Source organism: Doryrhamphus excisus, chromosome 19 (assembly GCF_030265055.1).
Source record: "Doryrhamphus excisus isolate RoL2022-K1 chromosome 19, RoL_Dexc_1.0, whole genome shotgun sequence".
Lineage (NCBI taxonomy): Eukaryota > Metazoa > Chordata > Actinopteri > Syngnathiformes > Syngnathidae > Doryrhamphus > Doryrhamphus excisus.
In genome coordinates, this window is record NC_080484.1 from 4125570 (window position 1) to 4269748 (window position 144179).

The following is a 144179-nucleotide window of genomic DNA, read 5'->3' on the forward strand; positions in this document are numbered from 1 at the left end:
GACAACAATCTTGCCATCTGTGGCTCTTGGCTCATTTGTCATTGTATCATTACAGAAACAACTGTATTTTCAACTGTATTAAAGAGCAGCATTTATTTTGCCATGTAGTAAATTGCATTATCTGTGATTACATACAATTTTTCGTTGTTGAGTTTTTATTAACTTTGCCAATCATCTTGTGGCAAGTGGGAGGGATTAAAACACTAATTCTGACTGAAGACCAATACCAACAACGCCACCTGGGGGATTTCGCCCCAGGAAATAGTTTAGCTTAGGCTAACACAGGCTCGAAATTACCACAGGGCAAGAGACAGGGTATAGAAAAATATAACAATTCTTTATTGTGATGACTATATTAAAAACATCAGCTGTGGATCATGTTCTTATTATGACCTGTAGGTGGCACTAAAAGGGAACAGAGCTGGGACTTACCGTGGCGGCCCAAACTCAAAATCATGAAGGGAGGAAGAAACTAAAACACCCGTGACACCACACACACGCAGATCTGTGAGGAAAAACCCACCACCAGGATTGGGTCGCCACCTTGAGCCCGCAGCACCTGTCCACAAAAGAAAAGAATACTTAAAATGGGCCACAATGCTTCGTACAGCTGTCTATAAAAAGAACACCCACACACGCAGGCACATGATCAAATAATAAGGAAATAAACAGAATGAACAATATTAACGGAACACAATTGAAATATATTACACCAAAAATATAATACACAAAAACAGAAAATAAAGAAAGAATCACAACTAATTAAACCTAAAGTTAAAGAAAATAACGGCGATGGGTGGACTCAAACCAGGAAATAAGTAAAACAAAACCCAATTTACAAAAAGAGGCAGAGCCAAAACAGCAGCGCAGTTCAGGAGCTGTAGCGGTGGAGATAATACAACTTGGGCCACCACCAGCGCAGCACCACAGAAGCCAATGGAGAAAGGCTGCAGCAGAAAGCTCCACAGTCAGTCAGGAGCGCAAAATAAAACAAAAGAATAAGGCGGACATCGCCGACTTACCTACGGGAAACACGACCACACTCAGAATGGCCCCCAGCAGGGCAACCTGACTCCACAGAACCAGCAGCCCGCCTCACTGCATCGAGAGGGAGATCGTGTCACCATTATGTCATTTTTGGCACCTTACACGGATAAAGAGCCTCACGGCATGCTACTGTGCGCTGCGGGGGAGGGAATTCGTGCCTCGATGCCAGCCACACACAAAATTCCAGCGGCGAAGCCTGATCCCGCACCACCACAATCCCACGCTGTTGCCAGAACGCACACCTCGCTGGTAAAGCACGCCAAAGGCACTTTCGCCGACCACGCCACCGGCTCATCCACCCCGGCACACGCCACGCCACACCACAGCACAGCCGCCACGAGGAGCCGCGGATCCAGAAGGAGAGAAAGAGGGGAGGCGTCCGAGAGCCAGCCCCACTATATATAGTCGCGTAGTCCCGCCCATCAATCAGACTAACCAGAGTAAAACAGGTGCTGTGCCCACAGTGGGAGGGTGCGCACAGCCCTTCTGCCACATCTACCCCCGCTCTTTGTATCGTCGACCCGACGATAAACAGAAAACCGGCAGCTAACACCAAGGTCTAAAAACTGCTGTTTGGGAGCTAGACACAGGGTCTTGTGGTCTGTCAGTCGCATGGTGTGAAGGACCAGCTGGCCGAGGAAGATGGACATTTCGGTGACGGCCAGCAGTAGCACGAACAGTTCGTCGCAGGGACTGCTGACTAGTACCTGGCTGGTCGTGGTGGGGCAGCAAGGAAGCTGGAGAGGAGGAACCCCCATAAGCCGAAGGAATCACTGCACTGGGTCCGGCCCCTGCAGATGACGTAACTAGGACAGGTGAAGGCTGCAAGATTTCAGAAGTCACAGAATGTGGTGGTGCAGGGGTCTCCGACACCAAAAACCAGAACTCACTGTCAGTGGAATCATCTGCTGAGGCTGCCATGGAAGGCTGATGAGAGGGTGACGCTGGACTAGAAAGAGCTACAGCCTCAGACGGGACTACAGCCTTAAGCATGTCCCGATGCACATTCCTGGCCTTATGCAACTCATCCACTGGGGCCACGGTGTAAACTGCTCCACCACTTGCAGGAGCCCTCACAACCTGGTGGACCACTGAGCTCCAGAAGTCTCGAATCTTGTGTCGCCCTCTGGCGCCATGGTCCCTCAAGTACACAAGCTGACCCACAGGAAGAGGTGCAACTTTGACTCGCTGGTCATGCCTCACCTTCCGTCTGTCAGCTGCAGCCATCAGTCGCTCTCGAGCTCCCTCAAATGCCACTTGAAGTCTAGCCTGATGTTCAGAAACCCAGTCCTGTACCTTGCCAGGCACAGGTTCCCGGACCCGCCCCAGCAGAAAATCCACCGGCAGTCGAGGCTCTTGTCCGAACATCAAATAAAACGGTGACTCACCGGTGCCCTGGTGTGGAGTGGTGTTATAACAAAAGAGCACCTGAGGTAGACAGGAGGCCCAGTCCTGTTTTCGGGAGGTTGGAAGAGTACGCAGGAGGTTATGGAGAGTTCGATTAAACCGCTCGCATTGACCGTTTCCTGCCGGATGGTAAGGGGTGGTATGGGACTTTGCGACACCATACAAGGAACAGATATGGGAAATCAACGAGCCCTCAAAACTCCTACCTTGGTCTGAATGGATGCGACTTGGAACGCCAAACTTATAAAACCATTCAGACACCAAAACCTGGGCCACAGTTGAAGCCCGTTGGTCACGAGTGGGAACAGCCACCGTGAACTTACTGAACACATCAGTTAAAACCAAGACATTTTCAAACCCATTACGGGATGGCTCGAGCAGCGTGAAGTCCATGGCCAGGATCTCATTAGGCTGCGAGGCAAGCAGATGGCCCATATAACTATGTGGCACCTGCCCTGAGTCCTTAGCGATTTGGCAGCGTGCACATTTCTGAACCCAGTTCTTGATGTCTGAAGACATCCCTGGCCAATAACACCGCTGTCGGATCAACTCTGTAGTCCTCTCTATGCCTTGATGGCCATGCTCCTGATGGAGCTGACAAAGAGTCTCTTGCTGGAGCGCCACAGGCAAGAGAAGTTGGAGAAACTGTTCTCCACCATCTGGCCGAAAGATCCGACGAAAAAGGACGCCATCCTCTACCAGGCGGTCCCACTGGCGTAGGAGGGCCATGGCGGGTTTTGAGAGCCGCTGTCTCTCACTGGAGGTGGGGAGGGACCCCCTGCGCCAAAAGACCAACACCTCCTTTAAGAGAGGGTCATCTTCCTGCATCAGAGAGAGGTCGGATGCAGAGTGGGATGGAAGAACACTGACCAGAGACTGACGAGCTTCCACAGGACCATGACGTGGGCTCTGATGAATGCCGCTGGGGACCGATGTGCCAGGCAGGGGCGGGGCAGATAGTTCACAAGCAGGTAGATATTGCCTCGACAGTGCGTCTGCATTCTTGTTGCTGTGGCCTGAACGATACTTGATTTCAAAATCAAAGGCAGAAAGCTCAGCAGCCCACCTATGCTCTGTAGCTCCGAGTTTGGCTGACTTGAGATGGCTCAATGGGTTATTGTCAGTGTACACGATGAACTTGTGTCCTAATAAATACTCCCGGAACTTCTCTGTCACAGCCCATTTGAGTGCAAGAAATTCCAGCTTCATAGAGCTGTAGTTAGACATATTGCGCTCAGTGGGCCGGAGGCCCCTGCTGGCATAAGCTACTGGCCTCACACCATCATCTGTCTGCTGAGAGAGCACGGCACCGAGCCCACTATGGCTCGCGTCGATCTCAAGGATGAAGGGGCGCGAAAAATCAGCATAAGCCAGCACTGGGGCGGAGACCAGCTTGGACTTCAATGCCCTAAATCCCTCCTCACATTGAGATGTCCATGCGGCTTCCAGACCCTGACTGGACCCCTTCCTTGACTTGGTGCCTGTAAGGTCAGCCACTAACTGATGCAAGGGCTTAGCCAGCTTGGCAAAACCCTCAACGAACCGCCGATAATAACTGGCGAATCCCAAAAAGGAGCGAAGCTCGGAGACATGACGAGGCCGCTGCCAGTTAGCCACAGCCTCAACCTTCTTGGGATCGGTAGAAACCCCCTGGTTTGAAATGACATGTCCCAAGTAAGCCACCTGCTGTTGGAAAAAAGCGCACTTGTCCACTTTGGCCTTCAAGCCTTCCTTCTGAAGGCGACCCAGCACCATCTCCAGCCGCTGCAGATGTTGACCAACAGATGATGAGAAAACAATGATGTCATCAAGATACAGCAGCAGGGATTGACCCTGCTGATCGCCAAACATCCTCTGCATCAGCCGCTGGAAGGTGCTGGGAGCATTACAGAGGCCGAAGGGCATGCGATTAAATTCAAAAAGGCCAAAGGGTGTGCAAAAGGCGGTCTTGGGACGATCCTGCTCGGCCACTGGCACCTGATGGTACCCGCTGGCCAGATCGATGGTAGAAAACCAGCGGGCCCCAGAAAGGGCATCCAAACTTTCCTCAATACGAGGCAGCGGGAAAGCATCCTTTCTGGTCTTGCTGTTGAGGAGGCGGTAATCCACGCACAACCGCAAACTCCCATCCTTCTTTCTCACCAACACAATGGGCGATGCATATGGACTACTGCTCTCCCGAATTACCTGTGACTCGAGCAGCTGGTTGATATGTGCTCTCACCGCCTCATACTCTGAGGGAGGGATACGCCGATACCTTTGTCGGACCGGTACATCATCAAGCAGAGGTATATCATGCGAGAGGAGGTTTGTGCACCCCAAATCCCCCTCTTGAGCTGCAAAAACTGAGCTGTACTTATACAACAGGCTCGAAATTACCACAGGGCAAGAGACAGGGTATAGAAAAATATAAAAATTCTTTATTGTGATGACTATATTAAAAACATCAGCTGTGGATCATGTTCTTATTATGACCTGTAGGTGGCACTAAAAGGGAACAGAGCTGGGACTTACCGTGGCGGCCCAAACTCAAAATCATGAAGGGAGGAAGAAACTAAAACACCCGTGACACCACACACACGCAGATCTGTGAGGAAAAACCCACCACCAGGATTGGGTCGCCACCTTGAGCCCGCAGCACCTGTCCACAAAAGAAAAGAATACTTAAAACGGGCCACAATGCTTCGTACAGCTGTCTATAAAAAGAACACCCACACACGCAGGCACATGATCAAATAATAAGGAAATAAACAGAATGAACAGTATTAACGGAACACAATTGAAATATATTACACACAATCTCATTGTGTGTTTAGTGTCAGGACAAAAGCTCTGCGTTTGAGTTTAAGTCCGTCTCTTCATCTGTTGATGGGCTCATTCGGTTTGAAGCTGGAATATTCCTTATGCATATTTTCTCTCTTGATTTCTACTACAGGGTGACTGAAAAGTAACTCCCTATTTTGAAGTACTTGTAATTTATTTTTTTTAATTCTCACAGGAAAGAATATAAAAAAGTGTATAACATAGAGCAGTGATTCCCAAAGTGTGGGCCGTGTTCCCTGGTGGGTGGTACTGCAGGTGGGCCATGAAAGGTAATTAAAAATATTAATTAATTTTCTACCGCTTTTTCCTCACAAGTGCCGCGGGGGTTGCTGGAACCCATCCCAGCTGTCCTCGGATGAGAGGCGGGGCACACCCTGGACTGGTGGCCAGCCAATCACAGGGCACATATAGACAAACAACCATTCACACTCACATTCACACCCACGGACAATTTGGAGTCGCCAATTAACTTAGCATGTTTTTGAAATGTGGGAGAAAACCCACGCATGCACGGGGAGAACATGCAAACTCCACACAGAGATGGCCCAGGGTGGAATAGAACCCTGGTCTCCTAGCTGTGAGGTCTGCGCCCTAACCACTCGACCGCCGTGCCGCCCATGAAAAATATTAATTTTTGCAAATATTATTTTAAATTATTTATTATTTTCATTATTCTTTTATTATATATATATATATATATATATATATTATGAGAATTGAGAATTAATTCTGTCTTGTGTGTACACCAGATTAAAAGTTTGGGCTTCCTTTATCCCCCTGCTTTCATTTCAATCCTGAATCTTAATAATAATAATAATGCTATTATTATAATTGTTATTATATACGTACAATATCATAGATATTATATATAATATTATATAATAATAATATTATTATTAAGTTAAGTGCTGAGAATGCAGCATTTCGTCTATGTACTGTTTATAGGACAAAGGTGGGCCGCAGACATTTTTGAGATTTTCAAGTGGGCCCTGAGTAAAGTTTGGGAACCCCTGACATAGAGTAACAAGGCTTACTGGCTGCACTGTGTGTGTGTATGCTAGCGGCCTCGCCTTCCCCCACAGAGACTGTATGACTGTTAGGTCTGTATGACTGATAAGATGTCTCACTCCATTCAAACGCTGTTTTTTTATGGAATGCCGATGTTCGATGAAGCCAGTAGGCCCTCGAGCGAATGCAGAGCGATCATTCTTCCTGCCTGTTTGGAGGCGAGAAGGGACAAAACCAGAACATGTACACATGGCAATATATGGGAGCCGGGAAAGTTATCAAGTTCATTTTCATCCAAAATGTGGTAATGTATCATATTAAAGGGGACCTGTTGTGCTTTTTCCACGACCTTTTCCGACCTATAAATGTAGTTAGAATGTTGTATTCTCATGTTAAATGATGCCAACGTTTCAGATAATGAGGTTTGCGACTTTGGAAGTGAGCCCTGAAAGAAGTTTGGGATGGTTCAAACGTCTCCAAAAAGCGTGTGAAAACTGCCCCTTTGTGATGTCACAGAGGAGCGGACGTCCTTATATGGATGTGGCTGTAACCCAGATAAGCTCTCTGTCCTCCCCCAAGCTCTGCTACTCTGTTTATGAAACAAGCTCAGGTAGAAGTTATTGTATTTGGTGATTCCCAGCAAGAGAATCATCTGTCAACGGCATTTCACACAGGACTGCTTGTGTGAACATGAATGTGAAATATCTGCCAAACTGTTGCTGGAGCCAGAAGCAGCATGCGCTCGCCGGGAAAGGTGCTTTAACGTCAGACACACTCTTCCTCCATGCAGTGTCCTCACATCCAGCTTCTGAGCTCCACCGCAATGAGGGCTATCCTTCATCCGGCTTCTCCTGAGCTTCACTGCACCATAGGTGGTATGTTACCACTCCGAGTTCAGACACGGTAAGTCACTGGTCTCCAGCGAGTAGATCATGAGCTGCCAGTAACTCCTAAATCCTCAATTAGCTCTGTTGAGCATTGTTGAGCATAATAGGTCACCCTTAAGACATTTTTTTCGGAATAAAACTTTTTCAGATTTCAATCTCGCAATGCTTACTATACACTTCCACACTTCATCTGAAATTGAGAAAACTTAACTTTAATAAAATGCTTTTCTTTCTACATCACTGGATAAAATCTGTAGACATTTGCTAGTAAAGTGGTACCTACCTCCTTTTTCCTAAGCAGCCAAGAGAATTACCAACAATTTAAAATCAATGACCAATTGAACAATTAGAACTTTGAAACCAACGCTCCCCGCTCAATCTGTGAAATGTTTGACATGACAGGTACAGTGTCCAGTGAAGCCGAGTGGACATTCAATTTGATGTCATGTACAACTGATAAGCAACACAAACTGGAGTGTAAAAGAGTTTCTGAGAGGTCAAAGTTGAATTAATTGGGTCATCCCATTTCATCATCCCGCCACGTCAGAAGTCAAAACATCTCATGATGGCATCTTTGTCAAACTTAAAATGAAGGAAAGTGCTGGAGGACAGCAGGTGCTCCGAGTCCTTGTGGTGGGTTGTCTGTGGTCCATTAAGAGAACTGCATGGAGTCCTGTCTGTGGAAAGACAAACTCAGTTATACTTATTATTATACTCATTCTTTGATGCGCTACGTAGTACTACCTCTTGGGAACCAGAATCAGCGAACAATGAATGATGTCTGTCTCAATGTCGGTTAGCACGCAGACCTCACAGCTAGGAGACCTGAGTTCAATTCACAGTGCTCACTCTCTGGAACACGGTAGTCCCGCAAAAAACGTGTAATGGCCACATCTCCGCTACCAATTGTCTGCAGTTGGTAAACGCGGCGTCCTCACATCCGGCTTCTGAGCTCCACGGTACCAACGGTGCCTCTGACAAAGTGTGTCCGACAATGACTCCTAGTCAGGCAGCCGAGGTTGGAGGAGCACCAGCGGTGCCTACTCTTTGGGTTTCATCAATCCATTTTCTATACCCCTTATACTCACGAGGTTCAAGGGTACTCTTTGAGTTCATGCATGCTAAGTCTGGGGTCTCCAGACAGTCAAAACACTTTTCAATTAGCTCTCCAGAGACTCAATACAAAGGGATTACTTTGCAGTCTGTTGCTGAAGAGAAGAAGATGTCCATCCAATAAAATAAAAAGCATACCTTTCTCAAAACTGTCTTGCAGCCTCCTGGGATGAAGCCGTTTATCTTCCTTCTGCATCAAAGTAAACGACAAGCAAGATTGAGCCAGAGTTAAATATTGAGTGTTTGTTAAATCATAGTACTTACTGACAACACTTTAATATGCTGGCTGCTAAATCCATTTTCAACGCCTCCTTTCTTTTGAGAAGATGAATTCTTCCCAGTGCCTTTTAAGTGTTGGCTCTAAGGAACAAACAGACGGAGCAACCATCAAGTGACTTTTTCTCTCTGAATCTAACACACCTGAAAAACAATTTCACTACAAGAGTTCCACCAAAAAAGGCACATTTTGGCTCCATTTGGCTCCATTCTGGTGTTCAGAAAATGTCCATTCACAACAGTGTAGTTTAAATACATAAAAACACATTCACTTCTATTTTGTTCAATTAGAAACCCCAAATTGGTGACCTTGAATGTCGCAAAATTCCCTAAAAATAAATTATGAATATATACAACGTTAATTCAAATAACATAATAGTCCAAAAACCAACAGCATGGGATTACAATGGGCGCGTACCCTGAAAGCAGACTTTTAAAAAGCGTTCTGCAGCACCCCCCCCCCCCCCCCCCCCCACCCCCACACACACACAGGTACGGTTTGCTTAGCATTCTATTGCTATTTGTTCATCATTGGACCAAAGCAGTCTTTCCCCTATCATTATATTAAGGGGGCGCTATTAAGAGGGCGCACCACCCCACCAATAAGGTCAAATTAATTTTATTATATCATATATTTTCTACATAACACCAGATGACAACAGAAGTCATTTAAACACACATTTCATGCAAAACAGGTCTATTATTTTATTGAACACACAAAATAGTTTTAGGTTATTTATACTATTTGTATGTTTGGTTGTCACAAGTCGATGCCAACATGCACAAAATATATCAATCCCTGACTTGGTTTGTTTTTTTTTTTAACCAAATATCAGTATAATACCGACTACTAGGGGAGTCTTGGTACAATTGTCCTTAAACAACACAGTAGCATAAACAACATAATCCAGCGAGCCCAACAAGCAAATCGCTGGCAAGCAAGTTCACCAAGCTCCCTATCTCATTCCATGAATCCATCCATTTTCTATGCCGCTTGTCCTCACTCGGGTCACAGGAGTATGCTGGAGCCGATACATTCTCATTCCACACCAATGAATCCAAGCCGCGGCTGCACGGCGACCGAGGCCTCACAGCTAGGAGACCCCAGTTCAATTCCACCCTCGGCCATCTCTGTGTGGAGTTTGCATGTTCACCCCATGCATGCATGGGTTTTCTCCGGGTACTTCGGCTTCCTCCCACATTCCAAAAACATGCTAGGTTAATTGGCCACTCCAAATTGTCCATAGGTATGAATGTGAGTGTGAATGGTTGTTTGTCTATATGTGCCCTGTGATTGGCTGGCCACTAGTCCAGGGTGTACCCTGCCTCTCGCCCGAAGACAGCTGGGATAGGCTCCAGCATGCCCGCGACCCTCATAAGCATAAGCAGTAGAAAATGAATGAATGAATGAATCAATCAATCCAAGACAAGCGCCCTCTTGTGGTTGTTGACGACAGTAATATTCACTCTGTGCTTCATGTCAGTCAGTATGAATGTTAAAACATGTTAAATTAACATAGATATTTTGATGAATAAATGGCAGGATCAGCCAAATGATGAAAAAGAGTGTGACTTACAGTCCAGAAACTACGGTAAATGATACCAAATTTCTGTCAATGTAGCGGGAATGAAATTCAGGCATAAGAAAGGGTTGGGTTGGTACAGAGAGTTGCCATTGTGTCTTTTCCTACCTGGTTTAGCTCAAAGTGGTTCAGATGACTCTGGGGCTTCTGCTGTTTCTGTTTGGTACAGCTGTCTCCAAGAAACACTTCATTCACGGTGAGGCGCCGGAACTTCGACCTAAGAGAAACAAGGAAGGTAAAAAAAAAGGTTAATTTGTTTGTAAAATGTGTTAATCATACTTTTAATCCTACGAAGTGCTTATGTTTTAACAGTTTATCCCCTTAAAGATATGAACATTAGATAATTTTTTTAATAAAGAACAATCAGAGAGACTAGGGCTGTCCTAGGCAGCCTTGCTCATCTTCTAAGACAACCTGAACAGTTCATGGATCAAAACTGGGCCGAAAAGTCATACTGGGTTTTTCAGCATGTGACCTATAAAAACACCATCTGATGTGAGAATGTGCGCACCTTTATAGCTGGTGTACACACTTTTCAGAGACATGGCAAAACGGCGACGCGCATACAAGTGAAGTCATATGTCAGAAATAAACATACAATGGAAGCCATTACATGACGCCGTTACTGACTTAAAACCATTTGTGGAAAGCATTGCAATTTTACACGACACTGACAGCTATCATTCGCCAGTCAAATATAATATCCTATGGTTTTCTCCAGGGACTGCGGTTTCCTCCCCCATTCCAAAAACATGCTAGGTTAATTGGCGACTCCAAATTGTCCATAGGTATGAATGTGAGTGTGAATGGTTGTTTGTCTATATGTGCCCTGTGATTGGCTGGCCACCAGTCCAGGGTGTACCCCGCCTCTTGCCCAAAAACAGTGGAAAAGGGGGAACCTGAGGGGGTGTTGCATCAAGAAAAAAATTGTTAGTCAGAATTCCACTCACATTTTCATAGATGAGACCCCAGGTGCAATCAATTGAAAGCCCTGAAAAAATGAAAAGCAATGAGGTGATTTACCCAACATTGTCAGATGGCTTGCCTGGAGTGCCATTGGTTGCCAAGTCATCATCGCTGTCTGGAGTCTCACCTTTCAACCTGGCAATCCATTCCTTCAGGGGTCTGTACAGAAGAAGCAGCACATGGGCCGTTAACTGCCAAACATTAAATGTCAGGCAATATTAACTCATTCAATGTAGCCTCAATGGGGTAGCCTGTGCCTTGTTGTGCTAGTCCCAAGCCTGGATAGCCTGGGTTGTGTCAGGAAGGACATCAGACGTAAAATTTTGCCAAAACAATTATGCAAATCAACAACAAGACTTCCATCCCGGATCGGTCGAGGCCCGGTTTGACAACGACCCCCATCGGTGCTGTTCACCTACAGGGTGCCGAGGGAAATTGGGTTACTGTTGGTCAAAGAAGGAGAGGAGGAAGATGTGTCCGTAAGAAGAGAAAAAGAGCCCCAAGAACCTAGACCTAGAATAGGGACTTTGAATGTTGGAACTATGACAGGAAAAGGTATAGCTGGTTGACATGTTGCAGAGGACGAAGGTAGACATACTGTGTGTCCAGGAGACCAGGTGGAAAGGTAGCAAGGATAGAAGTTTAGGAGCAGGGTTCAACTTGTTCCATCATGGTGTAGATGGGAAAAGAAATGGAGTAAGAGGACTTGGTTAAGAATGTCCAGGAGGTAAAAAGAGTGTCAGATAGGGTGACGAGTCTGGAGCTAGAAATTGAAGGTGTGTTGTTCAATGTTGTTAGTGGGTATGCCCCACAATGGATGTGGGTTGGAGGAAAAAGTGAAATTCTGGCTGGACCTTGATGAAGTGATGCAGAGCATCTGTAGAAGAGAAAGAGTTGTCATTGGGGCAGACGTGAATGGACATGTTGGTGCAGGAAATAGAGATGATGAAGAGGTGACGGGCAGGTTTGGTATTCAGGAGAAGAACGCAGAAGGACAGATGGTGGTTGACATTACCAAAAGGATGGAAATGGCTGTAGTGAATACTTTCTTCCAGAAGAGAGAGGAACATAGGGTGACCTATAAGAGTGGAGGTAGGAGTACACAGGTAGACTACATCTTGTGTGGACGCTGTCTACACTAGGAGATCAGTGAAATTGTGATTTGTAGTGAGAGTAGGGAACAGGTGGAGGAGATGCTAGAAGTGAGGAGGTTTGCCCTGGAAAGGAGAGGAATGAAGATTAGCCGCAGTGGGACCCAAGTGGAAGAGCGAGGTTACAGGGAGAAGAGATTCAGAAGGTGGAGAATTTTAAGTACTTGGGGTCAACAGTCCAGAACAACGTAGATTGTGAAAAGGAGGTGAAGAAGCGTGTGCAGGCAGGATGGAACAGGTGGAGGAAAGTGTCAGGCGTGATAGAAGAGTTTCAGCTAATATGAAAGGAAAGTTATACAAAACTGTGGTGAGACCAGCCATGTTATTTGGCCTAGAGACGGTGCCACCGAGGAAAAGACAGGAAGCAGAACTGGAGGTAGCAGAGATGAGGATGCTGAGGTTCTCATTGGGAGTGACCAGGATGGATACGATCAGAGGGTCAGATGATGATTAGATCATCAGAGGGGCATTACATGATAGAGGCCTTGGAGATAAAGTCAGAGAGGCCAGACTGAGATGGTTGGGACATGTCCAGAGGAGAGATAGTGAATATATTGGTAGAAGGATGCTGCGTTTAGAGCTGCCAGGTGGGAGGCATAGAGGAAGACCAAAGAGGAGGTTTATGAATGTAGTGAAGGAGGACATAAGGGTAGTTGGTGTGAGAGAGACAAATGCAAAAGACAGGGTTGGATGGAGGAGATTGATTTGCTGTGGCAAACCCTGAAGGGAAAAGAGAAGAGAGAAGAGAAAAGATTTTTGACACAGATTATTGTGTTCTACGGCTATATAAACATGGAACCTACTAAAAGAAAGAGACTCCTGTCTTTCGTCAGAAAAATAAGTTTGTTTCTATCATATCATATCATTGTAATCAGCAGTAGAACATACGTAGGTAAGTTTAAAGAAAATATGAGTTCCCCACTAGAAAAGGGAGCAAATCTGAATTTTCACTTGGGCACAAATATTTTAACTATACCACAACATAAGCAACACGAAGAAGTTTTCTAAAATAAGAATTGATTTACAAATATAACACATTTGGAACTGAACTATGAGTTGGAACTGAACTTTCCCTACAAAGTGTCATTTTTCTGTCATGTGGTTTAAGCTCCCTCGTCCTGTCATGTATGTTTCTCCTTCCTCTCATGATGCACTACTGCCACCTAGTGGCCGTTTTTATGGAATTAAAACTGCTCTCAAGCATAATCCATTGACGAGGAGTTGCATCATCAGTTCATTTAGCCCCTCTCATGCAAAGAAATATAAAAGATATATAAATACGTTGTTATGATCCGGCGTTATAAAAACGTATAACTAAGTTTTTGGTGTGAATGAGTTTAGTTGAATTTTAAGCTCAAATAAAGGGCATGTGATGAGATGTGGTTGAAAACCGGTTGGAGACTTTGGGGAGGAAGGGTACCGAAACCTTTAAGACTTGCTTGTATTACAATGCAGTCCCAAATCCATGCTTTTGAAACATTGCTGAAGCTTAAACGGAGCTCCAACCAATACTTTTTAAAAGGAAAATACGTGCTTGGAACTTTGTGACATGCAAATTGAACTGAATAGTATTTTAAATACTTCAATAAGATCAAATAAAATGAAATCGAGATAATAAATTCACCGATATGAAATTAAATCCACAACAAATTGCCCAAATTACCACAGCAAAACAACACAGGATGTGTTTGCATGTTCTCCCCGTGCATGCGTGGGTTTTCTCCAGGTACTTTGGTTTCCTCCCACATTCCAAAAACATGCTAGGTTAATTGGTGACTTCAAATTGTCCACATGTATGAATGTGAGTGTGAATGGTTGTTTGTCTATATGCGTCCTGTGATTGGCTGGCCACCAGTCCAGGGTGTACCCCGCCTCTCGCCCGAAGACAGTTACTGTGATAGGCCCCAGCACCCCCCGCGACCCTCATGAGGGTAAGCGGTTGAAAATGAATGAATGAACATTATTAGATCCCCTCCAGACATGAAATAACACTCCTATAGTCACCTTTACCCATTTTGTCATCAATGTTACTGCCTACGTTCACAATGACGTTTGCAATAACTGCGCACGGCCATGTAAACACCAATAACCCTTTTGAGAAATCATAATATGCTCATGTTCCGGTTTTAACATTTTCTACCCCTTTTCTAACCTAAATATTGTGTCATGTATACGCCTACTGGGATAACCCCATCAAAAGGAATATTCATTCGGGTACTGCGTATGTTCTATTGAAAATGAATCTGAATCACTCACCTTATAAATGGAATTGCCATAAAAAATCTATTAGGGGCCAGTCCAAGCTTGGACTTTGGGGTCATGTCGTTCCGGTGACACGGCAGCTTCTCAAGGGGGAACCATTCAATGTTCTACAAGAGAGGCAGAAGAAAATAAGCAAACAAGCCATTTTACTGAGGGAAAAGATCTCATACCCGTATTTCCTTTCTAGTTTTGGGGTTAAACTTTGTATCCTTGGATACTCCTGGTATGATGTAGAGCCGCACCAGCTGGTCAGTAATTTTCTGCTCAATGTACATATCTTTACAAATACGATTCTTGATGTCAAAGCCCGTCTCCTCCAGCACCTAGACAAGACACGGTACAATGTATAAGCTATTGCCAAGGGCTTTCAGTTGCTCAGAGGTGATGCCACTCACTTCACGAACAGCACAATCATGTGGTGCTTCGTCCTCATTTACTTTTCCTTTGGGAAAGCCCCAGCCGGACTTTGCGAGGTATCCCTGAACAAGGAGTGCCTGAAAGATAAAAAATGTCACATGAAAACACAAGGATCGATTTTTTTTCATGTGCATAGAGAACCCTATCAACAGAAAATTCCTTCATCGTCACCCATTCTCTTTGTGTCTCTGGCTAACTGGTTTATTTCTGCTGATCACCGCTTACATCAGGCAGCCAGTCTTAGCGGCTTCAAGATAAGCAGGATCTGCTCTCTGATTGATTTGATAAGTCGTATTGGACTATGAGTGGCATTTTGGGGGGAAAATCTATTCTATAAAATGAAAGACCAAGAACAAACAATTGATCTTGAAAGGAAAGTCATAGTATCCATCCATCTTCTGTGCCGCTTATACTCACAAGCGTCACGGATATGCTGGAGCCTATCCCAGGTGTCTTTGATCGAGACAAAAGCATGCACGCACTGGAAGAACATGTACACTAAGGGTGTGGAAAATAATCGATATATCGATGCGAATGCATCGGCTCATTCACTGGGTATGGATGCAATTCAATGACGGGTGAAATCTAGATTCATCGCAACACGTTTGTGGGTATAAGTAAAATCCGATGCAAGCGCTGTTTTATTAATGTTCCCCAGGCGCAATGAATGCAGCATCATTATTTTCCCCTTTTGTATAGAATACGGAGGGAAGCCATGAGGCACATACAACTACTAGTAAAACAGCATGGACGTTCGCACGCAAGCAGCAGCGAGGAAGTTTCTATATTTAACCCCCCTGCAACATTTAAATGGTATGTTTGGAAATGCTACGGATTCTCAAAGAACAGTGGAAAGCTGGACAAAACTACTGTCATTTGCAAAGAATGCCGTGTTAAGAAGTCGCACAATGGCAGCACGACAAACATGCAGACCCCCTTAAGAAGGGGACACCACAACACGGACAAGTCTACCCCCACCTCCCCGTCTAGTTCCTCGTCGGACAACGGGGAAGAACCAAGCAAATCAGGTCAGTGGATCTTCCACTGCTTTCCAAATTGTTCAGGAGCTATTTGTCCGTCCCTGCAACAAGTGTCCCCCACCCTCGAACGAGTGGGTGCTTTTTGTAGGACCATACTGAATTCCATTTTTTCCCTTTGCTTATTTGCATCATGTTGAATTGCACCATATCATATCAGATTGCATTGATGCATCGCATGTCGAAGAGGGTGAATCGTACGTATTGCATCGTATCGCCAGAAAATTCCATGTATTGTTAAAGTATGGTATAGCTGGAAGTGCATCAAGATGTGTATCGAATCGTCCTCAGTGCTGAGATTCACACCCCTAATGCACAGAGATGCCCGAGCGGTGTCTGTGTGGCCTACATGCTAACCACTCGGTCACCATGTCGCCCTGCAAATCATAGTAGTAACAGTAATATGTAGAACAGGCTAACTCAGGTAACATGAATAGGTGGTATGTTCGCAACCAAACACGTACCGCTCGCTCCCAAAGACATATTTGGGACATATTTCACGTTTTTGTTGCACTAGAGGGACAGCTCTACAATAAAAGAGAGCACGTTTGGTGCCGTTTTAAGGCGGAAAAACAGCCAAAAGGTGGCAGAAGTGCCTTTTATAACAATGCAGCCAACAACTTTCCCATAGTAGTACATTGCACAGCAACCAGGAAGTGAAACAGCACAGAGTCTTCAGATTACGCATTGTGGAAAAAAATGTAATTCATTCACACACACAGACACACACACACACAGTTCAAATTCCATCCATCCATTTTCCTCCGCTTATCCGGGTTGCGGGGGCAGCAGTCTCAGTAGGGAAGCCCAAACTTCCCGGTCCCCAGCCACCTCCTCCAGCTCCACCGGGAGGACACCAAGGCGTTCCCAGGCCAGCTGTGAGACATAATCCCTGTAATGTGTCCTAGGTCTGCCCCGGGGCCTTTTCCCGGCTGGGCATGCCTGGAACACCTCACCAGGGAGGCGTCCAGGAGGCATCCGGACTAGATGCCCAAGCCACCTCAACTGACTCCTCTCGATGTAATGGTAATGGTTTTATTTCATTTGAACATGCATCAGATTACAATTGAGTGCATTACATAATCAGTTCACAGTTCCACATGTCCAAAAGGAGTAGGAAGAAGCAAAGCTTATTAAATCCAATACCCTCCATCTGGTACTTATACAATCAGTAAATGTTACATTTGTTCACTTCCTGCTTGTTTTTTTATTTTATTAATTTATTGTTTAATTTATATATTTTTGTCACATACCAAAGTACAAGGTGATATGACCATACAATGACATAATGGGTACCATAGTAACCGTCAATATAGTGATATATATCACTATATAACTGATATACATCATGACTGGTTCAAGACTCTTCATCCTTGTATTTAGCAAACATCAACTGCTTGTATTGTTTCTTGAATTAGCTAATTGTTGTCCATTGTTTGAGGTCCTTACTCAATTCATTCCATAGTTTTATTCCACATACTGAAATGCTATGGCTTTTTAACATAGTCCTAGCATATAAGTGTTTCAAATCTAGTTCTTCCCTGAGATCATAAATTTGAAACATAACTGTGAAGGATAAGCGGCTCTACTCCCGGATGACTGAGCTGCTCACCCACCCACCATCTCTTAGGGTGAGTCCAGCTACTCTACGGAAAAAAACTCATTTCAGCCGCCTGTATCCGCGATCGCATTATTTCGGTCATTACGTAAATAAAAGGTTATTTCTATGCAAACAACAGTTTTTTGTGTTGCTTCCGTTGTGGCTTAGTTGTCTATTATCTTGGCTAAATATATATGACTAAATTTGTATCAAAGTACATGTTATGCCTTAAAGTTTTCACAAAAAGCCTTTTTTTCTCTCTTTTTTGTTGAGAACTGATATTTTACTGAGACTAACGTATGTTCTACTGCACATTACTATAGAAAGGAAAAAGTTAGAAACAAACTTTCAGATGAAAGTCTAACCTTTCTTTTCGCATATACCATGTCTATATCGCCCTAGAACACAATTTTCTGTGTGAAAGATCAGTCAAAATCATCAAAAATGGCTGGTACCCAGAGGGCCGCCTTTTGTTTTTGTATTGTATTGTCGTGTTAAACGATGCCAAAGCATCAGATAGCGTCAGGTTTGAGGTTTTTCTAACACCCAGTTCTCCTGACGTCGATGCAATCTGGACTTCCTTATATGGGCTGCAGATTTCCTGCACTCATTAATGCTGATCTACAGTGAAGAAAATAAGTATTTGAACACCCTGCTATTTTGCTATTTCTCCCACTTAGAAATCATGGAGGGGTCTGAAATTTTCATCGTAGGTGCATGTCCACTGTGAGAGAGATAAACTAAAAAGAAAAATCCAGAAATCACAATGCATGATTTTTTAACAATTTATTTGTGTGATACAGCTGCAAATAAGTATTTGAACACCTGTGTATCATCTAGAATTCTGACCCTGAAAGACCTGTTAGTCTGCCCATTAGAAGTCCACCTGCACTCCATGTATCATCCTGAATCAGATGCACCTGTTTGAGGTCGTTAGCTGCATAAAGACACCTGTCCACCCCATACAATCAGTAAGACTTTAACTTGTAACATGGCGAAGACCAAAGAGCTGTCCAAAGACACCAGAGACAAAATTGTACACCTCCACAAGGCTGGAAAGGGCTACGGAGCAATTACCAAGCAGCTTGGTGAAAAAAGGTCCACTGTTGGAGCTATCATTAGAAAATGGAAGAAGCTAAACATGACGGTCAATCTCAATCGGAGTGGAGCCCCATGCAAGATATCACCTCGTGGGGTCTCAATGATTCTAAGAAAGGTGAGGAATCAGCCCAGAACTACACGACAGGACTTGGTCAATGACCTGAAAAGAGCTGGGACCACCGTTTCCAAGGTTACTGTAGGTAATACACTAAGACGTCATGATGTGAAATCATGCATGGCACGAAAGGTTCCCCTGCTTAAACCAGCACATGTCAAGGCCCGTCTTAAGTTTGCATATGACCATTTGGATGATACAGGGGAGTCATGGGAGAAAGTTTTATGGTCAGATGAGACCAAAATAGAACTTTTTGGTCATAATTCCAATAAGCGTGTTTGGAGGAAGAAGAATGAAGAGTACAATCCGAAGAACACCATCCCTACTGTGAAGCATGGGGGTGGTAGCATCATGCTTTGGGGGTGTTTTTCTGCACATGGGACAGGACGAGTGCACTGCATTAAAGAGAGGATGACTGGGGCCGTGTATTGTGAGATTTTGGGGAACAACCTCCTTCCCTCTGTCAGAGCATTGAAGATGGGTCGTGGCTGGGTCTTCCAACACGACAACGACCCGAAGCACACAGCCAGGAAAACCAAGGAGTGGCTCCGTAAGAAGCATATCAAGGTTCTAGCATGGCCCAGCCAGTCTCCAGACCTGAACCCAATCGAAAATCTTTGGAGGGAGCTCAAACTCCGTGTTTCTCAGCGACAGCCCAGAAACCTGACTGATCTAGAGAAGATCTGTGTGGAGGAGTGGGCCAAGATCCCTCCTGCAGTGTGTGCAAACCTGGTGAAAAACTACAGGAAACGTTTGACCTCTGTAATAGCAAACAAAGGCTACTGTACCAAATATTAACATTCATTTTCTCAGGTGTTCAAATACTTATTAGCAGCTGTATCACACAAATAAATTGTTAAAAAATCATGCATTGTGATTTCTGGATTTTTCTTTTTAGTTTATCTCTCTCACAGTGGACATGCACCTACGATGAAAATTTCAGACCCCTCCATGATTTCTAAGTGGGAGAAATAGCAAAATAGCAGGGTGTTCAAATACTCATTTTCTTCACTGTACATATCCAGAAGTCCTTGTGTGGGGATGGGAAAATTACTTATATCTTTTGTAGAGCTTCAATTCTTGTATCTGAGCCCATCCTGCTGTCCCTTCAAGCATAATGGGCCCAACAGGAGGCCATGTGTAGCCTGGAAGTAACGAATAGTGATAAAAGCTCCCCCTTCCAGGACAAGGGGGCATCAGGAGGTCTCTTCAAACATAGTTGACATCTTATTCAGGAGGTTATCTAGCATGGGTGCGACAAACCATGCCAGAAGAATGCGGGTGTAAGCTAACCCCTGTATACGATGGCGGCATCAGGGGAGTGACAAGAACATCTTTTTCTGACACCTACATACTATACCTACAGACCCTTTGGCCCTTTGTATTGAGCTTTCTAGATCTTCCAGAATCCGCACCTATTACAGCTGTATTTCTTTGGATTTTCCAAAACGCTCTGTTTTTATTGTCTGTTTTATTTCAATTTATTCCACCCACGGCCCTGGACAGGCAGACCTATAGCTTGTATCCGGGAATGCCCATATAAGGAAATGTGGTTCACTGTGACGTCACAGACAGCCGGTCTTACAAAAAAACTCTCTGAAAAGGAGCGTTTTGAGCCATCCCAAACTTCTTTCAGGGCTCACTTCCAAACTTGCATCTTGCAAATTTTCGTCTCTCGATTATGACTTTATTCCTATAATAATTCCCATAATATAATATTCCCACAATATTCTCGTGACACAACTTTTTCCCCAACATAATGTTCCAATAATTACGTTGTTTCTCCTATTACAACCAAAATAATTTGTCTTTAAAATTTCAATTTTAAGCTGCTGAAATAGTTATTTTTTCCTCATGTTAGAATGTTATTACAACTTTTTTCTCTTAATATTTTGACTATATCCTTTCCTGCTAGTTTTTTTCACATTTTTTATCGTTTTCTTGTTCAATTCTATTTTTAGAATGGCAATTCACGGGCCACAAATGGCCCCTGGGCTGCACTTTAAACACTCCCCGGGATAGTAGAGATATAGAGAATGCTATACGATAACAGCCATGTTAGACTTAGAAGTGGTGTGGTCATTTGGATGGCATGGTTTCTACATCTTCACGGCTGTTTAAATAAGCCACTGCATTCTCTTAAAAGGTGAAAATAAGAAAAAATGAAATAAGAATGAAATTGCTCTTTGTCTACCTAATAATAGTGCACATACAAGAAGCTTGAGCATTCCATTCTACAGTCATTGATTGTGATGACATGTTCAAATTCATTTCTAATATTGCTGCATGCAAAACTCACATTTTCTAACGACTCATCAAGAATGATAGCTCCGTAAGTAGGAACACCCATCTTGTACTCCTTCCACTGCTCCAGGACTTTCTGCACATCCTCTCCGTTGGGCAACAGGAATGGACAGTGCTGGAAAAGTTTGTCGCTGTCAAGGGAAAAAAATAAGAAGGCTTTTCCAAACTAACTAACCAGCATAAATGAATATTAACATTGTTCCATGTTGAGAAGCCACACAATGTTGTAAGCACTTTAACGATGGGTTCCACACACAAAGGTCAACATCATGAATAACGGGAAAGGATATCAGCTTTGGCGAAGTCTCTGATGCCACAGTGGGGGGCGCTCGGTGTGTTGGGTATGCAGAAGTCCAGGTAAAACCAGTGGGCCAGCTCAATCTGGAAGCACACCCGGATAGCGTTGTCCCTTTCTTCACTGGGAATGTGCAGGATGAAGCGACTGCGGAGACAAAAGAACAGCCATTATTTGTGGAAAATCATTTTCATCCACTGCTAAAAATACCATTTTTAAAAAATATAAAAACATTAATAAGAATAAAATACAATTTAACAATGTAAAAACATGTAAATAATAATAAGCTATATTTTAAGAAAAATATAGCAACTAACAGAAATAAGAATATCTAATTTGACAATATCATCCATCCATCCATTTTCCTCCGCTTATCCGGGTCCGGGTCGCGGGGGCAGCAGTCTCAGTAGTGAAGCCCAGACTTCCCGGTCCCCGGCCACCTCCTCCAGCTCCACCGGGAGGTCACCAAGGCATTCCCAGGCCAGCTGTGAGACATAATCCCTCCAGCGTGTCCAAGGTCTGCCCCGGGGCCTTTTCCCGGCTGGGCATGCCCGGAACACCTCACCAGGGAGGTGTCCGGGGGGCATCCGGACTAGATGCCCGAGCCACCTCAACTGACTCCTCTCGATGTGAAGGAGAAGCGGCTCTACTCTGAGCCCCTCCCGGATGGCTGAGCTCCTCATCCTATCTCTTAGGGTGAGTCCAGCTACCCTACGAAGGAAACTCATTTCAGCCGCTTGTATCTGTGATCTCATTCTTTCGGTCATGACCCAAAGCTCTTGACCATAGGTGAGGGTGGAAACATAGATCGACTGGTAAATTGACAGCTTTGCCCTCTGGCTCAGCTCTCTTTTCACCACGACAGTCCGGTACAGCGACCGCATTACTGCCGAGGCTGCGCCGATCCGTGTGTCGACCTCACGCTCCCACCTTCCCTCACTCGTGAACAAGACCCTGAGATACTTAAACTCCTCCACCTGGGGCAGGACCTCATTCCCAACCCGGAGGGAGCACTCCACCCTTTTCCAACTGAGAACCATGGCCTCTGATTTGGAGTTATTGAGTCTCATCCCAGACGATTCACACTCAGATGCAAACCGTCCCAATGCTGAAGGTCACAGCCCGAAGAGGCCATAAGAACCACATCATCTGCAAATAGCAGAGATGAGATTCTAAGGCCCCCCCAAACTGGACTCCCTCAACACCTCAAAAATTGTGAACAGAATTGTGACAAAGGGCAGCCTTGGCGGAGGCCAACGTTTACCGGAAACAGGCTCGACTTACTACTGGCAATGCGAACCAGACTCCTGCCCTGTTTGTACAAGGACCGGATAGCACGTAGTAGCGCGCCACCAATCCAGTACTCCCGGAGCACCCCCCAAAGGACGCCACGAGGGACACGGTCGAATGCCTTTTCCAAGTCCACAAAGCACATGTAGACTGGTTGGGCAAACTCCCATGCACCCTCGAGCACCCTCGTGAGGGTGTAGAGCTGGTCCAGTGTTCCACGACCAGGACGAAAACCGCATTGGAATTTGGTTAACCAATGCGGTTAATTTGACAATATATATTTTTAATTATACTCAAATATAATTTAACAAGAATATAAAAACATTAACAAAAATAAGAATAAAATAACATTTCACAATATCAACTTAAAAATAAGAATAAAATATAATTTAACAATGTAAAAACATTGTAAAAAAATATATAATATATTTTAAGAAAAATATAAGGGTTACAGGGATCCATAGGTGGTGAAATAGATGGTGACGCCGTCTCTGAATTTGTTAAACAGTGGCACATTGTTAGCTGATTTTAAGATCAAAACCTGGACATAAGTTATGAGTTTAGCCAAACTTACCATGCTGATACAGCTGCTTTAAAAGAGATCAAGTCCGGCTTTACACTCAACCCAGTTCGCTAACGAGATTCAGAATACCCTCATTGTCAATGCAGACGTCAGCTCATTTGCATATAAACATCACAATACACTCTTTATGTTTACAGTGGTCGAGTGGTTTGCATGTAGACCACACAGTCTGTGTGGAGTTTGCATGTTCTCCTCGCGTGCGCGTAGGTTATACCCGGAGAAATGTGGGAGGTTTCCTCATTCCAAAAACATGCATGTTCATTGTTAAATTGCCCGTGCGGTTGCGCAGCCAACAACTTCATGTTCATTCATTCATTTTCTAACGCTTTTTCCTCACGAGGGTCGCGGGGGGTGCTGGAGCCTATCCCAGCTGTCTTCGGGCGAGAGGCGGGGTACACCCTGGACTGGTCGCCAGCCAATCACAGGGCACATATAGACAAACAACCATTCACACTCGCATTCATACCTATGGACAATTTGGAGTGGCCAATTAACCTAGCATGTTTTTGGAATGTGGGAGGAAACCGGAGTACCCGGAGAAAACCCACGCATGCACGGGGAGAACATGCAAACTCCACACAGAGATGGCCGAGGGCGGGGAACAACTTCATGTTGTTTGTTGTTAAATAAAGTTTGATCGCACATTTCTTATGACACAACACAAGCCAGTTTTACCTGTCCACATACAAAACCACCAAGTTACAGGTTTTGAAAATCTCCACTTGGGCCAACTCAATTATGCAAATTAGACGATGACGTCAGCTTCCCTCGCCACTGGCAACCCAGCGCCACAGAAAGATTGCAGTCCTGATACAACACTTCTAGTGTAGGTTAAAATATGGCGTATATTACATACTAAGCCATCCGAATAAAACATCCATATCTTAGCATTGTGAATTAATTAATCTTCTTACCGATATGATGTTATGTTACCAAAAACGCGCTGCGGGCCGCACTTTGGACACCCTTGAATTAATACCAATATACATCCACTGAAGCAACATTTCCGCTTTTTGTTTGCGTGGACTGATAATTCCTTCAAATTGATTTTCCGTACATTTACACCAACACTCAATGTAACATCGGCAGGCAAAACAACAACAAATGCGTCCGTCTTTTCAAGGTGAAGTCGTTGGAGATATTTGCTTTGGACGCTGTTTAAAAGCAAAAGGTGACAAGAAAGATAGAAGAAGCATCCAGTCACCTGCAGAGATCGTCCAGTAAACCAGACGGGATGTCGACTCTTTTTGTTTCCATGTTGTTTAGTCATCGAGGCGGACTGGAACAAAAGCCACAGCAGCGCGAAGCTTCCTCCGCGTTTTTACTCACATCCTTCTTCCCGCAGCAGCCCCCACTCGCCTCCACAGTAGACTTTTTAAAAAACAAAGTTGTAAATTCGGATACGAACTAATGGGCTAACACCGAGTGGACCAACACCGGAGGTTAAACATCTAATCGGGAAATAACGCGAGGTGATTCCGTGAAATATAATTGGTTAGTTGCTATGTCACTCAACGACCAGACAAGCGATCATGTTTACGTCGTCTGTGCCCCAAATTCAACCTCTTACTAAAATTATAATAACTACTTCTTCGCCATTATCATTCTGTACTCTTTAATATTTCATATAAGTTATTATTTCATGTGTATCGTTTTATTTCACTATTGATTCCGTAGGGTTTGACTGCTGCTTCTTCTCCTCCCTCTTCTTCTATATTGGCTTAGGAACGCATTACCGCCCCCAACTGGATGGAAGAATACATGTAGTAATCCGCTTCTCTTGTTCACTTCATTGCAAAACAAATCACTTTTTGGTGGGTTTATTTTATGTTTTAATAAACAAACTAACTAATTTGCCGTTCCTTTAGCATACGTAGCAGCCAGTTCATTACCCAGCATCCAAATATGTCCCCCAAAAATGTGATTTGATCCCTACGGTTTTTCTAACTTTAGCCCCATACAAAGACAACAGTCAGTTTTTTTATTTTTTATTTTATTTTATAAGTATAAATACATAAATGATACTAAGTATTTGAAAACAGAGTGAATTGATGTCCGCTTGTCTTGTTATGTTCTTAATGAGCAACCTAAAATAAAAATAACAGCTCCAATGGAGTCAGTGACTTACTAGCCATGAGCCATACAGGCTCTTGGGTCTTGTCTGTGGTGGGGGAGAAGTTTGAATGGAAGAAATGGAAGTTTGTGTGACAGCAGTCTTTTAGCCACCTATATTTAGTTATTTTTTAAAGAGAAAGGACTAATTTGTGTTTTTAGGGAATGTTTTTGTCACCAAAATACAAGTTATGAATAATTACATATTATTTTAAAATTCATTTTCTACCATTTTTTCCTCATCGGGCTGTGACCCTCAGTGATTACAGGGACCACATGCTAGATTAATTGGCCACTCCAAATTGTCCATAGGTATGAATGTGAGTGTGAATGGTTGTTTGTCTATATGTGCCCTGTGATTGGCTGGCGACCAGTCCAGGGTGTACCCCGCCTCTCGCTCAAAGACAGCTGGGATAGGCTCCAGCACCCCCGTGACCCTCGTGAGGATAAGCGGTAGAAAATGAATGAATGAATGATGTTTTGGCAGGGTGCATATTGGCACGTGCGGACAAAAGCAGGAGGCGATACAGAAGGACAGAAAAAGAGACATGGGAGACAACAACAACAGGCAGGCTGAGGGCAACCAATTCCCTCAACAGGCGACAGACTTTCTCCACAGGGGATGCCCAACCCTACGTAATATACACTGGGCAAGAAGGATTAGAGGAGGTTTCATTTTTCAGTTTTCAGTGATCCACTTCTCACTAGCTCCTGCCTCCCCCCTCCAAGTTAGGAATTAGGCAATTAGATGGCAAAGGATACACAGGGGTTTTTAAGTCAGTTGGCTTTGCTCCAGCGAAGGAGCACAGCTGGTGATGGTATGCAGACGGTAGCTAACATCATCTATGATGGCCAGCAGTTTGTCCAGAGATATTCTCATTCTAGAGAAGAGATCTAGCGATCTGCAAGCGTCACTAGGGAGTGCAGCTTCAAACAGGCCGTTGTTCCACTGCAAGAACCAGGAACTTTATATCTGAAACCAGGAACATTGTCCAGGAACCAGAAACCTTACCCTGGAACAAGGAACTTTATCCAGGAACTTTATCCTGGAACCAGGACTTTTCCCCTTTAACAAGGAATTTTACACTGGAACAAGGATCTTTACTCAAAGCCGCTTTATTAGTCTGCCCAGCCTAAAGGACTTCCTCTGGTGAATGCTGCCTCCTCAGCAGACCACAGCATAGAAGATCACACTGGCAATGACAAACTGGTAGAACTTCTGCAGACCAAGGTTTTTCAGGTGCTGACCATCTCTACCTTGCTTCCCTCCATCACACTAGTTGCATACTCCAGTATTCCCAAAGTCTATGACCAGTTCCTTTGAGTGTTGGGCTGCAGGTGATTGGAATCTTCACAGGACACTGATGCACCTTGTGATGACATCATCTACAAAGTTCTGAATATGACACAGGTCAGAGCTGTCCGAGATGTACCGGGTGAATAGGTGTGGGTCCAGCACAGCGCCTTGAGGAACTGTTCTGATGACTACTGTGTCAGACGGTCAAACATCCTACTGTTTGTCTGTGAGGTAGATGGACACCAAGAACCACCAGGACACTAGAGTTCACTAGCATCTGTGGCAGTTTGTCCTGGAGCTTCAGGGCCTGTATGGTGTTGAAAGCACTTTAGAAGTCCAGAAACAGGATCTATGGTTGTCCATTATACAAACTGTAGCGAGTCCTGGCCCTGTTCTACTTGGGGCTCCAGTGCCTTCATCAGTTGGAAGTCATTCAGCTTGTTCGGCCAGTTCTTTTTTGGAACTGGAACTGGGCACTCCCCCAGGATGTAGACTCATATTGAACACATGTTGGAGCAGGTCTACCAGTCCAAAAGACACACCTTGTCCTTTACACCTTCATTTCCAACAGTAACAGATAACAGCTGGCTCAGTCTTGCCAAAGTACGTTGGTAAACCTCATTCTCTGATACCTTAAGATTTGTGCTGGACATCAAGTTGCCAGTTGATGTATTTAGCTCAATGGCCAGTGGTCTGGACTCTCAATCTGTAAACCTGGTTTGAGCCCGGGTAAAAAACATGGGGTTGGTTGGACCATACATCTTCATGACTCCAGCATCTGCAGTACTTCTAGCAGGACTCTAATTACAAATCCACATACTTCCTTCATTCATTCGTTTTCTACCTCTTATCCTCACAAAGGTTGCAGGGGGTGCTGGAGTCTATCTGTCAGCTGTCTTCGGGCGAGAGGCAGGGTACACCCTGGACTGGTGGCCAGCCAATCACAGGGCACATATAGACAAACAACCATTCACACTCACATTCATACCTATGGACAATTTGGAGTCACCAATTAACCTAGCATGTTTTTGGAATGTGGGAGGAGAACATGTGGAGAACATGTTCCACACAGAGATGGCCAAGGGTGGAATCCAACTTGGGTCTCTGAGCTGTGTGGCCTGAGTCCTAACCACTCGTTCACCGTGCAGCCCGCCCAAAAATCATTGGACAAAGAAATCTAACATGTGCATAAGCATACTGGAAGCACTGCAGTCACAAGATGCTATAAAATGAAGATAATGTACTGTTGGGAATAAACAAAAACAATTTCACAATTACCAGAATTGAAGTGACAAATGTAGGTTTGCCTTCTGATCTTGTTTAAAAGAAAAGGCCACCAATGTGATAAGATTTACATGTTTATCTGTTTATTTTCACAAATATCTGTCTTTTGTGTTGTTCATACAGCCGCACTTGTATATTCATGTATTTATCGATAAGTCCCTTATATATTTATATGATATTATTACATTGGAACTTGGATTCAGGCAGACCTTGAGTGCAAAAAACCAAAAAATTTGAATTAAAGCCAAGAGTATATGTATATATATATATATATATATATATATATATATATATATATACTCTTGGCTATATATATATATTGGTATATATATATATATATATATATATATATATACACGTATATATATATATATATAAGGGCAAAATGACAACAATTTCAAGTCAGAGGTATTGGTATTGGTGCTTGGTATCGGACATATAACAAAATTTGCAGTATTGCTCACCTCTATAATACAGAATCTCGTGTACTGTAATTGCAATGTCATCAGAGCAAAGATGGTGCAGTTCCACAGGAAGTATTACCCTGAACATAGACTCGCAGGGGGCATTATTCAAACATTGGGGAACCTCTGTGTGCCCTTATTCAACCTTACAATTAAAATCTAGTGTAAAATTAAGCCTCATGGTGATTAAATAAAGTGTGTCTTCTGCAGGCGGAGGAGAGAATAGGTAGCGTGTATGTGGTGTGTAGCAGCGGTTAACCAGCATTACTTCCGCACTGTCAGTGTGAATTCACGTCACACCAAGTGACGGTGTGACTGTGAATGATTGTTTGTTTATATGTATCCTGTGGCAGTCCAAGATAGAGGGTGCAGTTAGCTGTCATCCTGAACCTTGAAAATGGGAGAATGAATGACATAAGACGACAATGAAACACCTGAAAGCATAACTCGGGAAATATTCCATTAATCTCTTCCGCATGCGTTACGTCAAGTTAGCAGGGTTTTAAACAAATGTATGCTTTAGTTGTTTCGGCCAATTTCAAACTAAGCTGACAGGCAGCCTGGTTAAGTAACCAGATTTAAGTATTACAGCTGGTTATTACCTCGATCTATTTGTACAGACAAAATAAGCGACGTTGTTGTATAAACATTTTATTCGACCCCGTTGTCCAATTAGTTCAATAGAAGAATGTTTATTTTATTATGAAGACAATAACCGGAAGTTAATGTGTTCACTCTTGGAGACTTGACGCTGGCGGAGTAACGGAGTGTTGTGTTGCAGGAGTGTCGCAGTTTCTCACGCAGAACTTCCTAATTCATCGGTGTCTACGAGTGGGAAGAGCAAACATGGCACAGGCTATTAAGGAAAGATTTGAAAAGTTCCTTCACGAAAAGAACCTCCTGACGGATGTCCTTGCCAAGATCGAAGCAAAGACGGGAGTCAACAGGGCGTATATAGCTGTGGGTGAGTATTGGCAGACAAAGGGGGCGAATAAAAAGACTATTAGTACATGAAATGGTATGTACGACACGTTCCCAAAATAAAGCCGTTCAGTTTTAACATGATGATGTGTTGGCGTTCGTTCCAGCTGTCGTCGCCATCATCGCGGTGTACTTGGTGGTTGGTTATGGAGCCTCCCTGCTGTGTAACCTCATCGGTTTCCTTTACCCAGCCTACATATCGTAAGTGGACGGGACCATTTCAGACGCACACACACACATAGCTTCTGTTCTAAACGTGACGTCACTGACATGTATATAGTGTCTACAGTGTGTAGCTGTAGTCAAATATATTCAGGTGTGGTCACAAGTTTACATTCGCTCATCATGGCCATGAATGTCAATCATTTTGAGACCTTCATGATGTATTTGAACCATTCCTATTCCAGTGTATATATTTTACCATGTTATCAAATTTTCAGGATTACACAATGTATATCTTCAATTATTTCTAGCCATTGCTGTTTTGCCGCAGAAGTTGAAGCTCGTTATTAGCAGCCAACACGAACAGAGCAAACATTAGACTGCTACTCAAACAAGAGAAAGACCCCACCCTCTCCGCCCATAATCACTTATAAACACGGACGATACATTGGTCCCGGTGGTATTTTTCTCTTGATGTCACTGGTTGTGTGTTCCTTGTCAGTCATTGTGCCATCTCAAGCTTGGGCGGACTTGGGAGTCTAATGGTAACGCCACTTGGTTAAACAACCATGCCTCAGGGGACAGATAGTAATATTACTCTAAGGCTGTCAAAAAGGGAGCATGCCTCCATCATGTTTGCAATTTTCTTGATAAACAATTTGTAGCCACGTTTACATGAGGAGCTTTTCCTCATTCTGAATGGAATCTTTCCGAATGAATATTCCAATCTCTTGTCTACATGCGGCGCTATAATCAAACAGAATAGTCAATGGGGCATGCCCAGTAACGTGTAAACATCAACATCACGTGATACCGACTTCCCAGAGTTTTTCTTTCACTTGTCGGAATAACTCCGTATTGCCAATTTTTTCCGTTCGTCCATTCTTGAAATTTAGTTTGGATCAAAAACAAACTTTCCGCAGCAGTCAAGTGCCGATTGCCCGCCTCCATTTTTAAAAGCGAAGAACGTCTGGACGTCTTACGTCATATCTGAGCATGCACTGAAAGATAAATTTAAACAGGAAAAGATCAAATTCAATCTTGCTAATATTTTATAATTAAACTGGGGACATGTTTTATATAGATATATATTTTCTTTTTATGAATAAAGTATAGAAGGGTTTAGATTCTGTTCCACAGATGGCGGTAATGGACACCGAAAGCTGCTTGCCAACCGCCAATAAACAACAGAAGAAGAAAAACACCACATATATTTAATATATAATAATAATATATATACATATATTAATATATAAACACCACAATATTTGGGTCCATGTATACATGGCTATTGTTTTTAGAACCAAAAGCGATGAAATTGTCAATGGTATATTACTTGTGAATACTTGATATGGCAAGAAAGCATCCAAGACTGAACAACACGGTGCGGCTGCAAATGAGATGTTAAATATACTATAATTACTAGGGATGTCCGATATTGGCTTTTTTGCGAAAACCCCATATGTCGATATTGTCCAACCCTCAATTTCCGATACGTATATCATAGGTACTGATACTCATAGGTACGATACTGATATGTGCAACATGACATATCTCCTGTGGTGGAATGAACACATGTGTTGTATACAGCATTTTTTATATCGGTTTTCATGATCGGGAAAAAATCAGATACCGATATCAACCCATATTGATACAGTAAATTATCGATACTAGCCACGTATACATGGACCCAAACATTCCAATTGCATTCGGTTTCGCCATCTGTGGAACAGAACCTTAACCCTTCTATACTTTATTCATAAAAAGAATATATATATTTATATAAAACATGTCCCAAGTTTAATTATAAAATATTAGCAAGATTGAATTTAATCTTTTCCTACATTTTAAATTCATCCCGGATGCATTCTTTCAGCACTTTCTTTCAGTTCTTTCTTTCTCTTGCAACCCATGCCTGAAATCCAACAGTCTTTCAACAGAAAATAGTTAAGAACCACTGACCTAGACCAGGGGTCGGCAACCTTTACTATGAAAAGAGCCATTTCACCCACTTGCCCACTAAAGAAAAATAGCCTGGAGCCGCAAAACGTTGTATGTTTAAAACAACATTGGAGGGAAAAAAAAGACGAGTTGGAGTACTCTTGCTAGTACTGGAGATAAACTTTTGTTTTTAAATGAGCTCTAATTTATTTTTTAGAATCGTCAAATAACTCATTAATAATAATTAATAACTCAAATAACTCAAAGTATTACTCATTTCCCTTCATGTTAACCTGTCAGAGAGAACTGGATAGCATCCTGTCTGCTCATTCAGTCACCAGTCAGAACTCAGTCAGGATGCATTCATGGTCTCACACAAAGTTGGATTTTTGTAAACTCATAACAAAGACGTGCATTTTCACCACACGGGTGCTAAAAAATATTCAAGCTTTGCAAAGGGAGCCGCAACAAAGAGGCTGGAGAGCCACATGCGGCTCTGGAGCCGCGGGTTGCTGACCCCTGACCTAGACGGACCAAATCAATATGAACCAAACTAAATTAGTAGTATTGGTTTGGTCCTCAACATATCGAAAACAGAGGCGCCTAAAAATTCCCAAAACAAAAAGAAAATAGGTCTGCTTTCATGGATGACTCGGGACATTTTAAATTAGTTACACTTGAGAGGTTGAAATCAGAAGACATTGAGATCTCAAAGAGACATTAAGAGGCGCTTCTTCTGCTTGAAAGAAAGTTGCTCTTTATTTGGGCAGGCAGCAATCAGGACGGAATTTGCAATGCGGTTTGAACACAACAGACCTTACAAAGAAGGCTAACCATGGCCACTGTGCAGACAAAAAAGATCAAAGTGAGAAGCACGACACAGCCAACTTCATACTAATCATGTAATATTTACAAAGCCGTCTAGCAAAGTATGCTGTGAAGCAGGAAGTGCTCTCTGCGACACTACATAGCCCCCACCTAGCAAGTTATCTGTCCTCAGCTACCTCAGTATCCATGACAAACACATAGAAACGTACCATCAATTTCTACTGTTTCACGCATGAAAGGTACCCAAAAAAAGTAATGTGGTAGACCCCAAAACAAAGACGGGACAAGCCACGGCCCAAAGGAAGGTTGTTACTGGTGCCGAGTGCAGTCCAAGAGAAGGGTTTGGATTTGATTGACCTGATTTGCTCATAAATACTGAAAATGGCTGAACTCTGTTAAGAGCATGCGTGTGTACAGTCGTCCCTCGACACTCACGGCTTCACTCTCACGGTTTTAAAAAAATCTATTAAATCATGCTGCTTCATGGATGTGTAAGGCCTATTGGTAAACAGGATGCGTATTTTACGTGTATTGCAGGTTTCAATTTGCACAACAACAATAATAACATTATAATCATACTATTAATAATCAGAGTAATCATAAAGACTTGCAACTGTAATCCAACCTAAAAACTCTGAACCCCCAACGTCACACTTTATTGCAATACACACAAGCACAAGTTTTATATACATCTTAAATGGCGTAGTGTGTCTGAGAGGCATTCCATCATGTCAAGAGGGCTCTAAGAATGTTAAAACTTTATTTTGAAGGTGGCAAACTGTTTTTCTAGCTCTAACTACGAAAATATTTCTTTTCTGAAGAAGAGATTCTACTTTGTGGCAATTCACTTATTACGGTTGGGTCTGGAACCTATTAATACCTATTATATTCATGTACTTCACTTTTTCTCTTCACCATAAACAACAGATTTTATGTACAAACTTGCAAGTTTGACAGTCTATATTCCAACAGTAAACACAACTTTCTGAAAAATGCAATTTTGAAATGAGAAAGGAATTGCAATTGAATGCCGTGTTTCCACCAGGAAGGCAATCTATACACCATATTTTCGGAGTATAAGTCGCACAAGGCCAAAAATGCATCATTAGGTAGAAAAAAAACATACATAATTGCGGGTAATTTATTTTACAATTTTACTTGACCAAAACAGACATTGCGTCCTCTTGGAAGGCAAGTTCTAACAATAAAAGAATAGAGAACAGGCTGAATAGGTGTAAGATAGTATGCTAACACAATGGTTATTCAGCTACACTAAAAATAAACATGACACAACAGAAAAGGTGTCCAGTGTATGAAAAATAGTGCGACTTATAGACCGAAAAATACTGTATTTTTGGTAGTGGGTTGCATAACTATAAATTTTGGTAATGGTTTTATTTCATTTGAACATGCATCAGATTACAATTGAGTGCATCACATAATCAGTTCACAGTTCCACATGTCCAAAAGGAGTGGGAAAAAGCAAAGCTTATTAAATCCTATCCCTCCATCTACAATCCGTAATTGTTACATTGTTACTGTTACTGTTACTGTAACATTTGTTCACCTTCTGTCTTTCTAAATTAATATTTATTTATTCATTCATTCATTTAGTAATTTAAAATTTAACTTTAGTTACTTTAGAAGTAGTATTTAATATATAAATATTGCATATTTTTGTAGTTACAGCGTAGAAAACCCTGCATGACCTTCTAAAAACCTTGTTTTAACATTATTAAGCCCTGTAAACATGGAATAACACCCCTATAGTTACATGAATCTGTATTACCTAATATAGTAGACAATAATAAGGCATAATAACTCATAATTAGCATTGGGAAAATTCCTTGTTTTTGGAGTATCTGAAATGTAAATGTTTTTTCCCATAATGCATAAGCTGTCATGGTGGCCCAGCACCCAAGGGAGCTCATGAGCTTGCCGTCTTTATGTAGAAGAATTTGAAACTGATATTATTGGGTGGAAGAGAATCCATATGATCCATGTGATATTTATTTAATTTATTTAATGAATTAATTGTATTTCCTCCCTGCAGCATCAAGGCTATTGAAAGTGCCACCAAAGACGATGATACCAAATGGTTGACCTACTGGGTGGTGTACGGACTCTTCAGTGTCGCAGAGTTCTTTGCAGACATCTTTCTCTCCTGGTTCCCATTTTACTACATTGGAAAGGTAATCTGGGTGGAGTTGGAATGATTGTTGATTGACTGGGTGCAAGTTTGAATTTATTTTGAATATTATGTCATTCACAAATGTCAATAGATCAAATAGATCCATAGACCCACATCCCTTAGCAAGGTTAATGTCTCTGCTTTCTTTGTCATCAACAAAAGTCTGTCTGGATATTTCACCATTCTTTTTGTTACAATCGGTAGTTTGATTTCCTGGCACAGAAACATGTTACACTGGTGTTCTATCGGGGTTGAGGTCAGGGCTTTGGGAAGGACATAAGAGAACTTTAATGTTAGTCTTTATCCATTCCAAACCCAGTTATGTGTTTTTGGATCACTGTCCTGTTGCAACATCCAATTGTGTCAAAGTTTGTCATTTAGTTGTTGATGTGAGAGGGGGGATACTTTTGTGACAGTACATGCAATGTCCGTTAATTAAATACACAAATCCTTACATTCATTAGCCACATATACATGGACCCAAATATTCCAGTTGCATTCGGTTTATTTGCTCAAACGGAAAGAGTGTAACCTTTGTAAACACCTCATTCCGAAAGAAAAGTGCCAATCCGAATGACCATATAATCCGATTGAGGTATCTTGTACCCGCTCAAACGGAAAGTTGTCCGGGTGCGTTCTTCTTCGTGGTGTTTTTCTTCTTCTGTTGTTTATTGGCGGTTGGCAAGCAGCTTTCGGTGTGCATTACCGCCATCTGTGGAACAGAATCTAAAACCTTCTATACTTTATTCATAAAAAGAAAATATATATCTATATAAAACATGTCCCCAGTTTAATTATAAAATATTAGCAAGATTGAATTTGATATTTTCATGTTTAAATTTATCCCGAGTGCGTTCTTTCAGCGCATGCTCAGATATGACGTAACATGCAGCTCCAGACGTTCTTCGCTTTTAAAAATGGAGGCGAGCAATCTGCACTGGACTGCTGCGAAAAATTTGTTTTTAATGCAAACAAAATTTCAAGACTGGACCAACGAAAAACTGGCAATACAAAGTTATTCCAACAAGTGAAAGAAAAACTCTGGGAAGTTGGTAGCACGTGATGTTGATGTTTACGCTTTACTGGGCATGCCCCATTGACTATTCTGTTTAATTATAGCGGCGCATGTAGACAAGAGATTGGAATATTTCTTTCCATGTATACCAGGGTTTTCTGAAAGGTAATTCAGAAAGATTCCATCCGGATAGAGAAAAACTCCTCATGTAAATGTGGCTAATGATGGAATATGTGATTGCCCAATTTTGGCCAGTACCTGAGAAAAGGATGTACCTTTGCTAACTTTTCTCATGGGATGCCAGCCTCTGCACAGATTGCTACAAAATCAACAAATACTTGAAGACATTAAGGAAGACGTGGTCACCAATTCAATTCCAATTGTGTTATTGATCTAAGATATTTTTATTATGACACTTTTGTTTGTTTTGTTTACACAATTAGACAGGATGTGGCAAACAGCACTCTTATTTTGAAGGCCAGAAATGTGTTGTGTGTGTGTGTGTTGAGAATGACCATTGAGTAAACGTGTGTTTCGTTCTTATCTCGCTCACAATTCGCATGACGTCAACGGGCAACGTAAAATGCTCGATTACATTAAAACACAACACGGCGTAAACACACTCATACAGCATGAGCCGCACTCACACACAGCCGCACTAGCATGCAAGCGGTACAAGCTGTTAGCTGTACAACCTAAGTGGGACCAATCAAAGGCGGCCTGGGTATGCCCGCAGGCTGTGGGTGGATTAAAACTGACCCTTTTGGAAATCCAAGGAAATACAGCTGGAATAGGTGTGGATTCTGGAAGATCGACAAAGTTTTCTGTATGGGTTATTGTGTGTAGCTGCTCCATAGGAGTTCACAACTCAATACAAAGGACCGAAAATGAGTATAACAGGTCCCCTTTTCAAAATTTGGCGTAGCAGCAACTGTATGCCAGCTACTGTACATATAAGTGTCATCAAACAACAACATACTTGGTCATGGTGCAACAAAATGAAAACACATCACATAAAACACCAACTGAGTGCTAAACAGGTAACAGGTCACTGTTATTTCCAAATGCCCGCAAGGCATGCTGGGTAGTCCAGCTGCAACTATGAACATTAAAACATTGGATATCAAGAGTATGTTCATCGTCCGTGTTTACTTCTCAGATGACCTAATCAACATATCGAGTAAAAATGCAGAAAACATGGCAAAGAGGAGCACAAATTACTCTTTGCTTTGCCGCGAGAATATATGACTGTTTTTTTGCATGGGTATTGTGTGTAGATATTTGTTTGTATGCCTACATGGTGCGGTAGGTAGGTTACTTTGTCCGTCCTGTGTGTTGATGGCTCATTTGGAAATGCTCGGTGGGCTGGATTAAGACGCTAGCCGTTAGCCTGCCGTTAGTGATGATTTTTTAAAAGTTTTTCAGTCAGGTCGCCGTTTCGAAATGCGAATATTGTTTGAAATGTTCCAGTTGCCTATGAAGTTGTCGGTTCTTTGTGGACAAATGCTAGTAGAAATGTAAGTGCCGTGTTGCTTCTTGTTCACTGAAGACGCTTGTGGTCTTTCCCAGTGTGCCTTCTTGGTTTGGTGCATGGCTCCAACTCCTTCCAACGGCTCGGTCCAGATTTACAATCGCATCATCCGCCCCTTTTTCCTCAAGAATGAAGCCAAGATTGATGATGCGGTCAAGAACATAAAGGACAAGGCATCAGAAGCTGCTGACAAGTTTAAAGATGAGGGTGAGTACATATTACATTTAATTTATAAGCTCCTTTCTAAAAAGCTCATTGATGCAGATAAAACCACAAAAGATTAAAACAACATAATGTGTTGGCATAGTAAATCTTGGACAGTTTTGAGTCTGGATGTAAACACGGGGAGTGAGTCAATATTTCAGATGTCGGATGGTAATGAGTTCCAGGGTTTGGGAGCAGAGCGGCCACATAGCCAAGATTATTGGTTTCTATTGAGGGTGGTTCGTCTCCATCACTGTACACTCACCATTATTTTATTTTATAATTTATTTATAATAAAAAAATATGTTTAAATAAATAGTTATCATATAATTTTATAACAATAATTATTATTATATAAATACCAATAAAATAAAGTAAACAAAAAACATACAACGGAACCTCTGTTAGCGTATGCCCCAATTAGCATCTAAAATGTACACCACAGTTTTGTATCTGTGTGCATGCATTTTCCAATTACAGCGTGTCATTAATACACTGCATGAGTGCAACGGTGTTGTCAACATATTTTTAGCACAAAACATCCTTGTTAGCACCTTATTAGCTTGCTAATACCTGGAAAGAGGAAACGGATGTCAGAGTCGTCGCTCCGTCGATGATGTCATCAGCAGTTGACTCTGTAGTTCTTTGCTAACTAACACAGTTATGCCAAAAATGTCAACGCAGAGGTAGGGGTGTAACCGTACACTAGGGTTCATCAAATTTGAATGGGAAATTTTAAATTCATAATATCAATTTGGCTGGCATTCCATTTTTTTCTAATGAACATAAAAATGTCTTTTGCAAAGTTTTGAGAAAATCCATTGAGATTTAGGGGTACCACCTCACACATAAACTTTTGTAAAATTTCGGAAAATGTGCAATTGCCAAAAAGTTGACCTGGAAATGTTGAGTACAATGAACTTCTATACAGCATCTTTTTCTATAGGGTCATCAAAGGGGGCCCAGACCAAAGACCAAGCTGGGACTGCTAGTCTGAAAGGAACTAGTGTACATCAGATTATGTAGGACTACAGTACTACTCTCAATAAATATGAGGCATCAGTAATACTGTCTACTCTATATTACTGTTGTTGATGTTGGGCTTGCTCAGCTATTAGCTAACTGTCTTTAGCAAACTGTACAGTAGAGGCAATGAGCACTAAATACCTATAAATATGACTACAAATCATTCAAATTACAGAGACAAAACCACAAATTTGGTAGTAATATGTAATAGGAGTATGAATACCAACAAAAACATAAAGATCACCTCAGAGTTCTTGAGCTGCAGTCTTTGCTGACCTCAAATCTCCATGGCGACCATGAACTGTTCACCACTTTATTCCACAAAAACAGATGTATGGTGGCACCCCTAAATAACCATGTATTGGAAAAATATTTAGTATGTGTTGTTTCTACATATATTGGAACACTTTTAGTACCCAGACATATCAAAATTCAATAATTGTGTTTTTTGATGCACTCTACTGTACAGGTAACCCACGGTATGGTCCATAACTTTGGTATTTGGGCTACGGTTTCGGTTCAATACGTTTCATAAAGAGAGAAATATAGCGAAAACAAAGCTTTTTTTGCGCAAACAATGCATATAACTATTTTGACTAGAAAGCCATAAAAAACAACAAAACAAGGCAACAGTGTTCTATTGACATAACTGACCTGTATATAAACCAAGCGATAGTGACATTGTTATAATGACACAGGGCCTCACGCCTCTACTGAAAAACTGCGATAGGACACCAGTCTATACTGACTAGGAAACAAGAACACGCTCAGAATAGACAACCAAATTATCAGTAAAGTATTAGCCCACATTCTTATGTTTTTTTTCTATGTGTGTCGTGATATCATGTGCTTTGTGTTCCATGTATCACTACACTAATACACTAGTCAATATCATGGTGAATTACTCCATGGGCATTTGTCAGTCTGGTCCAGCTGGTCTGGGGCATCTTTTCCAGTTTTCAAGTTAGACCCCAAACGGACTCTTTCCGTTGGGCCATACGGAGCTGCACTGCACGGAGCTTGTGTGAGCCTACAACACAGATTTCCATCTTGCGGAATGCTTCCGGCGGCCGCACTGGAGCTGCAACTTATTCAGTGTGATCCCGGGGTAACCCGCACAGAAAGCTTTCTAGGTCATTCAGAATCAGCACAAATTTTTTTTTTTTCTTCCACACACAGCCTCCGGGCACGCCCACTCCCGTATGATTGGTCGCACTCGGCTTGTACCCGGGCACGCCCTTATAACGAAGTCACTGGCTTGTTGGAATCGGCTCGCCGTGAAGTCGAGCGTTCAGAGCCATCCCAAACTTCTTTCAGGGCTTGTTTCCAAATGCGTAGACCTCCTTATCTGAAACTTTGGCATCACTTTGACTACATTTATAGGTCAGAGAATTATCATGAATGTAGCTGTAACTGTATATAAAATCATAAATGGAGTTTTTTTTAGAGGGCTTTTTAGTCCAAGTAGGTGTGTCCAGTTAAGTGCATTGTTAACTCTCACATGTGACTTGTTTTTCTCTCTTTAGAACACACAGAAAAGGGAAATGTTTGAAATAAGAATGGGTAAAATTATATACATTTATTATCATTTGTATGTACAGTATATGTTAGTTGTTGGGGAAACTACGGCGCTTGGCTGAGGTCTGCGCTCTCGGAGTGCTTTTCTTGTGTACTGCTCACACCTTTGTAATGAGTAAACATTTCCGATGAGCTGACTCTAGTTCCCAATGAATGAATCAGGGAACATTCTTGATGTAATGTGTCCTATTAAAAAAAAGAAATAAAGCAGTGTTTGTTTCAGTCATCTGATGTGCCTTTGTGTGTGTCCACAGCTAAAAGAGCAACAGCCAACATCATGTTTGAGGAGAAGAAGAGCTCTTAAAAAGGTCCCTGCAGCTGTTCCAGAAAATAATGTTGCCTTGTTTATATTTAATGGATGACCTGTCTGCTATGTAACGTCAATTAAAGCCTGGTGCCCCACTACTTTGTGCTGGAAGGTGTATGTATGTGGATGTCAAGTCACTTCATCGCCACGACTCATGCTTGAAGACTCACTTCATGCTTCTGCTTAGTCACCCTTGCTAGCAAGTAACAGCGACTAAAGAGTTATTGGAGCTGGAACAAATTTCAGTTTTAATGTAAATGTTGATGCAAAGGGATGCAAGGCAGTCGAGTGGTTAACACGCAAGCCACACAGCTTGGAGACCCAAGTTCAATTCCACCCATCTCTGTGCGGAGTTGTCATGTTCTCCCCGTGCATGCGTGGGTTTTCTCCAAAAACATGCTAGGTTAATTGGCGACTCCAAATTGTCCATAGGTATGAATGTGAGTGTGAATGGTTGTTTGTCTATATGTGCCCTGTGATTGGCTGGCCACCAGTCCAGGGTGTACCCCGCCTCTTGCCCGAAGACAGCTGGGTTAGGCTCCAACAAGCCTGCGACCCTTGTGAGGAAAAGCGGTAGAAAATGAATGAATGAATGTAAATGTTGATGCGAAGGGATGCAAGGCGGCCGAGTGGTTAACACGCAGGCCACACAGCTTGGAGACCCGAGTTCAATTCCACCCATCTCTGTGTAGAGTTGGCATGTTCTCCCCGTGCATGCGTGGGTTTTCTCCAAAAACATGCTAGGTTAATTGGCGAATCAAAATTGTCCATAGGTATGAATGTGAGTGTGAATGGTTGTTTGTCTATATGTGCCCTGTGATTGGCTGGCCAGCAGTCCAGGGTGTACCCCGCCTCTTGCTTGAAGACAGCTGGGATAGGCTCCAGCACCCCTGCGACCCTTGTGAGGATAAGCATTAGAATGAATAAGCAAGTCTGCCAAAGGCCTTGCCATTCTCACTGTGTCCAAAGAGAGAAATCTGTTTTGCCTTTGCCATCAAGAGATCATTACAGTGGGAATACCTGACAGAAAATGACACCGAATCCATATTTCATTTCTTCATTTCATAATCTGCATCCTCAAAACATTTTGTCTCACACCCATTTCTTCTTTTTGCATTTTAAAACTCAACTTAGAACGTTTTTAAGATCAAGCAGTCCGGCCATATATTTTCTATGCTGCTTATCCGTATTATGGTGGTGTGGTGGAGCCTATCCCAAGCGGGGTACACCCCGGACTGGCAGATCAAACAGTACAAAATATTAATTATTCTGAAGAATTTTCAATCAGGAGTGTAGAATTACCTCTGCCAAGCGTTCTATTGTGCTCCGCCTCAAGTTTCCCTGCTGGTGAAGACATAGCAGCTGCAAGAGCAGCTTCAGAATTCAGGAACCCACACCGCTTTAGCAGAAGGAATGCAATTCTTTTCCTCTCAAAACTGGACTATGCATCTTTTTCCACCTAGCGCTTTTAGTTTATTCTCCTGCGACAATGCCCCCTCCCCTCCTTCTTACATAGCTTGACAAAAAAATCTAACCTCAGACTGTACAGGCAGTACATTACTTCCTGTGTATATACGACTATTTCCAACATTGTTACCATTACCAATTGCCTAAAAATGTCATCCAATATGATCTCAGGGAAGAACTAAATTCAAAACACTTATATGCTAGGACAGCATTAAAAAGCCATAGCATTTCAGTATGTGGAATCAAACTATCGAATGGATTGAGTAAGAACCTCAAACAATGCACAACGATGAGCCAATTCAAGAAACAATACAAGCAGTTGATGTTTGCTGTTGAATTTGGAGTCGCCAATTAACCTAGCATGTTTTTGGAATGTGGGAGGAAACCGGAGTACCCGGAGAAAACCCACGCATGCACGGGGAGAACATGCAAACTCCACACAGAGATGGCCGAGGGCGGGATTGAATTCGGGTCTCCTCGCTGTGAGGGCTGCACGCTGCCCCCCCGGAGGTCAAGGCCGGGGGCCAAAGGCCACCTCACCCCCCAACCCCAGCCATGCACCACCCCGGTGGGAAACGAGTGAGACCCTTTCTGACTAGGACTTCTTCGGCCGCCCGTCCACCCAGCAGCCATGCCCCCAGCGCAGGTAGGTAGGACAAGTTTACAAGCCGTCAAGATTACCTGCAATGAGGAACCCCCAGCCAGGTCCCCCATGCACATGTATTTCATCTTGTTACCACAGGCCTTCATTCCTCTCCAGCATTTCTTGCGCACACTCTGCACTCACTCAGATCACAGTGTCATCTATGACCTCATCTGGAGATTTGTCAGAAGGGGCTCAATGATGGAGCCCAGTGCTTCCCAAATAGTGGGCAGGCTCTCCCTGGGGGCAGTGCGGGGAACTGTCAGCGGGGTGTCCAACCAAAAGCCTGTCTCAGCTTCTTAAAAATCATTGTGACTAACACTACAAATAAAGTTTTCCAAAACCACTCAATAAATAAGTGAAATGAAAACAGGCTGTTAATAAATGTTCACAACTTACAACAAATAAAGTCCTCAAGAACAGTCGGGAGTTTACAGAACTAGGACTACGTCCATACCTCGCAGCTGGGAGACGGCTCATTAGTGTATAATGACAATTATAGGTTATCACCGAAGGTCGAGGGCTGATACTAGCACGTGGGGGCATGATACTGGGCCTGATACCAGACAAACCTTGTGATGATCTTATTATCACATACTATTTAATCATGAGCTTATTATCACGTTGAAGCGCCGAAGAACTGGAGTCTGAGGCGCAGTGTCGAATTTGGGAGAAAACGTTATTTTTCTTGCCAACATTAACTTGCACTCTTTTTGCTACGTAAAGGCATGAAAGACATGAAAGCCCCGTCCCTCAACCACAACAGGAAGCGGAAAACCCCCCGTCCCTTGCGCCTACCCCTCCGGGTGGCAACACCTCCCCTATCGATAGTTCCGGGGTGAATTATGTCCCGGTAACCTACCACTACAACGTACTATTTAATCAAAAGACCATTTTGTTTCCAGAAAATGTTCAGTTTATTACATGTATTATATCTAAACAGTGTAAACACAACCATTGCAAAAATATTTCAAGAATAATATTTTATCAACAGTCTTATCTTATCAATGTCTGACAATTAAAGTTCCATTAATCAAGTTTGGGTTTTTTGGTGACTGGAGAAGCACTAGGCACTAAGCACTCGTGCGCTGTTCTCTGATTGGTTGTTTCACGGGCACGATACCAGAGCAGCGCGCTCTGAGTGGACAGCTACGGGGTCTGATACTGGACCTGGTTTAACTCTATATTTTATCAGTATCACTGCCCTGGGCTCTGACACAGTATCATTTGGGCCTTTTCCCGTATCATTCATGGGCGGTTTCTAGGGTACAGGGGCAATTAATACTGTAGTATGTGATAATGTAACATACCTGCAGGGCTCCAGCGCATTCTCTACACTGTAAACCCTACTAAGATTCTTCAGTTTCTTCAGCTGAGCTTGGTGGGTTCCGCTGACAATTCACAGAGACAGTATAGATACAAATAACTTTGGTCTTTATCGAGAGAGCCATCTGCCAGAGCTTTAAAGCTACAAACTAAAAAAAAAAGGTGGCGTTAACATGAATTTCCGTTCTTTTGACATAACTGACCTGTATATAAACATGTTAACTTTGACACCCCTCGTTAAAACAAATGTTGGAATGTCAGGAAGCGCATGTTGCAAAAAAGTGACACTGAAAAAAGACACAAAGTGGGAATCTGAAGGCTAAAAATATCAATAACATGTTTTGATTGTGGCTGCACGGCGAGTGGTAGGCGTGCAGGCCTCACATCTAGGAGACCCGAGTTCAATTCCACCCTCGGCCATCTCTGTGTGGAGTTTCCATGTTCTACCTGTACATACGTGGGTTTTCTCCGGGTACTCCGATTTCCTCCCCCATTCCAAAAACATACTAGGTTAATTGGCAACTCCATATTGTCCATGGGTATGAATGTGAGTGTGAATGGTTGTTTGTCTATATGTGCCCTGTGATTGGCTGGCCAGGGTGTACCCCGCCTCTCGTCCGAAGACAGCTGGGATAGGCTCCAGTACCCCTGTGAACCTCATGAGGACAAGCGGTAGAAAATGAATGAATGAATGAACGTGTTTAATTGTGTTACTTAAAGGGGACCTATGATGCTTTTTCCACTTTTCTAACCTATAAATGTAGTTAGAATGTTGTTTTCTTGTGTTAAACGATGCCAAAGTTTCAGATAATGAGGTTTGCGCATTTGGAAGTGAGCCCTGAAAGAAGTTTGGAATTGCTCAAAACGTTTGGTTTCAGAGAGCGTTGCAAAAATGTTCCTTTGTGATGTCACACAGGAGCGGGCTTCCTTATGGGCGTGGCTATACACTGTCTCCCCCAAACTCTGCTTCTTTGTTTTACGAGGCAAGCTCAGGCAGAAGTCATTGGAGCAAGAGAAAAATATTTTAATATGTCAACGGTATTTCACACGGGATTGTTTTTGTGAACATGAACGTGAAATATGCGCCAAACTGCAGGGCGCTCTCGCCGGGAAAGGTGAATTAATGTCGGACACGCTGTGCGTCCACGTAGGTGGACACTAGTGGTCACTATCTGGAACATGGTAGTCCACAAAAAACATGTAATGACCACATTTGCACTACCGATGGTGTGCCAAGATTGTCTGCAGTTCTTAAACGCAGCACCCTCATGTCCAGATTCTGAGCTCCACATGCATCAACAATGTCTCTGACAAAGTGTGCCCGACTATGAGTGGTCCTCCTCAGGCAGGTGAGGTGGACGCAACGCCCTCGCATCCTGGTTCTCCTGAGCTCCACTGAACCAGCGGTGCTTCTGACAATGAGTGCTCCTTCTCGTGCAGATGAGGTTGGAGAAGCACCCACGGTGCCTACTCTCTGAGTTCATACACGTAAGTCAGGGGTCTTTATTCATTTATTATCAACTCCTCTACCCACTTTATTAGAAAGTGTGGTTTGTTTGTAGTTAGGAAGCACTTTGGGCATGTGACCATTGACCAGTGACCAGTGTGAGATTCACAAATCAAAGAAAATACAGCTGGAATAGGTGCAGATTCTGGAAGATCTAGAAAATTTATTGTAAGTTTATAATCCGGGTTATTGTGTGTAGCTGCTCTATAGGAGTCCACAACTCAATACAAAGGCTCAAAAAATGAGCATAATAGTTCCCCTTCCATACTACCACTCTTGTATTTATTTGTGTTTAATTCGACTATTATCTGCTTATAAGACCAGTGAACTTGGAAAAAATGCTGCTACATATACAATGTAGGCATACATGTGTTTCTTTTAAATATTTTGTGTTAAGCCAACAGCCCGGCAGTAAAACTCCCATTTCTCCCAGATGCCATTCCAGGCTAGCTGGTTATACTGCAAATGTGCGTAATCCAGAAACAAACATTACGCGATACTTCAGTGTCTGCAGGTGGTGTTCTTTGTCTGCTCTGTAACACAAGTACAGCAGAGAGATGTCTGATAGAATTAGTGCAACAAATCAAATGAAAAATAACAGCCTTTGTGATCTGCTGTTGGTTATCTTTCAATTCTGTTGCTGTTTCCTGAGAAAAGAGGCGAGTACCCCTAAATGCTCTGTACTGCCCCCTCCTGTCTGTCATGGTACAGTCGTCCTTCCTTTATGGCGGTTCATTTGTTCCAGACCCCCCACTATAAGTGAATTTTTGCAAAGTATGATTCAATATTGGGGCGGCACGGCGGTCGAGTGGTTAGCGCGCAGACCTCACAGCTAGGAGACCAGGGTTCAATTCCACCCTTGGCCATCTCTGTGTGGAGTTTGCATGTTCCCTGTGCATGCGTGGGTTTTCTCTGGGTTCTCCGGTTTCCTCCCACATTCCAAAAACATGCTAGGTTAATTGGCGACTCCAAATTGTCCATAGGTATGAATGTGAGTGTGAATGGTTGTTTGTCTATATGTGCCCTGTGATTGGCTGGCCACCAGTCCAGGGTGTACCCCGCCTCTCGCCCATAGACAGCCGGGATAGGCTCCAGCATCCCCTCCGACCCTTGTGAGGAAAAAGCGGTGGAAAATGAATGAATGAATGATTCAATATTAATAAAATCATTTTTTTTGTAGTTATGGCATAGAAAAACTGTTTATGATCTTCTACGTTTTTAACATTATTGGAGCCCTGTAGACATAAAATAACACCCCTATAGTCACCTTCACATTTGTATTACTCAATATAGTACATGGGGACTGTAGGGAATCATACAGACGTACCATTTTTGGACAAAAAGGAACAAAATATTGGAACAGCCTACCATCAACAATAAGACTTCTCAGACTTACACAATCTTCAAAGCAATCTCAAAAACGGCATCAGGTTACAATGGAATACATCACATAAATCAAGTTCCACACTTCCCATCTGTTATTGTTACATATGTTCACTTCCTGTATTCCAGATACCTTACACAGATGTGTAAGGTAATGTAACCATATAGTGATATAATGGTGATTTTTACAACCATAATAAATAATGATCATAGATGTAACCATCAAAATAGTGATATATAATAACAAAATAAACACAACATGACTGATTCAAGACTCTTTTCCTTGGATTTTGCAAATATCAACTGCTTGTATTGTTTCTTGAATTGTCTCATCCTTGCCCATTGTTGGAGTTCCTTACCCAATTTATTATTATCAAACTATGATAATGGTAATGGTTTAATTTCATTTGAACATGCATCAGATTACAATTGAGTGCATCCCATAATCATTTCCCAGTTCCACATGTCCAAAAGGAGTAGGAAGAAGCAAAGCTTATTAAATCCTACCCCTCCATCTGGTACTTTTACAACTGTTACATTTGTTCACTTCCTGCCTTTCTAATAAAGGTAAAGTTATTAATTTAATTATATTTAAATTATTTTTTATTAAATTAATTACCATATTACCAAATACCATAGTAAGTGTCAATATAGTGATATATATAGCACATCATGACTGGTTCAAGACTCTTCATCCTTGTATTTAGCAAACATCAACTGCTTGTGTTGTTTCTTGAATTGGCTCATCGTTGTGCATTGTTTGAGGTCCTTACTCAATCCATTCCATAGTTTGATTCCACATACTGAAATCCTATGGCTTTTTAACGTTGTCCTAGCATATAAGTGTTTCAAATGTAGTTCTTCACTGAGATCATATTTCTTTTGTAGAGAAGTATTGGATGACATTTTTAGGTAATTGGTTATTTTTAGCCTTATGCATTATTTTAGCTGTTTAAAGATTAACTATATCAGCAAGTTTAAGTATTTGTGATTTTAGAAATAAGGCTTGTGTTCTCTGTAGGCGGCATTAAATCAAATCAAATCAAATCAACTTTATTCGTATAGCACTTTTCCTGCAAAGACATGCAACACAAAGTGCTTTACAGAATTAAAACAATTAGCACAATTAAAAGGAAAAAACAAATAAAAAAAAGAAAGCCCCTCCTTCCCACCCTGCATACTAGACACACACACACACAATCACACAATCACACACAATAGGGAGACATGGCATGGCACTGGGCCGTCCACACTGGGAGGAGCCGCAGGCCGTGCCATCGGGGGACCAGCACCGGGGACCCCGGACTCCGACAAACGGGCGGACCCCCACATTAAAGGGAGGAACCCCCAGCCGGCCGGGTCGAAGGGACCCAAGGATGGCACCCCCTCAGCAGACCCGACACAGCCCCCAGTGTGGAGGACCCCCCCAGGAAACACTGGAGTTAAAAGCTGAAGACTAAGAGCATAAAATAGGACTAAAAAGTTTAACAATATTAGTTAAAAGCCTGATTAAAAAGGTGTGTCTTCAATCTTTTTTAAAAAATATCAACAGTCTCCGCAGTCCTGAGGCTCTCCGGCAGGCTGTTCCACAGGTGGGGGCCATAGTAGCTAAATGCTGCCTCACCGTGGGTTTTTGGTCTGGGTTTTGGTATTGTTAAAAGGCCAGTGCCAGAGAACAGCAGGGTCCGCTGGGGTTGATATGGTAAAAGCAGATCAGATAAATAAGAAGGTGGAAGGCCGTTAAGACATTTAAAAACCAGTAAGAGAATCTTAAAATCGATCCTGAAGCGGACGGGGGGAACAATGTAGCGACTTTAAAGCTAGTGTAATGTGCTCCCGCCCTCTGGTCCTCATCAGCACACATGCGGCTGAGTTCTGTAATAATTGGAGATTTAAAATACTTTTTTTGGGAAGACCAGAGAGCAGGGCATTACAGTAATCTAAACGACAGGATATAAAAGCATGCATTAGCACCTCCGTACTGGCCTGGGAGAGAAACGGGCGGACTCTGGCTATGTTCTTAAGGTGATAAAACCTATTTTTGTTATATTTTTGATATGTGGGATAAAATTTAGCTCAGAGTCAAAAATCACGACCAAATTTTTACCTGATTCGGCTGGTTTAAGATCCTATAGTTTTGGTAAAAGTTTCTCTCTGTGGCCTTCAGGACCTATAACTAAAACCTCAGTTTTGTCCTGGTTGAGCTGTAGGAAATTCTATGCCATCCATGACTTGTCTACAATGCAGTTAAAAAGGGCATCAAGTCATCAAGGCCCTGAGTCATCAGGAGACACAGCGATGTATGTATAGCTGCGTATCATCAGCATAGCTATGGAAGCCGATGCCGTGCTTCCTGATGACGTCCCCAAGGGGGATGTAAAGATTAAAAAGAAGTGGACCTAAAATTGAGCCTTGGGGAACCCCACATTCAATTTCATGGGTTCCTGAGAAACATGTATCCATACTTACATAAAAGCATCGGTCTGTGAGATAAGAACAAAACCAGTTAAGAACAGTACCAGAGAGGCCGACCAGGTGTCTGAGTCTATTTAATAAAATGTGATGGTCCACTGCGTCAAAAGCAGAGCTTAGATCCAGTAGAACCAACACTGTGAGCTTTTTGTTATCTAAATTCCACCTGATGTCGTTTAAAATCTTTAAAAGTGCTGTCTCGGTACTGTGGTTCCTCCTAAAGCCAGACTGATGTTTCTCTAAAATGCTATTTCTGTTTAAAAAGTCATTAAGTTGGTAAAAAAAAACAGTTTTTCTAAAATTTTACTTAAAAACGGCAAGTTGGATACAGGTCGGTAATTATTAAGATCGTTGGGGTCCAGATTGCTCTTCTTCAGAAGGGGTTTCACCACTGCCGTTTTAAAGGCGGTGGGAAAGACACCCGTCTGAAGAGAGCAATTCAAGATGTTTAAAAACTGCTCCTCAAAGATTCCATAAAGTGATTTTAAGAGTGATGTGGGAATTGGATCTAAAAGGCAGGTTGTTGGGCTTACTTGGGCGAAAACTCGACCAAGTGTCCTTGCATCAACCGGGGAAAAACTCAGGCAAGGACAACAGTCCAGGTGTGGTAACAGACAAGGCTTTCTGGGGTGACAGGCAGGATCTGATGTCCTTGATTTTAGTTCTGAAGTGGTCTGCAAAGTTTTCACAAAGATCATCAGTTGGTGTCTTAAAAACTTTATTAAAATTAGTGCCTGTTAAAATATTAAAGGTGGAGAAGAGGAACCGGGGATTGTTTTTGTGGTTGGAAATGAGTTGTGAGAAATGGGAAATTTGTGCCTTTTTGACTGCGTTATTGTAGGTTTTGAGTTGTTGACGTAAAATCTCGTAATGAACAGTCAATTTACTTTTTCTCCATCTTCTCTCAGTACTCCTGCATTTTCTTTTCAGTTTATTGATTTCATCATTTTTTCTCCACTGGGGTGTAGGTTTTCTTTTTATTGTTTTCGTTACAGGTGGAGCAACTGAGTCCAGAGTTGACTTCAGTTCACTGTTAAAATTAGCAACGATAAAATCACTTATCACATACTACAGTATTAATTGGCCCTGTACCCTAGAAAGCACCCATGAATGATACGGGAAAAGGCTGAAATGATACGGTGTCAAAGCCCAGGGCAGTGATACTGATAAAATATAGAGTTTAACCATGTCCAGTATCAGACCCCGTAGCTGTCCACTCAGAGCGCGCTGCTCTGGTATCGTGCCCGTGAAACAACCAATCAGAGAACAGCACACGAGTGCTTAGTGCCGAGTGTTTCTCCAGTCACCAAAAAACCCAAACTTGATTAATGGAACTTTAATTGTCAGAAATTGATGAGACAAGACTGTTGATAAAATATTATAAATATTTATAATAAATATTTATAATATATATAATATATAATATATATAATAAATATTTATAATATGAAATATTTTTGCAATTGTTTAGATATATTACATGTAATAAACTGAACATTTTCTGGAAACAAAATGGTCTTTTGATTAAATAGTACGTGATAATAAGCTCATGATTAAATAGTATGTGATAATAAGATCATCACATGGTTTGTCTGGTGTCAGGCCCAGTATCATGCCCCCGCGTTATCAGCCCTCGATCTTCGGTTAACCTTCGGTTAACCTATAAAAGGTGCAGGTAAAATTTCAGCGGGAGTGCTCTGTAAAATCTCAATAAAATTTGCAGCCACTTCAGAAGTTAGATAGCGCCTCCTCACTGCTCTCACCGGGGCCTCCTCCTGGTTAAAAGTGGTGATGTTAAAAAATACACAGTAGTGGTCGGACATAGCCAGGTCAACAACAGAGAACACACCGATGGACAGGCCATGAGTTATGACCAGGTCCAGGGTGTGTCCTCTGTTGTGAGTTGTCTGTGTGACGTGCTGCTTAAAATCAAGACAATTGAAAAGGTTTAAAAACTGAGGTATCATCAACATGTAGATTAAAATCACCAGTTAATAAAATCCTGTTATAAGAAGTGTGAATGATTGATAAAAGTTCAGAGAATTCGCTGATAAAAGAACTGGAGCGATGGGGTGGTCTGTATACAGTAATACACAGAATCGGGGGACGGCTGCTAAAAGTAAAGGCATGGTGCTCAAATGACTTGTAACTGTTAAAAGACACTCCATTTGAGATCAGTGAGTCATTTATGATGGATGCCGTCCCACCTCCTCTTCTACCCTCTCTAGTAGAATAGAAAAAATTAAAGTTTGGTGGGCAGCCCTCGGTGAGAACAACAGATGCGTCAGTGCCCAGCCATGTCTCAGTCAAAAGAAGACTTATTATCTAAAATCACATCATTCATTAAAAAAGTTCTATTTAAAAGACAGCGAACACTAAAAAGTGCCACATTGATGGTGACAGGTGGCTTGTTGATCATGGAGGTGGGGTATGGGTGTCCATTGAGTGGTCGAAGGTTATGAGGGTTCACAGAGTGAGTATGGCGGTGTCTGATGTGTTGATGCAGTGTAATGATTACCGGAATGGAAGAGGTGTTGGTGTAAATTTGAGGTCCAAGTCCGATATTGGTGGTCAGAGGTGGAACTGAGTGGATAGGAGCATGGACCTGGGGGACATCAATCAGTGTGGGACAGAACAACAGGTGTGGGTTTGGGGATGATACCATGCTGAACGCCATATGTCAGGTTGGCTGAGAGCATGCGGGCACCTGCCCCGTTCAGATGGAGCCCGTCAGGCCCAAAGAGGTGTCGTCTCTCCCAGAAAACATCAAAGTTGTTGATGAAGCCGACGTGGTGGGAGTTGCAGGCAGAGAAGAGCCAGGTGTTGAGGCTGAATCTGCCTATCCCTCTGCCACAGGTGGGGGTGGGGCCAGAAATAAAAACAGTCATTTGGGACTGTGAGATGGAATTAAAAAGGTGTCTAAAATCCTGTTTTAAAAGTTGGGACTGTTGCCTGGCGATGTCGTTCGTACCTGCGTGGAAAATAATCCTTTTCGCCTGCGGATGGGAGTTCAGGATGTCCTGGTATTTTCCCGGTTACGTCGGTAACGGTGGCTCCGGGGAACGACCACGTTAACGCCTCCCTCATACGGACGTGCCTCACAATGGAGTCCCCGGTGACCAGGGTTGTGGGAGCGGCCGCTCAGTCTTCAGGGGAGCAAGCCAGCTCAGCCACCCCACCACCCAAACCAGGGCCCCGTGTGTGATCCCTCGCCAGGTGGGAAGAGCGGGACGAGTGGCGGCGCACCGCGTCCCTCACGAGCTGCTTGCGCTGAATTGAGAATTCAGTAATCTCTCATTTATCGCAGGTAATTGATGCCAGACCCGACCAGGATAAGTGAATTTTAATTAATTAATTAATTCATTCAACTGAATATTTTTTAGGTAGAGCACAGAAAGCATAAAGCAAAGAAAACCTGTGCAATTTGTACTATTACTAGAGCCCTCTATACATGAAATAACACCCCTATATCACATTTATGCTCACATTACCCAATATAGTGGACATGACAAAAATAATTAATTTAAGGTATCAATAAGACTTGTGCTCATGTGTGTTTCAATAAATGAATTCAGGATGTCTGGACAGGAAGTGGCGTTGTGGGGATTCAGAGTTGACTTTTAGCTGGAGTACGGCCACAACAGTAGCCATTGTTATGATGATGGCTATGTTATTATGGTGCCTGTTGTGAGGTAAATAATGATAAAATAATAAAAGCCTGCCATTATTATTAGTGACACCCAGTGGCCAGTGTAGACTATAGTTCATTAACGTCTCATATTGCCTTAAACTGTATTTGTATCTTAGTTCATTTAGAACATTTTTATTTTTTGAAAATGATAAATTAAGGCCAAGAATGTAAAAAAAGGCCTCAATGTTACAAGATGTGGCATTAAAGAGAGAGAGAAATTTCGCATATTGGGAATGAATACCATTATTACTACACTGGGAACCCAGTTAAACCTTTATCTTTACATACACATTCACTGATATACATTTCGGCTAGTAATTTCAAACATTATGTAACACATTTATGTAACGCTGGAGCAGTTCACAGTCAATATTTATCTAATAACATGACAAAAGCATCAAAACTCACCAGCGTATGCTCCTTTCAGGCTGTAAACCACTTGTAGCGCTTGCATCTGGAACTGCCAAACAAACCTTCTTATGGGCTGAGACAAGCTAGCCAATTTCAGGTTTGGCCAGAGTCTCTTTACGGTTTTCCTTACGGTCTCACTTTTCTGGAAATGGCTGTTGTGAAAATGGATTTTAAAAAATGTCACACGCCAAGTCAGGTTCTTCTCCTCGCTCAGCTGTAGTGTAGCTGTTATTGGGATCTCATAAGATTAAAATGTGATATTTCTCATTAGGAGAAAAGCTGTCCTGCTACTCTGAACAATAATGCACGTAATATGGTGTACATAAGGCATATTACCAGGATCTGAACCGAGTGTTATGTGCTTTGCACATACTATAAACCTTGCAATCCAAGCATTAGTCGTTAGCTCAGCTGGGGGAGACATGAGATATTTTTTTTCATTGGCTTTAAACAGCTACTGTGGTGTTCAGGTCCCGGTAATTCCTGTAGTAATTCCACATTTGATCAAACTTACTTAAGATTTGTCAGATCAAAACATGATGGCTGCGTAAGACTTCAAAACAATACTCTATTAGTGTTTATTACTTCCTGATTCACCAATCTTTATAATATATATTCATATGTGTCTTTACATAACTAAACATGAACCTAAATGATTAGTAGTAGCACCTAACACTGCTGTCATTAGCGGTATTTTAACATTTAGCATTTTTAGTTTTTGCCTCAATTTTTGGAAAGATGTTCAACAGTTAAAAGCATGGTGCAGGTCATGCATGAAAAGTTGCATAACATTTTAAAACCTGCATTGTTTGTTACTCAGTATATAAGAATAGAATATAAACTATGTCCAAGTCTGTTTCTTAAAAGTAATGTTAAAATATCGTCTCATCTTGTGAAGCCAATATCGCATATCATCTTGTGAGCTGAGTGCATCGAGACACCCGTACTGAAAATGCTGACGTTATTGAGGCGAATCTGAAATAATAAAAAATAAAGCAACAGCCCCATTGCTAATATGGCCAGCACTAAAGGTTCTGAAGGCCTTAAACATATTAGATTTGTTTATTTGTAGAAGACAATGCAATTTCATAAAACTCATGCTAATGCATGAGTTAAAAAAACAGAATTAGCCAATTGGGCTATTTTTCATCTGTAGTCCACTGGCCGTGATGTTAAAAAGGCAGCAAAATTCAGTACAATAAGACAAAACATTAAAACAAACACAAAATATGTGTGGACATCAGAAAAAATATTAAAAAGATCACATAGAAAAATAAAAGTGCAACAATAAAACAAGTCATAAAAGAAATATAATACAAAAAAAACACATCAGGTGCAGGGTCATCAGAACCTTTGTTGGTCTTGCTAAAAAAACATTCCAACTCCTGCAACCACGTTGTAACCCTACTCATTACTTTTGATTACTACTAATTTTGGCTGTGACGATGCCACCATGACAGAGGGCAAATAGTAAATAGTAATGGGCCTAAGATTGATCTGTGAGGAATCCCTGTTGACAGCTGTAGTGGCTCTGATCTACAGTTGTCAATACAAACAATCAGATGACGATTACCTAAATATTATGCAATCCATTTCACAGCAGCATTGGAGAAATTAACATGTGAGAGCTCTGTAATGAGAACCTTTTGATTTGTGGTATCAAAGGCTTTCCTGAGATCCAGAAATACCGCCACTACTTTACCACTCTGGTCCAGAACAGAGTTTACTTTTTCAAAAACTTGAATTGCATGATATCTAAATGGTAAAGAATTTGATGAGATTACATTGACAGATGACATCTGATTGGACAAAAAAAATGTAATATACACATAAAGACAGCTGTGAAATGATGAATCTACTAAATATTTTAAGTGTAAGTTATAATTGCAGGTCAGTGCTTCTGATAGTGTTTTGGCTAGCAGAGAAAGCTATGCTGGCTTTGGCGGCACACCACTGTTAAACCAAAGAAGAAGAACGATATGATGATGGCAAGCCGCCATTAAACATAAGAAGAAGAATAAGAAGAGTCGTAGAAGAAGACGGATAGATAGGTGGACGGTGAGCGGGTCCTCCGCGGTGAACAGCACAGTGGTGACGTCACGTGCGGGGTTTCCTAGTGGAGTGAATCTACGGCGTCATGGCGGAGACCGGTGGCTGTCCGAACATCCTGGAATGAAATGCCCGCTTTCCTATATCTCGCTTGAGCAGCCAACACGGGTTTTCATCATACAACTCGTCGTAAAGGTTTTTTTCTTTAACATTTTTAAGTTGGGAGAACGTCGACACAAAGCTTGACTCCATTGGGTCATTTGAGGCTGATCTCCCGAACTGGGAGATAGCTGGCTAGCTAACGCAAGATAGCATTAGCTAGCCGTAGCCGTCCTCACACATTGTTGTTGTTTTTTTAAAGGCAGAAAGTCTGGATTAACACAGATTAAGAGCAACATTTAATCGGAGGAACCAAGGTAACGCCATGCAACAATAAAGTGTGCTATTGTGTATCCAAATATAAGATTACATGTTGGTGTGCTAAAAGCCGCGAGAAGTGAGCGTCGGATGAAAACAAGATGGAGATGAAGTTGGCTCATTTGTATATGTGCGCTTTCTAAACAGTCATTTGGAACGTTGTGTCGGATGTGTTTATTTGCATAGCCCCACGCTTGCTGTTTGAATGTTAGATGCTGTGGGACCGCGAAGAAATAGCACGAGTCTCGCGGAAGCGCAAAGTTTGGTCATTCTATTAGCTTCCGTGCTAGCCGCGTGCTCAATTGCGTTAGCCGACGACTTTCCTTGACAACCAGCTAATTGTTGTGCTAGCATCCCACTGCATCCGAATGTTTACCCCAACATGCAGGTTTTCACACGCGCTCGGGAAACTCTCGAAACACTCCATGCAACATATTTCAACTATGTTGCATATCTTTATCGCATTCTCAGCAGTGTTGTATATTTCGGTGTAACGCTATCGATAGCAGCGTTTGTCCAGCTAACGAGCGCTTTATGATTTCGTACACAGTATATGTAGTTCATGTATTCACACTTCAAGTGGTGCTGTGTTCGCCTTACGAATGAGGAGAGTTGCTTGGTTTGATTAGCAGCGTCTGCATGCACAACTTCCCCCGCCAACAGCCAACGCTGGCTATTAGCAGGCTAGCTAAAAGGAAAACTCTTCCATCACCGGATGTTTTAACAGATGCCAAAACCGATAGAAGCCCGCTTACAGCTGCGGCTGTGTTGACTGGAAGTTTATGTCGTAGTGGAGTGAAATACAAGTGTTCATTCTTACGTGGGGGGCTGTTGACGCTGTTGTGGTGCAGGCCCGATAGGCCCCAGTCGGCAGGGCCGAATGGCTTACACTGCCTGTGGCTAACATCCATACATCCATCTGTCACTTCTACTTTCATTCATGCTAACCGAGCGTGATTCACATTTTATTTTATATTGATACTTATTGTTATTTTATTCATTTACTTAATGGATTATTTTTAGAAATGCATTTATGTGGGGAAAAAACCCAAAGCATATGTCAATATATTCCCAAAAGACTCAAGTTTGGATGAAGCGTCTTAATCACAATCAAAAGGCAAAAACTGCTGCTAACAAGGTGTGTGTTAAAATGTGTACTTCACCTGTGTTGAGCACCTATTGTGCAAGTTTCAGCTTGAACACTTTTATTTTTTATTTTTACCAGGGGTGTCCAAGTGGCAGCTTTGGGACCATTTGTAGCATGCCACTTATGTTTAATTGCACACATAAGCAGACATCATTGTCAAGGAGATGCACCAATTTGCTTTGTCGACTCCAACACAAAGCAAAGCTGTGGATAGCATGTACTGACATTCTTTGTATTGCTTTAAGCATCTTTGTTATATAAATTGACAGAAGCCCTCTTTGGACACCGCTGATTTTGTTGAAAAAGATGGTAGTCAAATAACACGCATAAAAGCAGTGTGTTTGATTGTGTATATGTTGATTTTGCATTGCAGTTTGAGGACGTTGCAATATATACACATTGAGGCGTTTGGGGGCACGTCTCCCTTTTAGACGTCAGGATGGCAGGACGTAGCGAGGATGAAAGTGTCAGCAACAGCAGTGGGGAATCAAGGTATGCCATATTTTACTTACTGGACAATGTCAGATCAGTGTTTTACAGTATTGGTACATGTAATTAGTTGCTTTTTTGTATAGCACCAGACTACAACAGAATAGGTAATAACGCTGTTCACATGGAACAGGTCACATGTCTACACCTTGTTCTTTAATTAAACAAACTAAATAGTCTTATCTTATTAATATGACAGCTCTTCCACCTTTCTGTACACATACATCAAATGGTACATCATTATTTTGACTTTGTGGATTATTTTGCTTTCTATTCTGAACATTTGTGAAATGAAACTTTCACATTTACAACACCAGCTATTGTTGCACAACATTAACATGCTTTTTTTCTTTCCCAAATACAACAGCAATTCTGATGATGAATCTGGTTCTGGATCCAGATCCGCATCTAGATCTGGTTCAGGGTCCAGTTCCAGCTCCTCCAGCAGCAGCAGCCAGTCAGGAAGCAGTGACTCGGGAAGTGGCTCAGACTCTGGCAGCCAGTCTGATTCTGAGACGGAAAAATCGAAGGATAAGATTGAACCTCCAAATAAGTCAAACATTGATGGCGCTGATGTAAGCATTGATATTTCTTTTGACATTTTATATGGTGTGTTTGATAGTTGTGGCATCGTTTTCATAAAGTTACACTTGGGGCTGCATAAAATACATGGGGGGGGTCACAATCTTGATCACACTAATGTATTGCAATTTGTAAATGAGGATGTATTTTCCCCTTTGTTTTAACGAGCTGCATTGCAAAAATATGCTGTTGTTTTATGTTGTTGGCTGTGGCGAGTTGGCTACCATGTCCTGTCCCAGGAAGCCTGGGCCCCCATGAAAAAAAATCACAATGGGCCCAAATTGCTTCATGTTAAATTCATATATCAAGAGTGCTGGTGCACCTTAAAGGAAAATTGCACTTTTGGGGGATTTATGCCTATCATCCACACACATCTTTCTTTTTTCTGTGCATTCTAAAGATATTAAAAGGGACAGCTCATTAATGAACGTACAGGGACACACCTATTCCGCCTATTAAAACACCTTCTTCAACCTAACAATGTTAAGAACAATGGCACTGTATCGTGGCAGGTCACATTATGTCAATGGAACATTTTTGGTGGTTTGTGGAGATGATTTTCAGAAGGCTTTATAGGTGGAATAAGTGCATCCCATTTTGTGCATTCTTAGCCGTCTCTGTTTATATCTTTAGAATGAATGCACAGAAAAAAGAAAGTATGTCTTTTTGTCTCAGAAAAAGTGCTATATTCTTTTAAAAAGGCAGTCCTGTAATGGTTTGGCTTGTGACACTTTATTGGAGGGCTGTTAATGCTACACAGGTCTGTTCGGTGATTTGAAACACATATTTCTGTTTGACTTTCTGCTTCACTGACTCAATGCAGTTTTGGAAGTCCAATCCAAGTATTCTCGCAGTACAACGGTCTGCAATGCTCAGGAAACAACAGCAACAACAGCAGCGACAAAGTTCCTCCAATAGCGGATCTGATGAGGTAACAGTCGCTACTGTTTGCCATGCTCTCTAACGGTTCACGACTGTTGATTGTTATTCATTTATTCCAGGACTCGTCAAGCAGTGACGAATCTGACTCGTCAAGTGGATCCAAAAGGAGAAGAAATTCTGGCTCTTCCGACTCTGGATCAGGCAGTGGATCTGGATCAGACTCGTCTGCAGAGAACAACAGTGATGAAACGGCGTCAGACTATGAGCCCTGTCACACAATCAAAAGTCGAAAGCCACCCACCAAGTAAGTGGATTTTTGTCACCTCTGACGGGCAACCCTGGGCTCACACTAGATCAGTAGCGCCAGTGCTCCTGATTCGATCCGTCTCCGGTACGCACTGCTTCGAGTGTCCGCTCTGTCTGCGGAAAGTGCGCTTGTGAGAGCAGATGTTCATGCGACAACTAGCCTTGTATACAGGAAGTTCTTAACAATAGTCATATTTGCCTGCACAGCCGAGATGTCCTAGATTTTTTTTTGGGTGCTGTGAAATAATGTATATTACAGATTGCACGACTTGCAATTATTGCTTCATCACATGAGAATTCACGCATATGACTGTAATTGTCCACGCTGATTGTCGGTGATGAATAAAGAGACCCAGTGAGCTCAAACGTCCAGTTTGTATAGTCAGGAGACAGACCGAACTGACACACTTTTCACTTCATACCATGAGTAAGTACAAAACGTATCCGTTTTCAATGTTGTTATTATTATTATTATTAAATTGACCAGAGTGCTGTCAATATGTGCCCTGTGATTGGCTGGCGACCAGTCCAGGGTGTACCCCGCCTCTCGCCCAAAGACAGCTGGGATAGGCTCCAGCACCCCTGCGACCCTCGTGAGGAATGAATGAATGAATGAATGACCAGAGTGCTCTGGTGTCTGTGACGTGCGGCACCCGGGCGAAAGAAAAAGTTAGAACCTGAATGGACTTTTTCCGTCTGGCCGTACGGCTAATGCGGATGGAGCAGCACCGCACAGAGCTGGTGTAAGCCTACTACAGGCATTTCAATATTTCGAAACGATTTTGGTGGCCGCAACAGATCCAGTGTGAAGCCTAGTTTACACTCGCACGCATTTTGTCCTGACAGTCACACATAATTTTGTGCGGCAACAAACACCAACATTTTGTAAAAAATATTTGCAAGTTTAACAGAAAAGTAATTTGAATACTTCTTGAATAAAATTCTAACTACCTAATGAATTCAGGAATATGAAATAAAATTCACAACAAATTGTCAATACAGGAATGTGGGGGAAAATGATTTGACAGTACCTTAAATGCATCCATTCTGCATTATTGGTGCAGAAATGTATAATTGATAGACCATTGTGGCAACGTTAGACTAGCGCTACAACTGTGTTAAACAGATTTTGGGAAAAGTACATTCGGTTAGGGTCCGTTTCAATTAGAGTTGGTCCTTCTGGAATGAATTGATGACGCTAACCCACTGTAGAAGAAAATAGAACATTTGTATGGAGCTGGAAGCAGTTGGACATTAGAGATTTCCCAGTGAACAATGAAATAACTTAATTGTTGTAATGTCTAATCTAATATAGTCCATAATGGTTGCTCATGCCATGTGGAAGCTAGGGGCTGAATTAACATTGCCACCTCTTGTCAGGGTTAATTTTCGTAATGGCAAGAGCAGCTCCCAAAACAAGAAGAGCCAGAAATGTTCGTCTTCAGAGGATGAGGATGACAGTTGTAAAAAGGCAGTCTCCGCTGGACCACGGCGGCAGGCCACAGTCAACATCAGCTACAAGGAGGATGAAGAACTGAAAACGGACTCGGATGACCTGGTGGAGGTTCTTGGGGAAGATGTCCCACAGCCCGAAGAAGATGAGTTTGAGACACTGGAGAGAGTGATGGATAGCAGGATTGGGAGGAAAAGGGGTAAGAAACATTCATTATTAATGTAAAAAGTATATATCTACATACACACACACACACACATATATATATATATACACACACACACACATCTCTTTAGGGGAAATATAACATTAAAATGTGTGAGTGGCTAAATCAAAGGAGTCTTTTATTTTGTTTTCTGTTCCTAACAGCTGTAGGAAGTGTGACTACAGTATATGCTGTAGAAGCTGATGGAGACCCCAATACCAATTTCAACCCCAACAAGGAGTCAGGGGACACCCAATATCTCATTAAGTGGAAGAACTGGGCACACATTCACAACACTTGGGAGACTGAGGAAACCCTTAAGCTGCAAAACGTCAGGGGTATGAAGAAGTTGGACAATTTTAAGAAGAAGGAACAAGAAAAAAAGAAATGGTAATATACGATTTCATCATATTGAGCTCATAAAATGTAATTCTGTGTGTACCCAATCAAGAATGGGGTAGTTGCATGAGCTGTGATGATATGCTTCCCTCCCCCAGGTTAAAGACGGCCTCACCAGAAGATATTGAGTATTTCAGTTGTCAGGAAGAACTCATTGATGACCTGCACTCTCAGTACCAGCTTGTGGAGAGAATCATAGGTGTGCTTTCAACGTTATTTTGTATTTTTTGCAGTTGTCCAATGATGAAACGGTATTTATTTGTTTCTACAATGGCCAAGACATCAAAATATAGAAGATCCTTTACAGAAATTATATTTTTGCCATCAGTAAGCAACTTCTTGAAGACTTGACAACTTTATGAATAATTTGACCCATCTAGATCCGTCCATTCTTTTTCTATGCCGCTTATCCTCATTAGGGTCACAGGGGAGCCTATCCCAGCATGCAGCTTTATCTTGTTTGGAAAATGACAAAAAGAAGCCATTGAAGAAAGTTTGTTGTAGTTGTTTTGCTTTTCATGTATTTTTACTCACTTTTTGCTCATATGGCAAAGCCAATTGTGCAAAATGATTGTCATTCTCCCATGCTCTATGCAAACCACCACATCCACATATAGATTGCAGTCTTGTGAGAAAGCTTGAATATCCTATTTAAAAAGTAAGCTTCCTGGGTTGGACAATTTGAGTACCAAGGATTTATTTTCATGACCTCTAAATGTTTTTATTACCAGGTCATTCCAACCAGAAGTCAGCTGCTGGTTACCCAGACTACCTGTGCAAGTGGCAGGGATTGCCATACTCAGAATGTAGCTGGGAAGATGGGGCTCTGATTGCCAAGAAGTTTCAAAAATGTATTGACGACTACATGAGCAGAAACCAGTCAAAAACCATTCCTTCCAGAGAGTGCAAGGTAACCCCCCCCCGTTGGGTTGAAAATATGCAACACATTGCGACTGTTTGTTTTGGCCTCACATTAAGCCTTCCTGTTTACAAATCATCTGAGCTTAGATGCAGGTTTGACCTTACCTGACTTTTTTTTTTTACATATTTTGCAGGTTCTGAAACAGAGACCAAGATTTGCTCCTATGAAGAAGCAGCCCCATTACATTGGAGGTGATGGACTAGAACTCCGGGACTACCAGTTGGACAGTTTAAACTGGATGGCCCACTCCTGGTGCAAGTAAGACTCATTTCTTTAACTCGTCGAGCCTCACCCTATGCGACAAACTAAGCCTTTTCTTTCATAGAGGTAACAGCTGTATCCTCGCTGACGAGATGGGTTTAGGGAAGACCATCCAGACAATCTCCTTCCTCAACTATCTGTTTAATGAGCACCAGCTATATGGGCCTTTCCTGTTGGTTGTACCACTCTCTACCTTAACGTCGTGGCAGAGAGAGATCCAGCTGTGGGCCCCTCAGATGAATATTGTTGTCTACCTGGGGGACATTCGCAGTCGGAATATGGTAAGATGAAGTCGCCGTACACACACAGTCGAGCACACATTGAGGACATTGTCTTAGCTTTGTCTCAAGTACTCTCTTGATAATAATTGATACATGAATACCGTGTCACCCCGCTGTCCTGTTAAAATCCACATGCATGATAAGCTGGCATTTAAAAAAAAAAAAAACTTATTCACTGTCTTGTTGAATGTGGTCACTCCTTTTTCCTCTATTTATTAGATCAGGACACACGAGTGGATGCACGTCCTTGCCAAGAGGCTGAAATTCAACATCCTGCTCACAACATATGAGATTCTTCTCAAGGACAAGGTTAGAGGCTACCTTCCATTTCACAAGGGTTTTCATACATCGGTCCCGATGAACTAATCAAACCCCCTGTCTTAGCTTTTAGGGACTTTAATCTTATTTGAAGGGGGGTTGAGTTTAGGGATCGACCGATATGTTGTTTTGTTTTTTTGGGGGACGGATACAGATTTTTTTCCCCATCAACCTTAGCCGATGGCCGATTTTGCTTGGGCCGATATTTGTGGCCTATACTGCTTTTGCTCCCTCAATTTACATGAAAAAATGACAATAACAAATATTACAGGTCTCAAGTTTAAACAAATATTTATTGAAATGTAAACACTGAACAAAGTAGGATTCAGCTTTCTTGTGCAAAACATTTGTCGTAGTTTAAATTTTATCTCGCATCATGTGATGACTGCTCCTCCGCAGTGAGACGCACACCCCCCGCCTCCACACACACAAACACATCACTGTGTGTGTGTGTGTGTGTGTGTGCGCGCGCGTGCGTGCATGCTCGTGCTCGGAGAGAGCGCACATACATAGCACGACACGCATTTAAACTCAGCCCGGTGTTGGCTGAATGATTCTCCACATTATTATTTATTATTATACGGGAGCCAGGCAACGACATTTCGTTGGCAATTTCACTGCTGCTGTTATTGTGCAATGACAGTAAAGAAAGTCTATCTATCTAAACTCATGGGACTGAATTGCCAACGTTGACATTAAAGCGGTGTTGGTAACAGCTGTACATATTAGCCTCCAACTACATCAACAGCTCCCTAATTCCAACGGTAGGCACTTTTAAAGATGAAGCATTCAGCAGCATTCCTGGTTTTCAGACCCACAAACTAAACTATATTTTCAAGCACGTATATTGCATGCACTTGGCCTTCATGTTTCCTATTTCAAAGCAGGTGGCAATATTTCAAGTAAGTTTAACTGTTAGAGGCTAATTAAAAGTTGGAAACATACCCTTGTTGTGATTCACCACTCTTGCAGTGGAGGAGGGGTACCGCAACTCCGGCAACACAAAGCTGCCTGGCGGATGCCGGTCTGTAAATCATGCGGCGGAAAAATACATCGGCGAACCCATGTGCGTATCGCCGATACAGATTCAATAACGCAAATATCGGCCCGATATATTGGCCGGCCGTTGTATCGGTCGATCCTTAGTTGAGTTATCGTTTCAGTCCACATCAGGGCTGGTGGGGCCTCAGTACACTCAGTACTACTGGCAGTGTGGGTGGTTTTGGGTTTGACAGCATTCCAGTGAGAAGTTTACACAATGGGGGAGCGGGGATGTGTGATTGTTGTCGTTTGGGAGGATACTACATGCTCTACTTGGCATGTCTGAAAAGCACCTTACCAATTATCCTGCTACTACTATGGTGGCTTAATAAAAAAAAAAAACAAATGTTAAAAAAACACTAAAGTTTATACCTTAATTGTGATCACAATTAATTAACCTTTAAATACTAATTAGTATTTCACATTCACAGTTTCAAAGTTTACAGGTAAATAAAAAAAGTTATCATTCAACAATTCACTAATTCCAGGGCTCTACGTTAAAAACAAAAATGACTTGCCCATGGGGAATCCTTAAGGTGAGAACTACTTGCCCGAACTTGCCCCATGTAAAATGAAAAGTGCCATAATGATATCATATATCAATATATGCTGATAATTCATCAGATAATAGTACTGATGCATTGTATTTGGAGGAATGTCTGAAAATTTGTGGAGATGTATTTAACATACATCTCCACAAATTTTCAGACATGCTACCTTACACATGGTAGTCGTAGTAAGCAGTGATATTTATAAGTTGTGCACCACAATGAAACATTATTGAATAGACACATTTGTGTACTAGTAAAGTGTTTTTAATCCAGAAAAAAATGCTCAATGGTCAAACAATAATTTGTGAAGCAAAGGTGAGAAAAATACACAGAGAAATGAAACCGCTAGATTTTGTAGCTTGTGCAAAATCAGCACTTGGTATTGGATCTAATGGGTGGTGTTTCATTGTGACCACTTCAAATTGTCACAGCAATGTGATTCACTCACCTTTGCCATCATTAGATTTTCTGCCGCGAATAAAATACTTGTTTAGGAGGCACTGTTTCATCACTTTTTGGTGTTTTCCTTCACAAGTTGTTGAAGAATTAGACGATGTTGGCAGGGACGCCATGATAGATGTCTTCCTAGTAAAACGATCGCTGATTGGTTGATCGCGAACAAGAACGGGTGTGGGTAAAACGCGGATTGTGGATTACGGACCGCGGTCTAAATAAACGATTCTGATTGGTCCATTTCAAGATTTGCAAGGATTGGTTTGCAAATTACCATCGGTATTACGCAGTCCGTGTTTTACCAACACCCAACAAGAACCGCTTTAAAAAAAACTCAGTACGGCATGCTAAAGTGTACTTGCCCGACGGGAATATTAATGATTGGATTTACTTGCCCGAATTTTGTTTTAACTTGCCCCGGGCCATCGGTACATCGTTATTGTCGAGCCCTGAATTCAATATGGTAGTACAGATAATGACACATAATTCCTTAGTAGTTGGGCACATATCCTGAGTAGTATGAGCAGTATTTCAGCAATGGGCACATTGCTGAAACCCAATTAATCCCATTAATCATGAATTAATAGTTTCACAAGCAAGAGTGTAGATAATTCCATAGTGGCACTCAGGAAGTGATGCGGAGCCATCAAGTTACTCTTTTTCTACCTAACTAGCCACAACAATTGAATGCAAGTTTTGTTATATGTAGATATAGATGCCTTACCGCTGACTTGGTTTATCCGTAATCAGAATAATAAAGATGAAAGTTGCATTTCCTTGTGTCGCTGCAGACTTCTGTTCAGCACTTGTTTTGCAGCAGAGGTGCAAGAGCGAATCAGGAAGGGAAAGTCAGCTGACTGATATTTGATCATATGACATCTATGAAGTGACATTCATGAAACCGGTGACACACGTGACCGACCCACACTACTGGTCAATCACGATCGATGTAATGGGCACTCCCTGTGATTCCATCTCCTTTGAGTTTGTTAGGACCTGTGTGTTAATGTCCTTCATACAGTCTGCATAAAAGATGCTGAAATGTTCTGCCATCCTATGTTAGTAAATGCCCATTAAATTCCCATGTCTGGGATTTGCACTGTAAATAATTGGCATTGTCAGGATAACTAAAAGTTTACCAAAATGTTTTTCTATGTTTGTTGCAGTCTTTTTTGGGAAGTGTTAACTGGGCTTTCATTGGCGTGGATGAGGCACATCGACTGAAAAATGATGACTCTCTCCTCTACAAGACCATGATTGACTTCAAGTCCAATCACAGGCTTCTGATCACAGGAACCCCCCTGCAGAACTCTCTCAAAGAGCTCTGGTCACTCCTGCACTTCATTATGCCAGAAAAGTAGGCGATGACGTTTAACCTTCCACTTATCCACCTAATACGTGACTATACTTGGAATAATGTCTTTTTTAAAAAAAAGCACCCCGACTCCACAGGTGCAGAAAGTGGCAAGTATAGCTATTTGTGGACAGCAGGGGGTGCAAAAAGGCTGTCAAAGACAAATTCATTTTCAGCATTTGTGTTTACCTGAAAAGATTTGACACTTGAATGTTTAACTTAAATGCAAGATGTGGATAACAAGCAAGCAGTTAGAGAGCAGCATATGTCATTAATAAAGTTACGTATTCAAGAGGTGAAATTCCACATACACTAAAGACACCAACTGGACTTCTGCACATTTCTGGTTCTTGTCTTTTCGAAATGCACCTATTCATTCTTCAAAGCTCTAACTCTATACGAATCCCAGTGGAATTTGTGACACTTGCATGTGTGTGGACGGATAATGTAATGAGTCAATGTTATGTTTTGCTGTTTGAAGGTTCCACTCGTGGGAGTTGTTTGAGGAGGAACATGGTAAAGGACGGGATTCTGGCTACACTAGTCTGCACAAAGAACTAGAACCTTTTCTTCTACGCAGAGTAAAAAAGGATGTGGAGAAATCTCTCCCAGCCAAAGTGGAACAGATCCTCAGAGTGGAAATGAGTGCTATACAGAAACAGTATTACAAGTAAGGTTCATAAACTACCTTTGTTCTGGTTCTTCTTGATGATTTATGACACAGTGACGCCATTATTCCTCAGACCACATGTCGAAAAAGAAAGGCTAAAAGGCCACTTTGATTTTATGTTGTCAACCAGCCTAATTTTGTGTCTCATTACGTTGAAATGTTTTTTTTCTATAATATTTCACCTCTATGCTTCCAAAATGATATGATGGTCTTATGTGATCGTCTTGGTTTATTCTTGTAAAATTGCTACTTTTTCCTTGTTAGAATATTACATTTTTCTCAATGTTTTACTTGATTATTGTACAGTTTGTCAAATTTTGCCTATTATTTCAACTTTCTTCCCCTCATAATATTTTGGCATTATTCCCATTTTTCTGCAACCTAATTTTCCCAAAAATGTGACTATTTGCCGTTTTTGTTTGGTTGTCATTACAGCTTAATTTTTTTTTATATTTCAACTTTGTGCTACTAAAATGCAATTTTTCCACACCGTAATATTTTGTATTTCTATATTGTCATTCTTAGAAAAATTAAAACTATTTACAACAATATTGGCACTGAAAACACTAAGTGGAATTATGCAAGTTTGCCAGTAGAGACACTGCCTTGGTGTATTATGGTTTATTATTATTATTATTGGTATATATTGAGGTTTAGAGGGAAAAAAATAGCTATTTGTGAAAGATGAATACATAGTAGCACTCAGCAATAATGAATGATGAATCATTTGTGGTTGCCATGTTGTCAGAAATGACTGCAGTGGTACTGTACAAGATGAGGTATAATTCACCACTTAATGTAGAATAAGACATTGGCATCTAATATGTTCATACAGAACATTGAGACACATCAGCCACTCAACAGTCACTTCTTCCTCCTTGACTCCACCAAAGTATCGTTGACAGTATTTTGGAATTGTTAGTTTCAGTGGAACTGAGCTGAGCCAATGCACTTAAATTATTTGAATAGCTTATATTTTTAAGTATTATTCCAATAAAGAGGTGTGCATCCTTTTTAAATATGTTAATGCAGGGGTTCCAAAACTTTACCAACTCAGTGCCCACTTGAAAATCTAAAAAATGTCAGCGGCCCACCTTTGTCCTATAAACAGTACATAGACGAAATGCTGCGTCCTCAGAGCACTTAACTTATTATTATTATTATTAAGATTCAGGATTGAAATGAAAGCAGGGGGATAAAGGAAACCCAAACTTTGAATCTGTGGCACAAGACAGAATTAATTCTCATACTTTTCTAAAATGCATTCAAGACTGGCATGATGAGCAGAGAGCTACGTTCCAATCATAAACTATATAAGGTTCCTAAAATATTGTGACAGGTCAATAACACTCAATAGGTTATTACTTAAGCCTATAAATATTTTTTTTATCGTGCAATAAATATACTACAATAAAAATAATTAAAAAAAATATTTGCAAAAATGGATCATTTTTAATGACCTCTCATGGCCCACCTGGGATTTGCGGTTCACACTTTGGGAATCACTGTGCTAATGTACGTGTCTCGTGTGTGTGCACAGATGGATCCTCACCAGGAATTACAAGGCTCTGAGTAAAGGTACCAAAGGCAGCACTTCAGGTTTCCTAAACATAATGATGGAGTTGAAGAAGTGCTGTAACCACTGTTACCTCATCAAACCTCCCGAGGACAATGAATTTCTAAACAGAGCTGAAGCATTACAGGTTTGTTTCATTTTTTTTCCTGTTTTGCATGTTTGCAGTCATAATGTGTTTGTGCTATGATGATATCACTGTGTGGTATTAAAAAAAAAAAAAATTATAGCCGTATTATGGAGGACGGGATATGGCACATTTACTTAGCCAGTCTGATGATCTTATATTGAACTTAAATTGATATTCCATTTTGCACTTCCACGCTCCAACTTTATTCCTCCCCAGTATTTCATCATTGGTGATTGGCTTCAGTTTATACATTGATTTAGCATCTAAAAATATGGTTTCCCTCTCACAAATCAGTTTTTAGGGTGTATAGGACATATTGGCATGTATTTTTACACCCTTATACTGTGCGTTTTTTTTTTTTATTGTGGTTGAACTTTCCATCCCTTAGCACCAGAACACATTTCCAGTAACACAATCTAGTATGAGTCTTATTTATGTCTTAAATGCCTTATTGTCTCCTCACATGTCTACCATAATACGAGTGTAACATCGACTATAGGGATGTTATTTCATGGAGGGATTACTGTATAGGGAAAATAAGTCCTGTTACACTATATCATCTTGATATATCTAATATCACAATTGGGAAGAATCAGACTAATTTGTTTCCAACTTGTGTTCTTTTATTTCAGCAACTCATTCGCAGCAGTGGGAAACTGGTTCTTTTGGATAAGTTGCTTGTACGTTTAAAAGAGCGAGGCCACAGAGTTCTCATTTTCTCCCAGATGGTTCGGATGCTGGATATCCTAGCTGATTACCTGAGAAGTCGACAGTTTCTCTTTCAGGTGTCTGCATAGATCAGTAACCATCACATTTCTCATATTAAAGAATCTTGCATAAGTGGGTACAGCCCTCACTTTTAAAGAGACAGTAATATACAACGTACAACTCATTTAGCAGTATACATTTACTGTTAACACACAGACATTATTGTTTACATTGTTCCAGTCATCATTCCCTGAACTTGTCAATGTGTTCAGCGATTAGATGGCTCCATCAAGGGTGAAATGAGGAAGCAGGCTTTGGACCATTTCAATGCAGATGGTTCAGAGGTAAATGTGGTGTTTTGAACACAATGAATGCATTCTCCGAATCCTGTGAGTATATATTCCAATAGAAGTGATCACCCTGTCTCCTCAGGATTTCTGCTTCCTATTATCCACGCGTGCAGGAGGCCTGGGTATCAACCTGGCTTCAGCGGACACGGTCGTCATCTTTGACTCTGATTGGAATCCCCAAAATGATCTGCAAGCCCAGGCCAGAGCCCACAGGATTGGACAAAAGAGACAAGTAAGCCACCTTTTGTTTTTGGGAGCGACTGAGAGGCAGTTTGCGTCACTTCCGGTTTTCAGCTGTCAATACTCCGTGGTCCAGATGTAGTCACCCATGCAATTCCTACTGCATATGTAACATTCTTTTTCATTATATTCTTATTTTGTTTACGCAGACAAGAAGCACTGCACTCTTATTTTGAAGAACGGTCGGGGAAGTGTGGACAATGTGTATTTACAGCTCAGGCGAGCTGCGTTCAAAATAGTGCTGGGTTAAAGGATTATTTTTGTAATCGATTAATCTAGAAACATTTTATGCACCGATTAATCTGATAAATTTTTTAATCCGATGTGACTCGAATTAGATTATCTCCCCATAATTTAACCTATATAGCAATTAATGCAAATTTATCTCCATGAATAAAACACACTTTTTCATTCCAATATATTTTTATGAACAAGTTCTAAAATGAATTGTATTGAACAATATAACAAAGTGAATCCCATAATAACAAAATAATGGCTTAAACTTTCTGTCAATAAATAAAACTGTTGTGCAATTTCAATCAAAATATAAACATAAAATAACAGCGGCTGTGTGTGTCTGTGTTCCTGCAAGAGCACTTGTGCTGCTCTGCTTTATCTTTCCCTCTTGCTTTCCACCACAACTCTCACGCCGTTTGTGTGTGCTCGCGCGCGCGTCTGCTCGTGTGTGTGTGTGTGTGTGTGTGTGTGTTTGAATGGGCACATGTGTGCTCGAGGCTGGTGCACAAGTTACGTGGTGCAGTTTGGATGAATGACTGGGTTAATCATTCCAAACAAGGAAAAAAGTTGAAAACATAGGTGTCTTCTCCACACAAGCAGCTCTCGGGTACCTCCTCTTAAGGAGCTGGTGCATCGCGGTAATGCTTTTATGGTACGCCATCTCCATTTAAGTATAAAGTACTCCCATGCTTTTGACATCCTATTGCAAGATCTTTTCCTCATCCCTGACTCGCTGCTACTTGATGCCGCGGCCATCTTTTGATTCTGACTGCATCGACGTGCAGATGACGCTGACGCGCAATCCCAGCCCTAGTTCCAAAAACTTCTCGTAATTTCTTTCACTCAGCACCTGCACATCATGGGACAGTTTAAGACGTATATTATTCTTCCTTATTATTATTCCTTACATTAAAACTGTAAAATAGATGGTGAAAATATGCTCATTGAGCCTTAGTCGCACACACAACCTCACAAGCGTACTAAACTAAGCTAACCTCTGCTAGCTTCCATCCACAGTCTGTAAGAGGAGATCCAGCCAACATTTGCCTGCATTCATCACCATTTCAACCTGTTTAGGTCGGGAGGGGATTGTTCAGTGTTTCTAATGATTTTGTGCCACAATTGAGCAGTCTGACGAATTAATACTGTGTATACACACACACACACACATGTGTGTATGTATATATATATGTGTATGTATATATGTATGTATGTATGTATATAGAACACCACTGTATTGGTATGTTCCAACCAGTCACTAAAGCAGGTGATACCCCGCCTGAAGACAGCTGGGATAGGCTCCAGCACCCTCGTGAGGATAAGCGGTAGAAAATTAATGAATGAATAGTTCCAAGACACCCATAGAAATCTTTATTATTGACACGCTAAGCTGTGAAATGAAATTTATTTCTTATCACCACTGTCAAACCACCTACCCGTGTACTAAATATCAACTCTTTTAGGTTAACATTTACCGTCTGGTGACCAAGGGTTCAGTGGAGGAGGACATCATTGAGAGAGCGAAGAAGAAGATGGTGCTGGATCACCTTGTCATTCAGAGGATGGACACGACGGGAAAAACTGTCCTCCATACTGGCACTGCTCCTTCCAGGCAAGCCACAAATACTGTTTACAAGGGCTGGGAATCTCAGGGTACCTCACCATAACGAAAATACATCGATACAGCAGTAGGGTGAAATTTCATACTTCATAACAGCATCATTTAACCAGAATGCAAAAACAAGCTTGTTGCCGAACACACCGTGGCTGTGCAGTTTGTCATTCCCTCCGTGTGTGCAATTTTCGCGCGGCACTTCTTACAAACTGCTAAATCCCACCCACACTACAAAAGCCAAAGTGAGATTTCAACCATGTTGGTGCATCTTTTTAACTTCACCGCCTTCCCTCTGTGGCTTCCGCACAATTTTCCGCCATTCTCACAAGGAGAGCCTCCATGATGACATGTAAAATGCTGACTCCACTCACTGAGGACGATCAATAAAAGACATTTATAAAGGCTCTATTTTAATAATGATTTAAAAAAACAGATACACAGTGAAAGCATGTGAATAATCCATTGTGGGACTAAATATTGCAATAGTTAGCTGTGCTCATTTTCTCCTCACTCCTTGAATCTATCTGCGGGATCTTTTATTGTGTCCACATCAGTTCTTTTAAATGTTTAGCTTTTTGAGGTTTCTATAACATGACTACAGAGTAGTTAGAATTCAGCCATAATTCAATTCTTTTTCATGTCTTTTTGCCAGTAAGGATATGAAATGTGTCTTCAATTATATTCATGATGGTCTTAAATTTTACTTGTTGAATCCCACAGAGACCCCGTGTACAGAATGTCCACTGTCTCTCTACATGTCGCGTTCACATTACCATGTTTTATTGCATGCAGTTCCGCACCGTTCAACAAGGAAGAGTTGTCTGCCATCCTGAAATTTGGTGCCGAGGAACTTTTCAAAGAGCCGGAGGGCGAGGAGCAGGAACCCCAGGTAAAACATTTTCACCTGTATCAAAATAAAGTGGATCCTTGTATTTTTGATGGCACAGTTTTGATCAAAACATTAGATGTTTTTTTGGGAAAATGTCAGGTCTAAGCACCTTCAGCATTTTTAAACAATGAAACGGAAGAAAGAAGGCAACAGTTATCAATTTGACTCGCGAGGAGAACGGAAGAGATGTACTCGGCATGCAATCTCCAACCGCTCTGAGTCCACTCTCCGTTGCCTCCCTTTTTATTTTCATGGGGTGTTCCCTAAGTTACAAAGTTCACATTGAAGCCCTAAAGGACAGGGAAATGGCAGTTGCAATGTGAAGTGATCAAGCTTACACAAGCAAAACAGTTGATTGCATTTAGATGTATGATAAGAAAACAATTGGTGGACTTCGTCGTGCCACTGTGGTCAGATGTTTCCTGTTCACAATCTTGAGTGTCTTGTTCCATTCACACTCAGCACAAGGCCAGCAGGATACATATACAAATATATATATATATATATATATATATATATATACACACAAAGATAATATTTCTATGCGTTCACAGTCAAATATGATCATATTCTGTATAATTATACAATTTATTGGTAACCCATTTCATTTACCCTTCATTAGCAAATCTTAAATTGCACAGAAGGTCATCATAGATAAACTCAATTTGCCTGAGTTGTTTACATGAAGTGAATTTGCAGGAGCTTAGAACACCTTGCAGGTTATTCATTAGTAGGGATTTGTCCAGATTCGTGATTGATATCAGGCTGCAAATAATGATTTCAGGAATCTACTGCATACTATCATCATCATTGTACTGGAATGGTGTCATGTGATTGTGTGTCCTGTTCCATAGGAAATGGATATTGACGAGATTCTCAAAAGAGCTGAAACCAGAGAGAATGATCCTGGACCTTCCACTGTGGGAGAAGAACTGTTGTCTCAGTTCAAGGTAAAAAATATTTCTTTCACCAACTGTTGGCAAGCATCCTCTTAAGGGCTCGACAAGACCAGTGGATTGCTTGCCTTTTCTACTAAGAATCGCACAAAACATTTCCATCTTGATTTACAGAGCCGTGATCAAATTTCTAAATGACGACAATTTCTTATCTTTGACTACTTCATGGTGGACCACTAACTTTGGTACATATTGATGTGGTTCGTCGAGGGCAGGGGCAGGCAAACTACGGCCCGGAGGCCACATCCGGCCCGCCATGTGTTTGAATACGGCCCGCCCGTTCTTTTCCAAAGTATTTAATTTAAACTTAACATACAACCTGGCATCATGGCTTAAGCCAACCTTTTGATGGTTTAAGTAGCTGTTTTATCAATTTCGTTATATTTGATGTGGTCTGCTGTTTTACAAAGTGCTACTGGGAGAAAAAGGGACACAACACACACACTTTTATAGATGTAATACTTCCAGGTGGACTATTACGTGTAAAATATATAGTCTGGCCCCCTCATAAATTTTGTTAAAACAATGCAGCCCGCGAGTCAAAACATTTGTCCACCCCTGGCCTAACCTCCATAAAAGCCAACTGTGCAAAATGTACATTCTTGCAATTTTCAACTTTACTCAAATGTGACGTGAAGATGTACTTTTTGTCGTAATACGACTACATCAATCATTTATTTTGAGTCTACTAAAATGGTTCTCTGACCCGTGCAGGTAGCCAACTTCTCCATGATGGATGAAGAGGAAATAGAAATGGACTCAGAGCGTAGCCATCGGAATTGGGATGACATCATTCCTGAAGAGCAGAGGAGGAGGATGGAAGAAGAGGAGAGACAGAAGGAGCTAGAGGAAATATACATGCTGCCACGCATGAGGAATTGTGCCAAACAGGTACTAGGCCAGTAAAACCTCAAAGTACATCTCATGATTTTCTATGTTTTTGGTGTAATCCATTTCTTTTTTTTATTGACAGATAAGCTTTAATGCAAATGAGGGCAGAAGGCAGGGCAGGAGCAGGAGATACTCGGGGTCCGACAGTGACTCCCACTCAGATCGAAAGAGGCCAAAGAAACGTGGTAGGCCTCGAACCATTCCACGGGAAAACATCAAGGGCTTCAGTGATGCTGAAATCCGGAGGTGACTATCAGGACTAACTATGTAGATGTTTCTGCATTCAAGCTCCCCCTTTGACATTAATATCTGTTTGAATATGTCACAGGTTTGTCAAGAGTTACAAGAAATTTGGGGGACCCCTGGAAAGGTATGTGAAATCTTTTTTCATTGTGTCAATAGGATTGTAACGGAACACCAAAATTGGAGAGGCTCACTTGTCAGCTTGGTAGGTTGCTATGCTAGCATCAGCCATCTCTTGCCCATAGCCTGCTAATAAGAGTTGAGCGATGTGTTGGAAGCAAAAAGAATAGGGGTGGCTACAGGGGTGTTATTTCATGTCTACAGGACTGTAATAATGGTCAAAATTGTCCACAAAACATTAAACATAGTAAACATTAAAAAGTAGTTAACAGGGTTTTTTTTTGCTCTAACTACAAAAATATTCCATTTATTAATATTAAATCCTACCTGGCTGAAATTCCCTTATCTCGCTGGGGTCTGGAACCACTTAAGTAGTGATTGATGGCCGATTTTGCTCCGGCCGATGCTGCTTTTGCTCCCACAATTAACATGAAAAAAATGACAATGATAACAAATATTCCAGGTCTCAAGTTGAAACAAATATTTATTGAAATGTAAACACTGAACACAGTAGGATTCAGCTTTCTTAAACACACATTTAAACGGCAACTTTAAAAGGAATAAATATTCAACCATGTGCAAAACATTTCTGTCGTAGTTTAAGTTTTATCTAGCATCGATGTGATGACTGCTCCTCCGCAGTGAGACGCACCCCCCGCCCCACATCACACTGACATAATTTAGTACGATATATAAAACATTTCTTTCATCATTAAAGTTCGTGTTGTGCACGCTAAAGATAGCAGACACGGCTGCTCCAATTCCTTGTGTGTGTGTGTGCGTGCTCGGAGAGAGCACACACATGTATAATAACACAACACTCATTTAACCTCAGCCCGGCGTTGGCTGAATGAAACTCCTCCAAACACCATGGGACTGAATTGCCACCGTTGACATTAAAGCGGTGTTGGTAACAGCTGTACATATTAGCCTCCAACTACATCAACAGCTCCCTAATTACAACAGCAGGCACTTTTAAAGATGAAGCATTCAGCAGCATTCCTGGTTTTCAGACCCACAAACTAAACTATATTTTCAAGCACGTATATTGCATGCACTTGGCGTTCATGTTTCCTATTTCAAAGCAGGTGGCAATATTTCAAGTAAGTTTAACTGTTAGAGGCTAATTAACAGTTGAAAATGTACCCTTGTTGTGATTCACCACTCTTGCAGTGGGGGAGCGGCACCGCGAATGCGTGTGTTGCAGGGTCCTCCGGCAACACAAAGCTGCCTGGCGGATGCCCCTCTGTAAATCATGCGACGGAAAAATACATCGACGAACCCACTCGCGTATCGGCCGATACTGATTCAAGTAAAGAACGCAAATATCGGCCTGATAAATCGGGCGGCCGATGTATCGGTGGATCCTTACACTTAACCACGATAAACGAGGGAGGACTATCATAGAATAAATCAAATAACATCTTACCACAGTACAGTGTTGTGCCAAAAGGTTTTTATACAAATACAACATACTGTTCCAGCCATACCTGATTGTATCAGGTTTTTGTTTTTTTTGGCCACAACATGCAACTCAAACATTATGCCGTCTCATTTCCCCCCCACTCAGGTTGGATGCTATTGCTCGTGATGCCGAACTTGTGGATAAGTCTGAACATGACCTGAAACGCTTGGCCGACACCGTTCACAACGGCTGTTTGAGAACACTACGAGAGAACCCCTGTGGACCAGAAAGAAGCTCGGGTAACTTAAACAATGCTTTTTTGGATGAAGCAAACCTTGTTTTGTCACGTCTTTGTGACATGTCTGTGACATTTGCTGAAAGTTTCTGGAATTGGCTCTAACTGCCATTTGACATCTTTGCTGTAGGGGGCAGGCGAGGGAAGGTGAAAGGTCCCACTTTCAGGATCTCTGGTGTCCAAGTCAACGCCAAGCTTGTTATCTCTCATGAGGAAGAGCTTGCTCCGCTTCACAAAGCCATCCCTGAGGACCCAGAGGAGAGAAAAAAGTTAGTAAAAAAAGGACATGGAACCAAATCTATTGAAAAGTTGTGGCTATCACCTCGATTTACTGCACACGTTTGGGAACGTGGCGATTGTGTGAATCAAGATGTTTTTATTTTGTGCTGCCCTAATTAGATTTTTGTCTGATTAGGTATATGATTCCATGCCACTCGAAGGCAGCACACTTTGACATTGAGTGGGGGAAGGAGGATGACTCCAGTCTCCTCATTGGAATCTACGAGTATGGTTACGGCAGCTGGGAGATGATCAAGATGGACCCAGATCTTAATCTCACACACAAGGTGAGTTCACACACATTTTAAATCAGAATCAGAAAAGGTTTATTGCCATGTATGATCAAACACATACTAGGAATTTGTTTTGGTGTAGTAGGTGCATACACATCTATTAAAAAAGAATGATACAAAATATGAAATACAAAATATGAAAATACAAAATATACAGAATAACAGTATAAATATATGTACACAGTCTGTTTTTGTTTGTTATTCCGGAAGTGCGGTCTGATTGTTTTTCCTAAGAGTCCAAACTGAGCGTTAATGTAACGTATACAATGAAAGTGTCAAAGTGGCAGGATGAGGCAGAGGTGGGGTGTGAAGAGTGTCAGGTGGGGTTCCGGGCCTTGTTGATGAGGCTGACAGCAGACGGGAAGAAACTGTTCTTGTGGGGTGAGGTTTTGGTCCTGATGGACCGCAGCCTCCTGCCAGAGGGGAGGCCTACTATGGGGGCCTACTTAAAGGGGGCCTACTATGCTCTTGCCACTTTTCTGACCTACAAATGTTGTTGCAATGTTGTATTCTCCTGTTAAAACGATGCCATAGCGTCAGGTAATGAGGTTTGCACGTTTGGAAGTGATCCCTGAAAAAGTTTTGGGTGGCTCTGCACGGTCAGTTTTACAGTTCTGACATCAGTGAGATCTGGACATCCTCATGTGCTGCAGATTGCCTGTACTCTGTAAACACGAAACTACGTATACCAGAAGTCCTCGAGAGCAGTTTGGAGTGTGAGCAGTCACAGTAGAGTTGGACATACCTAGGGTGGAGTAAATTAAACAGACCGTTTGGGTCAGAAGCAGAAAGAGTTGTAGAATCTGGTAGGTCTAGAAAACATTTTCGGGTTGTGGTGTGTAGCTGCTGTAGAGGAGTCCACAACTCAATAAAAAGCGCTGTAAATGAGCGTAGTATGTCCCCTTTAAGATGACATCTAGCTCAATACTAAACGTTTTATTCTACTTTATAGCATATTTATTGTCTTTCTTGGCACAGTGGTTGTAACCACACTGTTGCCTTTTGAGATTTCTGCTTTATATGGCGATATACTAACTTCTGAAACCAGTATACCCGAAAACAAACTAATCATTGTTGTTGTACCTTACTTCGACGGTGAACTCTCCAGCCATCCATGCCATTAACAGTACTGCTTATCATTAAGTGCCCATAGGAACAGCATTCCATCATCTGTCATCAATAATCCACTATACTACAATACTGCACTTGTATTACTGTTAACCATGTCAAAATCAACCTAAACATTACATTTGGCAAATGTTTGGAATAGAGAGAGTTTGATTGTGACACAGGTGGGGGGAAAATAATTTCTTGAGTAATGGTGTCTGACCAGAGTGTATCAAAGTAGTCCAGAGGAGTTGAGCGTGTACTCCGTCTACTACCGGCTCTTGAAAATGAATGGACTAGAAGTGATGTGGCGCCCATTAAGCAGTTCCACCTATTTTCCCACTACCTCCAAAAGTTATGTTTTTTGACTTTGTTGTAAAAATGATCTTTTCCAGCTCCTACCAGATGACCCTGATAAGAAACCACAGGCCAAACAGCTCCAGACCAGAGCAGACTACCTCATCAAGTTACTGAGCAAGGACCTTGCCAAAAAAGAAGCTCAGAAACAAGCAGGGACAGTATGTCTGTTTCTGTATTACAGTGATAAGACTCAACAAGCTACCGTGTCTATCATTTGTGGAAGCCTTTCTCCAGCACAGTCTTAAAACGTGTGTGAGATGGACACTTAGACTAAAGCATGACTTGTATTTGCAGGCCAATTCTCGAAAGAGGAAGCCAAGGAGCAAAAAGAGCAAAACTCTCAAGCCAACTCAGATGGATGAGATGATGAAGAGCGCATCCTCGGATCCTCAGTCAGACAAGAGGTCTGATGATGAGGATGAAATGGAGGAGGAAAAGGTACATTGAAATTATACAGTACATCCCCGCATATTTGAGTCTGCGTTGACGGCCCCACAAATTAAAAATACCCAATTCGCCATACCTAGGTATTCATAAATGCGCGATAATACAGGTACAATGTACAGCATACATGTACTACTGTTCGAAAGACCACAATTTTAACATGTTTGTCTTTACGATTCACTGATAAGGTTTATTCCGTCTGCGTTGTTTTGCACTTTGTTTGGCGGTCATTGAATGCACCATAGTTAGTTTCTGTGAGATGCAAAGTGAAACGTACGTATTTATTTATAACTTCTACAAATACATCAACTTTATGCATTCCCACATAGTATCAGCGTTTTTGAGGTGAACAATAAACAGGAAAAATACAGTACAGTGTTCCCTTGCTTATTGCAGGGGATAGGTTTGCAAAATTCCCCTCAATTAGTTAAATATGCCGTAGACGTAGCCTTGGACGTAAGAAATTGATTCAAACGTGATTTGCCTCTCTCGCCGTGGCTCTTTGCCGTTTGGCTGTGGCGTTTTTGTGTCCTTGTTGCTCCTGCCATCAGGTTTATTTTCCTCGTTTTGTCCTCCGTGAGCTGAGGAATAATTTTTGCCAGCCACCCGGCTTCTGTCTTCATTCGGCATGTCCGAGGACCCGCCTGGCTTCTTCTACCATTTGGGTGTAGTGTGTTTCGTCAGCATTCAGGGCTAGGGCTTATGGCCACGCAGCGTTCAGAGTTGGTTGGCTATTGTTTACAGTATTGGCTGTGAGCAAACGGGCTCACACTAGTTTGCTAGCCATGTAACACCATGACCACAACAGGAGACGGTCTACAGCCAATCAGGACGCAGAAGACAACGATACTCAACTTCCCACAATGCAGTTCTCTCTAAAGGCCCAGGCTTGGCCTGTAACAGCGTTCTCACGTGAACTTTCACAAAATAGGATTTCTTATTTATGAATTTAATATTTAACCTCTAGAATCACGTGTATGATAAGTATAATCAAAGAAAATAAGCCATTTATGACATTTATTATGGTAATGGTTTAATTTCATTTGAACATGCATCAGATTACAATTGAGTGCGTCACATAATCAGTTCACAGTTCCACATGTCCGAAAGGAGTAGGAAGAAGCAAATCTTATTAAATCCTACCCCTCCATCTGGTACTTTTACAATGAGTAACTGTTACTTTTGTTCACTTCCTGCCTTTCTAATATAGTTAAAGTTATTAATTTAATTAAATTTAAATTATTTTTATGAAATTCAATTTTTTTATTGATTTTTTTATTTACTTATACGTATTTTTTGTCCCGTACCGAAGTACGAGATGATATGACGATACAATGACATAATCGGTACCGTAGTAACTGTCAATATAGTGATATATATAGCACATCATGACTGGTTCAAGACTCTTCATCCTTGTATTTAGCAAACATCTGCTTGTATTGTTTCTTGAATTCGCTCATTGTTGTGCATTGTTTGATTTCCTTACTCAATCCATTCCATAGTTTGATTCCACATACTGAAATGCTATGGCTTTTTAATGTAGTCCTAGCATAGAAGTGTTTCAAATGTAGTTCTTCCCTGGGATCATATTTCTCCTCTCTTGTAGAGATGTATTGGATGACATTTTTAGGTAATTGGTTATTTTTAGCCTTGTGCATTATTTCAGCTGTTTGAAGATGAATTATATCAGCAAGTTGAAGTATTTATGATTTTAGAAATACGGAGATAGTATGTTCTCTGTAGGCGGCATTATGGATTATCCTGACTACTCTTTTTTTGCAGTACATTAGCGAGTTAATAGTGAGTTAAGATTGCTTTTATAGTTATTAGCCCATATTTCCACACAATAAGTAAGATATGGTAGAACCAGAGAGCAATTAAAGAGTGTGGAGTGATTTCTGATTGAGAACAAATTTTGCTTTGTTCAGTATTGAAATATTTCTGGCCACCTTATGTTGTATATTTGTAATATGAGGTTTCCAGCTCATATCTGTTGTGATCCCCAGGAATTTATTTTCCTTCACCCTTTCAATGTCTACACCGTCTATTTGTATTTGCTGATGTGTGTCCTTTCTGCTGTTACCAAACAGCATGATTTTAGTTTTACTTGGGTTCAAGGACAATCTATTATCATCAAACCATCTTTTTAGTGTGACCATTTCTTCTCTGACCTTTCTAATGATTTTGTCTGTACTCCATCCAGAACAAAATGCAGTGGTATCATCCGCAAGTAATACCAGCTTTAAGTCTTTCGTGACTTTGGAGATATCATTGATGTACAAGTTGAATAGTTTTGGTCCTAGTATTGACCCCTGGGGAACTCCGCACGTAATATATGAACTTGCAGATGTGTATTCTCCTAACTTTACGTATTGCTTCCTGTCAGCTAAGTAACTTTTGACCCAGTTCAGAACTAATCCTCGTACCTTTCTAATTTAGTGATTAGGATGTCATGATTGATTGTATCAAAGGCTTTTGTCAGATCCATGAATACTGCGGCTGCACACTTCCTAAGATCTATAGCGTTAGTGATTTCCACCGGAATTTTGATCAGTGGCATGGAGGTAGAAATGTTAGCTCTGTATCCATACTGACTTTGTGATGGTAATTCGTTGGCATTAATGAGGGTTGAGGTAGCTGCTTTATCAATTTCGTTATTTGATGTGGTCTGTTGTTTACAAAATACTCCTGGAAAAAGGAGCACAAGCACAATAATAGCAGTAATAATAATAATAATAATAATGTTGTCAATAATGATGATAATAATACTACTATTATATTAATATTGTTGTTAATAATATTAATATAATAATGGTAGTAATATTATTATTAACAAAATAATAATAATAATATAATAACATTACTATAACTAATAATGATAATAATTCTAATAAAAATAACAATAATAATAATACATTTATAACACACTTTACATCAAATAAATGATTTCAAAGTGCACATATAGCAGATTGCATGACACTTTTACATGTAAAATATGTGTAAAAATATAGGTGTAAAAATGGACTGTTACGTGTAAAATACTACATAATCCCCCCTGTCAATTTTGTTAAATTAATGCGGCCCGCGAGTCAAAAAGTTTGCCCACCCCTGCCTTATACTGTATTTGTATGCTAGGTCATTTAGACCATTTTATGCTTAAATGCTAAACTTAGGCCAAGAGTATATAAAATATGCTTACATATGCTATTTTTTTATTACTTGTCCGTAGTCAACCACAAAACAGTGATCATTTTTAATTACATTTTTGTAAAACCACGACAGCGAGAGGAACAACTGTATAGTAGTCTGTGTGCAGCACAGGCGACAGTTGGCACACACACACAACTATGATAGGGCACCTCCCTCTCTCAAACATGAAAACTTGTTTTAGCCTCTTGGTTTTTATAAAATAATGGCCAAGATGTGTAAATTTGTTATACATTTCCATAAATTCTATATATAGTATATATTTTTTTAAGTGTATTTATCGTTGGGTGGGTCTAACCTGATCATTCATTAGTAGTCAGTAACTTTGGATTTCATACATGAAATGTGTTAAATCAGTGTGTGAGGCATATTGAAGAGAGAAGCGGAGAATCTAGTCTAATATTTCCGCCAGTCAACTTTCATTGCATATGTTGGTCGGAAAGCGAAGGTCTGCTATCTACCAAGATCCTTTGTGTGTCCTTGGCACACAAAAAAAGATCTGACTTGACTCAGTTTCAGGAAATGGCAGTGAAGACTCCAAGCAGAAGAAGCCGAGCGGACCGGGCCACAGTGAAGGATGACAACGAGGACCAGGAAGAAGAAGATGACAACGATGAGGAGGAGGAGGAAGAAGAGGAGGAAGAAGAAGAGGAGGAAGCTCAGCAAGATGATGGTTCTTCATCTGGTGAGAGGGAGGTGCAAGAAGAAACAAAAAAAGAATGCAAAAAGGAAGAAAGTTGGGATGGAAGAGAAACAAAGGAGCCCAAAGAGAAAAAAGAAGCCATGCCCATGGAAGAAGACGATAAGCAAGAGGACAATGTGGAGAAGGTGAGCCCTCTGAGAAATACATTGAATTTAATGACAGCACTTCAATTGTTTCTCTTCTTTTCAGCAGAGTGAAAACAAAGCTGAGCTCAGAGAACGGATAAAGAAAGCATCTGATGTGCCAGTCCACATAACGGCAAGCGGCGACAACATTCAAGGCCTGGAGGAGTCTGAAGAATTAGACCAAAAAACATTTAGCGTGGTGAGTTCAAACATGACAACCTCAGCCGTAAAAGGAACATATTATGCTCATTTTTGACCCGTTTTTATGTGGTCCTATAGAGCAGCTACACACAATAATTAATGTCTGGATCTTCCAGAATCTGCACCTACTCCAGCTGTATATCCTTGGCTTTGTGCTTCCCGCCAAAACGGTCTCTTTTAATGTATCCACACCCACTCTGTTGTGATTGATCACACGCCCAAAGTGCTTCCCAACTACATGCTTTGTCAGAGGCGCCATTGGTGCTCAGAAGCCGGACGTGAGGGCGTTGCGCTTACTAACTGCAGGCAATCTTGGCACAACATCGGTAGTGGAAATGTGATCATTAGACATTTTTAACAGGACTACCAGACATAGGTGAGCACTGCGGTTCTCTCCACCTCTGTGGATGCACAGCGTGTCTGACATTAATGCATCTTTCCCGGCGAGAGCGTGCTGCCATCTGGCTTCAGCAACAGTTTGGCAGGTATTTGGTAATGGTTTAATTTCATTTGAACATGCATCAGATTACAATTGAGTGCATCACATAATCAGTTCACAGTTCCACATGCCCAAAAGGAATAGGAAGAAGGAAAGCTTACTAAATCCTACCCCTCCATCTGGTACTTTTACAATCGGTAACTTACATTTGTTCACTTCCTGCCTTTCTAATATAATTAAAGTTTAAGTTTTTTTTGTTTTGTTTTGTTTAATTTTGTATATTTTGTCACATGCCGAAGTACGAGGTGATTTGACCAGCCAATGACATAATGGGTATGATGACTGTCAATATAGTGATATATATAGCACATCATGACTGGTTCAAGAGTCTTCATCCTTGTATTTAGCAAACAACTGCTTGTATTGTTTCTTGAATTGGCTCATCGTTGTGCATTGTTTGAGGTCCTTACTCAATCCATTCCATAGTTTGATTCATACTGAAATGCTATGGCTTTCACATTCTTGTTCACAAAAACAGTCCCGTGTGAAATGCCGTTGACAGATAAACATTTTTCTCTTGCTGGGAATCACCAACTCCAATAACTTCTGCCTTCGTGAACAGAGAGGCAAAGCTTGGGACAATCATCTGTGCACACTTCTTAGCTTCGTTTTACTCGTCCATACACAAACACTGAAGCAGCACTTTTTCAAAATCTTCACTTTGGCTGGAGTTTTCCAAAAGCTCACGATTTAAGGCCAAAACACAGAGAAAAATAAGCTTTTTATAATATGGGTGTTGGTGAGGACATGATGTGATGCTTGAAATGAAGTCCTAGACCAGGGGTGGGCAAACTACGGCCCGGGGGCCACATCCAACCCGCCAAGTGTTTGAATACGGCCCGCCCGTTCTTTCCAAAGTATTTCATTTAAAGTCAACATACAAGCTGGCATCATGGCTTGAGCCGACATTTTCATGGTTTGGCTGTTTTATCAATTTCGTTATTTGATGCGGTCTGTTGTTTACAAAGTGCTCCTGAAAAAAGGGACACAAGCACATAATAATAATAATAATAATAATAATAATAATAATAATAATAATTTTAAATAATTAATTTATTCTTCTTATATAAATTTATAACGCACTTTACATCAAATATAATAATAACAAATAATATAAAATAATACTAAATTTATTCTTCTTATTATAAATGTATAATGCACTTCACATAATAATAATAATAATAATATAAAATAATAATAAATAATATCAAATAATAATAAATTTATTCTTATTATAAATTTATAACGCACTTTACATCAAATTATCTTAAAGTGCACACATAGCAGATTGCATAACACTTTTACAGATACAATAATTTAGTTATTTGATGCGGTCTGTTATTTACGAAGTGCTCCTGAAAAAGGGACACAAGCATATAATAATAATAACAAATAATAATAATATAAATAATAATACATTTATTATAAATTTAAGTGCGCCTGAAAAAAAGGACACAGGCACATAATAATTATAATAATAACAAATAATAATAATATAACGTAATAAATTTATTTTCTTATTAAAAATTTATAACACACTTTACATCAAATAAATGATCTCAAAGTGCACATATAGCAGATTGCATGACACTTTTAATAATTTTATTAGAGATTTAATAATTTCGTTATTTGATGTGGTCTGTTGTTTACAAAGTGCTCCTGAAAAAGGGGACACAAGCATATAATAATAATACAAATAATAATAATAAAAATAATAATAAATGTATTATTATAAATTTATGACGTACTTTACATCAAATAAATGATCTCAAAGTGCCCATAAAGCAGATTGCATAACACTTTTACAGATACAATAATTCCAGCTGGACTGTTATGTGTAAAATATCGAGTCTGGCCCCCCCGTCAATTTTGTTAAATCAATGCGGCCCGCCAGTCAAAAAGTTTGCCCACCCCTGTCCTAGACTAATGTTTTGTGTTTGGACGTGCAGTGTAAAGAGAGGATGCGGCCTGTGAAAGCAGCACTCAAGCAGCTGGACCGACCAGAGAAGGGACTGTCGGAGCGTGAGCAGCTGGAACACACCCGGCAATGCCTCATCAAGATTGGAGACCACATCACAGAGTGTCTCAAGGAGTATTCCAACCCTGACCTCATCAAACAGTGGCGAAAGTGAGCAAGCGCACACACGTTAATGAACCTGTAGAGGAGCGATCACATGACTGCGTGCTATTTAAGTGAATTATTTGCTGTTTATTTAAATTGTTTGTTGATGTTGTTGGCTTTGACAGAAACCTGTGGATATTTGTTTCAAAATTCACCGAGTTTGACGCCAGGAAGTTGCATAAATTGTACAAGCACGCTATCAAGAAAAGACAAGAAAACGCTCAAGTATGTGCCCTGCAGTATTCCTATATCCTCCATCAAACGTGGGGGAAAATGTTGTGTGTATGATAAATGTTCCTTTTAAACAGGCAGCAGAGCAGAACACCAGGAGTGCAAACACAATGGGCTACAAACACGCAGGTACAGTGGTGTTTGCTCACCGTCAGTGCAGAATAAGACCAATCGCTAGATGCAGAGTGATGACTTTGTGCTCTGTCCACAGATATTGAACGTCTGAGGGACAGCTGTCACCAGGACGACAGCAGCAGGGACAGCTACAGCTCAGACAGACATCAGCCCACAGTTCGCCAGCACGACACTAGCAGGGACCGACACAGCCTGGAAGCTCACAGGAAGACTGTAGGGGAGTCCAGGAAAAGATCCTACTCCTCATTTAGTAATGGCAAAGACCACAGAGACCACTACCGACCCGACAGCAGGGACAGGTGAGTACTCTTTCTGTATTGTCTTCAAAATAATACTTTTTATAGCTCCAAAATAAATCCTTATATTAACTTTTATTGCCAAACAATGCACATTGTACTCCAAATCAAGACGTGGGGTTCCTGTACAGAATACAGTAGATCCTTGCTTTTTGCAGGAGTTCCAATATGAGGTTAGAGAAGAATGTTTGTAGATTACATTGGGATTTGTAGAGAGTAGGGAACAGATTGGAGGAGGAGATACTAGAAGAGTGGAGGTTTACCCTGGAAAGGAGAGGAATGAAGATTAGCCACAGCAAGACAGAGTATATGTGTGTAAGTGAGAGGGACCCAAGTGGAATAGTGAGGTTACAGGGAGAAGAGATACAAAAGGTGGAGAATTTTAAGTACTTGGGGTCAACAGTCCAGTACAATGGAGATTGTGAAAAGGAGGTGAAGAAGCGTGTGCAGGCAGGATGGAACGGTGGAGGAAAGTGTCAGGCGTGATGTGTGATAGAAGAGCTTCAGCTAAAATGAAAGGAAAGGTATTAAAAAAATGTGGTGAGACCAGCCATGTTGTTTGGTCTAGAGACAGTGCCACTGAGGAAAAGACAGGAAGCAGAACTGGAGGTAGCAGACATGAGGATGCTGAGGTTCTCATTGGGAGTGAACAGGATGGATAGGATCAGGAAGGAGTACATCAGAGAGACATTACATGTTTGAGGCCTTGGAGATAGTCAGAGAGGCCAGACTGAGATGGTTGGGACATGTCCAGAGGAGAGAGAGTGAATATATTGGTAGAAGGATGCTGCGTTTAGAGCTGCCAGGTAGGAGGCGTAGAGAAAGACCAAAGAGGTTTATGGATGTAGTGAAGGAGGGTAGTTGGTGTGAGAGAGACAGATGCAGAAGACAAGGTTGGATGGAGGAGATTGATTTGCTGGGGTGACCCCTGAAGGGAAAAGCCCAAAGAGAAAGAAGATAAATAGTGCAGTAGTACATCGCCATTATATTGAAACATGCTTATGTTGGTAACCCGTCATTGTTGCCCACTCATCAATTTTTGGTCCACTGGGTTATTACTAAACGGTGCCCCCTGAAGTGGACATACTCGGTCAACTACGTTTGTGGGCATCGTTATCGTTAAGATACAACATAACTACCATCGAGTCAGCATCAAAAGTGACTTCCTTTTCGGTGCAAAATAAAAGCATTACAGTATCTTGCTGTGAGGCATCGACGTCGAAATGCGTTGCGCAGTATCATGATCGTGGGAAAGTGTGTTGTTAATTGTGTGTCTGTGTTGCAGACATTACAGCGACGGCAAACAAAGGAAGCTGGAGGAGGTACGCTCCAGCAGAGACCACCGACTGGACCTGAAGGACTTCCCGCACTCGGACCAGCGCTCGTCATACCGCTACCACTCGGACTGGCAGACGGAGCAGAGGGCGTCGGCCAGTGGACCGCGCTCGCCCCGAGACCAGCGCTCACCTTACGACTATTCCTCCGACCACAAGAGCACGCCGGAGCAAATCTGGAGCAGCCGCAAGACATAACAGCAGCTGGCGCGCCTGCCGGTAGCCGCCATGAACTCTCCAACACAGCAGATGCCTTACAGGACGCCACCTGATGCTGTCGAAGCACGCTAAGCAGCGAGGGAAGAAGAATCAGAGCTTATTTTTGTATTTAAGAGTTGAAAGCTGCATGCAGCACACCTTTTTGTTATTTTTATATGGAAACTTTTCCTTTTTTTTTTTTTTTTTTACCTCCGGTCAGAACAGACCCCGAGCGCTGCCTCATAGTCCCACCAACCCATGACACTGGATGCTATGTGTTCCCGTCTGTCGAGCTTCATGTGACGATTGACCTTATTTAAGTAGAAGCGTCACTTGTCACATCATCATGTCACAAGCGGACGGTCAATCCAGTCTGGGCTCAGGCTGACCACCTGAAGTACCTCATTTCCACCATTTCTTATTGGTTTTTACCCCCCCCCCCCCCACCACCACATGAGAATTATTTAAGAATAAGTGACAGATTTTAACTGTAAAAAATAACTGCATTTGATTTTTGTGTGTATGAGCAACTTTTTTTCCCTTTTGATATCATTGTAAATTGATGTAAAATAGTGAATGGGTGGTCTCTTTCCTCAGGCTTTTTTGGATTTATTAAGATTCTACTTTTCTCCATCAACTCAGGCTTTTTGTTGTTCTTTTCTGTACAATAGTTCTTTCATGACGATGCTTTCAGAATGTAACTTTTTTTGCTAAAGGGAAACTTCTTACTATGTTAGATTCTAGTGCTTCTCGTTAAATTGCTAAAGCTGCAAGAGCTGACTTTTGAAATCGGTCCTGCTAGAACTTTGACTTGTTTTTTTTTTCCTTAGATTTTACAATGTAGGCAATAATATTCATAATAATGTCGATCTTCTATGCAGCCAAGTATATTTGTGGTGAACCACCCACCTGAATGAAGTCACTGTTACGGTTCACACTGTTGTGTTGTACATACGTTTCCTATATATTTCACAAGAGTGCATGGATTTTTATCAACTGTTTTTATATAGTTGTTAATGAAGCCATTAAAATCAATCACTGTACTCACTTGGAACAACTCTTTCAATGTCTGTTAAGCTGTAAAACGGGTAGTAGGTTGTCTATTTAATGCCATCATTTGAGCTAACGTAAGGTAGGAACATGGATGTACCAGTAAATCAAATCAACTTTATTTGTATAGCACTTTTCCTGCAAAGACATGCAGCACAAAGTGCTTTACAGAGTTAAAAACAATTACTACAATTAAAAGGAAAACAAATACTAAGAAAGCCCCTCCCTCCCACCCTCCATACTAGACGCGCACACACACAATCACACACAGTAACATGGCATGGCACTGAGGATCAAGGAAACGGCACCCTTGGGGCCGTCCACACTGGGAGGAGCTGCAGGCCGTGCCATCGGGGGACCAGCACCCGGGCCCCCGGACTCCGACAGACGGGTGGACCCCCACATTAAAGGGAGGAACCCCCAGCCGGCCAGGTCGAAGGGACCCAAGGATGGCAGACCCGACACAGCCCCCAGTGTGGAGGACCCCCCACTGGAGTTAAAAGCTAAAGACTAAAAGCATAAAATAGGACTAAAAAAAAGTTTGCAAACCAAACTTGATGGGGTGATCAGGACAACGTCTACAAACAGCAAGGGTGAGATCCAACCTGGCAACCAGTCCACGGTTACCAGTACTGAGATGCCAAGAGATTCAAACACAGGTCTTCCCGGTCTCCCACTGTGTGGCCTGTGTGTGCCCCACACCCTCCAGGACACTTGCCAGTAAACTACTGCATTGATTCTCAACCCAAAAGTAGGTCGGAGAGCCATTTTCCTACTTGTCTGTGCTATTTGCTTGCTGTCTAATCACAAGGTTAGATTTGTTTCCAGGCAGCCACGTAACCGTTGGAAACAGTCCCTTTCATTTTGATAATCAAGTACTACTACACGACATGTACTGTACATGACTTTGCTTTAAAGCCTTGGAAAAAAAACAAATTGATTTTTTTTGCATTCTATTATTGCTTGATTTTTTTGCCACCTGTCACTCAAAACTGACTGATGCTCTGTAGTGATCTGTAGTGCCATCTCATACATTCGAATAGTAGCAAAGATCAAGTAAGTTTGAACTTTGCTACTATTGGAATGTATAAAAATTATGTGTTTAAAAGGTAAATAAAATAAACACAATATTCTTTTCGACAGTTTCTATATGTAATATTGTATTTCATAATTAATTAAAATATCCATGATTAAATCATTATTTTAAAATGTCACAATTTATTTGACTTCATATTTGTTTAATGAGGACACAAAAAATCATAGACGAGACCCGAACAACCCATAACAGTAAAAGACTGATCATGACTCCCGGCCAAAAGGTGGCGTTAATGCTCTTTAATAAACTGGTGGTAAGTAGATAACTCCTGCCATTGTTCCGAAGAAGAAGAGAAGAAGAAGGGAAAAAGGAGGAGAAATTAAATACAAGGTGACGTATTTGTTGGTTAGCAATGGTTCATGACTTTTAGGAAAAGTTGAATAAGTACAGTTAAAGGTGTATATACTAGCTAGTTACTAATTTTACGGGGTTCAAATGCTTGATGAATACAGAAAAGGCGGAGCGACTGTAAAGAATCTTGAATTTAAGCTAGTGTTCCTCTTGAGCAATGTTACGTTCCTCCCGCTCGTATTTTAAGTCTTTTTCTAAGACTAACCAGTGGACACTTGGATGTTTTGTCACCGAGTCCAGTTGTGCTATCAATTCAGCGTCATAAAATACTCGTAGTATACTCATGATGATTTATTGTCGTCTTCACGTGATGTGTTGGCTCATGGCTGTTTAACGTTCATTTGGAGAACCGGACTAGTACCTAAAAGAGGTAAGAGTCCACAAAAAGTAAACCCCATGTAACGTTGATGACGATGTTAAGTTCAAAAGTAACTGCCTGTCACAGATATGTCTCCATCATCCTATACTTCCTACACTAGAGTAGGGTGGCGGTATTTTGACAAGCAATGGATCAACTCTGTGTGTATGTTTTGCTTTTTCTTTGGGTTTTTGGTAAAATTAATACAAAAAGATGCAAATTAATGTCCCAAGGAAAGGCAATGAAAATCAGGATAGTTTCCTTACTTTTTTAAAAACAAACAAAAAAAGCTGACAAGACAGGACATGTCCTGGGAAAACAGGGCGTTTCGTCACCAGATTGTACACTTCTTAGGGCTTTTGTCTGGTAGTTTGAACATCCATTAGATGGGGAATCACACAAGTATAGTGTTTTCTTTTATTAGCTTAGTTTCATTCATTCATTTTCTACCGCTTATCCTCGCGAGGGGGTGCTGGAGCCTATCCCAGCTGTCTTCGGGCGAGAGGCGGGGTACACCCTGGACTGGTGGTCAGCCAATCACAGGGCACACAAGACAAACAACCATTCACACTCACATTCATACCTATGGACAATTTGGAGTCGCCAATTAACCTCGCATGTTTTTATGTGCTTTTCAACTTACACGTTCACATAAAAGGAGGCGTTTGACCTCATATTGTTCTACTGCCCTCCCAGCTGATGTATTTAACAAAAAATGATTGAAAAATTAAGTAATTATTATGGAAACATTAAGAGCCAAAAGCAACAACGTTGCCGCTAATAGAGCAAGACTGTATAATGCTAAACATGTAAATGCGAACGTTAACACAGGACGAGTGGTTAGCATTACTAGGTTAACCTGAATGTGGACTGTTAAAGCTGTATACTTGCTCTCTCTCAACCTTAAAGCCTTCTATCGTGTACCCCCCAAAATGTTGTGAGCACGAGAATCATGTTGTCTGGAGAATAACTGGATCTTGTGTTGCAGTGCACCATGCCAAATTCTCGTGCATCCTCACAAACGCCTCAAAAGATGCGGAAAACACCACGTCCGTCTTCCTCCAGCAGTCGCTTCAAAGATATTCACATCAGTGAAGAAGTGAAAATTTCAATCAACCTCGCTCTGGAAAGGTTTTGTTACAGTGATCAGAAAGGTATCTATCGTCGAATGTGTTTGAAATGGTCACTTTTGTCATCAAGTGTGGTAAAATCTTCTTTGTTTGTTTTCTCCTCTCAACAAACAGAGATGGAATTTCCCTCCTCGCTTACTCCAACAGAGAGGGCTTTCATTCATCGTGCAGCACAGACCCTGGGGTACATTTCAAAAAGCAAAGGGTAAGTAAGGCTGGCCTGAACTCAAAGGGTAGCTGCTGAACTATGTATATGTAGTAGGGATTTTTGGGCCAATGCCAATCCAAATTTTTTTCCATCACCCTTAGCCGATGGACGATTTTGCTTGGGCCGATACTGCTTTTGCTCCCTCAATTTACATGAAAAAATTACAATGATAACAAATATTACAGGTCTCAAGTTTAAACAAATATTTATTGAAATGTAAACACTGAACACAGTAGGATTCAGCTTTCTTAAACACACATTTAAACGGCATTATCAACTTTAAAAGGAATAAATATTCAACCATGTGCAAAACACTTCTGTCGTAGATTAAGTTTTATCTAACATCGATGTGATGACTGCTCCTCCACAGTGAGACGCACACACCCCACCCCACCTCCACACACACAAACACATCACACTGACACAATTTAGTATGATATATAAAACATTTCTCTCATCATTAAAGTTCGTGTTGTGCATGCTAAAGACCTCTCTGATAGCAGGCACGGCTGCTCCAATTTGTTCTGTATGTATGTGTGTGTGTGTGCGTGCTCGGAGAGAGCGCACACACATATAATAACATGACACGCATTTAACCTCAGCCCGGCGTTGGCTGAATGAAACTCCTACAAACACAATGGGACTGAATTGCCAACGTTGACATTAAAGCGGTGTTGGTAACAGCTGTACATATTAGCCTCCAACTACATCAACAGCTCCCTAATTCCAAAGGTAGGCACTTTTAAAGATGAAGCATTCAGCAGCATTCCTGGTTTTCAGACCCACAAACTAAACTATATTTTCAAGCACGTATATTGCATGCACTTGGCGTTCATGTTTCCTATTTCAAAGCAGGTGGCAATATTTCAAGTAAGTTTAACTTTTAGTGGCTAATTAAAAGTTGAAAGTGTTGTGATTCACCACTCTTGCAGTGGGGGAGGGGTACCGCGACTGCGTGTGTTGCAGTGTACTCCGGCAACACAAAACTGCCCGGCGAATACCTGTCTGTAATGCGGCAGAAAAATACATCGGTGAACCCACTCGCGTATCGGCTGATACCGATTCAAGTAAAGAATGCAAATATCGGTCCTATATGTCGGCCGGCCGATTTATCGGTCGATCCTTACTTTATTTCTTCTAGGCACTTGGCAGTAAATTCAACTAAAGTGGGGAACAGCATATGGGGTGAAGTTGAACATTAATAAAACTGCGCTTGCATCAGATTTTACCGATCCCCACAAACGCATCACGATGAATCTAGATTTCACCCGTCAATTGCATCCATACCCAGTGAATGAGCCGATGCACTTGCATCGCGCGCATGGGCATCGATGTATCGATTAATATTGATTATTTTCCACACCCTTAATATAGACAAACTACCATTCACAATCGCATTCATACACTATATTACCAAAAGCATTTGCTCCCCCATCCAAATGATGAGGATCAGGTATCCTAATGACTTGGCCTGGCCACAGGTGTATAAAATCAAGCACCTAGGCATGCAGACTGTTTCTACAAACATTTGTGAAAGAATGGCTCGCTCTCTGGAGCTTAGTCAGTGCCAGGCTGGAACTGTCATCGGATGCCACCTGTGGAACAAATGCAGTCGTGAAATTTCCTCGCTGTCAACTGTCAGCTTTAATACAAGAAAATGGAAGAACAGAAACCTAGGCCATATAAATGGATGGAGAGGAGTCAGCGGATGCTGAGGTGCATAGCGTGCCAACTTCCTGCACGGTCCGTTGCTATAGAGCACCAAACTTCATGTGGCCTTCAGGTTAGCCAAAGCACACAGAGAGCTTCATGCCGGATGCAGAGGTGTAAAGCACGCCGCCACTGGACTATAGAGCAGTGGAGACGCGTTCTCTGGAGTGATGAACCACGCTTTTCCATCTGTCTGATGGACAAGTCTGGGTTTGGAGGTTGCCAGGAGAACGGTACATTTGGGACTGCATCTTGCCGAGTGTGAAATTTGGTGGCGGAGGAATTCTGGTGTGGGGTTGTTTTTCAGGAGTTGGGCTTGGCCCCTTAGTTCCAATGAAAGGAACTTTGAATGTTGGACCGACATCATATTGAACCTGATGGGTTCCGAATGGGATGGCAATGCCCAGTTCATATGTGAGTCATGGCAGGTGAGCAAATACTTTGGTCATATAGTGTACCTACGGACAATTTTGAATCGCCAATTAACCTAACATGCATTGGAATGTGGGAGGTACCCGGAGAAAACCCAGGGAGAGAACATGCAAACTCCATACAGAGATGCCCAAGTGGAGAATCGAAGCCTGGTCTTCCCGATCTCCTACATTCTAACCACTCGTCCACCATGCGACCACCTGTGTATTTCTGTTAATAAGACATCACAATGCCCAAATCGATGTCTTCTACTTCTTCTTCCTGCTCTTCCAGCTGTGACTTACCATACTTTTCTGCAATGTGAGCTTCTTCTCTGGAATTCAACATCTTTTAGGTCCCTTGCAAACTTAGTGGTGATGCTTGCTGTTGCTTGACAACACGTGGCATTATAATGCCGCAACTCCTGGGATGCGGGAAGTGGTGGTGACAGCACCTGAGGGAACAATGCATGTTACTGCTATTGTTGTGCAATACTTGTAATAATACAATACTTGACAAGGTGTGAAAAATGGTCTTCACGCTTTTTAGGATTTCTGTAAATAAGTAAATTGCGGGACATTACATGCAAGTGTAAACATTGCTTAATAATAACATATTTACCCTAATCATGTCCCTGGTCAAATCAACAAGCAATGTGATTGCTCCTCCACAGATACAGTAGATGTGGGGTGTGTGGGTGTTTGTGTTTTTTCGGGTGTGAGTGGTGAACAGGGATACAAACACCTATGCACACATGCACCAAGCACCCTCCAGTACAGTATAACAATTTGTGCATTGGTGCTTTTATATTTTAGGAAAGGATTACACCGATTCCTCACCATCAGAAAAAAGAATAATCAAGACGGCTGTCGCTCCACCATGACCCTGACACTCTCCCACAACTCCTTACATGCCATCCGCAGTCTGCTGCAGAGGTTCCCTTTGACCAGTAAAGCGTGTGAAGAATTGCAAGCCAGCAACAAAAGCAAGCTGGCTGCACAGTCTGGTGAGTTGAAAGTTAAATAAAAATGTTAAGTCACCTTCAACGAAGGAAGAATAACATCGCTTATTAGTTTCCTTTTAACACCTCATGTAGGACTGGGTCATATGGCGGAAGAAATTATTATTTTTTTAAAAACTATGATTTATTTATTAATTTTTTTCCCAATTCCATACATACAGCAGTGTATATTGGTTCATTAGAGTGTAAAGGCTCGCACAACACCAGAACATCCCACATAACAAGGGAAAAAAAGGACATTTAAATATATATATATATATATATATATATATATATATATATATATATATATATAGTATGTACAATAATGTATATAGCATACGCATACATACACACTATGTACATAAACATGTATATACATATACACTAATATAGTACATACATACACGTCGATACCCAGATGTACATACAATGTCAAAAAAATATATATATAAATAAATGAATAAATAAAGTAAATTAAAAAACTATTCTCTACCATAGTGCAAGTGCCCTGAGCAGTTCTTTGCCAGTGGACTGAGACTGCCACATTCTGTTAAATTTTGTGTCAGAACCTCGGAGACAGTGCCTGATTCTCGCCAGTTTCAGGAACAAATGATTGTGGTAGGTTTTTTCATATTGTCTGATCTCAATTGTTAAATATCATGATTTTATTTCCCAAAATGTATTAACATAGAAAATGTAATTGATTGCTGCTTTGGTCTGGTGGGAATACAAACATATCCACCTGACACAGTTGTCGCATTTTGGAAAAAAACCTACACATCCTGCACATCGAAATGGCTCTGAATGCTCCGTTTCAGAGTTTTGTCTAACACTGTCTCTCTGCGACGTCACAGATTGGCTTGTATTGACTTCCTTACATGGGTGTGCACTGTAGGCCTGATATGCTTCCTGACCTCCCCCAGGCTCTGCTTCTCCATTTACGGTGTTGGCAACATCTCCAAATAAGTGTTTTTGTTTATAATTCATAGCGAGGAAAGCATCAGCCACAAGTTGTTGGACTTACTGATTCCCTACCAGCAAAAGAAAAATATTTGAATCTGTCAACGGCATTTCACATTCGACTGTTTCATGATCATGGGCCAGTAAGCAGCTGGACTAGCCGACAAACTTGCTGAAGCCCGATGTCATTCCAATGTTATTTAGTCATGTGGAAGAGTCAGAAGAGCAAGCAGTGAGTAAGTAAGTTTATCAGTTTGTCTGTCTGTGTAGCATTATAGAGTGTGCATAGGGAGCGGGGCTACTAACAGCGTTTTCCAATTGGGTGGGTCTATCAGAGTTTTTTTTAAACACTCAAAAAACGTGTAATGACCACATAACATGTTACCGATGTTGTAGAAACACTAAAATGCTTAAGCTACTTACCAGTAAGGGACGTCTTGAAGTAACCTTTTTTCTTGAGAAACTTGGGACTGTCCAGTCTCTACTTCAGGATTGGATTCGGATTTGGCTGTATGTGAAAAATTTATATTTTAAAAAGATAAATGGCATCATTTTAATACATAATACATAATTTAATACATCATTGCTTAAAGACCCAGACTTTCTAAAATACTATGAGTGGACAATGTTTTTAGATTTTAATGACTAACCGGAATCCTCAGCTTGTGTTCTCTGGGAGACAGCAAAAGTTGTAATGCACGGAAAAATGATCTCCTATTCATCCTATAACAAAAAGAAAGATTATTGGAATTGGAGTAAAAAATCAAACTCCTTGAAACCGCTTATGCAGATTCACAAGATGAGAATACTCTGAATAACCTTAGAAAATTGAAATTAGAATAGAAATTCAAACATGCCAATAAATCTGGAAAATACTTAGCTAACCAACTATAACTTAATAAAGAAAAAAGCTCTATCTCCTCCATTAGAAACTCAGAAGGTAACATCACTCATCATTAATTCAGTTTTTAGGGACTTTTATAAAAAACTATACACAAAACTATACACACCTCAGATTAACCCTTCTCTTCCAGACATTGAAACATTTCTTAGCACCATAGAATTACCAAAATTAGAAGAAGATCAGGTGACAACCCTCGACTTACCCATTTCACTAACAGATCTTTATGATGCTCGACAGCAAATGCCAAATAACAAAGCACCAGGACCGGACGGGTTCCCTGCCGAATTTTGTAAAGCATTCTGGTCAGTGCTAGCCCCAGTATTTTTTAATGGTTCAGGAAATAAAAGAAAATGCACACCTACCCCAAAATATGAACTCTGCTACAATCAGTCCCCCCCTAAAACCAGAAAAAGACCCAACATTACCTTCCAGTTATCGTCCAATTTCACTTATTAATGCGGATCTTAAAATAATATGCAAAGTATTAGCTAGAAGACTGGAAAAAGTTACCCCTCATATAATACATCCTGATCAATCAGGATTTATCAAGGGGAGACACTCAGTTAGCAATGTACGCCGCTTAACCAATCTGTTTGATCACTCTATCATCCATAATTTGGAAACCACAATTGTCTCACTAGATGCTGAAAAAGCATTCGACAGAGTGAACTGGAAATTTCTCTTTGCAACCCTACAGAAATTTGACTTTGGAGACTCATTTACAACATGGATCAAAATATTATATAACTCACACTCCTCACTTCTCCAATTTATCGCACTCATCATCAACTTTAGCACCTCTCTATTAACTGGTCTAAATCCACAGTATTGCCCATTAATTTTGTTTTCCAGAGCACCCCCTCTATACCACTTCACTCAAGGAATATCAGGTATTTGGGTATCAACATTTCCTCCAATCTGTCAGACCTGATCAGCTTGAATTATACCCCACTGTTGAAATCATTTGAGGATGATTTTGACCGTTGGAGAACTTTGCCGATCTCTCTTATGGGCGGAGTAATCATTAGTAGTCATTAGATTCATATATAAATACATTTCTTTGGAAAAATAAGCCAGCACGAATAAGCCTAAAAACATTACAAAAATCTAAAGAATGTGGGGGCTTAAGACAGCCAAATTTGTCCAATTACTTCCTGGCAAACAGGTTACAGTATATCTTAAAATGGATAAAGCCTAACCCCTTGGATCACTTTTGGCTAGACATTGAACAATCATTTAGCCAAGAAATCCCCATCTTTAACTTACCTTTCATCAGCCAAATCCTTCGGAAAAATGTTTGTTTCAAAAGTATAAATATAAACACCACTCTGACAGCTTGGTGGGAATTTTTAAAAAGAACTCACTCACTCCTTGCCAGTACATAACTTGGTCCTCGCTCACTCCTTGCCAGTACACTCCAATCTGGAATAACCCTGATATATTGCTTAAAAAAAACCATTGGATTTTATAACATGGCATGAAAAATGAATAAGTTGCATGGAAAATAACATAAAAGGGAAAAAAGTTGTCATTCAATTACCTTGTTACACAGTATGGGTTAAGCCAGAATAAATTTCTTGAATACTTACAAATTAAATCCATAATTAGTTAGTTTCTGCAACATATCTTGGGAAAGCTATCCCACCATTGACCATTGATCAATTCTTAAATGTATCCGCTCCCCAAACATTATCCAAGCTGTACATTATTTTGTCAAAGTGTGACAACACCGTCGGTGTTCCAGTCTCCAAATGGAACCTAGATGTATCTACAAGCTGTGACCCTGGGTTCTGAACATAGCCCTTTACAAAAATCTTCTGTTAGATCATATAGCAATTGAGCGAATGTCTGCTGAATCCATAGAACAACTGTCAGAATTTCAATCTATATGGGCTCCAATAATTAATTTCCTAATCTAACTCTCGAACGGCTGAGTGTGTCTGTCCATGCCCCCTGACGGTAATAATGTCAAGCAGTGAGATTTTAATCACTGCAACTGTATGGCTGTAATTCTGTTTACTATCACAGTTCATGTCTTCATTGCTACTATTGCCACTGGTAAGTTGGACTGTTTCATTTCACTGATATCATCTCCATTGTGACCCTTAGCCATCATTGACATTTAACTGATGCAGTCCTGTTTGTCATTGTTGTTGTTATGGGAATTGTTGTTGCTGCTGTTTTTGTCTCTCTCTCTCTACTCTCTCCCACCCTGACCCCAATTTCTCTTCTTCTTCTTGTCTGTGTTTCTTCTTGCTCCTGTCCGGACGCTCCATATTTGCATAACAAAAACGTCAAATAACGGCAAATAAAATTTCATAGTACAGGGAAGTTGTAACTTACACCTTTCCTGACACAGAGCAAATCTGTTTAGCATCTAAGGGCATTTAGAGCAACAATACTATCTGCCCCAATGGCTGGACGGGACGCAAAAAAAAATATATATAAAAAGATAAATGGCAATTTATTATAAACTCCCACACCATTTATCAACTCCCATAAAGTTGGGTTCGGCAGCAATCAGCAAAAGACCAGAAGTCCTCCTGAGCACTTGGGAGTGTGACCAACCACAGCGGAGTGGGCTTGTCTGAAGGCGGGCTGTGGGTGGAATAAATTAAAACAGACCGTTTTCTCAGGAAGCACGAAATCCAAAGAAATACAGCTGGAATAGGTGCAGATTCCGGAAGATCTTGAAAGCTTGCTGTGCTGGTGTATAGCTGCTCTATAGGAGTCCACAGCTGAATACCAAGGGATGAAAAATTAGCATAATAGTTCCCCTGTACCGTATTTACCTAAATGACCAAGACAACTCTGTAGCTGGATTTTTTTTGCCAGGAAAAAAAGTGATTTGCTTGCTCAATGCTCAGAGCAATGGGAAAGTCCAAGGAAAAGTCAGGCAAAATATTTTTTTGGTGACATTTTGATGAAATTGTCTAATAATCCTCTTGTCTTCCATAATTAGACAACAGCGCTGACACCAGCAGGCCAAATGGGTGCCTCATCAGCAGTGTTTCTTTGGTACCTCCTCGGAGGAGGCCATCGCAATTTGACATTTTCAGACGATCCCTGCCTGTTTGTGAACATGAAGAAGAGATAGTCAGGCTTGTTCGAGAGAACCGGGTGGTGCTGGTGGTAGGAGAGACCGGTTCTGGAAAAACAACCCAGGTGAGAGAAGACAAAATTTCAATAATGAGTTCTGTTGTTGCATTGGACATGAGAACCAACATTGGGATCGTTTGGATAGTATCTTTGGGCTGTGCATAACTGGCCATCAAGTGAGTGGAAAAACGGTTCTGAATTCTCAAAGCCAAAGTAGGTAAAAGTCTGACTGCATCTCTCTGATGGATGTAAATGTTTCTGTGTGTTGACCAGATTCCACAGTTTCTGCTGGATGACTGCGCCAAGAAAGGAGAACCCTGCAGAATTTTCTGTACTCAGCCAAGACGCCTGGCTGCCATCACAGTCGCTGAGAGAGTGGCAGCCGAGATGGGAGAGACCGTCGGCCGTACCGTCGGCTACCAAATCAGACTACAGAGCAGGTAAATGGGGTGGAAACTAATATTTACATTTTTAACTGGAATCAATTGTCACAATAACAATAATATCTCAAGACGGTGATAGGGTGAAACAAAAACAAAAAATATATATTTCATAGTTTATATTTTATCCAAACACAGTGGGAACATCACACAGTGGAAAATACTATATTAGCATGTTGGCTAGGGATCGACCGATATGGTTTTTTTCGGGCCGATACCGATTTTTTTCCATCACCCTTAGCTGATGGCTGATTTTGCTTGGGCCGATATTTTGGCCGATACTGCTTTTGATCCCTCAATTTACATGAAAAAATGACAATGATAACAAAACTATTACAGGTACAAGTTTAAACAAATATTTATTGAAATGTAAATACTGAACACAGTAGGATTCAGCTTTCTTAAACACACATTTAAACGGCATTATCAACTTATGTAATGTTCTGATGCTCTTCAGCTGCTGTTTGACACATGTATGTACAAATATTTTTAACATTTTCCGAAATGTTGGCTTTTCAACCGTATTGAAAGGTTGCATCTGTTTTGCAATTTTGCGAGCGACATGTTTGTATTTACTTTGCAGACCAAACTCCTCATTAAACGGTGATGGTATCTCCCTTCTTCCCTGTCACTACATTTGAATAAATGCAGCATATCAGTTCGCCAGTGTTCATGAGCTCACCTCAAAACCAAAATATTCCTACGCTGGGGCTGTAGCATGCACCTTTAGAAAGCATCTTTTTTGTGCTTTCATTCACATCAGCTTATGCTGACGCATGATGCTAACTTGCAGCTAGCGCTCCATTCCACTGGGGCACTAACGTACATGGACCGATGCAGAGTGAAGCCTCTTGTCATCCAGCCTGTGATGAAGACGACATTGCTGTGTTGGCTAGTGGTTTGTCAGTCATGAACAAACGGGTAAAAAAACTAGTTCTTTTTTGTGAACGGAATGAACAAGGCCACCGCCCCTAAAATACCCGTTCGTTGCAAATGCTTTTTTTTGATTTACTGGAGTGTCGGTTCACGGTTCCTTTTGCAGGGCGGCACTGTCTGCGTGCTTGCCTGTCTTATCCTATCGTCGCGCCTCGCTCTGTGGGTGGGTGGGGTTAGCTGACTGAAAGACGAGACCTCTCAGTCTCGGTTTTTCCAGTCAGAAAGACCGAGAGATCTGTTGTAACGCCAGACCGGGGAGCTGAGACCCTCGGATCCGGCTGTCATAATACTTCAGATTTCAAGGTATGTCATCACGAGTTGTTGCGCTGTTGAGTCGGAACGAACGTGACATGAGTGAACATGAGTGAACGGACTGACTCGACACGGTTGACCAGGTCTATGCACAGGGAAAGATCACAGGCTAACGGCCAATTAAACGAAATAAACAGCTCTTTTTACTGAATGAACCGGAATGATCCGGTTCACTGAGGTGAACGGTTTTGCCCACCACTAGTATTGGCTGTGTTCTCCCAACAACTAGTGGCAATTTTATTTCTGTCTGCAGCTAGACTCAATGCACTCATTTTTGGAAAAAAAAGACTCTTCACCATGAATCAGTAGGGTTTCTTCTTGATTGACTTTTCCCCATGAATCTTTAGGGTTTCCCCAAAGACACTGTTGACCTTCTGCACCGTTGGAGTATTCCTCAGGACACTGATGGCGGGAAATGTCCACATGACAACTGTCACACATGTCATTGTGGTGAGCAAATGATGTACAATTCTATATTCTGCACTATTTTCAGTTGGCTTTTTTTGGTTTCTGCACGAAGCAGTTTTCTGTTTAAACCCACCTCTGTTTTCCAAGGATGAGGTGCATGAGCGTGATGGTCTGACTGACTTTCTGCTTACGAAGATGCTTGATGTACTTCAGGAAATCCCCACATTGAAACTTATCCTTTCCAGTGCTTCACTGGACGTTGACTTGTTCATCAAATACTTTGGTGCTTGGTCCTGCCCAGTTATCCATCGTAAGTACTTTTTTCTTATTTACTACTTAGTACTGAGCTACATCTTTGGTTGTTTTTATTTTTCTGTGTAAGTCCTTGTAACAACACAAGTTTTTTGAACTGACTGGGTTGGCTACACTATTGTTTTGGTTTGGTATCTACTTTGGTTTTAAGGCCATGGTTCGGCTCATTTTAGGTACAATAAGACTGCTTAGGGTTTTTGTAAAAAGCTTTAAAACTGCCAACTGCTAGCAGGCCATTCTCCCAAAAAATAAGACGAAAGCATTTAAAGCAGAGCAATCAATTATTGTGCCCAGTCCCCGAATCCCGGAGGTGCCAAAAAAAATTGTCAAGCTGTGGCGATGCAGATTGTTACATATTGACCAGCTCCAGCCGCAGAAGCGCTGTATTAAAAATTTGACCTGTAGGTCTTGTGCATGTGCAGAACCCATTGTGTTTCCCAGACCAATTAATAATAATAATAATAATAATACATTTTATTTCAAAGCGCCTTTCAGGACACCCAAGGTCGCTGTACAAAAGATAAAAACACCAATATAAAATATAAGATAAAAGAGAACATACAATAAATAAAGCATAAATGGGGGGGGGGGGCATGTGAAACAGTTAAAGAGAATAGTCAAGTTTGAACAGATGAGTTTTGAGTTTGGATTTGAAGATGGGAAGGGTGGCAGAGTTACGGAGGTCTGGTGACAATGAGTTCCGGAGTTGGGGAGCAGAGCGGCTGAAAGCTCTGCTCCCCATAGTGCGAAGGCGTGCAGAGGGTACTGTGAGATGGAGGGAGTAGGAAGATCTGAGGGAACGGGATGGCTTGAGAATGTGGACGAGGTCAGAGAGGGAAGGGGGGGCAAGGTTATGGATGGACTTGTAGGTGTGCAGAAGGACTTTGTAGGTGATTCTTTGAGTCACTGGGAGCCAGTGGAGTTGCTGCAGGATGATGTGGTGGGATGAGGGGGTTCTGGTGATGATCCGGGCAGCAGAGTTCTGAACCAGTTGTAGCTTACGGAGGGATTTTTGAGGGAGGCCGAAGAGGAGTGAGTCACAATAGTCGAGGCGGGAAGTGACAAGGCTATGGACGAGGATGGCGGTGGTGTGGGGGGTGAGGAAGGGGCAGAGACGATTAATGGAGCGCAGATGGAAGTAAGCTGACCTGGTGACGTTATTAATGTGTGATTGAAAAGATAGTGTGCTTTCAAGGATGACACCCAGACTCTTGACCTGAGGGGAGGGGGAGACTAAGGAGCTGTCGATGGAGAGAGAGAGAGAGAGAGAGAAGGAGTCAACTTTAGATAAGGTGGATTTGGTGCCAATGAGTAAGAATTACGAAATAACAAGGATGATTGTGAGAAAGGTGAGGGAGCAGCCCACAATGATGAGGAGCTGCTTGATGTTGAGGGAGTTGGGAGCACACTCGATAAAATAAAGCATTCGTAAAGGCCCCTCTGCTTATGCACCTGCATGTAATTATCAGGACTCTCAATCGATTAAAATACTTGATCATGATTAATTACATTTTTGCCCATAGTTAACAATTAATCGCAGATCGAAATAAGGCAGACAGGCAGGAATAGGGTTCAGCACCTTTGGTAAGTTTGATCCACGGAACAACGGCATGAATGGAGTGACCCCTTTTGTTAGCCATACAGTCATTTTGTATCGGTGGGTGGAGGCAGGGCGCGCGAGAATACACACAGAGTGCAGAAACATGTAATGTAATAGAAATTAAATTAGGAAATTACAATATATTGTCATTTTTCATTGTACTTTTCTTTAACGTAATGTTAATTTGGTCATGTCTCGTTCTTGTAGACCCAATCTCGTGTGTCGCCTCGAGTGTCTCACGGATCACGGAGTATCACGTTACTCCCCGACTAACAATTGATATGAGGTTTTTGGTATACTTCTAGTGAAAGGAAGACAGTTTGAAGTGAAGCAACTTTTTCTGGAAGACATTCTGAGGCTGACTGGTTTTAACAAGGAAATGGAGTGCAAGGAGGACTCCCACCGAAGTATAATGATTTATTCCAAGTACTGAATAAATACTGACTCTTTTACCCTGAAACATTGTCCTAAGCACTTTCCTGTTAATTTAACCCCCAGAAGACAGCAAGCAGAACCTTTTGACAAAGTGGTGTAAGGTTGTGGAAAAGAGTGGTGTGGAAGAAGTGCAGAACGCACATGCGGTGTCCTCTGGCTTGCTCGAGAGCAGCAGTGTTTTGGACTCAGGGGAAGGAGATGGCGCCATCCACACACTGGTAACTTACTCACTAACACACATCTGACAAATACTGTAAATGTAAATACAGTAAATACTGTGTATTTACACCGCAACATTGTATGTCTGCCAACTTTCTTTTTTCCTTTTTTGTTATAGGTAAGATAAGGTATGCCTTTATTCGTCCCTCAGTGCGGAAATTTGCATTGCACAGCAGCTATAGAACAGAATCTTATAAGCAGTACAAAATATACAATATAAAAATAAACAATATAAACAACCTAAGTATTAACAATTTTACCCAGGGTTATATACCAATACAGTTTGTAAGGTAATATGAAATAAGAGATGAAATATATGACCAGTCTATAAACTATGAGATCTTGCTGGTGAGTTACGTAAATATGAGGCATTATAAAAATACTGCACTTAGAACTTGATATTGCACATGGAGCTTGATCAGATATTGCACAGTGAATGGAGTCTGGACTAACTCCTTCATTCATTTTCTCCCGCTTATTCTCACGAGGGTCGCGGGGGGTGCTGGAGCCTATTCCAGCTGTTTTTGGGCAAGAGCTACACCCCGGACTGGTCGCCAGCCAATCACAGGGCACATATAGACAAACAACCATTCACACTCACATTCATACCTATGGACAATTTGGAGTCACCAATTAACCTAGCATGTTTTTGGAATGTGGGAGGAAACCGGAGTACCCGTAAAAACCCACACATGCACGGGGAGAACATGCAAACTCCACACAGAGATGACAGAAGGTGGAATTGAACTCGGATCTCCTAGCTGCAAGACCTGTGGGCTAACCACTCGACCGTCGTGCAGCCAGTATGATGATTATTAGAATTGTTGTTGATGTTATAGTGCCTGACCAAAAGTTGTAATTTTGGGAAAATTTGTGGGGGCAAAAAATTTATATTATTGTAATAAATTCCAAACATTATGAGTAAATAAATAAATAAAGTCCTAATATTACGAAAATAAAATTTATGAAGATTATTTAAGAAGAAAGTTGAACATTTAGGAGGAAGTTGGAAAATTAAGAATAAATAATAACACCCACAAAATTGAAAAAAGAGACAGAAGTTTATACTGATAGGCTTTTTCACCTGGATGACAGTTTTTTAAAATATGTATAACTTGTTAACATGTCTATATGTTTTGCTTATCAATACCAAAGTTGCCCTATTTTTCAGTATGCGGCCCTCGCTGGAAAAAGTCGGGACACCCCTGATTTACATGCTCGGCTGCATCTCATAAATATTGCGTTGGGCTACGGATGACGTGTGACTCGCGTACCCTCGGCAACCACTTCTGACTCCGCAGTGGGTGCACGTCAGTCTCAGCACTTCCTCGTGTGGACCGTGACGAGTGTGCCTTTGCTTGAAACGCGCGTTGTGCACACTAATTTCAGCAGGGCCTAGTAGAGGCAGGCAAACCTGCTTTTCATTCAGGTTTTCAGTTAACCACTCGACTGCCGTGCAGCCTGGAATAACTATACTGGATATAAAAGGAAAGTATTGCACCCACCACCTCCACTGGGTCAAGGGGGCAACCCAGGGCAGAGCTGGCCTTCTTGATGATCTTATCCAGTCTCTTCCTGTCCACAGCTGAAATGCTGCTACCCCAGCCGACTACTCCTTGGAAAATGGCTGACGCTACGACAGAGTCATAGAATGTCTTAAGGAGTGCCCATTGCACTCCAAAAGACCTCAGTCCCCTGAGCAAATAGAGTCCGCTCAGACCCTTCTTGTAAAGTGTAAAGTAGTAGTAGGTAATACAAATAGGACATTTTGCACCACTATTTCACCAGTGGCGTGAAGGGATACACACAGTACATCCTTTGACTTCAATTGGTAACCACTTCCTTTTTGCATTTGTCTATTGTGACAGAATGCGAATGGCACAGAGCAGTTGGAGCCATGGCTGAGAAGAGAGATGGATGCCTGCATTTCTAATATTTTCATGAATGACGACCAGGAGACTTTTAGTCACCTTTTCCACCTCATTCTCTATGAAAATGTCAATGGTAGGACGATCAGATCATCTTGTTTTGCTCTATGAACCTTAATGAAAACAATTAATGGGTGCCAGTGTACATATACTTTGTATATGTTTGTTGGTAGCTCAGCAAACATGATTCATAACATAAAAATGGCATTTTTTAATTAGTTATTTGCACAATTGTTGGTGTTATAAGAAGAGGATCCAGAGATATTTTACTTTGAAGTATTTGACGAACCAAGTACATCAGGGGTTTTTAAAGTGTGAGGCTAAGACTTTGAGGAAGATGTAGGAGCTTGAGAAAATGAATTCATGTAAATAATTCCCACATCCCTAAAGGCAAAATGAATGTGTTCTAAGTTCCTATGGTGCAATTCTGGAATGGGGAAATACTCGTGCTAATTTGTGCTTCGTGTGACGGAGGCTTAAACTTCTGACCGGAACCGGAACAGTAACTAATAAATAAAATATGAAAAGTTGTTTCTTCATGTGTTTAGTGGACTACATGCACAGTGAAACGGGAGCAACACCGCTGATGGTGACAGCAGGCCGAGGGTTCCTCACTCAGATGGAGCAGTTGCTTAGCATGGGAGCGGATGTCAACCTAAAGCTGTCCAACGGATGGTAGGCCATCCATCCATCCATACTGACTGAAGATGCATTTGTACACCCTTGTCATATGAAATGTTTTTTGTTTTCTTATAGGACTGCTTTAGACTTTGCTCAACATTTCCAGCAGACAGAGGCTGTGGATCTTCTTCAGTCCTCAACGTGAGTATCGTGTTCTTCGGACACAAACATTTTCACAAACATTTTATGAAAATGTGACAAGCGATTGGACTCGTACAGAAAGAGAGCTTCACCTGACTGCAAGTCACTGACGACAATCGTAGTAAAACTATATAACTAAATCTTGCGTGGAGAAGCTCTGAATTACATTTCACCTTTTGCAGTCTCTTGGGAGTGACGCATAGCCGGGATGAGCTTGCTCCGGTTCAGTGTGCCACTGCTGAGTTGAGGACCGAAGACCAGGAGGTCCTCACGCTGTATCATGGCAACTTTGATGATGAGTTTGTAGACCTGGATCTCATTGTGGACCTGCTGCACAAGATTTGCTCAACCATGAGTGATGGTGTGACTCATTACTTACAATGCCTGTTAATAGCCTTACAGAAAATACTTCTTAACAAAATGCACAAGCATGCATACTACCGTATTTTCCGGACTATAAGTCGCGCTTTTTTCATAGGTTGGCTGTTCCTGCGACTTATACTCCAGAGCGACTTATAAATGAAAAAACTGTTTATGTTACAGCCCTGTGATTGGCTGGTGACCAGTCCAGGGTGTACCCCACCTCTCGCCCGAAGACAGCTGGGATAGGCTCCAGCACCCCCGCGACCCTTGTGAGGAAAAAGCGGTAGAAAATGAATGAATGAATGTTTATGTTACATAAACACTGGACATCTTTTCTGTTCATGTTTATTTTTAGTGTAGCTGAATAACCATTGTGTTAGCATATCTTACACCTATTCAGCCTGTTCTCTAGTCTTTTATTGTTAGAACTTGCCTTCCAAGAGGACGTAAAATAGTTTGCAAAATAAATTACCCGCAAAAAATTTGACTTATACTCCAGTGCGACTAATGTATGTTTTTTTCTACCTAATTATGAATTTTTGGTCTTGTGCGACTTAGACTACGGAGCGACTTATAGTCCAGAAAATACGGTACTGCTTCACACCCATTTACCACCGATTTACTCATTGTCATGCCAGACGCACCCAAAATTGCATACCAATGTGGGGACAAAATGTGTGCAAGTGGAAACAAGGCATTAGACTTTGGCTTTATTAGCACACAGTAAGCTACATACAGAAAATACGGTACTATACAGTATGTCAATAAATAATAATGAATAATTATACATGAAAGTTATGGCTGTCAAAAAATAATGTATTGACTGAATCACAACTGGAAGCAGACTGAGGCACAATGTGTAACATCCCCGCAGAGTTTGATACTCTTTATTAACTTTATCCTGACGTGACTGACCCCAGCAACAGCAGTGCTCCTCTGACACTGTATACCTGGAGTGGGTCCCGGGGCCCACCAAGCGTTTGAATCGGGCCCGCCAGTTGCTTTCTAAGTATTTCAACTTTTAACATACAAACTGGCAACATGACTTGCAAGTCGGATGTCTTATTTACTAAAAATAAATAAATACATTTAAAAAAACTGTAAATTTAGATGACATACCTTATTTTCCGGACTATAAGTCGCACTTTTTTTCATAAGTTGGCTGTTCCTGCGACTAATACTCCAGAGCCACTTAGAAATGAAAAAAACAGTTGCTGTTACATAAACGCTGGACACCTTTTTATGTTTATTTTTTGTGTAGCTGTACCATTATGTTAGCATATCCTACACCTATTCAGACTGTTCTCTATTCTTTTATTGTTAGAACTTGCTTTCCAAGTGGACGTAATGTCTGTTTTGGTCATAAAATAAATTACCCACAAAAAATGCGACTTATAGTCCAGTGCGACTTCTGTATGTTTTTTTCTACCTAATTATGCATTTTTGGCCTTGTGCGACTTATAATCCAGGAAATACGGTAGTTTGATGTGGTCTGATGTTCAAGTGCTCCTGAAAAAAGGGACATGAGAACATACAGCTGATAGTATAACACTTTTACACATACAATTAGACAAATAATTCAAGGAAAATTATAAGTATATATAAGTATAAAATTAGTGTGTTAAATATATGTTCTGTCCCCTGGACAATTTTGTTAACTCAATGCGGCCCACAAGTCAAAATATTTGCCTACCCCTGCTGCATACAGTCCCGATGTTAAGATCAGTTGTAAAAATGCAAGGATTTTCATTTTGTGCTGTCGGGTCTTAATTAAGGAGGATCTAAGTAGAGCTTCAAAACAATTTCAAACAAAGTGAAATAGCCTGTTTCGTCAGCTGAGCTAAAGTTTAAGACAGTTGTCAATAAAACGAAAATAACCCCCCCAGTTAATCACCTGCAAAAGGTTGGGTTTCCAGGAGAAGATGGCTTTCTGGACGGCGTCCACTGTCTGCAACTGATGTTCATATCATTTCAATTGGAGCCGCTAATATAAATATATATAATCCTGTACTGTCATTTAACATTCTGTTCATAAAACACGGTAAAAATGTTCATCTTTCAGACGTACCTGCAAGTGTTAGCTAGTCCTGATTTGTTATTTTGAAATGTATGATTATTCTAATTAAAATGTCTAATCATTTGACAGCCTTAATAATACTTTTTAATATAATAATAAAAAAAAACGGTTGTACATAAATGATAAATAGTTAATAGTAATGTAGTTAAATTTTGTATTTTTTCTGTCTTCAGGTGCAGTACTTATTTTTCTTCCTGGATATAGTGAGATTGTGTCACTCAGGGACCGCATCCTCTACGATGACAAGAGATTCTTGGGATCCTCCCAAAGGTGAAATATGAGGCATTTAGTCAATTAGAATTAGATGAATGGGATGCATGATAGGTTTTATTTTCTTAATGTATTGCACTGATTCTACCACATTGTTGTTTACTACGTGTTTGCTCTGTTGACTAATGTTCTCGTGAAGCCAAGCAGTGTTAGATTAGGCCCCACAATGATAATATAGGATTGGATTATGAACCGTATTTTCTGGACTATAAGTCGCACAAGACCAAAAATGCATAATTAGGTAGAAAAAAACATACATAAGTCGCACTGGAGTATAAGTCGCATTTTTTTGCGGGTAATTTATTCTATGACCAAAACAGACATTACGCCCTCTTGGAAGGCAAATTCTAACAACAAAAGAATAGAGAACAGGCTGAATAGGTGTAAGATATGCTAACACAATGGTTATTCAGCTACACAAAAAATAAACATGAACAGAAAAGGTGTCCAGTGTTTATGTAACAAACAGTTTTTTTCATTTATAAGTCACTCTGGAGTACAAGTCACAGGAACAGCCAACCTATGAAAAATAGTGCGACTTACGTATAGTCCGGAAAATACGGTAGCAGGTAGCTTCCATCAGAATGATCTGATCTGACCTACTTATATCTAGACCTACTGATAAATTGAATACAGTAGTTCTGTTGGCTCAGAATTTACTCATTTCAGCAATCACGGGGTGTGTTTGACTCCTTTTTTGTTTTTTGTAGGTATCAGGTGTTCACACTGCATTCCGACATGCCCAGCACGGAGCAGAAAAAAGCAATGAAGACTTCCCCGCCTGGCGTTAGGAAGATCGTAAGTAACAACCTTTTTTCCCCCACAATCATCTTGGCCCCTTCCCCTGGAATGGACATGTTTTTTGTCCTTTTTCAGATTCTTTCCACCAACATTGCTGAGACAAGCATTACCATCAACGATGTGGTTTTCGTCATTGATTCTGGAAAAGTCAAAGAGGTACAGCCTCTGTGGAAGACTCGGATTTCCCCAGACTAAAAACATTACAGCATTTACAAAACATTCAATGTCATGCCTGTAGTCACTGCTTAACACGTGACTCTCTTATTTGTAGAAGTCCTTTGATACCATCAGCCGTGTATCGATGCTAAAAACAGTTTGGATTTCAAAAGCCAGTGCTCTTCAACGAAAAGGAAGGTAACGGCAATAATGTGTTTTATCAATATAACACTGATTGGAAGCCTGGCTCACTGTGCCGTCCTTATATGGGCATTTCCGGGTTCAAGCTGTTAAAAGTACAAGGTGATTGGGACCAATCACAGCACATTGGGCGTGCCCGCAGGCGGGCTGTGGTTGGAATAAATTAAAATAAATACAGCTGCAATTGGCGTGGATTCTGAAAGATCTCGAAAGCTTTCTGTGTGGGTTAACACGTGTAGCTGCTCTATAGGAGTCCACTACTCAATACAAAGCACAGAACATGAGCATAATAGGTCCCCTTTTTAGATATGGAAATTCCATAAATTCTTTGTACTGTAACAGAGAGAGACAGGGTTTAAAAATCTAGAAAATAACATGAAATAAAGGTTACAAATTCATTTCTATCTGACTGAGGGAAGTAAGTATTTTAACCCCTACCAACCAGCAGGTGAGGCTTGTGAGGTCACCTGTCATGATAAAAAAATGAACTTTCTTCACTAAAAAGGCTGAATTTGCAGATCTAATCAAATACAGGGAAGAAACTAAAGTGAGGCCGCGGTGAGCATGGTGTATCAGCTTTGTGCCGAGTGTGGCTCCTGTCACCGGCCAGTTTTGTCGGCATTGTTCGTCATTTATTTCGTTGGTCGAGTCTTGAAATTTAGTTTGGATCAAAAACAAACTTTCCGCAGCAGTCCAGTGCCGATTGCTCGCCTCCATTTTTAAAAGCGAAGAACGTCTGGAGCTGCGTGTTACGTCATATCTGAGCATGTGCTGAAAGAACGCACCCGGGATAAATTCAAACAGGAAAAGATCAAATTCAATCTTGCTAATATTTTATAATTAAACTCGGGACATGTTTTATATAGATATATATTTTCTTTTTATGAATAAAAATTGCACACAATTGTATTGCACACTTACTGTACATAACAGTGAGATGTGTGTTTTTGTAGTGCAATTTATGAATTAACCAGAACGGTGGAGCTACTCATTACCGAGTCCTACTGAGATTTTTTTTTGTTCAGAGAGTTTTTATGTAAATTTTTGATCAGCCGATAAACAGCCTATTTCACTTTAATGGTTGTTTTCAATAAATACTTTTTCAAATTTCTCTTTGTCTTCTTGCATATTGTCGCTATTGTAGGTAAATTCAAGTTATTTTTCAATTGGTCTTAAGATTTTGACCTGGTCTGTATTATTGTTGTTTTTCTCAATTTTATCTGATGCAAAAAACTAAGCAAACGACACCATCTATGTACTGTATGTGTGTTATTGTCATTGTTGGTTTATTAACGCACATGTCAGCTCACACATCAATAACTGACAAAATCCCACTGAATGCCTTCTTACGAACAAGTATGTTCCGTAGATGTGATTTATGTTTGGTTGTGTGAGTGCATCCGCCATTTATCGTTACTGCAATGGAACTAAAAGTTTTGCGTCTTCACAGAGCCGGCCGCTGCCAGCCAGGGATCTGCTTTCACCTCTTCAGTCAGCTAAGGTTCCACAACATGCAGGAGTTTCAGGTTCCACAGCTGCTGCGGATGCCTCTGCAGGTAACCACACTCGCAGTTCAACTTTTTTGTTGTTTGCCATGAGATGAAACGTCTTCCAGATGGAGACGCCACAATGAGGCCAAGAAGCATCAACCTATCAACTCAAAAGTAAAAAATAACGTCCATGTAGAGCAGGGGTGGGCAAACTTTTTGACTCGTGGGCCGCGTTGAGTTAACAAAATTGTGCGGGGGACCAGAACATATATTTAACACACACACTATTTCAGCCTTCAAATTTCCACAAAGGAGGATTCACTATTAACAAATTAAATATTTTTGTAGTTAGATTTAGTATGATTATTCATTCATTTTCTACCGTTTATCCTCACGAGGGTCGCGGGAGTACTGGAGCCTATCCCAGCTGTCTTCGCGTGAGAGGCGGGGTACACCCTAGATTGGTGGCCAGCCAGTCACAGGGCACATATAGACAAACAACCATTTACACTCACATTCATACCTATGGACAATTTGGAGTCGCCAATTAACCTAGCATGTTTTTGGAATGTGGGAGGAAACCGGAGTACCCGGAGAAAACCCACGCATGCACAGGGAGAACATGCAAACTCCACACAGAGATAGCCAAGGGTGGAACTGAACTCGGGTCTCCTAGCTGTGAGGCCTGCGAGCTAACCACTCAACCTGTATGATTATTATTAGAATTGTTATGATGTTATAGTGCCAGACCAAAAGTTGTAATTTTTGGAAAATTAGTGGGGGCAAAAAATGTATATTATTGGAATAAATTCCAAACATTATGAGTAAATAAATAAATAAAGTCCTAATATTCCGAAAATAAAATTTATGAAGATTATTTAAGAAGAAGGTTGAACATTTAGAAGGAAGTTGGAAAATTAAGAAAAAAATAATGACACCAAAAAATTGAAAAAAAAGAGACATAAGTTTATACTAATAGGCATTTTCACCTAGATGACAGTTTTTTAAAATATGTATAACTTGTTAACATGTCTATATGTTTTGCTTATCAATACCAAAGTGGCCCTATTTTTCAGTATGCGGCCCTCGCTGGAAAAAGTCGGGACACCCCTGATTTACATGATGCTCGGGCTTCAACTCATGAATATTGCGTTGGGCTACGGATGACGTGTGACTCGCGTGCCCTCTGCAACCACTTCTGACTCTGCAGTGGGTGCACGTCAGTCTCTGCACTTCCTTGTGTGGACTGTGACGAGTGTGCCTTTGCTTGAAACGCGCGTTGTGCACACTGATTTCAGCAGTGGCGCCAGCCAAGCTGACGGACCGCTGCGGGCATTTTGTCTCAACTCCAGGCACAGAAGACTGTTAAGAAGGCAGAGGATGCCACTGGTGGGGCCTAGTAGAGGCCATTTTGTTGATGTTCTGGTAAAACAAGCATATTGGCTTTGTTTGGCTTGAAATAAGTAAGATTAGAAAATAAATGTTACTTGGCTATTTTCATTTTGTAAAAGTATCTCACAAGAAACACCCTTGGTGACCCCTGATATAGCCAACAGTACATCTAAACATTTACACTGCATGTGTGTGATCGGTATTGGTATCGTTCAATTTCACTCATGGATTATCACGATTGGTATCAGCAGCATAAAATCCTGATCCTAGTAGAAACAAACTTCTTTTTCTGATGAAAGATGAGAGTCTAATCTTCCCTTTGGTATGTACCATGTCTATATAGCCCACAATACACAACACAATACTCAAATAGTCAAAACCCTCCAGGATGGCTGGTACTGGACTGTCTTTTGAAAAATGGCTGGGAAGAACGGGTTAATTATTGTGTTTTATCAAATGTGTCATTTTTCTTATTTTAATTCATCTTTTAATTCTTTATTTTTTATTACTTTAGGTATGTTTTTACCAGGGCTGCAGCATTTTATTTATATTTATTGATCTGTACAGCACTCTGGGGCAGCATGAACCCAACTTTGTTTAAATACGCTTCAACTCAACCGTGACCTTGTTTGTGTAGTTGTACGATCCTACCTATCCTAAAAGACAGAAATGCTTTTTGCCTTTGCCACCAGAGGTGGTGAATGAATGTGCACTTACATTTAACTTCCTTAACTTCCTGTGTGTTTATTTGTTTGTTAGGAATTATGTCTGCAGACCAAACAACTGGCTCCCTGTCCAATATTGGAATTCTTATCCAAAGCTCCACAGCCTCCTCCTTTGCATTCTGTTAAGAGTGCTGTGCAGATGCTTAAGGTAAGAAATAGTCTCTCATAAGACACCGCATACGTCTACACATTATTTGACCCACATCTTCTCCTTCAAGACAATAGATGCCCTAAACCCAAGTGAAGACCTTACTGATCTTGGCTTCCATCTGGCCGATCTCCCAGTGGAGCCCCATCTGGGAAAAATGGTGCTGTGCGCCGTGGTGCTCAAGTGTCTGGACCCCATTTTGACCATAGCCTGTACGCTAGGCTATCGGGATCCCTTTGTTCTTCCTGCCCAGGGTTCTCAGAAGAGAGCTGCTCTTCAATGCCGCAAACGTTTCTCTTCCAACTCCTTCAGTGACCACATGGCCCTGTTGAGGGCATTCCAGGTAATTTTAGGGTCCATTCAGTATCCACACATCATGAGAGGATTTGCATGCTAGGAAAGAATGTGTCATTCCCCTACTCCAAGTAAGGCATAGTTCATTTTTGATTGGAGACCGACTGTCTGGAATATAAACATCAGTTGATCAGATAATGATATGACAAATTATTTTATTTTTGGTGTTTTGTAACCAATCGATAATTTGTGTCGTTAGGCATGGCAGAAGGCCCGTAGTGATGGATGGGAGAGAGCCTTCTGTGAAAAGAACTTTTTATCCCAAGCCACCATGGACATGATTCTTGGCATGAGAACACAGCTGATGGGACAGCTTCGTGCTATTGGTCAGTATGCTTTTATTCACTTTAGAACAGGGGTGGGCACATTTTTGGGCTAGATGACATCATTATCTAATTTGCAATTACACATGTGTGTCATAAAGTGTCAAAAAAGTATCAAAAGGGTCTTAAAAGTCTTTGAAATTGTTCTCAAAATATGCAGATATTGTACAAGATGGCTTTTTGCTCCATTCTTGCCGTGTTTTTTTGTTTATTGCGACTTATTTAATTTCTACAATCGCTACTATGACTGATAATAATATACAAGTGGGAGTGCGCGAGGCATGAGTGGAATTACACATTAAGTGCTTTACGTACACCTACCTCTGTGTTGTCAGGGTGAGCGAGTGACGCTTGCAGTATCTTCCATCGGAGTTGAACAGCTGCATCCGTGTTCATGTCCAGGCTGAAGCTGTAGTATTTCTACATTTGATCAAACCTAAGATTTGTCAGATCAAAACGATAGATGTTTGGGCTACTATTTATGCTTGTTACATTTGGCTTCATAAAACACTTCATAGGTTGAAGAGGTCTGGGTTGACAATTTAGTGACATGGTAGCTGCCAAAGTGTAGTACATGACTCCATCCATCCATCCATCTATACCGCTTAATAGGTGTCACGCCCTGTGTGGGTTCCCTCGAGACAGTTTGTTTGTGTTCCCTGTCTGGGCTTTGGTTTCCGTTTTTGACACTTATTTTGTATTGGACTTCCTGTTTTGCCTCGTCTGCCTGCGTTGCCATAGTCACCCACACCTGTGCCTAATTTCTGTGTGTATTTAGTTCAGGTGTGTGCTTCTCCCTGTGCGGGAACATTATAGTTTGTCCTTATGCTTTTTTACCTGCATTTTGTCCTGCTCTCTGCATCCTGGGCAAAGCTCTTGTGACCGAACATGACCATAGGTCCCCTTTAACAATGGTTGATCGTAAGCTATCACAGTTGGGTCGGAGCACTTGCCACCATTCTGTAGATGGGCCAAAGGACAAAACCGGCCAGACTTTGTCCACCCCTTGAGAATGCCTTTTACAACAGCAGAATGACATTTCCTGCAAAATTATCTCTTTATTTTTCACTTTTGTACGTGTTCTATTAGACAAAAACTTTGAATACTTTGGCCCTTTATAATGATTGTTTATGCTTCAGGTTTTGTCAGGGCCCATGGGGATGGTGATATTCGCAATGTGAACATCAACTCGGAAAACTGGGCTGTGGTGAAGGCAGCCCTAGTTGCGGGCATGTACCCAAATCTGGTTCACATCAACCAAGAGACAAACATGCTGTCCAGTAACAAGGAGAAGAAAGTCCACTTTCATCCCACATCCATTCTGAGTTCCGCCCAACAGAAAGGGGTATGCATTAACTGCACATGGAAGCAAAAAGTACGAGATGTTAAAAAAAACACAAAACATCAAACGTGGTGATAATGTTGCACCTCATCATCACGGGCAGTGTCACATGCTTCCCCATTTCTTTGGTTGGAGCGTCAAGGAGCAGCAAATACTAATTATGAGACAAAACAATGATGTTGTATTCATGTTGTATGCATTTTTTTCATGCAGGATATATCATCCAAGTCATCCCAGGCCCTTCCCACAGACTGGTTGGTCTATGATGAGATGAGCCGATGCCATAGGATTGCCAGTGTTCGCTGTTGTTCTTTGGTGACACCCATCACTGTAGCAATATTTGGAGGAAGTTCCAGACCTCTCACCTTCACCTGTCCTGAAGATTCTGTTCAGAAAGGTACTCTCATCCTCGCTTCATCTAAGAAACTGTAATATCTTTTCAAATGTAGGTCGTGTCGGTGTGAAGTTTTTGTTCTGTTTGCACACTAAGAAATGTACGGTTTCTGGCAAGTGAATGCAGCTATTGCCAAGCCCCCCCAGTCCGCTACTGTCCAATCCTACGATTATGCTCCGTTCAAGACAACTATGTTTTTGTGTGCTGTGTTCCAAGAAACTAGTGTATGCTATAGGGGTGGAGCCGAACCCGAATACGGTATTCGGAACAGCACAAATAATTATTTTTTTTTACGAATAATTAATTTGAACAAATAATGTTTTTATTCGGGAACAATTAAAGCAGAAAGCTGCGTTTCTTCGTGAGACCGCAGTGCATTCCCGGGTCAGCTAATGAGTGACTAGTGTTCAGCAGTCAGCCTCCATTTTTTAAAAGCGAAGAACGTCTGGAGCTGCGTGTTACGTCATATCTGAGCATGCGCTGAAAGAACGCACCCGGGATAAATTTAAACAGGAAAAGATCAAATTCAATCTTGCTAATATTTTATAATTAAACTGGGGACATGTTTTATATAGATATATATTTTCTTTTAGTTTAGTAGAAGTATAGAAGGGTTTAGATTCTGTTCCACAGATGGCAGGAATGCACACTGAAAGCTGCTTGCCAACTGCCAATAAACAACAGACGAAAAACACCATGAAGATGCCTCAATCGGATTGGGGAAAGGAATATTCCACCCCTGGGAATCCCATTATATGTTCATTCGGATTGGCACTTTTCTTTCGGAATGAGGTTTATACAAAGGTTACATTATTTTCGTTTGAGCAAATAAACCGAATGCAATTGGAATATTTGGGTCCATGTATACGTGGCTACTGACAAAGTTGGGGTGCCCAAATGTATGCACCTGCCTACTTTTGTTTTAAATAATTATTATAATTATATAAATTATCAGGGGTGGCACAACTTTTTCATACCACTGTAAACGGTAGTGACACTATTAGTGCAACATAACAGGATCAAATCCATGAAATATTTGTGTACTGGTTGGTTATTTTCATCCTATTGCCAGGAAACTCACTTTTGTTTGAGAACATTCACATGGTTTGGTACAGCCGAGTTTGATTCTGAAGGTGCTTTCTTTCAGACAGTCCAGCGTGTGACATGAGTGACAGTGAAACAGAGGACTCCACTGAGATGAAGATTGACGAGTGGCTCATCTTTCAAATGAACAATGAGGTGAAAATGTTGCCATCAACAGTAATAACACATCAGAATTCATTTGTAACCTGTGGTGTAAATGGAGGAAACTGGATCAGCATTGAAACATTGATAACATCTGGGCTCTGTCCCCGATGACTGAATGGTCATGTCAGTGTGTCGTATGCAGCCTTCCTGGTTATTCATCCTTTTCTATACGCCGTTCCATTGCCTGGCACATCTTCATCGACAAACCATTACTAGGTCTGCTACCATCATATTTACAGCCACACATGTCAGGAGGAACAGGGACGAAAGGTCTTTCAATTCTCTAGTCCCTCAGATTGGAATCAGCTCCAAAGTAAGCTGTCTGTTTGAGATCTGGTCTCTTGGACCAGATTTTTTCATCTCAGTGAGTTTTTAACCTGGTTAAAAAGAAAACATGTTGATTTTGCAATGGGCTTAGGAACGCTTCATTTACCTTATTACTAACGTACTCTTGCAAAAGGTTTTCTTAAATGAATCACCAATGCTGATTGAATGCTGATTCTCTTTCTTTGTGAGTGCATTCAGTGCTTCCACAGTCTATATGACGTGACTTTGCAATATGCTGTCAGTTGGCAGAGTGGGTGTTTGACCTGAGACACAAGTGGCATCATCTGTTCGTCAAGAGAATCGGTTGCCTTTCAAAACCCTGGTCTCAGCAAGATGAGATGACCATTCAGACCCTGGTTTCTGTAAGTCTTCATTTTATTTTTGCTCTTGTTGTATACTCTTTCACATTTTACTCTAACAGAAACCTTGCAGCGCAAAGTGTAGTGTTGGACCACTGCACTGAAAATTGTGATGTATTTTGGATACATGAGAGAGATTGATGAAATATAGTATTAGGGCTGTTTTGGACTAAGGATTACCTCAGTCAAATCTGATTTGTAGATTTTGTTTATAGTAATTGAGTGTTAATTGGGATCCGGAGTTTACATGTTAAATTAAATTATACCTATATTGTGAGGAAATAACGCGTCATTGTTTTATCATCTAGGGCTGCAGATATCTAATATTTTAGTAATCGAATAGTCAACAGAAATATTTTTTGAGTAATCAGAAAAAACACAATTTTGCTTGGATGAATAGCAAGATCAAATTCACAAGAAAAAAATAAAACATTTGACCAAATAATGAACGACCAATTGGTAAAAAAAATTTCAATAATTTTACCAATTAACCAAATCACCAAATAATTTTTGGTTAATAACATTTTACCAAATAACTCAATAGCATTCATTATACACGGTGCATGTTCTACTACTGGTTAGCATCAAGTTTAGCAACCATTAAAGATGAAAAACAATTTTTTAATAACAGCAGAACTTAAGGTAACGCAACAAAAACTTAAGCCAATGACACCACTAGTCAAGCTGGGCACAGCGGCAACACAACCTCTTCTAATTTCTAAACCTCTTCTAATACATTATTTCCATTATTCCACCTCCACAGACACCTTCTCTAAGTTTTAATCTACTGACTGTTGTAACACAGTAACAGTTCAGGCTGCAATCACACTCTCTCTTTGAATTACCACTGTTCCCTAGCAACGGGATGCTAACAAACTAAAGAATGATGCAAAACCAAAAACACCATTTAAACAAAAATGTAGCGGAGCATGCTGCTAATTAAAAATGCTGCCCTCTCAAACCCTGCAAGATGAAAAAATGGAGAAAAGAAAAAGCGGCAAATGCCCAAAACACGCAGAAACCCCAAAAACGTCTCCATTAAAGAAAAGCTGCAACTAGCCAAACCTGAGTGGAACCCCCCCCCCCCCCCCCCCCAAAATGGGCTGAATGAAAATCGACAATTTACTTGATTCCTTTAACACTGTAAAATATAACATTATGTAAAATCCATCTTACATCTTAAGATGCAGTAATATAAAATTTGTTTTTCAATTAAATTGTACAGGTTTTGATATTTATTAATTTCTGTATTTGCTGACCAAATGAGTGCAATGCACAATGTACACAAGGACAATGTTTACTAACATGAAGGTGACCTCTGCAGGTGCTTACAACAGAGGAGAAGGGAGCAGGCTTACAGCAGCCCAGCGGGATAGGCCAGCGTCCTCGGCCTGCCTTGTCGGAGGAGGGCATCAAGAACTCTTTAAAGAACTGTAAAGGCGGCCCAATGCTTCCCTGCATGATGACTGATGACAGGTATTCAGTTCATACCTGCATGTTAATCAAATGTTGAGTGGCTTGGAAAGTTCTCATTCTTTCCTTCAGGGTGACATGAGTTCATTGTGAACACAATGACTGTTTCACATGGAAGTACACTTCAATAAGTATAAGAATTTTGACATTGTAATGCTGTCCTGAATCCATTACAGTTGGCCCTCCCTACATCGTAGTTTGAGCATCACTCCTTTGCTCTTCCCTGGTTTTTAGAAAATGATTTAATGAACTCATACAATCCCAGCCATTTTGAAAAACCAATTCCCTACCAACCATTTTAGACAATTTAGACTGCTCTTTCAAGGCATACTGAATATTGTGCTCAACATGGAACATACCAAAAGAAAGATTCAACTCCCAAAGTTATCCTCTCATTCTGTGTGGAAGTGGTATGTTTTTGGCTTCTTTCTTTCTTCTTCTTCCCCACTCCACTTGAAACACTTTTCAAGTCAGCAGTTTGAACAATATTATTAGCAAATGAAATACATATTGGCTTTTTGCGTTGTGGGTATTTATATATTAAATTTAAGGGTCACTTTTCATTTATTCTATGACACTACCAGGCCTTGAATCCGCTAAGTAAATACTGAAATTAATGTAGTGTAAACAAAGAATAATACGATTGTAAATGTGACTATAGGGGTGTTATTTCATGCCTACGTGGCTCTAACAATGGTAAAAAAAAACAAGTTTTGTATGCTCTAACTATGAAAATATTCTGTTTATTAATATTGATCCTTTTTCATGGAAATTCACTTATCATGGTCTGTTCCGGAACCAATTAACCACGCTAAACAAGGGATGACTGTGGTGTTGTAGTGCATACCGGAAGTGGTGATCGCAATATTTACCTTCTTCTGTTCACTACTTTCCACTGCCACTGGTTGCTCCTCAGCCACCATTATTAAGTTATTCACTGCCAATAATTGTCCAATAAATACAATTATCAAAAAATACAAATATTGATATAGAATACAGAAAAATTAAGGGATGTTGTACTATAAGCTAAATACGCGTTGTGTTATAGATGACGAAGCATATTACTGTAAAACCTAAGGCTAAATCTCATTAGAAAGCACAAAGAACAGGATTATTAATGGGGTACTGTTGCAGTCGTAACTCACGCCAAGCTAATACTCAACTCTGAACCCCCAATGCCTTCCCTTTCCGCCACCCATTCTCCCCTGCTGGCACTGGAATACATTTCCAGCAACATACGTGCACAAATCATATTTATGTCTTATTTTCTCTTATTATGGCTACTATATTGGGTAATAGGAGTATGTCTAGAGCAGGGGTGCTCACACTTTTTCAGCATGCGAGCTACTTTTAAAATGACCGAGTCAAAATGATCTACCCACTACAAAAATGCAAAACATCTATTTATTTTCAAATGTATTGAGGATTATTTGTACGTACAATGTATGTTGATGTACCTTACATAACCAAATGAGCCAATATTGCAAAACACACATAATTAACTATTAACATTTTTTGTAATTACCTGAGTTTACTTTGATGACTTGCACTGAATTGAACCAGCCAGGGATGCATAGTCCGGACAGTAGCTGCTGATAGCCAGCCTCAAGCACACTTCCAAATGTTTATCAGTCATGCATAATATCCGTATCATAATATCCGTATAATATTCCATATCCGTATGGAAGTGATATGTTTTTTGCCTTTTTACTTGGTCCAGTTTTGCCTTTTTACTTGGTCCAGCTCCTTCACTCATTTTAGTGACCATAAACTTTAGCGAGGGCTTAAAATCTCGCAATTCGCCGACTAGCTTAGCACTTTGCATCGTTGTTTACGCATGAGCGGTGACCTAAAGGTTAAAATTCAGTTGTCATCTGACTGGTTGTCCTGTATGTCAATCAAGTAACGGGGATGGATGATAGGCTGACATCGTAACTTCTGCTGCACTTAGAGACGTTGTTTGATTTGATTGGTCGCCCGAAGGGCAACATTCAGTTGTCATCTGAATGGCTGCCCTGTATGTCAATCAAGTGACGGCATTGATGCTGGGATGATATTTTTTTAATGTCACGCCGCGATCGACCAGCGATCGCGATCGACTTAATGAGCACCCCTGGTCTAGAGGGCTCTAATAATGAAAAATGAAAAGAGTATTTAGAAGCTTGTAAACAGGTTTTCTATGCTCTAACAATGAAAATAATCAATTTATAAATGAAGAATTTGTGTTTTTTTTCTGTTCATGTTTATTTTTTGTGTAGCTGAATAACCATTGTGTTAGCATATCTTACACATTTCAGCCTGTTCTCTATTCTTTTATTCATGTTACAACTTGCCTTCCAAGATGACATAATGTCTGTTTTGGTCAAGTAGTTTGTAAAATAAATTACACACAAAAAATGTGACTTATAAGTCCAGTGCGACTTATGTATGTTTTTTTCTACCTAATTATGCATTTTTGGCCTTGTGCGACTTATAGTCCAGAAAATAGCAATCACACAGGGTATTCTTTTTTAACTCTATTCCCTTCCCCCAATGTATCTATTTCAAAGTCCCTCTCATCACCTACAGACCTCTCCATAATTTGACCCCTCCCTACCTCACAGACCTCCTCCATCCACACAATCCCCCCTGTCCCCTTTGCTCCTCAGACTCCAATCTCCTGGCACTCCCCTGTAAGACCAAGCTCCGAACCTGGGGAGACAGAGCCTTCTCCATCACTGCCCCCACCCTCTGGAATTATTTGCCCCATTCACCCCGTGCTTGCCCTGACCTTCCCACCTTCAAAAAACAACTCAAAACCCACCTGTTTAAATCCATTTTTAATGTCTAACTTTTTATACCTGACTGCTGTACCCTGCCCCGCTTTTAGCCTTGTAGCTCTGAATGAATGTATGGATGTTGTATTTTAATGCATCTTTTACTGTGTTCACTTCACTGTAAAGCGTCTTTGAGTACTCTGAAAAGCGCTATACAAATAAAATGTATTATTATTATTATTTAGTATAAAGAGGAAAAAAAACATGTATAAGTTATACTGTGGCTGCATGGTGTCGAGTGGTTAGTGCACAGACCTCACAGCTAGGAGACCGAGTTCAATCCCACCCTCGGCCATCTCTGTGTGGAGTTTGCATGTTCTCCCCGTGCATGCGTGGGTTTTCTCCGGGCACTCCGGTTTCCTCCCACATTCCAAAAACATGCTAGGTTAATTGGCGACTCCAAATTGTCCATAGGTATGAATGTGAGTGTGAATAGTTGTTTGTCTATATGTGCCCTGTGATTGGCTGTCCAGCAGTCCAGGGTGTACCCCGTCTCTCGCCTGAAGACCGCTAGGATAGGCTTCAGCACCCTCTGCGAACCTCGTGAGGATAAGTTGTAGAAAATGAATGAATGAATGAATGAAAGTCATACTGCACTTGCTGCATTTGTAAATGTTGGATTTCAGAAACTTCAAGACCAATGACATTTAATCTGGAAAGGCAATTTATTCAATTACAGCAGCACACACACAACAGGTTGAATGGGAGTTTTTTTCAAGCAAATATTCAGTTTTGAATGATACTGTAAATGAGAAAAATCATCAGTATGATCCCATTGAATAATGCCATTACACTAACATTAAAGACATTACACATGCTGTAGAAAGTCATAGTGTATAATAAATGTTTTTGCGACATACATGCTGACAAACAAACAGACATGCCCCATAAGTCAACTCAGCATGCACTCAGATGGTAGGCAGGGCTTGTGCACTAAACCTCGATGAAGTTTGAGAACATTAGTGCGGAAATGTATGTGTATATGAGCGCGGTGCAAGGCAAAATAAACATACGGGCAATTATTCTGGATAAAGAGTTCAACAAGCGATGGTGTGCAAAATGAATATGCAAGTGTACTTTGCTTCAGATTTTCATTGAACTATTTTTCTTTTTGTAGGAGTTAGACACCCAGGCAGGCAGACAGCTGCTGTCACTTTGGGAGAGGAAACGCCAGCAGTCGCAGTTGACATCATCATTTGCACTATTACTACCAGAGTGTGGACTATTTATTTCCACTATACCTTCTAGAAATATTTCTTGTGCATTTTACCTTCAGCTGGTTGTGTGATTAATTTCAATGTTCAACACTGTTTTATTCTGTCTTTAGCGTCTACAATATGAAGTAATCTGAGTATGCAAAATTGACTTGCTCTTAACAGTGCATTATACTGGAAAATGTTAGATTCCAATGGGTTTGTTGATACAATTAAATTTTATAAGCGTGTTCTTGACCATGCCATTATGTTTGTTATTCACATTACTTTGTACCAAAGAATGTAAAGTTTCTCCATTTTGTGTTTTGTTTCCAATAAGTTCTAATTGAAGGTGACCCTCTACAGTTGTTTTTATGCGGCCCTTGAAAGCCGAAAATGAAATGCAATTTATTCACTATGACTTAAGAATTGTTTTCTAAACCTGCAGCTATAATCCTGAAATTGTAAGTTCCATATTTGGGTCTTTGGGTCTTACCCAGTTGTTGTAAATCCCTAATTAAATGTTTCTATTTAGTGCAGGCACTGTTCAGCTGGGTGAAAATCTGAACTGTATATTAATAAAGCCCATCCCGCCAACATTCTATTGTGTCTCACCTCGCTTGCTGACCAGAGCGGCTGTGTCCTTGAGGTGCTTTCCGCTACAATGATGAATTATGATACATTATGATGATTCTTTCTCTTTGGGCTTTTCCCTTCGTCTCCACAACAAATCAATCGCTTCCATCCAACCCTGTCTTCTGCATCTGTCTCTCTCACACCAACTACCCCAGGGGTGGGCAAACTACGGCCCGGGGACCACATCCGGCCCGCCAAGTGTTTGAATACGGCCCGCCCGTTCTTTCCAAAGTATTTCATTTAAAGTCAACATACAAGCTGGCATCATGGCTTGAGCCGACATTTTCATGGTTTGGCTGTTTTATCAATTTCGTTATTTGATGCGGTCTGTTGTTTACAAAGTGCTCCTGAAAAAAGGGACACAAGCACATAATAATAATAATAATAATAATTTTAAATAATTAATTTATTCTTCTTATATAAATTTATAACGCACTTTACATCAAATATAATAATAACAAATAATATAAAATAATACTAAATTTATTCTTCTTATTATAAATGTATAATGCACTTCACATAATAATAATAATAATAATAATAATAATAATATAAAATAATAATAAATAATATCAAATAATAATAAATTTATTCTTATTATAAATTTATAACGCACTTTACATCAAATTATCTTAAAGTGCACACATAGCAGATTGCATAACACTTTTACAGATACAATAATTTAGTTATTTGATGCGGTCTGTTATTTACGAAGTGCTCCTGAAAAAGGGACACAAGCATATAATAATAATAACAAATAATAATAATATAAATAATAATACATTTATTATAAATTTAAGTGCGCCTGAAAAAAAGGACACAGGCACATAATAATTATAATAATAACAAATAATAATAATATAACATAATAAATTTATTTTTCTTATTAAAAATTTATAACACACTTTACATCAAATAAATGATCTCAAAGTGCACATATAGCAGATTGCATGACACTTTTAATAATTTTATTAGAGATTTAATAATTTCGTTATTTGATGTGGTCTGTTGTTTACAAAGTGCTCCTGAAAAAAGGGACACAAGCATATAATAATAATAATACAAATAATAATAATAACAAATAATAATAATAAAAATAATAATAAATGTATTATTATAAATTTATGACGTACTTTACATCAAATAAATGATCTCAAAGTGCCCATAAAGCAGATTGCATAACACTTTTACAGATACAATAATTCCAGCTGGACTGTTATGTGTAAAATATCGAGTCTGGCCCCCCCGTCAATTTTGTTAAATCAATGCGGCCCGCCAGTCAAAAAGTTTGCCCACCCCTGAACTACCCTCATGTCCTCCTTCACTACATGTATATACCTCCTCTACGCCTCCTACCTGGAAGCTCTAAACGCAGCATCTTTCTACCAGTATATTCACTATCTCTCCTCTGGACATGTCCCAACCATCTCAGTCTGGCCTCTCTGACTTTATCTCCAAGGCCTCTAACATGTAATGTCCCTCTGATGTACTCGTTCCTGATCCTATCCATCCTGGTCACTCCCAATGTGAACCTCAGCATCCTCATGTCTGCTACCTCCAGTTCTGCTTCCTGTCTTTTACTCAGTTCCACTGTCTCTAGACCAGGGGTGGGCAAACATGACTTGAGCCAACCTTTTGATGGTTTAGGTAGATTTTTTTTATCAATTTGGTTATTTGATGTGGTCTGCTGTTTACAAAGTGCTCCTGAAAAAAAGGGACACAAGCACATATAGCGTGCGGCCAAGCGGTCGTAGCGATGTCGTTTTTTGATCCTTCGATGTCGGCTCTTCCTATCATTGTGAAGCAGAATTCACCAAGCGTTGGATTGTTCACCCACTAATAGGGAACGTGAGCTGGGATTAGACCGTCGTGAGACAGGTTAGTTTTACCCTACTGATGATGTGTCTGTGCAACAGTAATTCATGGGCTTCTGACCGTGAAGACATAAACTCCCTGTGCCTGACTGTACCTTCCAGGTGGACTGGAATTATGTGTGTAAAATATATAGTGTGGCCCCCTGTCAATTTTGTTAAATCAACGCGGCCCACGGGTCAAAAAGTTTGCCCACCCCAGCTCTAGACCAAACAACATGGCTGGTCTCACCACAGTTTTGTATCTTTCCTTTCATTTTAGCTGAAACTTTTCTATCACACATCACGTCTGACACTTTTCTCCACCCCTTCCATCCTGCCTGCACATGCTTTTTCACCTCCTTTTCACAATCTATATTGTTCTCAATTGTTGACCCCAAGTACTTAAAATTATCCACCTTCTGTTTCTCTTCTCCCTGTAACCTCACTCTTCCACTTGGGTCCCTCTCATGCACACACATATACTCAGTCTTGCTGCGGCTAATCTTCATTCCTCTCCTTTCCAGGGCAAACTGAAAAAAAAATCCAAACCGACATAGCCCTGTGGGAAAAAACGACAGCCCCCATGGTGGAAACACTGCAGCAGTTACATTGTAAATGCTGCAAACTGCTGCCAAAGTGTTTCGCTCAAGTGAATCATCACTTTCTTGTTTATCAACTTCCATCTCTTGAAAGTGTGACATTGTATAGGACGCATATAGTTTTCACGGTGCATATAGTAAACATACACATTTAATTCGGTAGATATGCAGCCAAAATAATCCAGTGATGATATATCAATGTTAAAATTGTGCATGCACAGCCATCATGCTACTTTGTTTTTTTAATCAAACAGAAAGCCTACAACATAATCACGAATAATATGGCATAAACTTCAAGTCAATTTCCAAAAAGGAATAATTCCAAAAGATATTTTTGTAGATAATTGGCAAAGGCAATAAAAAGGCAAATAAATATAAATATACATATACATACATATTAAACAATAAAATAAATGGGAAAAGTATTAAAAAATATAATATAAATATAAACTAGGGGTTTTCTTAAAGATTCAAACCGTTCCTATTCGTGTGACATTTCATGCTGCAGTATCTACAGTACTTGTCGCGCCAGGAATTACGTTCGCTCTGTGATTGGTTGTTTTGGCTCTCACCCGACATCGTTCAGTCCATACAATTGGACCACACTTCGAGCTCCGACTCATGGTTGCCATTCCTGCTTTCCGATTGGTTACAAAATCTGCGAGCTTGGTAGCGCCGTATGTTGACTCAATTGTGATGCGACCTGATTGGCCAAGAAGAAGCTAGGCTGTGTAGTGTATGGTGACGTTGCCCCGTCGTCCGTCTCCATAAATACGGCGACTTATCTCCTTAAAAGCTCATACCTCACTGCAAACAAGTCTAAACGTCATTAAAGTACTGCTGCTCACGTCACACATAGGTAAGAACCCTCATTAACGGCTATCGTTACATTCAAACGGCAGCACACGGACATGTTCCTTGTCAAAGCGTTTGAGTCCTATATTAACGTGTATGTTTATTTTCTATGAGTCACAATTACGTTGTAGTAATATCTCGTTTCACTGTTATAGCTAAGCAGTCACAAGACTGACGTGATTAGCATTAAATAGTACTAAAGTCACAATTTCATGTCGAAAAGTGGTCCGTCAGCCTATTTTGTCCGGGTAGCAACTACATATTATTAATACTATTCTTTGAAGGTCTTTGCAGCTTGTCAATTAAACTTGCGAAGCGTCTTGTCAGTTATTGAATGTTCTACGACAGACCATTTTAATGTGTCCTAATAATTATTTGAGTGTTTGTAAGATATTATTACCGCCTCTGAATGACCTAGCTTAACTTCCAGGAAATCCCTCTGATCTTTCACCCACTTTTCCCCTGTCGATTCCTCTGGCCGCAGTCTGAAAAAGCCCAGCTATGAGTTTCTTATCTCCTAAAAGGAGCTGTGGTCATCACTAACATACATTTACTAACGAGCTGTATGCGTTAGTGTTTTTTTTTAAACCATTTTATTCGAGATTGTGTTTTGAGTTTGCTACCACAGCTACAGGATGGTGTTTGTCCATTAATATGGTTGGTAATAGTAGATGGTCAATGGTGTCTGACACCTTAGCGTGTTGCTGATCATAAATAACGTAGTCACCTTACCATGTAGCTAGTCAAAACATGACCTAGTCACCTTACCAACATGGCGTAGTCACCTTGCTAATCATGTGCATCATGTCTATATAGGCAAGGCTTGTCTTTCACTCTATTGCAATGTTGTTATCAGACTTTGTTTACATTCCATGCATAAAATATGTAACACAAAGTGCTTTACATGTGAGTCACATTATTATCAAGATTCGTGCAAGGAAGGTTCATACAGTATGTTGGAAGCAAATGTGATGAACAAGGCTAAGAGCTTTAAAAACTCATAAAACTCATGGGCAATTGTTTACACCCATAAAAAAGATGTAGGACAAACACTGTTCAATAACGATCGGGCTAATTTATATGAAATGGACTTTGTGCATGCGTGAACAATCTTTTAACAGTGCTTGAAAACTAGAAAACTGTACTAGAGTCTGTGAATATGAATATAAGCACTTGCATGGCACAGGTTGCCTCGTGTTAGTCTGCTTACTTGCACAGCAATGACCCTCTAAACCTGCACAGGATGCCTGGTTCTGCCTCAATCAACTGCTTCGGACCATGGCCCAAAGACGTGGGTGTCATTGCCATGGAACTGTACTTCCCGTCCCAGTACGTGGAGCAGGCTGAACTGGAACAGTTTGATGGTGTTACCGCTGGGAAATACACGGTGGGACTGGGTCAAGCCCGCATGGGCTTCTGTTCAGACCGTGAAGACATAAACTCCCTGTGCCTGACTGTGGTCCAAAGACTGATTGAGAGGAGTGGCCTGTCCTACGACAGCATCGGCCGTTTGGAAGTTGGCACTGAGAGCATCATTGACAAATCCAAGTCAGTGAAGACGGTCCTCATGCAGTTGTTTGAGGACTCCGGTAACACCAACGTGGAGGGGATTGACACCACAAATGCCTGTTATGGTGGGACAGCGGCACTCTTCAATGCTGTCAACTGGGTGGAGTCCAGCTCTTGGGATGGTAATGAACACATTTTAAGCAGCGACGTAAAACGTAGGAGATCATCTTTAACAAAGGCGCGTAAACAATTGTCTCATTGTTTTGTCTCTCCAGGCCGGTATGCCTTGGTTGTGGCCGGGGACATTGCTGTCTATGCCTCAGGAAGTGCCAGACCTACAGGGGGCGCCGGCGCTGTGGCGATGCTGGTTGGGCCTAATGCTCCTTTGGCCTTTGAACGAGGTCAGAAATTTTTTTATTTGTTGTTAAGGGACTGACAAAATAATTATGATAAGACAAGTGGGAGCACTTGCTGATATGAATCTTGCTTATTGTTCAACTTTAGAAATCAGATCAGAGGGGCTATCAGTAAAAGTTTTTCATTCAGTTTTATCTTTTCAAATATGCATTAGTTCTTTGTAGTCCATGGTAGCGCAGTGATACAGTACTAAGATCCCTCAACCTGGGGCTCATGCAGGGCTGGTTTTCTTGACTTATTGTAGCTTTGCCCAGATGGGAGATGACTTTTTTTTCCTTTATTTTGCTACAATACCACTAACTTCCCAATGATCATGTACTTAGAGCAGACAAAAGGTACTGAAAACAAATACATTCATGGCCTTTATCGAAGCAAACCAACACCTCAAATACTGCAAAAGAAAATCACCTGTCAAGTCTTTTCAGATCATTGATACATGGATCACACCCCATAATGATAATGGTAATGGTTTTATTTCATTTGAACATGCATCAGATTACAATTTAGTGCATCACATAATCAGTTCACAGTTCCACATGTCCAAAAGGAGTAGGAAGAAGCAAAGCTTATTAAATCCTACCCCTCCATCTGGTACTTTTACAATCAGTAACTGTTACATTTGTTCACTTCTTGCTTTCCTAATTTAAGTTGTTTTTTTTTTTACTTTTGTATTTTTTTTAATTTGTTTTTATTTTTTAATATTTGTTTTACATTTTTTTTTCATGCATCATCTTTATGTTATGCAATGGCCTGCCTAGTTAATTTCATTGTATTATGTATATAGAGACCTAGTTCATTTAATTGTATTATGTATACAGTCCCTGACTTGTCGCTTATCCAAGTTGTAGGAACAACAAATAATAACTTGACTTGTAGTTGCTCAATTGGAATCAGAAATGACTTATATGAAAGGCAAAGCCCTCTAGATTATGCTTTTTATATCAAAATAAAGTTTTGTACCATTCATTGAGTTTTATCATTTAATTAGGACATAAAGGTCAGATTTTGCTTGGACAAAAGTCTTGTCGCATACAAAAAAATGTAGAAATAATACATATACTTAATTTTGAATACACAAATATGCTACAATAACATCAGAACATAAAGTCATTGTACCTTGGAAAAAAGAATTAATATTGTGTATGGCTTCCATGAAGACTTTTGTCAGGGACTGTATAGTGGCAGGTTACATCAAAAATAAAGTATTTTTAACTGTGGAGAATCAATTGCAATATGCATGTGTATCTATCAATGTATTGTACACTCCCACACCAACACACGTTCCATCATTCTTGTGGTAGTGATAACGTACTTTGTTTTGTCCAGGTCTGCGAGGAACGCACATGCAGCATGCGTATGACTTCTACAAACCGAACCTCATGTCAGAGTATCCTGTGGTGGATGGCAAGTTGTCCATTGAGTGCTACCTGAGTGCCTTGGACCGTTGTTACTCAGTGTACCGAAACAAGATACAGGCTCAGTGGCAAAGAGGTTGGTTAAAGTTGTTGGCCTTGGATTTCCCTCTGCGATCAATGAAACACAACTGCGGAGTGCTTTTCCACATTTTTTTGTTATAGCCTTAAATTAATTGATGTCCGTAAAATTCTACACACATAATATTTCACAGACAAGACAAGGAAAGCATTAATTGTTTGAACGCCTTTCTCTTTTTGACAGAGGGTGTAGAAAGACGTTTCTCCTTGGAGGACTTTGGCTTTCTTGTCTTCCACTCCCCATACTGCAAGCTTGTGCAGAAGTCATTGGCCAGGCTGATGTTGAATGACTTCCTGAGCCATCCCAACCCCAACATTGAGACGGGACCCTACAGTGGCCTTGATGCCTTCAGGTAAGCACTGTTTAGACCTGTTTTTGTTTTTTTGGAAATTATTTAAAAATGGCTCAATTCGGATTGGTCAGCACCACTGATTTTGATGTAAGATGCCATCTTTTACACCGACAATCCTCCTTCAGGTCTCATTCTATTCTAATGGTAAATTCTTTCTTTGATCACCTGTCCACATCTTGTTTGTGTGTTTCAGGGATGTGAAGCCAGAGGAGACCTACTTTGACCGGGATGTTGAAAAGGCCTTTATGAAGGCCAGTGCAGACCTATTTGAAAGAAAGACCAAGCTCTCCTTGCTCATCTCCAATCAGAATGGAAACATGTATACCCCCTCAGTCTACGGCTGCCTGGCATCGCTCATTGCACAGTACGTCTTAATATCTGACTTTTCTTCTCATTCGCATAAATCTGCAACTTCATTCATTCATTTTCTACCGTTTGTCCTCACAAGGGTCGCGGGTTATTTGAGTAAAATGATGGTAGATGTGACCTAGGTGGCAGCTGCATGTTATTGCTTCCCTGTTTAGCCAAAATACTGTGGACTTGGCAGTGTGGTTTATTTACTTATTTATTTATTACAAAGGGAGAGTGTTGAGACTACTATGCTACAAAGTCACAGTACCAGCACAAGTGGCGAGCAGTTGTAGGAATATGGTCCAGCAACAACCTGGATATTGCAGTTGCCATTGTTTACTACTACACAGGAAACTAAATAGCTAGGCAAGAGTTTGTGGTTGCTCAGTCTTGGGAAAGCAACTTCAAGTTTATTCCCAGCATCGCCATCACCAATTTCACATGCATGTTGGAGTTGGCAACATCCATAATAGGCTGGCAGCAGGTGAGCCGCAAAGTGGACGATGAGGTTCAAGGTGAGCGGTGACCATGTACTTTGAGCTGTTTCCCTGACAAACATCACACAGCCTACCTGATTCAGCCCTGGGAATGCTCCATGATGTTTAGCTAGTGTAGCTACAACACTGCAAAGTCCTGCCTCCTAAGTCCTTATAAGTGATGAGACAGGGTAGCTGGAACTGAAACACAGCAGACATAAAATAATCAACAGGAAGCACACCACGTGGTTCATTTGAAATTGGTTGAATTGTTGAATTGTGTGTTACAGACACACATCTTCACAGCTGGCAGGTCAGAGGATCGGTGTCTTCTCCTATGGATCAGGATGTGCAGCGACTTTATATTCTCTTAGGGTCTCACAAGATCATACACCTGGTGAGTCACCTGCAATACAGCCGTGGTCAGAAGATCACATCCCATCGTAGTGACATCATAATTTTGATTTATTTCCTGGACCTTTCCATTGACTATTGCTTCATGCAATGAGTGCAAACACTGTATAAATTTGAGCGTCTGATGCTAAGAGTCCACTGGGTCGGCGGCTGTTCGCACCAATGCAATTTGCTGTCACCAATAAGGTGCCTAGTGGCGTGCAGTGGCTCAAACTGACTCCCAATTGGCTCATGGTGGCCCGTAACGGCGGCAAAAATTGTGTTTGGCAGCAAGAAAATGTCACAATGTTTAAAATCTTTGTCGCATCAATTGCTTGATGCAAGTGGAACAATCCACCTATTGGATTCCACTGGAATGTAATGGCGCAAGCCAAGTTGTGCCAATGATGCTCTGAGACCACTGGGTTAGTTCATGCCAAAGATTATGTGATTGGCGCGGATTGGCTTGCTGTGGCACACAATTAACGGCAACAGGCTAACATGGCGAGCGAACATTAATTTGGCGCCGCTACGTGCCAATCACATAATCTTTGGCATGAACTGGCACCAACTGGAACCGGCCCAGTGGACTCCTAGCATGGGAAATCCCATGCATTCACAGTCTTTGCTCAAGACATTTGTGTATATTAAATTCCAGCCTCAAGTCGTTTTGACTCTGATGCCACAAGCTTGGTGTCCCCAATCTTTGGTGCACTCAAATGAGGCTGTAGAAACATCTTGAGGACAATCAGTGTAAACAGGATGCACCCGAGCTCCATTTTCAGCTTCATGGCAAAGGCTGTGAATACTCATGTACATGGGATTTGTTAGTCCTGTTATGATAAATATTCTATTTAGGAATAAAGCGCTCACGTGAAATGTGGTAAAAATTAAGCGCTGTAAATATTTTCCAGATGCACTGTATGTAAACTTCTGAACACGATTTGCATGGCAGAATAAGAAGTGAAATCTTTTTATCTGGCTTGATTCCAGGTTCGGCTCTCGACAAACTTATCTGTAGCATGAGTGACCTGAAGATCAGACTGGAGTCGAGGAAGAAGGTTTCACCTGCTGTGTTCTCCGAAAACATGACCCTTAGAGAGGAGACCCACCACTTGGGTATGGGCTTCCTCCATTTCATGGTTGTACTCTATGTACACTTGGGTTGAATCCTATTGCTGGCTGCCACCGCGCGACCCAAAGGCAGTCTGCTCCACGCTTCCAGTTTTCACATGGGAGGCAAACATTTCACTGGCACATTATGGAGTACGGAGGCACATCATTTCTTTACATCAAGGCTATGAAAGATAAGGTTGTACAGTATTTGATGGCCGTTGATGCATGTGTGCATCCTTTGTTTGGGTTCTGTGTTTTCAAGTAGGGGTGTTACATCCCTAACATTTTTTGGGGGGGTAACCAGAGAAAACCCCCGCACGGGGAGAACATGCAAAACTCCAAGTGGAGAATCGAACCCAGGTCCCAGGCCAACATGCTAACCACTCGTCCATCGTGCAGCTACAAGACATTACTTTTTTAAAAAGTACAATAGGAAAAAGAATACAATATATTTCAATCTACGGTACTATAATTACATTCGTACTATGTTACCTTGCATTGCTCATCACAAGGCTGCACTCTTCTGCATTGTGTGCACACTCACATTCATATCTATGGACAATTTGGAGTTGCCAATTAACCTAGCATGGGAATGGGAGAGGAAACCGGAGTACCTGGAGAAAACCCACACATGCACGGGGAACATGCAAACTCCACACACAGATGGCTGAGAGTGGAATCGAACTCGGCCCTCCTAGCTGTGTGTCCTGCGTGCTAACCACTCGCCCCGTGCAGCCTCATTTTTATTTATTGTGTGATTTATTTATCTTCATCATCCCAGGTCAAAGTGCCCACTTGAAATAGTTTTTTTTTCCTGAACTAAAAGATGGTGTGACACCCCTATTAATAATTGGGTGTCTGCAGGTGCTTTAATGGCATGACGGTAATGTGTTGCCTCAGTGCCTAGGTTAAGCAGTCGTGTTTGCACGTGTGCTTCCCAAACGCAAGTGGCAATGAGCGACTGCATTACTGTTGGCTGTGTGCAAGTATGCACATGTCGGCACGGAAAACATACTGATTGGAAGGATGTTGCCATTAGAAAATGAGTTTGTTGGAAAAGAAGAATGACCTTTTTGGCTTTCTAAAGTATACCAGCACATTGTTGGGGGGGGCTCGCTCATGGAACTGTAACTTTTCCCATCTTCTCCTCCAAGCATGACTTGTCTTTTTCTCGCAGCCGGCTACGTCCCCCGAGGCTGCGTGGAGGATCTGTTTCCTGGCACGTGGTACTTGACGCGGGTGGATGACAAATATCGCAGAGAATACGCCAGGAGACCCTTAGACAATGACCTGCCTTCAGAGCACGAGCATGAGCGTGTTCACTGCAGCACCGACCTGGAGGTATAGCTCCCATCTTTCTATTCTTCCTAGTATAAAAGGTGGTATTTCCAGTATATCCCTGGTGAAAAGGGCGGTGTTTCCAGTATATCCCCTGTGTAAAGGGCGGTTTCCATTATATAGGGTGGTAAAAGTTTGATTGTCCTTCTAGCACATCTCAAGCCCTGCCAAGAAGATACCGCACATCCCCGTGGCCGACTCTGACACTGCTGTCGGCAAGTGACCGCATGCAGCTCCTCTTCCTCTTCCAGGTATCCACGTCCAGTCCTTTGAAAACAAATACTAGGGCTCATTCGGAGCTTAAGGGCAGCCTTTAGAAACTGCTGATGCACGTGTCCAACCTGCCCGCCATCCCTCAGTCGGCTATCAGTCAGAAAAAAAAAGAATAGAAGAAATTAAGCTGTTTTTAAAGAAAAGTGGACCTTTTTTGTGTTTGACAACTGCAGTTGACTTCTTTAAGCTGCTGAGCTGTCAAAACAGTCACTCATTCATCAAGTGACACATTCAGAAATTGTTTGAATGTCTTCATTTAAACTAAAAAAAAAAAAAAAGCATAAGGAAAAGTTGGTAGGCATCACTTACATTCTGGGAAGTGGAACTTACTGAAACACAAATGTTATAAGCTGGTATACTTTTTATGACAGTATCTGTCTGCAGCACTAGTTGTCCTGTTTGATCAGCCGTCACTGATTGCATGGGCACGTCTCACAGTTGTTGTAGGGGTGGAACACTACACCATTTCAGCTACAGTAAGGGAACAAAATGCAACACATCAAACTGCTTTCGGGATTTTTAACTCAAATGGCAGGTTCAATGAATTTCTCAAAGGTCGTCCCTCGCCGCTTCGCTGTATCACGGTTTTTAAAAATATATGTGGTTACTGTGGTATACTGTTTTGTGGTTAAATATGACCTATCATTAGTTAAAAATTGACATTTAAGCAAATTTAACATTTTGTTGCCTAGATGTGTTTTCAAGCATATCAATGGCTCATTTAAATAATCTACCAATATAAGGAAGATGCATTCTATGATGTGATATGTAGTATTCTACACTGGTCACTAGGTGTCAGTAATGTTGCTGGAGACACTAAAGATTTTCGTTTTATTGCTAGTTTGAATTATCAGACACAAAAATAATACAACCTTTGCACCAGCTCGGTCTAACAACACGGGCTATTGTTGCAGCTCTAACCTAGCTACAGCCACAGCTAAAACTCAACTCTGAACCCATGATTAACTTCCTGTCAGCCACCCATACTTCTCCCCATGCTACACATGCGAGCACGAGTTTTGCTCATGTATTAAATATATTTTCTGTTCTATCTACTATATCAGGGGTGGGCAAACTACGGCCTGGGGGCCACATGCGGCCCACCAAGCGTTTGAATCGGGCCCGCCAGTTGCTTTCTAAGTATTTCAACTTTTAACATACAAACTGGCAACGTGACTTGCAAGTTGGATGTCTTATTTAGTAAAAAAAAACAAAAAAAACCTGTAAAATTAAATGACATGGTCTATGCCAATTTTGTTAACTCAATGGCCCACGAGTCAAAATATTTTCCCACCCCTGTACTATATTGTGCAATAGGAGTGCAATGTTGACTGTAGGGGTGTTATTTCATGTGTATAATGCTCTGTTAACTCTATTTACAAGTTCAAACAGATTTTATGTGCTGTAGCTACAAAAAATATATAAAATGTACTTATGATCAGGTCTGGAACCAATGCACCGTGATTTAAAAAAAATAAAAATAATCAGATTTAATGTATTGTTACACCCTAATTGATTACCAATGAGAGACTCCTGCCATTCTAAAGGTTTAGTCGTGTCCTGGCAGTTTGTTTCACATCAACTTTTCTTCCCTTACTGTCTCTCCAGTTGTTGTCTGGAATAAATAGACCTCAGGAAAAAGCGGGGCAAAGATAAGTCTTAAACTTGGTGTTTTTGGTTTATTCTTATTTAGCCTGCTTGAATTTCATTCGAAGAAGCCTTACAATTAAGATCATTTTAAAGATAAAGATTTTCTCTTGATGTACTGTCAGCGTTGGCATCAAATGCGGTGTGGCTGTGGTTTGCTGATGTGACGTCACACAATCTTAGCCATGTAAATGTACAGTATACGCTGTAAAATTATTTATGCTGTGTAGATAGGAGCCTGTGGATGGTTCCGCAGATTTGTTTCATCCCTGCTCTAATTTGTGTAAATCAGAAGCAATGAATACATTTATATTCAACATTTGTTGTGTGTGTCATTTTTTTTTGTATGTGGTGCTCCCGACTCTCTTGACATCATGAAGCCCTTGCCACTCTGGCCTGCTCCCTCACCTTTCCCACAATGCACAATGATCCAGTCTTTATGAAGGTCGGATCACTACGGCAGATCATGCCAAGTCTTTCACGAAGCACGATTCCTTATTTATCAATGGAATCTTTTCATAGTTGGAGCATAGAAAACCTGTTTACCACCTTCTAGATAGGCGTTTGCACATTAGAGCCCTGCAGACATGAAATAACACCCCTAGATTGGCCTTTGCACATTAGAGCCCTGCAGACATGAAATAACACCCCTATAGTCACCTTTACGGTCATATTAGCCAATATCGTAGACCTACTCGGATAGGAATGTAGATCGACCGACCGGTAAATTGAGAGACAACAGACCAATGAAGAGGCTGTATCCCTTCAATCTGCCTGTCCATTATACGTTCCATCCTTCCCTCACTCGTGAACAAGGTGCGGGGGTCCTTATACTCCTCCCATGATCCCTGATCAGAGATGGCACTCCACCCTTTTCCAGGTGAGGACCATAGACTTGGACTTGGAGATGCTGATTTTCACTTTAGCCGCTACACACTCTACTGCGAACCGATCAAGTGAGAGCTGAAGGTCAGGGCTGGATGAAGCCAGCAGGTCCCAGACCAGCAGACCCAATCCTGCAGCCACCAAGTGGAACCCCTCAATGCTGTGGCTGTGCCTGGAAATTGTATTCCTAAAAAGAATGAACAGAATAGGTGACAAAGGGCAGCCCTGGGGGAGTTCAACCCTCACGCTGGCAAAGTTAAAAGAAGTTATTTTAGTTGGATGAAATTCTTAAATAATTATTTTACGAAAGGATATGCAAATTAGACGACGACGTGCGCCACAGCCAATCGCTACTTTACTTATTGAAAGATGATTAGATAAAAGATAAAAGATGATTCTATCGGTGTCGGAGCTGGGGTGGCCGACGTAGACGCCACACTGTTTCCCAATGTATAAACGAGGGGAATTTACTTAAATTTCTTTGTAGAAAGTCGCTTTATCAAAGTAAGTACATTTACTTGTACACATCCAACATTGCGGCGACGTCGACGTATCGCAGCAGTGGACAATACACTCAATTCGGCGTATACCTACTGTATGTCTGCGGCGGCCGCCCCACAGAGCTTCATTACGTAGAGCCGTACGTTTTTGTTGCCGCGAGTCCGTCATCTTGTGTAGCACTACCTTGTTCGTTTGCGACTTTAGACGTTTTTACTGATGGGTTCTGAAATTCTGGACGCGATAAGGCATTAAAATGCCCTACTGTGCGGCTGTAAAGTACCTATATACACTGCGAACACAAGTTGTGCTACACAAGATGGCGGCGTCTGCACTGAAGCACTGAGCGGCGGCGACACCGCGCTCTGTGTGTTGTGTCCGGGTGTGAGCTTTCTACGTCTTTCTATTTCTGTGGGCCACACCGCAGCCGGGTACGGGAGTCTTGTTTTACGTATCACGGACTCGACAGTGCGGAAGTCCGTCAATTGAGACGTTTCGCTTATGTGTTTACGGTTGTTGTACCCACAATGCATTGCGGGGCGACATCTGTGACACAGCTCTCTCACGTCACGAAATAGGGACCGGTAGTTTGACGTGTACAGCGAGTATTTAGATCTCGCGATGTCAACAATGAACACGAACTGCGTGTTGCTTTGTGTATTGTTACCATAGCAACCGCGAAAGCCTTTTCAACATGTCAGCACAATCCAAAGAAAAGGAAGATGAGGACTTTAAATTGGAGGCAGGGACGTCCTCTACTGCTGGACCATCTAGAGAAGGAGCCGTAGAGGACATCCCAGAGACGGTGGATGACTTTCTGAGGAACTTCCTGCACAGACTCGGCCTGAGACGGACGCAGGACTCTTTTGAGGTGGAGTGGTACGGCTGGGCTCACAAAGTCCTGACTGAACCCTTGTCCATGGCTCCTCCGGCGGCGGGCGTTCTTTTCCTCCCCGATGCCATCACACACAAGCAGCTCCTTGAAACTGAACTGGAGAACGTCCTCATGGACACCAAGCGCTTCAAGCAGGACGTCTTGTCTGCACGGGACAGCCTGGTGAGGATGCAGAGGGACAGGGACCTGCACCAGCTGCACCACCGCCGATGCTTGGAAGACACCAAACATCTGCTGGAGGACATAAAACGTCTGAAGAAGCGCCTGGAGTCTTATGAGCCGGTGCTGAGACATCTGGACGACAAGTACCAAGCCACCCTGAGGCAGAAGATGCTTCTCAGTTTGGAGAGCCAACGGCTCCTGAACACCTCGGAAGCAAAGCTGAGTCAGGACCAAAGCAAGACGGAGAAAAGTGGCAAAAAGAGGAGCGGCACCCCCCGACACCCCAAGGACTCTGAGATTCCGGTCTACGGCAGGCGCTTCCATGGACAACATCCACAATACAAAAGAGCACATTCCTTCAGTCTCTTGGGTTCCATCAAAGCCCACCATCTTCCCATCAGCTCCATCAGCCTCCATCCTCAGAAAAACATCCTTGCTTCCGCCAGCGACGACTGCAGCTGGAGGCTGTGGATGCTGCCAGCCAGCAGAGAGAAGGTACCATCTCCCCAGACGTGGCCATCACATGTCGCGTTGCGATGATGTCACAATTCAATCTTCTCCTTGACTGCTTCATCTGCTCCATCACCAGGTGGCCCAGATGGTCCTGACGGGCGAGGGACACTCTGATTGGCTGTCAGGCTGCAGTTTTCACCCGGAAGGAACCAAACTGGCAACAACCAGCGGAGACGCCACGGTCAGTCTCTGTCTTCTAGCTTTGTCATCTGATTGGAGCCTTCTTATGGTCTGGTCTGTTTAGTCTATGGTCTGTGGTCTATGGTCTGGTCTGTGGTCTATGCCATATAGACCATAGACCAGACCATAGACTCTAAGGCAGGGGTGCTCACACTTTTTCAGCATGCGAGCTACTTTTAAAATGACCGAGTCAAAATGATCTACCCACTACAAAAATGCAAAACATCTATTTATTTTCAAATGTATTGAGGATTATTTGTACGTACAATGTATGTTGATGTACCTTACATAACCAAATGAGCCAATATTGCAAAACACACATAATTAACTATTAACATTTTTTGTAATTACCTGAGTTTACTTTGATGACTTGCACTGAATTGAACCAGCCAGGGATGCATAGTCCGGACAGTAGCTGAGACGTTGTTTGATTTGATTGGTCGCCCGAAGGGCAACATTCAGTTGTCATCTGAATGGCTGCCCTGTATGTCAATCAAGTGACGGCATTGATGCTAGGATGATATTTTTTTAATGTCACGCCGCGATCGACCAGCGATCAACCAGTACCACCTCCGCGATCGACCGGTAGATCGCGATCGACTTAATGAGCACCCCTGCTCTATGGTCTGTGGTCTATGGTGTGGTCTATGGTCTGTTGTCTATACCATAGACCATAGGTCAACAGAGAAAGAAAAGTTACTGTACAATTGTTCAATGGATTTAAAATGTCAACAGACCATAGACCATAGAGTCTATGCCCTGTTCTATGGTCTATGGCATAGACCACAGACCAGACCAGAGACCATGTGGTAGAGACCATATAGACCAGACCATAGACTCTATAGTCTGTGGTCATACCATACCATAGACCACAGATCATAGACTCTATGGTCTGGTCTATATGGTCTCTACCATATGGTCTCTGGTCTGGTCTGTGGTCTATGCCATAGACCATAGAACAGGGCATAGACTCTATGGTGTGGTCTGTGGTCTATGGTATGGTATATGGTCTGTGGTCTATCGTCTGGTCTGTGGTCTATGGTATGGTCTAGGGTCTGTGATCTATGGTCTGGTCTGTGGTCTATGGCATAAGACCATACCATAGACCAGACCATAGAGTCTATGGTCTGATCTGTGGTCTATGGTATGGTATATGGTCTGTGGTCTGTGGTCTGTGGTCCATGGTCCATGGTCCATGGTCCATGGTCCATCGTCTGGTCTGAGGTCTATGGTCTATGGTCTGGTCTGTGGTCTATGCTCTATGGCCTACCATAGACGATACACCATAGACCAGACCATAAACTCTATGGTCCATGGTATGGTCTATGGTCTGGTCTGTGTTTTATGGTCTCCAGTTGGGAACATTGGTCCTGTGTTCTTCTAAGCTAACTTCCTGATGTTCTTCCTGCAGGTGAGACTGTGGGACTTTTCTTGTGGACGCTGCGTGTTGACCCTTTCCGGTCACAGCCGTCCCACGTGGGGTTGCTCCTTCCACTCATGCGGTGACTTCCTGGCGTCCTGCTCCTCCGACAAGACCGCCAAGCTGTGGGACCTCAACAGCCAGCGTTGTCGCCTCACGATGCGCCGCCACAGCGCCTCTGTCAACAGCGTCTGCTTCCAGCACCTCTCCAACAATGTCCTCACGTCCTCGGCGGACAAAAGTGTGGCCCTGTGGGACATCAGGCTGGGGGTGTGCACCGCCTCCTTCCACGGACACCAGCATCCCTGCAACCACGCCACCTTTGGCCTTGCTGAGGAAGTCATGGCTTCCTGTGACACACGCGGGACGGTCAATGTGTGGGACATCAGGACACCCGCCTCGCCTGTCCGCACGATAGACACCGGGCCGCTGAGCGCCAACCAGGTGGCCTTGAGTCCATCAGGAAAGATATTGGCGGTGGCGAGCAGCGACGGTTTGGTTCGATTGGTGGACGTGGATTCCTACGTCGTCTGGAAGCTGCTGGGACACAAGGACAGCGTCAACACTATCATATTTGACCACAAGGGGGAGACTGTCATGTCAGCAGGGAGTGATGGTCTCATTAATGTCTGCATGTAACGCAACATTTTAGTCTTAGTGTCATTTCAAAATAACCATTTTACTCTTTGACTTTGTCCCATAAAGCATTGTGCTTTCAAGTTCCCACTTGACATGTAGGACATATTTTGGAGTGTTTGTCATGTGACAGTCATGTGACTATCCCAGGATAATGGCTTCCCTACAATGGCTGTGTGCCAGGTGAGATAGCATAGTTTTTCCTGATAAATGCTCATTTTAAATCCATTGAACAATTGTACAGTAACTTTTCTTACTATGGAAATTTCAGCTCGTTTAGGAGAGCCAGTTCTTTTGGCTCCGCTCACTTTCGGCTCCTCAGATATTTTGGGTCTTTATTACCAAATTGTGTATAAACATGGTGTAATTACTGATGTAAAAATACATGCTATCAAATGTAGTTTATTATTGAAATGCATTTAAAGGTCAATTAACAGCTATAAAAGTATAATGTTATATTATGAAATACGAAAACAAAGACCCAT

General features: G+C 41.4%; 6 protein-coding genes across 14 annotated transcripts in view; 5 read left to right on the plus strand and 1 right to left on the minus strand.

The window, feature by feature from the left end:
* Positions 1–7363: 7363 nt before the first annotated feature.
* Positions 7364–24952, minus strand: dcp2 (decapping mRNA 2). Its single transcript, XM_058057271.1, has 11 exons — positions 24470–24952; positions 21388–21539; positions 21093–21220; positions 14919–15017; positions 14694–14846; positions 14518–14630; positions 11168–11269; positions 10253–10361; positions 8550–8645; positions 8424–8475; positions 7364–7849 (listed from the first exon to the last, which is right to left on the minus strand). The coding sequence occupies exons 1-11, from the start codon at positions 24520–24522 to the stop codon at positions 7716–7718; spliced, it is 1191 nt and encodes a 396-aa protein (XP_057913254.1). The 5' UTR covers positions 24523–24952; the 3' UTR covers positions 7364–7715.
* Positions 24953–29149: 4197 nt separating this feature from the next.
* Positions 29150–40284, plus strand: reep5 (receptor accessory protein 5). Its single transcript, XM_058057282.1, has 5 exons — positions 29150–29386; positions 29511–29604; positions 34388–34526; positions 37110–37278; positions 40134–40284. The coding sequence occupies exons 1-5, from the start codon at positions 29269–29271 to the stop codon at positions 40181–40183; spliced, it is 570 nt and encodes a 189-aa protein (XP_057913265.1). The 5' UTR covers positions 29150–29268; the 3' UTR covers positions 40184–40284.
* Positions 40285–55098: 14814 nt separating this feature from the next.
* Positions 55099–88301, plus strand: chd1 (chromodomain helicase DNA binding protein 1). Of its 6 annotated transcripts, XM_058057252.1 has the most exons (37): positions 55101–55330; positions 55497–55551; positions 57073–57191; positions 57556–57763; positions 58594–58701; positions 58772–58956; positions 60339–60610; positions 60781–61006; positions 61114–61214; positions 61747–61925; positions 62071–62195; positions 62263–62479; positions 62699–62788; positions 66009–66199; positions 66678–66866; positions 68407–68569; positions 69202–69354; positions 69550–69621; positions 69710–69859; positions 71568–71716; positions 72512–72608; positions 73463–73558; positions 74279–74455; positions 74538–74701; positions 74784–74825; positions 76389–76522; positions 76649–76787; positions 76934–77084; positions 78593–78715; positions 78852–78995; positions 82722–83036; positions 83101–83235; positions 85686–85864; positions 85984–86083; positions 86167–86218; positions 86301–86523; positions 87806–88301. In XM_058057252.1, the coding sequence occupies exons 3-37, from the start codon at positions 57139–57141 to the stop codon at positions 88050–88052; spliced, it is 5349 nt and encodes a 1782-aa protein (XP_057913235.1). In that variant the 5' UTR covers positions 55101–55330; positions 55497–55551; positions 57073–57138; the 3' UTR covers positions 88053–88301. The 6 variants fall into 6 exon arrangements, with proteins under 6 accessions (XP_057913240.1, XP_057913238.1, XP_057913239.1 ...); XM_058057257.1 differs by having other exon boundaries at positions 55099–55551; positions 82728–83036; positions 83104–83235; XM_058057255.1 differs by having other exon boundaries at positions 55100–55551; positions 83104–83235.
* Positions 88302–90400: 2099 nt separating this feature from the next.
* ythdc2 (YTH domain containing 2) lies at positions 90401–125811 on the plus strand. Of its 4 annotated transcripts, none has more exons than XM_058057259.1 (28): positions 90401–90528; positions 91896–92061; positions 92152–92242; positions 95182–95372; positions 100196–100398; positions 100606–100772; positions 102368–102470; positions 102576–102738; positions 104646–104747; positions 104839–104993; positions 106863–106998; positions 107471–107597; positions 107679–107744; positions 107927–108105; positions 110358–110454; positions 111165–111252; positions 111331–111411; positions 111527–111609; positions 113063–113168; positions 115254–115367; positions 115438–115710; positions 115921–116047; positions 117184–117389; positions 117600–117783; positions 118928–119019; positions 119598–119717; positions 121039–121190; positions 125121–125811. In XM_058057259.1, the coding sequence occupies exons 2-28, from the start codon at positions 91902–91904 to the stop codon at positions 125125–125127; spliced, it is 3573 nt and encodes a 1190-aa protein (XP_057913242.1). In that variant the 5' UTR covers positions 90401–90528; positions 91896–91901; the 3' UTR covers positions 125128–125811. The 4 variants fall into 4 exon arrangements, 3 of the variants coding, with proteins under 3 accessions (XP_057913242.1, XP_057913243.1, XP_057913244.1); XM_058057260.1 differs by lacking the exon at positions 90401–90528 and adding an exon at positions 90537–90919; XR_009120241.1 differs by lacking the exons at positions 117184–117389; positions 119598–119717; positions 121039–121190; positions 125121–125811.
* A 3164-nt stretch (positions 125812–128975) lies between these two features.
* hmgcs1 (3-hydroxy-3-methylglutaryl-CoA synthase 1 (soluble)) lies at positions 128976–138824 on the plus strand. The gene is made up of 10 exons (XM_058057269.1): positions 128976–129143; positions 130382–130830; positions 130924–131049; positions 132392–132556; positions 132743–132911; positions 133105–133275; positions 134029–134135; positions 135125–135250; positions 136425–136588; positions 136737–138824. Exons 2-10 carry the CDS (start codon positions 130383–130385, stop codon positions 136806–136808), a joined length of 1548 nt encoding a protein of 515 aa, XP_057913252.1. The 5' UTR covers positions 128976–129143; position 130382; the 3' UTR covers positions 136809–138824.
* Positions 138825–138975: 151 nt separating this feature from the next.
* Positions 138976–144179, plus strand: part of LOC131107340 (sperm-associated antigen 16 protein) — a 5711-nt gene continuing 507 nt past the window's right edge. Inside the window, exons 1-3 of the mRNA XM_058057267.1 lie at positions 138976–141440; positions 141535–141639; positions 143050–144179. The exon at positions 143050–144179 is cut by the window's right edge and continues 507 nt beyond it. Coding sequence (XP_057913250.1) covers positions 140583–141440; positions 141535–141639; positions 143050–143697 — 1611 coding nt within the window. The 5' untranslated portion in view covers positions 138976–140582 and the 3' untranslated portion in view covers positions 143698–144179. The remainder of the gene's footprint in view (positions 141441–141534; positions 141640–143049) is intronic.

Bases quoted from the DNA above. Each gene is read 5' to 3' on its own strand.
- dcp2 (XM_058057271.1), bottom strand. From the start codon at position 24,522: ATGGAAACAAAAAGAGTCGACATCCCGTCTGGTTTACTGGACGATCTC. The intron at 15,018-21,092 runs GTGAGTTTTGCA...TTTATCTTTCAG, and splicing joins TTGATGAGTCGTTAGAAAAT to GCACTCCTTGTTCAGGGATA. The intron at 10,362-11,167 runs GTAAATCACCTC...TGTTTCTCTTAG, and splicing joins AAGCCATCTGACAATGTTGG to GTCGAAGTTCCGGCGCCTCA.
- reep5 (XM_058057282.1), top strand. From the start codon at position 29,269: ATGGCACAGGCTATTAAGGAAAGATTTGAAAAGTTCCTTCACGAAAAG. The intron at 29,605-34,387 runs GTAAGTGGACGG...TCCTCCCTGCAG, and splicing joins CTTTACCCAGCCTACATATC to CATCAAGGCTATTGAAAGTG. The intron at 34,527-37,109 runs GTAATCTGGGTG...GGTCTTTCCCAG, and splicing joins CATTTTACTACATTGGAAAG to TGTGCCTTCTTGGTTTGGTG.
- chd1 (XM_058057252.1), top strand. From the start codon at position 57,139: ATGGCAGGACGTAGCGAGGATGAAAGTGTCAGCAACAGCAGTGGGGAA. The intron at 73,559-74,278 runs GTAAAAAATATT...TGACCCGTGCAG, and splicing joins AACTGTTGTCTCAGTTCAAG to GTAGCCAACTTCTCCATGAT. The intron at 78,996-82,721 runs GTACATTGAAAT...GACTTGACTCAG, and splicing joins ATGAAATGGAGGAGGAAAAG to TTTCAGGAAATGGCAGTGAA.
- ythdc2 (XM_058057259.1), top strand. From the start codon at position 91,902: ATGCCAAATTCTCGTGCATCCTCACAAACGCCTCAAAAGATGCGGAAA. The intron at 108,106-110,357 runs GTGTGACTCATT...TTCTGTCTTCAG, and splicing joins TTGCTCAACCATGAGTGATG to GTGCAGTACTTATTTTTCTT. The intron at 115,368-115,437 runs GTAAGAAATAGT...TTCTCCTTCAAG, and splicing joins GTGCTGTGCAGATGCTTAAG to ACAATAGATGCCCTAAACCC.
- hmgcs1 (XM_058057269.1), top strand. From the start codon at position 130,383: ATGCCTGGTTCTGCCTCAATCAACTGCTTCGGACCATGGCCCAAAGAC. The intron at 132,557-132,742 runs GTTGGTTAAAGT...TCTTTTTGACAG, and splicing joins ACAGGCTCAGTGGCAAAGAG to AGGGTGTAGAAAGACGTTTC. The intron at 132,912-133,104 runs GTAAGCACTGTT...TGTGTGTTTCAG, and splicing joins AGTGGCCTTGATGCCTTCAG to GGATGTGAAGCCAGAGGAGA.